Source organism: Diadema setosum, chromosome 19, assembly GCF_964275005.1.
Source record: "Diadema setosum chromosome 19, eeDiaSeto1, whole genome shotgun sequence".
NCBI classification, from domain to species: domain Eukaryota; kingdom Metazoa; phylum Echinodermata; class Echinoidea; order Diadematoida; family Diadematidae; genus Diadema; species Diadema setosum.
The window spans coordinates 34,476,025-34,618,470 of record NC_092703.1 but is presented as its reverse complement, the minus strand read 5'-3'; the positions used below and the strand labels follow the sequence as shown (position 1 = coordinate 34,618,470).

Sequence of the window (142,446 nt, the reverse complement as noted above, 5' to 3'; positions counted from 1 at the left end):
GTACAAGTTTGTTTTGTTTTTTTGTCTTCTTTCGCTGCTTGTAGTCATAATAATTTTGCTCTTGTGGGTTAACATGCTGGGCATCTGTGCATAGGGAGTAGAAATATTGAGGGAATTCTCGGTGAGATATGAACCATGGGCGTATCGGTAGCTGAAGTCCAAGGTAATCCTGAATATCTGTCATCCAGATGTGGCAGATTAGGGTTCGATCGGGACCGGGATTCAAGGGCTATACGCGTATTTGTCCGAGGAGGGACTGCGTACACTGAGACCACAGTCCTGCACATTTCGCAGATTACCCAGAATCCCTTTCCTCATACCACACAGTCCATCTCCTTTAAAGGGGACCTTTACTCTAAGTTCCTGTTTACTAGAACAAAGATGGTTTTATTAAATAAACACAACGAATGAAGTTTCATTCATTCATTCATTCATTCATTCATTCATTCATTCGTTTGTTCATTCATTCATTCATTCGTTCGTTTGTTCATTCAATCATTCATTCATTCATTCATTCATTCATTCATTCATTCATTCATTCATTCATTCATTCTTTATTTCTTTCCTTCTTTCCACTTCCACTAGAAACACAATATCTTGCCAAAATTTAATGCATGAAGTACATCACAATGTATAATAAAAGAAAATATGTAGGCCTATGAGTTTGCAGAATATTGATAGTAAACGGAGATGCTGGAAATGGGGAGGGATACTAAAACGCAATGTTCGTATACCAGGGTGCATCCCCCCCCCCCCATGTAATACAACAAACCATGTTATGATTGATAGACTGTTATACATATTATAAGAAGCGGAATTACGAAACAAACTACGACATGAAAACCTAACTAACCCGAGACAAACACCCTGGACAAATCCCTACATTAAGACATTCAACCCCACACGTAATACAACAAATTATTGATAATGATTGATAAACTTAGGGCTTTCTGTTATACATAAGAAGCGGAATTACGAAACAAAGAACGACATGGAAACCTAACTAACCCGAGACAAACACCTTGGACAAATCCCTACACTAAGTTCATGACCGAGAATAGAAACTTTGTCGAATCTTGAACATGTTTCGGCAAATGAATGGCACTGGTTGTAACCACGTGACTATGGAAGTAAATAAGTTGATGACGTCATAACTTCACAACTCTACCACTCACTGGTTTGCAGACACTACAGTCTGTATCTACATTATGAAACTCTGGCTTTTGGTCAATGATATTACATTCTAAGAAAGGGAACTATACGGGTGAATAATTGTGTGCAGGCCAAGAGGAAACTTATGACGTGAAGTCGTCATCACCTTTAATACCATTGATCAAGCGCATGCGCGAATTTGACCAATAACACTTCTTCTTAAAGCCATGAGAATCTATCAAAAATAAAAGAAAATCTGGGACGTTGTGTTAAGTGCGATTTTATGAGAGTTCATCTAATGCAGCCAATTAAACATGGAGTAGCTTTTCACTTGCATTTCTTGTCAGAACTCCCCCACTAGTTTCTCGCTCTCTTCAGTTTTACCTTCCACTCTTTACCTCACGAAATCATCTTTGTACCGCTATCACTCCGGTTCCATCATAATCCTTAAGGGTTATGAATGGCGTTGCTATGGCTACGGGTGTATCAGCTTTTCTTTAACTACGTTGACTTGAGTTTGAGAGCATAAAGATATAGTTTTGCTCTCTTCTAATTCTGTTCTGTTCGTATCCGTGGAATTTCTTTTCTTTTCGCTTTTCATAACCCCCATGAAAGATGTGCATTTTGTATAATAAGCGCCCGAATTGGTGAAGCAGCGAACTGTCTGAGCAATAAAATCCGAGTCTGTGTAATATAGTATTTGCTGTAATCACGTATCAATGACTTCACAACCAAGCGATGCCTTTTCAACAGGCAGTTTAAATGATTGACAAATTGCCCCACATCGACGTAAATGTCGATGTGGGGCAATTTTTCAATCAGTTGCAATGAAAACATCTCGACGGAAGAATTTCATGAATTTGAATAACATTCAGTTTAAATGATTTGAATAAGAGCAAACGGCAGTCGTTCGATGCGAAGTAATTCCCTCACAATCTGAAGAAGATTTTTGACTTGAGGAAAATCTTGGGTTGGCCTTTCCTGCTTTTTCTCTCATAGGATCTCGGACAGATTTGGCGCCAAGCGTGCGCTCTGTTACGTCCATGGCTCCAGAAAGTATCAGACCATTAGAAGGTCCTCAGAGACACTGAGACGCGTTCCGCATCCTTTACAACCAGAGTCTTATTATTAACCGTCAAAGGGACATAACCTTAAATCGTCACTGACATTCTACGAAAGATCGTTCCCGCTGGGAATGAGAGAGGTAATGTTTTCCGTGGCGTGCTGCACCTGTACGTGGCGCTCTCAAACCGTTCACACCTCTTAATTGCCTTTTGATGGCCCACCGTTTCCCCGATTACCGCCACAATATACGCCTCCTCAACGCGACCAGACAACAGGGCTCATCTTATCTGCGATAACCGACCACCAAAATGATATGTTAACGATTATGTCACAATCAATGGGCGCCGCTCCCTATCGGTGTGTGTATACACAGCTGAGATTACATGGGCCACGGTACCATCAGACTCGAAGTGGAGTCATTTCTTGCTACTTACCATTGATTCCCATTAAAGAATTACTCACTCCAATTTGAGTATCGGATCATAAGAAGTTTGGAGTACAGCCAATCTCACAAACTCATAAGAAATAAAAATGCATTGTACACGTACTCGCTTTAACCGAACGCTTCCAATATGAACGACATAATGATATTGGTATATACATGATGTATCTGTTGTTGCAATGAAACTGATAATTAATGTAATATCATAGAAAAAAGACGTACAAACGGAATAAATACCATATATATATATATATATATATATATATGTATATATATATATATATATATAGGCCTATATATGTATATATATATATATATACATACACATATATACATATATAGACATATATTAAACGCTTTACAGGCTTTCTTCACTGGGTCTTCAAACAAACATTACCAGAGGTTCTGAGCGCTCTCCCACAAAGAACTGATTTTGCATCGTTTTCTTTGTAAGATACAAAATTACAACAGAAACAAAAAATGGCGTCAGCGTTGGCGTTTCGAAGCTATTGACTTAACAAAAAAAAAATGTAATGATGCATTCAATTAACTGTTCTTCCCAAACATACGCCAATGGCACTGGAATGATTAGGCAGTGGACAAAAAAAAAAAAAAAAAAAAAATGAGTGAACTCTATTACGCCCCCGCCCTTTCCCTATGGAGTTGTCGTGATGTTTTTTTTTTCTTTCGCTTAGAAGCGGATTCACGCTCTCATACGATCAAGACATTTCATCTCTAAAGTACGTTTGATGTTTTACAGACTACAACTCGACCTCAGTGTTTACATTTTGTTTTGTTTTGGAGTATATTTAAACGGTTGCGTGTATCCTTAAAATGGATATAACATGGAGTCTTGTGTTTTTCCTTTTTCTTTCTTTTTTTGTCCTGCAGGTTAGGAAGCACAAGACGCTTTCTCACGAGGATAAGGCAACGATATCGTCGTTGTAACCTGCTTCCACGGCCGTGGAGGCGAAGTACAAGGTTTACTCCGAGTCACAGTGTACAACGATGAAGTGGTTAGCTATAATGTATTTTCTTTGCACCAAGCCAGGACAAAAGAGTTTGAGGGGGTGGCGGGGGGAGGAGGCGGGGCGATCAACCCCAAGCTCCCGGAGGACTCCCAAGTACGTGAGCCCCTCGTTCAGTTTCACATATAGACCAACGGGACCAAGCCCCACTGGCGTCACCTGTGCTTGCTTTCCAAAAACAGGTTTTTGGGGAAGGCTCGATCTCCTACGTACACACACACACACACACACCATCACTTACTTACACATACATTTGTACACGTTTATTTATGGTAAGGGTTCCTTGCTAATTTTGCCTCGCCATCCTAATGCAATTTGAGTCACGACAAAAAAAAAAGTCTTGAGAGAGAGGGGGAAAGAGAGGTCAAAAGGAGAAGTCTGAGGGAATAGGATGAACAGAAGGAAAGAGAGAAAGAAAAAAGAGGAGAAAATGGACGTAGAGAAGAGGAGTGAGGGAAAGATACTTTAGAAGAAGATGCGGAAATGAACATGAGAATGCGAAGTCTATTCGAAGCAATGTTGGGCGGGTGGAAGAAAGCGAATTGGGGTAAAATCATTTATTCTTCATCCTTTCTAAACCATCTGTCCGACAGTTGGAGTTAATGTATGCTCCAAAAGACATTGAGACATAAGTTGGTCCGTTCATACCTTAAACTTAGATACCTTAAAATCTCTTCTTTATAATTATGTACACACTTCAAAAAAATGCCAGTGGTATTCTCCGCGCATTTCAAAGACCTTAATTTGTTATTTTGCATCAAACAAAATTAGAGAATTATGAGCCTTGTAGAAATTCGTCATGGATAAACTGTTGTTGGATATCAATCGTGTATATTGATTCTTTCTCGTTAAACATTAAAACCATTATGACATGCTAACACCATGTGCTTCTCATGAGGGGAAAAAAGACGTTTCTTACCTCAATCCTAAAATCTGTTGTCGTTTTGATATCATTTTCACCTCAAATGAAGGCGAAAAAGGTGAAAATATCACCTCCGTGTTTGCCAGCATTTAAGCTTAGATTTTAAGGGGTGCTGTGGAGTTACGTAATAAATATAATTTCACGGATTATGCTGTACATAACTGTCAGCTTCCACCGAATGTTTTTCCCAAGAGGGTCCCTTCTCTATCCTAAAAGTAGCAGCGCCCATGCCGCGATGGAATCGCGTCGCCGATTGGTTCTGCTTTGGAGAAAGGAGTATTTCAGGAACCTCTAATCCGAGACGCCCGCTTGCAGGAATTTGGCGTTAGAGATTCAAGCTGTGAAACAGGGGGATGTTTTATTCTTTGCTTTCTGTGTACTTTTACCGCCCTGACGTACAGCTTTTTTATTCCACTTCACTACGCTGCGACAAAGTTTCATTAGGATAAGTGGAAACATTATATGCGTGGCTCTGTTGAAGTAAACATTCGAGGAAGGAATTATTTTGTTTTAATAGACGACACTCGTAGAGAAGAACAATCATAATGAATAGAACATGAGCTTTCATCACACTCGGAAATTTATGGATGATAACGAGCTCACGTTGCGACCAGTAATGATATCGTGAAAGCGACTGAAAAAAAAAAATCAGTGTCACTAGACGACCCATAACTGAATAATGAAAATAATAATGAAGTTTCTATTGCGCATATAGCAAATCAATATTCCCTATGCGCTTAATAGTGCAATATGACGCGTTAACGTATATACAGAAGGCATTATCTTCAAAATTCTTTCCCATAAAATCAGAGGTGATGGAAAAAATCTACAATAGAATAAAAAAAAAACACAAAGAAAATAAGAATATGTCGAGAAAATAGAGTTAGACACTGGAAAACGTTGTTAAAAAAATGTCAGAATTTCTGGAGCACGTCTGAAATTGTTATCAGAGGTAGATTGCACGAATCAATGCTTTTATAGAGTAACTTCGTTCCAATGCTAGAAGTAACATTTTCACGCCTTACTCACTGCGTATGATGAAGGTGATTCAAATCAGGACAATTCTGGAAGGAAGATTGAAGAAAGCACAGCTATGACAAAAAATTATCCCCAGAACGTAAGATCCATCTAAGGCGGTCAGAGATTGGAGTCGCAGGACCAGAAGGGCGGTGGTAGGACCAGGGCGGTGGTAGGAATGATCCTACGTGAGATGGACCAGCTGAAGCTCTAACAGTCTTCACCTAACTCTGTCTTCCTTAGCTTCTGCTCGACGTGCGATGGAGACGCCAAGTAAAGTGTGCCCGGTGTGGCTCGAGTAGCTCGATGACCATGGAGGGTGCCAATACGACCCAGTCCACATTTGGGGTTTTTTCTTCTCGCTCGCTCCCTTCTCTCTCCGTCTCCTTCGCCTCTCTGTCTCTCTCCCTCTCTCCCTTTCAGCCTCAAACGACACCGCTCTGAACAATTGTTAACATCAAAGAGCCCTGCCGCCAAGCACTTCCAACAATACATGGCATAGAACGCAAATAAAACGCACCGGTTCGTCGAGTAGTGGACAAAACAAGCTGGAAGCAGCCCGAGCAGGGAGCCTTTTTATCTCCAAAGATAGAGAGCTGTGTAGGGACGCGCAATGGCATTGGGGAAGTATACTCTCTACGGAGAAGAATTGCGAAGGACGAATTCTCTTTTAACTCTTTTTTTTTATATCCTCCTGAATCAGCGGTGGAACGCTATCGTTGTCAATGAGGATAATACACCGCCTTTTCTTACAGTTTAACGGTCACTTAAGTTTAACACCATCTTATTCAAAGCCTGAACAAAAGCTATGAATGCGCGTAACTTGACGGTTGACTTTCTCGACAAAAAGGAGCACACTTTGAAAGAAGTGAAGATACAGACTGGAAGAGACAGAGAAAGGCAAAAATAAGGAAAGAAAGAAGGGAAGAGAAAAGAAGAGGAGAGAAAAGAGGAATTGGGAGGGTGAGCGAAGAGGTGGAAGTGATGTATAAAGGAGCGGCCCCGTTTGCCGATTCCATGTAGCATTAGTCAACCCGAAACAGGTCGAGTCCCTTGTGGTTATTCCAAAGAGTCTCTACAAATTCCGGCGGACAGACTTCGCTACTTCCGTCAGATGAATGGCAACGCGAAAAAAAAAAAATGGCGGGAAAAAGTATAGAGACTCTGTACTTGTCGCCTGCTCGAATAATGTCGCTTAACGTTACCTCACACCTAAGATTAAAGAGAACCTTTAATGGACAAGGAAAGGATTTATAAATTCATATGTGATACTGGGAGAAAGAATACAGAAAACACTGGCGCGAGCTTTGCCTTTTTTCTTATCAGGTCCGGGCGGCGAAACATCAAAGGTTTATTTACTCCATACGACCATTTGTGTTACATTTCATATCTCTTCAGATTATGCGAGCCAAGTGAAACCGTTTATTTATCTCTGTTTATTACGAGCCCTTATACGAAGGGGGAAAAAATCATATTTTCAGAAGTCGCAACCAGCTTCTGGAAAAACATCAAGACATCGCCGCAAGGCAGAGGCGGTATATGACAGAGTAATTTTGAAGGCGACCACTGCAACAAGACGACTAGAGTAGATCGGCAGGCTGAAGCTTCACAAATTGCACGTTTTAGAGCGCATAAAATCATTTTGTCAAACGCTGTGGCGGGCTACGGCTATAAAATTAATCCGCCGTCGCTACCGATAAAGTATCCACAAAGCACATAGCTCTATTGCTTTCACCATTTACGGCTATTAACGCAACAGACCATTGATGGTCTATGGCGCACTTATGTTTTATTGAAACAGATAACCAAAGATATTATTTCTATTTCGGCATTCTCTCCGGTTTGCACAATCACAGTAATCGTGCGTAATGCATCACCATAAGTTCGAAACGCTCTGCCGAAGCTTACATCGAGAGGTAATGAAAAATATTAAATGTTTTATTTCCGTCATAAAACGTACGTCTGAAGACTTCCGCCATTTTAGAAATGTACAAGAGATGAAAGACGGAAGAATACAAGTATTCATAAATCTTTTGGTTTCTTTGCACTAGACCGGCGCCAAAGGGATGGTAGAATAAAACATTGAACAATCTCGTTCTCTGCGATGACTGAGAAAATGAGCGAGTACGTAAGGCGAAGAGGGAGAGGAAACTTCACTGTATGAATGAAATGAAAAGCGTAAAGGTCGTCCCAATAAAAGATATAACGAGCAACTCTTAAATCTATGCCTCTAAAGATTTTCGTAGATTTTGTGTTTGTGTTTGCGTGAGTGTTTTTATTATATGTCAAAATACAACAGATTAAGAAACACAAAATAAGGAGAGAAAGAAGGAAAGACAACAATAACGTATATGAATGAAAGATATAAAAACCGACCCAAAAGATATAGCAAGAAATCTTGAAAGCTCTGCGGTATGTATTTCATAAAATTAATATTGCGTTTCTGTGTAGGTGAAATCTTGATGTGTTTTTTATGCTGTTCCTGTATATCTCGATTGCATGAGTTCATAATTGATGTTGTCACTTTCAGTAAAACGTTGTGCATTAAAATGAAACTTCACTCCGATTTTTAAGTAAGTTCTATCAAAAAGAAGAAAAAAAAGGTGAAACAGACTTGACAATAACAGCTTAATTGAAATCAGAAAAGAGCAAGAAAATAATGAAATAGCATTATTCTCACAAAAAGTCATATCGTTTTGAAACTTAGACAAGGAGATGATCCCATAACGTCAACAACAACGTCAAATAAATATTCGATCATATTTTGGTGGTTGACACAATAATGTTACTTGTTGCCAAACAAGGTAAATTTTGAAGGTGTCATGTGTTGAGTCTAAGGAGAAATCGGGAAACTTCAGAACAAATATACAAAGCTTGAAAGGACAAGAAGACTAGTAATAGAACCTGATACACTCAGTTACATTACACCACGCATTTTTTTCTCATACAGTTATCAATCATTAACTATTCATTATAGTTGATAAAGGGAATTATATTTCGAATTAAAAATGTATCCTCAAGTGATTGCTTGATGGAGTTTTGCGTGATTTATGTATTTTCAACTATTTCAGAATGTTGGCAAGTTTGACACTCTGCGGCAAACTATTCTACTAATATATACTAATGACGTCACTTTTTTGTGACTTTTTCAAATAGTAGGCCCACACTATTTGTGAAAAATGATGTCACAAAGGAATTATGACATCATCGCGCGCTGCTTCGTATAGAATCCCTCATAAACATTGCATCACCACATGTTTTCTCGCCTCATTTCCCCGTTCTTTTGTTCAACGTTTAGATCCAAAATATAACATCAACATGGATTCCATTCAGCCCAATTTCTCTCCCCATAATATCAACCAAAAACTCTCAAGGCAAAGCACATTTATGTTATGAAAGAATATTATCACTTCCCATCCAACCATTGAAAAGGTCAAAGGTAATCATCTGTTATTCAAGTTATCAATGCAACCGAAGAAAACGAATACTTTGCTTTTTCCTATATCCTATAACAGAAGATAAATTAATTGCAGAACTTACGGGGAAACTGATAGGCAAAGTTGGGAGGCCTAATCCGTGAATTCTTGACTGTCACCGATACTCTTTTTTTTTTCCGGACTCAAACATGTGGAACTTTAAGATTCCATACCTTCCTTGTTGTTCGTTTCATTAGAATGCAAATTTCACCATTTCGTTTCTTTGATTGTACTATTTCCATGAATGGCTTTGCTTCAATGTCACGACTATGTCAAATCAACGGACGCACATACAACCGCCCAGTTGCACATTTAAATTCTCAACATGTTTCCATAAGTTTATTTTCGCCTCGAATTTGAGGTGATGATGATTCTACTCACGTTCAAGGAGTTTGCATCATTGTACAACAAAATATGATTCTCGTATGAAACGCAATAATTCGTTATTACATAATAAACTACGTAGAAACGGTATAGAAATCTGCTAGGAGTGACTCTTGGTAGTTTATCTGCCTCCCCCTCCTCCCTCCCCCTCCCTTCTCCACCCATCCCTCTCTCTCTCTCTCTCTCTCTCTCTCTCTCTCTCTCTTTCTCTCCATTCCTTTCATCTCGCTGTTAAAGAGGATGCAGTTTTGTTTAAAGGTCCTGTGATTCAAAAAATGTTCAAGATATCACATTTGTTATGCATATAGGTCTGTTGTATCACAAAACATCCTATACCATATAAAATTTTCGCAATAAAGCATGAAATATAAGGAGATGTCAGTATTTTTCTCAATAAACCATAACTGTAGACGGTATATTCTGGAAAAACTTTTACTATGACTATATTGTTCATATTTTGTGTATTCAACAATACTTTACAACAATTATACAGGTTCAAATTTCTATAATGGTTGTTTCTATCCCTAACTCACCCATTTTAGAACTATTTTAAAGTACTAATGCTGGGTTTCCGTTCATCAGCAAATGGTCAATTATGCCTTTATTAGTGAACGCCTAATTGAAACCTTTGGAACTGGTTGTCATGTCTGACAAGTCCCCTGCAAACTTTCTGAGAACAACGTTTAATCTACGCATAAACTTTGAACGCTCTCCCAAGTTACGATGTAAAGTATGGACAAAAAAAAAGTATATTATCAGATTTACTGTTCTTTGTTATCTTTTTTAGATGATATTTAGGTATGTAGACCTATGTTCTAATTGGATGATGGTTTGATAAGAAGGAGTAAATTAAGCACAAATCTCCCAAGAAACACACTGAGGGGGTGATGGGTCGTTCGGATGTTAGAAAGGAAGACCTATGGTGGCGTTAAGGCGTCGCAATGCCAACGGGGCGAGAGCGCGCGACATGCGGTCAGGGGTCCCCTGCTGCTTGCCGCTGTAACCAAACCCTTGGAGTCTGGGTTCACCCGCGCGGAATTCGTGCGACGGCCGTTTAATATCATGTTTACAGAGCCAGGAATAATAGTTTGAAGAATAGCTGTCACTTCGAGTTACCATCGAGGGCTCCATCAACGCTGATATGGGCGGTGATAATGATGGAGAATTTCGGAGCCAGTCAAGTAGTGAAGAGAGCTTTGAAGTAGGCTGCCTTTACCGCCACGCGAATCAAAGTCAAGGCAAAGCAATACTGTGTCAGCGCGTGCCGATTTATGTAGCTGTCAAAACTAGTGAGATTCGATTTCTCATCGGGGAATCTTCCGAACGGGTCATCAAAAGTGATATACTGTTTATCTCCGTTTTGTTCATAAGAGGATGAAGGAAAATGAAACAAGGAATTTTTTGATACTGTTCTGGTATGAATCACGAATTCAAGTCGGAATGGAAGCCATATTATTGTACAGTCACTATACCCTGGATGAAAACTACCGCCTTTAAATCGAAAGTTCGCTGTTCCAACGACGCATTTCTTTCTCTAAATTCGTCATAAGTTTTCGGTATGTCATTATTTTTCCCCCAGAAGGTTGTTTTGATTAAGTGAAATAATTTCTGTGTGGAAAAAACAGAAACCTTCACATGGGATCATGATCAATACGCGACGGAATGACTTCTTTCAACTAAACGAGATCAGACTCAAAGTAGATCTGTGAACTTCGTGTAATTCGAAGAAATACTTTCCTTGCTCGCCCACTGATGTCTCAAATCCATTTTGAAGAAAAAGTGATTTTCATTCTCTGCTTCCCCTCTTGCGTTTCCACCCAAAGTTGTCAAAGTACACACAGCGCAAAATAGGTCATACAATAACGGCGTTTCAATGGAAGCAAACTACTTCAAAGGGTAACCGACGTAAAGTCGATTTAAGTGAACAAAAAGGCGGAGTGATATCCATTACCGGTTGCTGTGTTTTCTCTAGCCCCAATTTTCCTCGAAACAAAGCAGTGCAGCTTCAAAGAGGTGAAGAACCAGCGCATGAAACGGAGCTGGGAGCTATATATTTCTTTTACTCCATTTTTCTTCCGCAAAAAGCAAAACAAAACAAAACAAAAACCGTGAATATTCGCGATGGTGTAATTCCCACCTTAGGGGCTCTCTATAAAGTGAAAGTACTTCGCGCTCAGGTGAGATGGTTGGGGGAATGAGCGGTTAAGGTGCGATCGTTCGGCAATCGATTCATATGCTATGAAGAACAGGTGGACTATGATGATATAATTATTTTCTTTAAAGATATTGCAATTGCCATGGAAATCCCGAAAGTTGTTTTTCTTTCTTTCTTCCTTTCTTTTTGTTCATCAGTGTTTCACTGTCTTGTTCATCGCCATTTTATTTTTTATTTTGGTTCACAACGAGATGAAGCCTTTGAATAAACCCGCTCTCTTGGTTTGGATGTAGAAATGTATGTATTACTGCATGAATAATTATGTTATATCATTTTGTGACACAGTAATTCAAAATACTCACTTTTCGGTCGCTGGAGACGACATGTTTGGTTGAATGTAACTGAAAGATAACTACTAATCATATATATAGTTATAGCAGAGAGGCGCAATAGTTAAAACAGAGCGGAATGTTCCGATGTGTTCTTAAAATATTATGCGGGTTAAACTTTTGAACTGCATTTTGTCTTACTAGGCCGATGTGGAAGCAACAACAGGGAGGAGATCAACAGTTATCACAGGATGACGGTTTTTACGGGATCAATCCACGAGTTCGACACTCACGAGTCATGGGGCCCACGAGCCAGACATTGAAAAAGAAGTCCAGGAGTCATGCACCCACGAGTCAATCAGCCCACGAGTCATACAGCCCGCGAGCTATAGACACCAAGTAAATCAGGCCCTTGAGCCAGACACTATGTCCAGTCCAGTGTAATATGTACATTAATTCACGTGATGTAGCGTCGAGATGGTGGGCTGTTTTTTTGTTTTTGTTTTGTTTTGTTTTTTGCCTAGTGTCGTGCTCGTGAGTCTTGTTTGCCTAGCGGCGAGCTCATGAGCCCCATTTGCCTTGTGTCTATAGCTCGTGTGCCTATAATTTTACGGTATAGCTGACGTCGAACTCGTATGGAATGGGCCTTCTTCACTTTAATAGTGCCTAGCTCTTGGGCTGTATGAGTCGTGAGCTGTATAACTCATTAGGAGTTGGGTCCAACATTACTGAAAACTAGAAGAAAACTAGTGAACTCACAGGCTACCATGTTCATTCACATACCATTACGTATTTTTGATTTAGTTTTCAGGTACGTTTAAAGGTCCTATGCTCCTTCGTAACAATACCTTAGTTCAACTTAGTTCAACTTTATTTTCATTTCCATTAAATAAGGAGAAATTATGTTCAATGCATAAACAAAACAAATTTGTAGTAATTTCGATAAACGTACATCAACAAGATACATGTGATGATGATTAACGACATAATTGCATTTATAAGGTATATACATATGCATATTACACGGATGGGAATGGAAATGGAGGGTCCCACTAAAAAGCCAAGCTTGTACGATATGGGACCCTCAGAAATACATAAAAAGCAATACACATGAACTATTAGTCAGTATTCGCACAAGTGAACCGTCAATGGTAGCTAGTTGTATTGTCTTTATGGCTTTATGGATCACTTCAGTCTATCGTTGGAGAATCTTACTCATCCCATGACAAAGACATCGCCTGTGAAGGCTACTGATGTTCGTTTTTCCGAAGAGTCGTTAAAATGAAATAAGGTTCGTTATTCCGAAACACACAAATTCCCTACACTTATCTGATGTTCGTTAATCCGAACATTTGTGGCGTTATTCAGAAAGTTCGTTATTCCGGAGGTTCGTTTATCCGAAGGTTCGTTCGTCCGAAAAAGAAAAGTCGTTAAAATGAAATAAGGTTCGTTATTCCGAAACACACAAATTCCCTATACTTATCTGATGTTTGTTAATCCGAACATTTGTGGCGGTATTCCGAAAGTTCGTTATTCCGGAGGTTCGTTTATCCGAAGGTTCGTTCATCCGAAAAAGAAAAGGCTCGTCAGTCCGAAAAAGAAGGGGGGAAAAAAGGTGCATACTAACAAACCTTCGGAATTACGAACCTCATTTCATTTTCCAATAAACGAACCCTGTGAATAACTAACCTTGTTTTCATTAACTTTCGGATTACCGAACCTTCGAAACAACGAAACTCATTTCATATTCGGATTAACGAACCGTAGGAATAACTAACCCTAGTTCATTTTCGTAAAAACGAACCTTCGGAATATTGAACCTTCGGAATAACGAACTTTAGGAATAACGAACTAGGACCAAGAAGGCAAGGCACTGTTCGCCTAAGTGCCCTGGCTCAAGAATTATTAAAGGTTGATTTACCATCATTCATTTACGCTTTGATTAACAGTCTTTATTAACTTCTTGCACGATTATGATGACAAAGGAGCGTCCGAGTTATACGACGTACAATGTTGATTATGACAAGAAAAAACTGCAGGGCATGGGTGTGGACAGACGTGTAGTGTATACGTCGAATATTGGGGTGGTGTTCGTTATTCCGAAGGTTCGTTAATCCGAAAATGGAATAAGGTTCGTTATTCCGAAGGTTCGTTAATCCAAAAGGGAAGTTAGGTTCGTCATTTCGAAGGTTCGTTAGGCCGAACATGAAAAGTACGTACGTACTGACGAATCTTCGGCATTACGAACATCATTTTGTTTCCGGATTAACGAACCTTCGGATTAACAAACCTTCGGAACAAGGAACCTTATTTCATTTTCGAATAAACGACCCTTCAGAATAACGAACTGAAACCGAATATTCTCCTTTTGGAGAATAACTGAATTATTCATTAAGAGAATCAATATTTCGAAGAAGTACTGGTCCTACAGATGGAAGAGGTAATTTGTGTATAGCATCCACATTCGATCAGGGATTCGAGTGGGTCAGGAGTTCGTCGAAACAAACGTGATATTAGATAATGACGTCACATTGAATGCATTGGGCATGCGCAATGACTTCTGTTTTTGCCACTTGCACAAATCAAGGGCGCCGAAATCAAACCACATCAAATCACGTGCTCTAATGACAGTCTGGGTTGGGGGGGGGGGGGTGGGGAGACATTCTATTACGTTGGGCAACGCCTTTCAGGTGACGTCATGGCGATGTCATAAACGTCATTACTACAGCGTTTATAATGACAGAATTGAAAATCATGAGTTTCTTTAAACCACTTTTTACAGACTACATTGACTTGGCACTGGTTGACAACGTCCAGAGCTCATCGAAAAATTATTTCTTGATTTCCACATCGTCAAAGCTCCTTTTATGGAGTTAACGTATTCTCTCGAAGTCAAGGTTTGTAGGAAAGTGTGTAGTGAGTTGGCTGTGTAGCATAATGGCAGAGAGGGGAATGACCTATGTGTACTTTGCAAGGTTTCAGCTGCGTTATGAAAAGAGCATCGAAAGACCTCTCTTTCACGCATTTCAATGATCTACGAGAGAAAATGGTTCGTTGTGAGAAAGAAACTCTGAACAGTTGTATGATTATAGCCCTCCGGTGTCTAAATATCAAACCATGTACGGAGGTTCCTTTCATCAAACCCTTGGCATGACCTGAGGCAGCCATTTCCCCTTGTCGCCCGTGACCCTGCACTTCCGGCTCTACGTGGGGGCTTTGAGGGTGCCGTAGTACATCGTACCGGGTGTGGCGCAGAACTTCGGCGGCTCTCTTTATGACGTCATCTGAGCTTACATCGTCTATACCTCAACCTAATATCAGGACACCAACTGTTGATCATAACGCTTTGGTATCACTTCTCATTGTATTCGGTGTTACACACATTTATAGAATGTGCAAAGAGATATGAAGGTAAAATCGAATAGTTTATCGTATGCATGTTTGTATAGGCCTTCTCTGTTTGCAATTTCGCTGTGTATAACAGCTCTAAGATGTTTTCCTCCGTTGCACAATGAAAAACACGGCCTCACTAAAAAAACAGCTGTCCAGCTAAAAGCGGGTTTTTAACCCGTGTATATAACTCAACTCAACAGTTAGGGAGTGTCATGAATTTTTGCGGCGTATACAGAATTCTAAGGCGGCAGACACTTCTACATTATTACACTGCATAAAAGACTTTTGAATTGTCGTCATCTATGATAATTTGATTCACGGACGCAGGACATATTTAACTGCAGTTCAGCATACAGCTTTAACGTTATGGTTACCATTGTAATTGTTATATTATCGCGGGTTCGTGTCACAATTATTACTTTGTCTCCCACCAAGACCGGACAAAATATATGATACTGCGGAAACAAATAAATAGGGCCTGATAGTTTAAAATATCAACAACACAATCATGTGAAGTGTATATCATTGTGGCATTTTCATTTTGTGAACATGATTACGTCTTTTTATTAATGGATTCTGAAGAGAAAAAGTAATTTTGGTAGAGGGATTTTGAGCTCTATGTGCATGGTTGTATATGTGTGTGTGTGTGTGTGTGTGTGTGTGTGTGTGTGTGTGTGTGAAATAGTGCTCGGCGTTAGTTGCAGTACAAAGAATCAGAAACCTTTCACACTGCTGCATGGATTTGGGGAGAGTCGCATACATTAACGGAACTAATTCCTAGAATGTCAGTGGCGGATCCACGGAGGGGGCGCACCGGGCGCACCCCCTCTTTATTTTTTTGTTAAACCAAAGAAAAAACAAAAAGAAAAAATGGAGGGGGAGCGCGTGCGCCCCCCCCCCCCCCTTAGATTTTGTAAAGGCGCGTCCCCTTTACGGAATCCCTGGATCCGCCCCTGAATGTGAATCAATGTTGATATCATTCTTAGTACTGGATGATGTCACTGTTAATCGTATACAATGTAGATACATGAATATCCTGACAATTTATCGGTGATGTTTTTCATCCATCAATTTCCTATTTCTCCATTCATTAAAACCTTGAAGTAATGCAATGATTTTGCAAAAGCTGGTTGAGGACAATACCACTTTGAGAACCAAAGATAACCTGTCTTAAACTCCCATTCAAAAACAATCATAAAAGTTTCTTTCATGTCGTAAAGAATTAACCTTCTTGTAGATTTGCACGGAGCTATTAATAACCATCAATACAGGAAAGGCAACAAAACAAAGCACAACTTTTTTTTTTAATGCAATACTTACATACACTGCGAGATCTCAGCCACTGCTGTTCGTTGCTACAACTTCCGTCTAATGAGTATGATTATGTTAATAATTCTGGGTTATCTCCGGGCCTTTAGACACAACGTTACAATCTCTCCGAGATGGCTCTAACGCCAGTCAACATGGAATTCCTCTTTGGCTCCACTTGTTAAATGCTTCAGAGCATCGCGAAATCAATCTTGATGAATTGTCCAACATCCGGGCACTCTCCGTGTGACGGGTCAAAGCCCGCGGTGCAATTGACTCCGAAATCCTACACTCGTAACTCCTTTCCCGGAACGCCTCACCAACATTACATTTTGTCCAAACTGCTGACTGCTTGACGCTCTTGCATCGACGTACGCTGTTCAATACTTGTCAATACAAAAGAAAGAAAGCAAAGAATACGCTGATAAAATGTGCAGTCAACACAGAATTGGCATATTATTTAACCACAACTCTACTTTTATCCGTTTGATTGCCGAGGATTCGCGAATTCTGCTTTCGTGTAGACATATGATCGTCTTTTAGAGCCATGGGTTACGTGCGCATCCCTTAGGTTTGAGACATAGATTGACTCAAGAAGCTTGACATCAACGACGACAACAGGTTCCCGTCTCTCCCCCGACCCTAGTCATGGATGTGGGTCCCTCGACCGACCGGCTCCCTGACTTTTGACATCACTTTATCTTTGTCCGATGAAGAGGAAGGTGCAGGATGCCTCTCGGAGAAATGTGAAATGTTGGCATTCAATGTTATAGGACTTCAGATCAGATCAGAGGCGTACGTGTGGAGAACAAAACAGTCCCAAGTGTGACGTTGTCATGTGAACCGAAGAATGCTCCTTTACAGACGATGAAGTTCGTCATTTTTACATGAAACACAGCATGCACGGACCCGTATCATCAGCGTGCATTAACTCGCTTAAATCGAATCCAACTCCACCCTCTGTTTACATTGGGTTAGTGAGCCCGACACTCGATATTCCCTCGTACCGTCGTACACAGCTCTGCATCTTTGAACACACGCCTGCCCCGTATACAAAGCATGCCGTCAGTCTTGAACTTGGAGCGGTCAAATACCGCCCCTTAAAAAGTCCTCGTACTCGAGGCCAGATCCCTGTGGCTTTGGTGATTATACTCAGCTCGTTTACCCGGAAGGGAGTCTCTCCGCCACTCTCCGCCGAACTGAGTAAAGAGCTCCCGAACGCTGCGAGACCAATCCCATATCAAACGAAAAGAGCAGGAAAAACCCAAGATGCCGTGAATTCACATATTTGCTGTCCCCGAGTATAAATTACATCTTCTTTCAATTGCCGAGGGCGGCTCGACGACAGAGAGTAGATCCATGCAGGCAAAATATTGCCATGGACAAAAAGCGCGGGAGTTTAATAGGAGGAAGAGAGAAGTGGCGGTATTGATGGAAGGGGGGGGGGTGATAATCTTAGAAACCTGAGGCACACGGGACTGCAGCTGGTTGTCAGATGGTTAAAGACAGTGATACATTTACAATCTAAAGGAATACTGTGGCCATTTTTGTACAGATTTGAACGTCGATGAAACAGCGTTTTGCTATACTTTCTGATCCTGAAGTTGCCAACGATCAGTTTGAATATGCAAATATGCAACAAATATATCGTCAGGTGTCATTAAGACTTTGATGACAAGAAACAAACACAAATTCACCACCTTTTCTTCAAGTGGTTTGATGAATGAATCGGAATTCCAGATGAAGATAACGATTTCATTAACCTTATAATCAAGTTTGATTCGTACAGATATTGAACCCACATTCAGCATCAAGTCAGTTTCAAAACATATGTATTTCCCCCCTCCCCCTTCTGCTTAGGTACATTAGCCTAAGTGGTTGTAATCGGCAGAAACAGATTGTCTGCAAAGTTCCAGATTTGACTAAACTCCGATGTGAGCAATTCTTAATACGAATATACGCAGAAATCCGCCCAACATTATTACTGAGCACAAAGATTATTATAAAAGTGAGTTTTTCTAATTGTCAAAACTTCGTAGTGGATACTATCGTTCGCCACTATATCACTCGAAAATACAACCTTACATATATATACATATATATATATATATATATATATATATATATAACACACACACACACATACACATATACATATATACATACATGGTGATATCTGATTAAACGCATGTCCTTTTACACACTCTAAAATGTTTGCCCCAGTAAGGTTTCTCTATTCGCATACAGATTGTGCCTCCTCCTCCCCCTCTCCCCACGGCCATGTGAATTCGGCGTATGTACATTCTTACTTAAAACCTCTTTAACTTGTTTGATTTGTGCTATCTTATCTGTGTCATTTTAACAAGGCGCAGACCTCCAGCTGGGCCCCGTTGCAAGAAAGTTGCAATCAATTGCAAATAATTGCTAATTTTGAAACAACCATTCTGATTGGCTCAGGGTCTGCCCTATTAAGAAGACATGCATGCAACAATGATTTTGATTGGCCAGTGACAATCAGTTGCAAGTTGCGTTTAAACGCAAAGTTTCTAGCAACGGGGCCCTGGACATCTATAGCGCACATAATTGAACAACGTGTTTGTAAAATTTAATGATGAAGCGCGTACGTGCGAAGCGTGGTGGGAAGCCAGCGATCAACAACGAGCGCGTAAACGCATCTTTTGTCACAGTGGTGCCGATGCAGAACACCCGGATGTTATAAAATGTTCTGATCAGACTAGAAACGTGATGATGGGCTGAAATATTCTCACAAGAAAAGCAACGCTTTCACTGTTCATTGCTTGAACGATGAGTCTGTTGGAGGTAAGTTTATCATCTCACAATCTGCTTTTGTTTTCATTGTCGCATTCGTTTGACCGTAATTATGACAACTGCTTTTACTTTACTTCCCCACCCCACAAACATTCACAATGTCTACATCTTTTAATGTTATATTTCACCGAGACAAGACATGGAAGTGAGGTCCTGGTTAAGTCCACGTAACCCTTAGTGGAGTTTTGAGAATGCAACCTCTATAGGTGACATGCGTACATGGAAACCAAATGGAGCAATAAACTGCAATTTGTTTAGCTGCTCTAGGCCAAGGTTAATTGTGAATAAGGCTGCAGCTATATAGACATAGTAGTTATGTAATCACGTTATACGCATAGGATATGCAGTGAGAAATTATTGATATAGATATAATTAGAAATGTTTTGTACGTAGATATGATTATAGCTCTTATCTTTGAATGTAGACGGAAGAAAATATCAACAGCAACAGAAAGGGTTTGGCAGGGAACGACTACCAATAACGACAGCTTACATTAATCAATCTCCTATTTGAATATCTGATTTTTGTTTGTTTGTTTGTTTGTTTGTTTGTTTGTGGTTTTTGTTTAGGTTGAATGTCAAAGGTCGTTCTCACTGATTGTCTTTACGTTGCCTTGCGCAGATTTAAAAAGAAAACAACAACCCAAACAAACAGCGGGACATTCCTTCGTCACGTCCAGAGCGGTAGCTCTTCGCTCCCTGGGCCGGTGGGTCGGCGCGGGATATTCCAAGCATGCCGCGGGTCAATGAAACTTGTCCGCTGGGAGGATGTGGGGGAGGGGGAAGGGGTAGGGGGTGGAGGGGGAAGGGGTAGGGGGTGGAGGGGGAAGGGGAGGGGACGTATCTGACATGACACCAGTAATCAATAAAGGGAGATTAAACAATTTCTGCAAACGTTTCCATCAATTCTATGAGAATCACTTCTTTCACTTATAACTGACATTATTTTCATTAATGTTCAACTTTGTGTCTCCCTAATTATTCGTCTCTTGAAAGAACTTCAAAGGACAAGTTCACCTTCATAAACATAAGGATTGAGAGAATGCTGCAGTAGTAGAACACATTAGTGAAAGTTTGGGGAAAATTGGACAATCGATGCAAAAGTTATGAATTTTAAAAATTTTTGTCTTGGAACCGCTGGATGAGGAGACTACTAAGGCTCGTGATGTCATATGAGTACAACAGTATAAAGAAAATGTGAAGAAAATTCAACATATTTGTGACCGGCGACAACGGTTTCAGGCAAAAGTCGGGAATTTTGAAAATTCATTTTTTCACTGAATCACATTGCCCATTTCCTAAGCTTTGCATTGATATAAAACACTTGTATTCTTCGGCACTATAAGTGGGCATAAAAAGAGAAATAAAATGCACTTTTTAACTTGTTAGCCTGACAAAATTGCGAGAAAACGGGCTTTGAAGACTCACCTCTTTCTCAAAGACAATGTCCGAGCGGCGATGCGATGGGAGAATCACCCATCCGTACGATGGTGCCAATCGATGTTAAGCTCCGCCTCTAGCAACCACATCGCCTTCTGATTGGCTCACTGAGAGAGTCAAATTTCCCGGGCACCTTCCTCGGAGCTCAGCGTATGGAGCCGAAAAACAATGCGTTTCGCTCGGGTTTGTTTACCAGGACGTCTTTCAAGATGGCGAATACGATAACTGCACATGTACATGTGTATGCTGCACGCATTACGCAATGGCATCCACACGCCATGACCGTGTGCATGTAACAGGAGCGGTGGCGAATCCACACATTTACAAATCGCGTTTTCATTGTGGTTGATTTGTCTTTATCATTGGTGACCCTTTTGAAGGCAGAAAATTGCTTGTGCTGGCAAGGGTCACGCTTCCTGTTTGTTTTGCTTTTACAAGACGTGCATATGTTGCTTTGTTCGGTTAATGTGCTAATTAAATTAACACAAACAAACAAACAAACACGACTCGTTAGTTTGGTTCGATCTTGACGTGTGTAGTATTTGAATATAATTGGTCACATGTGACCGCTCCTCTCCTCTCATCTACCTTCCATTGAGTCAGTCTGCCGTCATAATTTTTACTACATGTACAAGTAGACAAATTTGAGAATATTGTTTTCTTTTCACACGATTATGTCATGCTACATGATTTTTGTTTCACTTCCGTTGTCGAACATTGCGGTAGAATAGTTTGGATAGAAAGCCAAACGAAGAGCACGCACTACAGAGCGAGCGTATAAACCAATGTAGCAAGAACAATGGAGCATGTAATCGTGCACGCGTGGACAAAGCTGAATTATGTAAATGTATGCGACGCACCAGCCAATCGCATGCGAGACCCTGCGCCGTAGCAACACTGGGGATATTGGCGCGGCGTTCGAAAGAAGCTCGAAACTGACGAGTGCGATCCAACATAGGGTGCTTAAAATTCCATTTTCGATAGGAAAAACTTAGTCTTATGCTATGAACTTTAGTGTAGATGTAGAAAACACATCAAAGATTCGATTTCTGCAAAAAACCTAAATCTACAAAAATAATGGTCAAAATCTTTGTACCCCGCCTAGGAGGGAATTTGCTCTTGCGACTTTTGCCTGAAACCGTTGTCACGGGTCACATTTTCACTTTTTTTCGCATAATAAAAGAGCACTTGACTTGCCTCTTTCTAAAGGCAATGGGATTAATATTACTCATAACATATGTCAGTAACGAGTCAAGGGAATGTGTACTTTTTTCAAAAGATGAAATTTTGTGAAATTCTCTTTATATTTTCCTTGTATTGTTGTACGCATGTGACATCATGCACTGCAGTAGTCTTCTTATCCAGCGGTGACTGCACAAAAACTTCAAAAATTCATAACTTTTGAACGGATTGTCCGATTTTCCTCAAACTTTCAATAATGTGTTCTACAAATATTGCTACATTCTCTCAATCCTTATGTTAATGAAGCTGAACTTGTCCTTTAATCCTTTCTATGTCATGGACTTAGGACAGTGTGTTATACAACGCTATGGAGTTTTCTGTGCCAATCAGTATTCAATGTTTACAAAGAGTTAATGTGTTAAAACATTGCTCGGGAGCCACTGTAGCTTCACTTTTTCTCTTTGCTTGAAAAAGGAAGTGCAGCTCATGGTTAACCTTTTCTGTGTCAGGGACCATTGGAAAGTGTAAGTCAACCCTATGAGGTTTTCCACTCGAAGCACACAAAGGATAATGCGCGAGATTCCGCCTTCCAGCAGTGAAAGGGTAGTCACCAGCCAATGATAGATTGAAGGGGGCGCGTCAATTCAGTACAATTTAGTATTTCAGTCATAAAACAATGTAAAAGTACATTACCAAGTAACATATGTCAATTGCTATTATCCATGGTAAAGAAATATACAGTAGATTAAAAGAAAGCGTTGTGGAACATAAGTCCTCGCATATTACAAATCAATGTTACATGGTTGTTACATCTTTCAAACAATAATAAAGACAATCAGTATATTTATATTGACACAAAAAATACAATTCATTCAGCTGCAAATGAGCTGTGTGCATAACTCTTTCCCGGTTTTAACCCCAACGGGTTTTAACCCCCACAGAGGAGACATAGATATCTTTTTGCAGAGCACCACCCAAAATCAAACTGAATGTATTGAAGTCTAGATGATTTTCCGTTATCTTTATCTCAATTCAATAGATGATGTATGACTTTGTTTTGTTTAGTTCTTTTAACCCTTTGGGTAATTTGAGTTCCAAATAGCAAAGAAAAACCAACAGAAAAAACCCTAAACCTAAAACCACAGAAAGGGTTAAATTAAGTGGGCTTGAAGATGTGCCACACAAAATGAATATGATATGTGAGAATTTTGAACTCTCTAATGTAAAGTGCAATTCAGTCATGCAACAAACCATTTACAATTTTAACAACTATACAAAGCAAGAATCAAGACTTGTACGAATAACTCGACTTTGACAATCGTCTTTTAGTGTCTGATAAGAGAAAAATATAGTCCTCCTTGCTCCTTCTAGGAGCTATTTAAGGTTTTCAAGGGGATCACAGATTCATGCGATGAACATCAGAACTCCTAAGGAGAATTTTGGCTTGCTGTATGAACTTCACTACAGTCGCCTCTTTGCTTGCATCTGAAATGGTTCGTGCGCTGACAGTGAGAGACACATTAGGCGCGCTTCTTGACTGTATCGATATCACGTCAATAGCAACACAACGATAGTTAGTTCATTACGATGTCGCCTGCTTGGCGTCGGTCGCGCACAGACGACGGAACTCTCGCTGTCTTTGCTTTGTCTTTACTACGCGCGTAATTATCGCTAGGAATGTTTTCATCTAGCCGCCGTGACCCATCGCAGGGGTGAAGTTAAAGAGAAAATCCGCTTCACTTTCCCAGTGACTTTGTGACTTTGTGACTTTGTGACTTTATGCTAGGGAATATTGATCGAGAAACATCAAAGATACAGATCCATGAAATCTTCAAGAAAAGCAGGCGAAAATAAGAAAGTTGTAGAATGTTACAGTCTTGCTTTTTATTGTATATGAAACAGTAATATCAGTCACATACACAGGAAGTATGATGTAATATTCCTTTCCTAAAAGACAGCTATTCACATGCACGAGTTTCCGAAAATCTTTGTTTCTTTTCAAATGAATTCGCACTAACGAGTTTGTGCAGATCGATCGAATGATATCATAGTTGCTACGTTAATGATTTGCATATTCTTATGCACAACCTAATGAGAGAATTGTAAATCAATGACGTCATCTGATTTGCATGTCACTTTTCAGATAAAGGGCATGAAAAACTTACAAATCTTGTAACTCTTCGTTTCATTTCCTTTTTTTTTTTTGGCGGGGATGTGGGTTCGAATGTAATGGAACGTTTACTGTGATTGCCGATATTTTTTCTTTCTATGTGGAGGGGGTGAATTAACGAAAATATTGAGTAGACTTTCCCTTTAATTTTACTCTCTCCTCCCCTATACTGAAAGCCTCATGGAGGAGAAGAAACGACCATTTATATCTCTGAGTATAATGGCTTTATGACCGGATTCATCTCTGCTTATTGCCGATCGCTCACAGCGTCGGGAGTGAAATGCATGGAATGGGTGTCACAAACATTCTGATGTTAGCAGGGCAATTACAGCTGGCGAACTTCCAGGCTCGATAGAATGAGCGTCTGTCGAATTTCGTAAGCTGTAGTCTTTATAACACGCTCTTTGCAAAAACATTAAAAAAAACCCAGATCGATCCCTCCCCAAACATACACACAAAACAAAAGAACAACTACCAAACAAAACAATGAATTAATACATTGATGAATAAATATTTATATAAACGGATACTAAGTAGATAGACAAAGAAATAAAATGCAACCTATGACACTCCTACTGCATTTGGCAAAACTTTTCAGTATCCGTTCGGATATTGCCAGCGCTTTGATGTTTGACATAGTATTGCAAAGTTTCTCGAATTTTCTTGATTTACTCACATCCGCGACCCTCTCTTTGGATGATGCGGGAGAAAGTGTTCAAAATGTATCTATTGATAATGTCAGTGCATCACTAAAAGAATTACAATAAAGTACAAATAAACTTCAGAGGGTGATTTGGCATTCAGCGAGTCACATCATGAACATCAGGTTCGTCCATTTTTTTGAGAAGATGAAAATGAATGAAGATCACTATTATACGCTGCAATACAGAATTGAGTAACTGGTATCGGTACTTGAAAAACATAGATAACCCGGCGGAAATATGAATGGACAAATGAAAATGGAACATATACAATTTGATAATATACATAAATAGATCGTACATGCCTTGAAGCGAGACTATGATGAAAACGCATAAGCCAACGATAACAACAACAACAGTCAGAATGTCAACGATGTGTCGGCTATCTTCCCGCCACTGGCGAGTGGCTGATATTTGAATACGGCGAGTATTAGGTTGATTCTCGGATCAAGTGCCAGCGTATCAGTTTGGTGCTACACCTCGTTTGAAGATGCCGCCCCCTGTCGGCTGATATGTTTGGTCGCCGAGGCCGCCTTTTTGGCGGGGCGCTGCGGAGGAGAAAGCAAAGGTGTAGTATAGGTGTGGATTGCGTAATCACTTTCCATCGCGATGGAAATCGACACTGAAGTGTTTATGCGATCCATGTCAACATGCATTTACAAACGAGATTTACAAACGAGATTTGTAAACAAGTTAAAGAGATTGAAATACGGAGAACACTATTAGCTCAGCGGTGAAAGATGAAAGGAAACTTGATCAAACGTATATAGTTCCTATGTGAGAAGTGCTATATAGTATGTACATGCGCTAAAATGGCTTTTCTGAGAAATCACGCCCTTGAACCAATATTCAGAGAAAAGATTTTAAGCTCCAAATACTATTCTTACATCAGGATTTATTAAGGTTATGTGGAATACACAAAACATACAACTTCTGCAAAGTTTACTCAAAGTATTCGTTTAATACTGCGTTTAATTCATTGCTCCATTATTGTCATAAAAGACAACTCTCATGCATCATCTTCAGTTAGTCTTTCTCTTTATTACAACAAGAAGGACAGTTAAAACAACATTAAAGAGTTTGATTGCAAAAGGTGTTAACCGCCATTCTTAAAAAATAGAAGTAAGTTAGAAGTAAGTCTATCATCGGATAAAGCAAAACAGGCGAACTTTTCTTCTAAAGTTTATGACACCTGAGCGACTTTAACGTAAAAGAACGGCACTCTTCAATAAAAAGTTGATTAATATCAAGACCCATAGCTACCGACAATGACACAAAGTGTAAAGAACAGTTAGAATATCATACTTGAAGAAAGAAATCACTTTCCTTTACTCCCTCTTCCAAAGAAAGAGAAGTTCTTTTTCGAAATTCTGCCTCAGTCATCTGCCTTGACTCTGAAATCGTTCGAAAGAACACGTTTGATTGCCAAAGCTTTAGTCCCGAACCGAGACTGTTCAAGTTTCTACATGACACGGAGTCGAACTCAGCAGATATTATAATCATTTCCTCTAAGTCTGACGTGCAGAAATTTGGAAGGTTTTCATCAGTGTGCTGTGGCGTTCAAGGTTTTGAAGGCGGTGGTAATCCCAATCTTTCCTTCTAGATTCTGATATCAATATTTGTTTTGTAGACGACAAACCAGATTCTCCAAGGAATGAATTTAACAGTATCTTGGAGTAATCTTAAAGGGATGGTATAGTATTGGTTGAGACGAAGATTGGGCTTTTGCCTTTTTGCAAGATACGAAGAAACATCTTATGAAATAGTCAAGAGCAAACCATTCTAGGAGGAATTCAAAGTTTGTTTGATTAATGATTTGAGTTATGGAGCGGCTGAGACAGTCAAAAACAAAATAAAACAAAGCGATCCTAATAAAAGGTGAGCCTCACCTTTTATTAGGATCGCTCTGTTTTGGATATCTCAGTCATTTCAAAACCAATTTTCATCAAATAAACGTCAAATCTACCTTGGAATTACATGCTCTTTCACATTCATTTCACAAGAGATTTCTAATAATTTCACCAAGAAATGATATAAACCTGAAGTTAGGTCTTAAACAAAACTAGAGAGGCACTCTGAGAGCGCAGACCTCCGCCAAGCATGCAGCTCATTTCCACCACTGATCTTGTTCTTCCATAGAGATATCAGTGATTTCCACCCATACGTACGTTGTACTTATAGCACTGAGTGCTGAAAGTCGCCAGATTTCCCAATATAGAAAGCCTTTGTTACGTAATAAACCCTGTGCTGTACGGCGAGCCTCGCCCTAGCAGAAATTATATTTTGGATCAAAAATTTATCCTCTGCTGATTGGTTGAAAGAGCTTCACGTGATTAAAGGTATTTTCAGCTATTTCCGAAAGTTGACACTCCATAAAGTAAAATTTGCAAAATGACGTCACTTCCGTGACGACATTTTGCAAATAGTATACTATTTGCAAAATGATGTCACAAAGCAATTCTGAAATTGTGCGCAGCTTTGCACCATTAGTCTGTGAAAGGTAACAATTTCTAACAAAACAATTGTGACGCCACAAAGCAATTTTGACATTGCGCACTGCTCGTACCGTCACTCTGAAAATATATCAATTTCTATGCGCACGGCTCTTGTAATACCGTCACTCTGAAAATGTACCAATTCCTAACAAAACGATTGTGACGTCATATATAAAAACAATACTGACATTGCGTAAATTGCTTCACACCGTGCGTCGCGTCGCGCTTGTCAAATGTAACAATTTTTTCGTACGCTGCTAGCTAGCTGCAAGGATCCCTTCACAACATTGCATCCACCATGACTTCTGGCTTTCCATTTCCTTCATTTTCCTTTCTTTTGTTTGTAGTTTTGATCCAGAATATAAAAAAATATATACTTTACCTAATTTCGAGTTTCTTGTTCAAACTATAGGCCTCGGTGACTCCAAAAGAACTATTCACTTCGGGGCTGCGCCCCTCAGTGATTAAAAACTTAAAAACAGGACATTTTTCTCAGCAAGTCACACTCCCCTCGCAAGCAATAGTGGTATCCACACCGTCGCTGGGTTCGTATGGTACTGCGCGCCTACGTGAAAATCCTGTAGATATAATTTGTCGACATCGACGACCAGGGGGAACTATTTGACGTGACCTTGACGTACCCCAGTGTCGCAACCATAGTCGCAACTCTCTCTATCAACCCGCTCTGGGTATACGTATTTGCTGCCCTCTTACGACAATCATCATTACATGTCATGCGCACTCACTCTGTGTGATTTTTATGTGGTTTAATTTTTCGCGTGTCCCGCAGCACTCTCAGACATCGCCGTCATCAAAACTCAAGTGGGAGTTAGATCAACTATCTGGTCCATGTATAACTACAGAATGATTACCTCCGCCAAGGGAGGAGGTTATGTTTTCGTTAACGTTGGTTTGTTTGTTTGTGTGTTCGTTAGTTAGTTAGTTAGTTAGTTGTTTTTTTTTTCAGCGGATCGTTTTTTTTTTTCTTTCTTAAAGGCAGAAATTACTAATCAGTCACAGACTTCTCACATCATTCACTAAGGCTGCAGCCACTTATGGGCTTCCATCACCTTTCAGATATGACTTCGGAGGTGAATGATGATGGGTGATGGAAGTTGTGAGAGAACCTCGGTGGGAAAGTTCCGTAGGGGGTAAAGTACCCAAAATCAGCGGATTGAGAGATCATGGGTATAATAGACATGTGGTGTGGTGCCACAAACCTGTGCTATGGTTTGTTTGTATTTCTGGAAGCAGAAGGATAGTGAAGCTCTTTGGATGTAGATAATGTTGTACAGATTTCGGCACTACATTACAACTTCCTACCTATAGGATCAATGACGACGTAACATTATTCGTGGGTCAGTGGAATAACCACAGTCTGCAGGAGCAGATCACCATTACAATTATCTGTGCAACATGTCTTGACGCTGCAAGGCAGCAAACTTACAGCAATTCAGGATATTATGTTTGCAGAGTCTGCACATCAAGAGCTGCCTCCACCAGAAGGCTTGTATCTTAAAAATCCTGTGGAGGTTCCCCCTGTTGAATGTCCCATTACTGAACACCAACTTAAACAACTGAGGGAGTTGGTAGAACTCCTTGGAAGTTGTACGCCCGGACCTTTGATTTTGTTCGTAACTTGTAGATCATTTACATATGGTTGTTACAACTCACAAATTGATGAGTACATCATGAAGTTAGTAGTCTCTAATAGTCCCTAATATAGTGTCTCATACCGTGTGTACTATAATGGTAAGGCTACCATGGTCTATATGGTGAACGTTGGCATTTTTTTTCATTAAGCATCTGTTTCAAATCATAAAAAAGCACAGATAAAAAAATCAGAACATCAAAACAGTTTGCCACAATACCTTAGAAAATTTACAATTGAATGGATTTATTAATATTGATAATAAATTTGCAGAAAATCACAAACTATGTTAAAAAAAACATAATTGCAAGCAAGACAATTTCTCTTCAACTAATTATGTTTTGAAATAACTGGGAAATTATCTTAAATTTACTCTGTGGTAATTTCCAGCAAGCAGTAAAAAAAAAAACCCACACATTTCGTGTATTTTACAGAGAGAGCAATTACAATATGTACTAGCTTAAGTTCCTTTTTAGACAGTTAAATGATATCGGTCATTGCTTTAGACAGAATTGATAGTGAATGTTGATTGTTTGTGGTATCAAGAAAATTAAGATATACCAACTGAATTGTTCGTGGCATGAACTGTAGTATGTACCTCACAAAGTAATGAAACGGAAGAAAAGCTAAAAATGACCATTTCAAATGTTGCATTGTTGGTCAGTACATTGTACAGAAAGAAATTTGAAGTAAAAAAGTATTATGAGTTACAGTGAAATACATGTGGTATCTATGTTGGCATCGTTTTGTTTTCAGCTAAAATGAAGAGAAAGACTGGTCATGAAGAAAAGGTTATCAAATTTGAGAAAAAGTAAAATTGAGAGGGACAGACAATTTTGGAAATTTCTGTAATCTCAGTTTATTCAAGGCATGTTTTCTTTTCTTAACCATCGTGTGTCAAACGATAAGCTAATGTTGGTTTATCTCTGTCACATTTACAGCGGTAAATGATTTTTTTTTTTTCGTGGTAATCTAGAACAACACTCGGAGATATTAAGTGCATTCACATTGTGTTACATGTTTGAGTAATTTTGAGAGCATGAGCATCTAACTGTATTGGTGTTATTGACCTTTTTCCTGGTTTTTTTTTTTTTTTTTTGTTTATCGGTAATTTTCTAATGTTATAATCTCCCAAGGCAAACCATGTGGAAAACTTCAGTGTTGGCTGATGAGACGTGGTCTTATCATGATTAATGTACCTTTTCCAAAATTTGGATTGTCAGTATTTCAATTTGACATTTTATTATGAAGAATGTCTGTGCATGACTTGCTTGTAACTTTCATGCAGCCTGGTTTTAAGAATATCAGACAATGATGACCATTCTGCTTATAAGTTGCAGTCATCCAGACTTTAATCTTGATGTCACATGCCGTTTCATTCAAACTTGATTGCTATGCAACTGTGCTGTATTCAATCATGCAATCCTCAAGAAGCTACCAGTATTACATGACTTACGAGGACAAGCTGGAAATGGACATTAAAGTTCATACGGAAGAAAAAAGTATACTCCTGGCAATATCAAATCTGTGGATGCTTACATTATTTCTCAAAATTTTATGTTTGGAATGAAGAGATGTGTAGTAAGCGAAAGAGTGTTAAAGAGAGAGAGAGAGAGAGAGAGAGAGAGAGAGAGAGAGGTACAGGTATGAGAAAACGGGTGACAGCAGAAGAGTGTATGACAGTGATGAGGAAATACAAGAAATTTATACTCAATATCTTATCGACATAACGATATGTTTCATACACTTCAAGATTACAACATTAATTTCTGAACATTAACGTGCTTCAGAGGTCAGACAAAATTTACATAATCTCCCATTCCCAATTACCAAGTGACAAAATTGGTTTTCTAAAGTGTCCCACTTTCAAGTAGAACAAGAAAAATGTTCTTTTATAGTACAATGTATGTGAATTAATAAGTCCATACACTATTGTTGCATCACCGCATGCATCATATTTCCCTCAAAATAGAAAAAGGTAATCTAAGGCTGCGTTTATCATCTTTACCCTGTTTAAACGGCTTTCAAAAGCCGTTTTTCCAAAGCCCTTTAGAAACGGCCTTTAAAAGCCGTTTCCAAAGCCCTTTAGAAACGGCTTCCAAAATAGTTGCATTTATCAACTCTTCGCGAACACGATAACTGGCCTGTCACTGCACAGCTGCATTGCGCAATTCGACCCGAGGAGAAGAGGTCATAATTATTATAAGGCGTGCATGGTTCGTAACTGCAGTACAAAGCCGTTTCAAAACAGCTTTGCGTTTATCTTCAAAAGGCTTCTAGAATCAGGTTTCTGAAAACCTGTTTAGGAAACCTATTTCGAAAAGCAAAAATTTGGGGCTTTCTCATAGGCTTTCCGAAAGGGCTTTCAAAACAGCTTTGCGTTTATCAACTCGTAAAAATTCCTTGAAAGCTGTTTGGAAAACCTGTTTCTGCCGAGAAAAAGAGTTGATAAACGCACCCTAATACACAGGCAATTGTCCTTGTGTACAATTTTGAACTCAAGATGGCGCTAAATATAATTATGAAATATTAAATGTATGATAACTCAGAATTGTGCACTTTTTAGACTTGACGAGTTTGTGTGGTTGTTAATAAAATAAAAACCCTATATTTGTGCAAAATCTCATTTAGTTGCCACATGGGGGTCACAATAACCAAAAATTAGTGCACTTTTTTCTTTTTGCATCTCGGTCTATTGTATGGAAAATACTCCACCACAGGCAGTTTTAGACCAGGCTCAAGAGGTGGAAGTGCGAAAAGTGCCACATGCAAAAAGGTGTTTAGCCTTTTTATTTGTGAAATACCTATAGAATATAGGCAACAATATTGTTTTTTAACTTTGTTTGTTATAATTCTATTCAACGGTGTATGCGATCATGCATTCTTATTAAATTTGTATAGAAAACATACAACCTTTCGAATGTTGAGACTTCCCCAGAGGTTCATTGTTTACCTCCAGAAGAGAGGCAAGAACTGATGCAGTCAAAGGACATGGTTAGTCTCCTTGAAATAGAAATCGATGACCCGAGAAGGACCGGACGGGGTGTCAATTGGTGAAGCAGTTTTTTGACACACACCAAACTTGCGCTTTTCACACGGACAAAGACTTTTCTCTTTCTTTTTTCTTTTTTTTTTCAGATAAAGTGGTTTTTATTTCCCACATTGGCGAGAGAATGGAGCAGCCTATGCAGTGTAAACTTCCGTACTGATGACACTATACACTATTAAAGTTGTTTACTGATCGAGAGCCCCTACCAAACTACCGTCTTTGCAATGGACTATGGAATTGATGAATAACCCTTTTCAGTATACCACCCTCAATGTCGTTATGAATGGTGTTCATGTTGAATTTTGCATACTGTTTTTTTAAGATTCCTTATATCAAATGATTTAGCAATTTCTTGAGTCAGGAAACTGTATATCGTATTTCTCTCGTTCCTTGATTTCTAAAATGAATGGAGAAGGTGCAGTGGCAAAGCTAGGTATGTCACTCCCATACTGGGTATGCTGACAGTGACGAAAAATAGCAAGTTTATTACTCTTCATCATAATAACGTGTCTTTTCCTACCTGCGCGGAGAGCTAGCTAAAATTTATTAGACATCAGCTGGAAGCGCGTTGCACTCCACATCCTAAACTGGTCATCGTACGAGCGAGTATCATTTATTATGATAAGAAGAATAGGAGTAAGAATAATAATGATATTTATAACAATGACAATAATAGCAACAACAATAATGATGATCACAATAACGATAATAACAATAATGATAATAGAAACAATGATAACAAGGTATAGTTTACTGATATACCTGATGTCACGTATAATATAGATATGAGATGTTGATGATGCTATAGCAAAGGGCCTGTACAGTGCCGTAGATTATAGATATTAAATGGGAATCTTGAGCATCACTTCTATCACAAATCTGTACTTTGAGAAATATAGACTGGTAAAGCATTCTGCTTGTCAGTCAAATGTTTTTGTCAAAGCATTCAAAGTGGAGACAGGAGCTTCACCAAACACACTGTATCAGAAACACTTCCCTCCTCACCCGACGAAGAAAATAAAAGAGACAGAAAATCGTCTTCATTAAAAAAAAAATATATATATATATGATGATAATAAAGGTAATGGACTGACCTGTGGCTTTTTAGTACGATGTTATGAGTGATGAAATGTTCATTGCAACTCCTTTCACAAAAGATCTCAAGTATAAAATAGATAAAAATGGAGGAAGCGCCCCTGGTCGTACACTTCGTGAACAGTTGCGAAACTGCGATTTGTTTGCTTTTGTTTTGTTTTTGTTTTTTACGTGGGGGTTGGATGGGGGAAAATTTGTGTCTATCGTGATTCCATTTCTGGACCACCTAGAGAATGGTTTAGCCATCTATGTATTTACATGTATTGTTGATCCGCATTAAATTCATCTTTAAGTGTATAGCAATATAAGATTAAGGGGAGGATGGGGGGGGGGGTATGACCCTCTTTGCACCCCAAGCTGATGATAATGATAAGTATATCATGATAATAGCCTAATACTATCGGTACTACGAAAAAAAGGAGGTGAATGAAAATGAAAATAAGAATGATATATATTTGAATAATTGCACTGTAGGTTACAATGAGCTACCACTCAGCCATCCCTAATCCGCACCTCTCAAAAAAGGGGTAATAACATCTCTACTTTTGAAAGATTGAAAGGCTCGCTTTTTGAGATTTAGCACAATATCATGTAAAGCAATGTGATTATAATTTCATAGTGACTTTACGAAAGGTCAGTTTTCGCATCATGTGTTATACATCAGGAGAACGGGACCGCAGACACTCAGTACCTCCTGCCATTCATTACCATAGGGCACACTGCTAATTCGGAATGGAAATAGAAATACCCTTAAAATGTGCATCAGCAAAATGATTATGAATATCTTGTAATCCAAATAATAAAAAAAAAAATGTCCTACATCAGTTACAAATCGGGAGAACAGGACTGCGGACACGCATACCCCCTACCAATTCTCCATGAATTATTATGGGATACATCGCCAATTAGACGTGAAAAGAGAAACATACCCTTAAAATCTGTTTCAATATATCATAAACATTTTATAACTTAAAGAATTAAAAGTAAAGTTGTCCCACACAGATGTTGTCAACATCACAACATGTTGTCTCGGCTACGATAGTGAGTTGTCTATCTCCCCCCGGGGACGAGCTGTCGTGTGGCCGAGATGTCCAGATGGTGTTAGACTGCGCGCCGTGGAGTTTTGAACACTTCTGCAGGATTACGGAGATTTGACTGTAACGGGAATTCCGATTGGACAGTCATGCACGGGCCAACAGAAAACTGCGCATACGTATGCTTAGAGCGTACGTACGGTAGTTTAAGCGTACGTACGGTAGTTTGATCGTACGTACGGGAGATGACGTTAATGGCAGCGATGGCCAACCATAGAGGTGGTATTCTGAACACTGTTTTCTCTCTGTTGTAACTTGTGTTGTAACTTCTGTTGTAAGTCCGTGACTTACAACACCGCTAAACAGCTGTAAATCGGTATTCTGAAAACTGTTTTAGCGGTGCTGTAAGTCTTGAAAGACACGCCCAACCAAATGATCATCCAATAGGAAATATTGTTAGAAGTAGCATCTACGACATTTTGACGGAGAGTTGATGCGGTAGGGGGAATTTTATTCGAAATTTTGTTCAAAAGATAATAAGATATTTGGCGTTCATGGGAGAAATCTAAATTTCATGGTTTATGAGACGCTTCTAGATCAAACTAAGGCCTTGCAATGTCATATATGTTATCATTGTTATCATTATTTCCGTATCTAAACTATGGCATTTTAGTTTGGGGGGAAATGCCTCATCAACATTACTCAAAAGGATTTTATTATTGCAGAAAAAGGTTCTTAGAATAATAAACCATATGTCTATTTACGCACACACTCGTGATTTGTTTATTCAGAATAAAATCCTTAAAATCACTGATGTATATCAGATGCAACTTGGTCAAGTCATGCATGTACAAGCTCCATGACAATCTTCCATCAGTTTTTTTATTCAAAGTTTTTTCTTAATAACTCCGTACATGTTAAGTTTCCTACGAGACAATCTAGCTGTATCCATCTACCTTTAAAACGACCCAAAATGTGGAACCCCCTTCCTACTGAAATGAAACATTCAATCAGCATTGGCAAATTTAAATTCAAATAAAAAAAAAAAAAAAATTAGTCGTTACCGAAACTTGATACTACAGACAACCTTCCTCTAAAATCAGTGATTGTTTCCAATACTCATATGCGGATCTCATTACACAAGCTATAAAATATACTGACATGCTGTATGCTCGCTGGCTTCCTCGTCTCGTGACCCTTTGTTGTTTATTTGTTCGGGTTTGCATATGAAGATGTTCCTGTATTAGCGTGTGTTAATGTGTTTGAATGTGTATGTCTGTGTATCTGTGTGTGTCGTCTGGTCCCATTGCTTTACTTGCACTTCTTCCTCAAATCTCCTCTGAATCGGAATGCCCACTCGATCGTTTATTCGAATCTATACGCATATGTGCATAGACTCCCCCACCCCCCCCCCCCCCTCCTTTTTTTTTTTTTTTTTTTTTTTTTTTTTTTTTTTTTTTTTTGCTCAGGAACTTGCTATTGCACAAGCTTTGCTTCTTATGCAAGTTCCCTCCATATTCGTTACTAAAGCTAGCGCTGTTCCAATGAAGTGATTTTATGAAGATCAAATTATTTGATTAATACGTATAGGTTCATTGTATATATGTTTGTAGTTACAGGTGTGTATGTATCGTACTTTTGTTACACTATTGTTTGTATTTGTTTTGTGACACTCCAACTTTGTACAAATTCTTAATGTCTTATTATACGTAACAATAAATTTGTATTATTTGGATATGGAAATAAATAAATAAATAAATCATCATTATTATTATTGTTATTATTTGTACAGGATTGTCTATTAGAGGGGATGAGGAATTATCACACTTGTTGTGTTTGTTAATATTCATTGTTTGTTAACGGCACTCACGGTATTCAGAAGATTAACTGACTTCCTGATATTTGGAAAAAAAAATTAGTATCCAATGTCTGCGTTTTGAAATTTCTCGTAAAGCAAGCATTTAAGAAATATTTTTGAAACACCCAAAGTTCCTGAAAATGAATTCTTATTGGTGAAGAAAGTGAAATCATGCAGAAAAAAAGGTTTGATATTTTGAAATATGAATAATCGCGGACAGTACAATAAATAGAGTTAAATTACTTTTCTTTTTTATATATATGTATAACAATTAAGTATAATTCAGAATAAACTTTCTTAAAGAAGATCTTTGGCATGGTAGGGGGTACAGGAAATTAAATTTCTGTATTTGAGTTTGTGTTTCACAAACTGCCGGCGGTGCCGGTAACCCTTCTGTTCATGTGTTAGAGTTTTTACCCATGTGCATATTATGCTACGCGTATACTTCCAAGGTTACTGTTAGAATGTTGGTGTATTGTGGAATGAGTTAACCTTTATCTTTTGCCATTCTATACATGTATACATTGTTTTTATATGTGTATTTCTTTGTATTTTGAACTCGCATACCACAACATTTACTTGATAAATTATCTAACAGAAGTTGAAACGAAAGTTACAACAGAATTAAAACACCTACCACCCTGTTTACCTCAGAAGCCTAATTTTGCGCGTGGTATGAGTTACAACAGAAGATAAAACAGTTTTCAGAATACCGTGTAATCTAATGGGTAATGACAGTAGTGACAGTAATGACAGTAATGACAGTAATTTATATTCTCATGTCACCCCATTAGGGTATTGGAGAACCCAATTTCAACATAATTATTAACATGAAACATATTTACACTTTGATGCAGATTTTTTTTAAAACACTTTTGCACTATTACACGTATTTACACTTAATCCAGTTTGAAACTTATTTACACAGTAATATGATGAAACATATTTACACTGAAGTATAAAACATATTTACACATAGAGGACAAATTATGTATATCGGAAATCAATTTGTATAACCTTAGATAACAAATAATGTGAAATTAATTTGCATATTAATACATCTAAAGGTGAACTTTAACAGTAAAACAATGATGCGTAACAGGGCACCAGCAGCAACAGAAAACAAAAAATAACAATAATTGTAAAATTTTGTACATTATATACACGACAAAGTATTACAAAAAACAATTGCTTGATGATTAGTCAAACTATTTTGATTAATTACAAAACTTGACATGAAATATTTCGAGATCACGTATAACTTCAAACCCCCAGATTTCGCTGCCATAGAGAAGAACTGGAATGACAAGTTTCTAACAGTATATCAATAGGTAGATCCAATGATTGTGATTTTAATAACAAACTATACATAGCTCTTTTGGCTTGATTCAACTGTTTCATCTGCGCTTTTTTAAATGTATTATTATAATTGAATGTTGTGCCTAAATATACGTAATCATCTACTACAGATAATTCGCTATTGTTGAAATGAAAGGTAGTTTCCTAACTTTACCTCCAGAGAAGATAACAATGTTTGTCTTGTCTGAATTAACATGTAATAACCAGTAACAATATTCAGATAGTGCATTTAACGCATTCTGCAAGTCACCCGGTGATTTAGCTAGAATCAAGGTGTCGTCTGCATAGAGTAACGTGAAAAGTTTAATTTTGTCTGGCATGTGTGTTGGGCTTTTTTGGCATTAAATCCAAGCCATGACATTTGCATTTTAGAAAGTTACTGAAATCATTGAGAAAGAGGGCATGGGTGAAAGGTTTTCTCCTTGTCTAACCCCGATATTACATTAGTGCATAGGTTTGACCCCAAAGTTACGCGCGTGCGCATACCAAAAGACAATGGTATGCGCAAGCAAAGAGAGCGCAAGATAAAAACACAGTTACAACAGAAGTTGAAATGAAATGAAATGAAATGAAATGAAATTTATTCATATTCATATTCCACATGGTGGACATTATTATGATAAAATATACAGGGTATAACACGTAGTGGACATTGTATCAAAACTATACAGAATATATTACATGTATATACAAAATATAGTGATATTCTGAGATAGAATACACCATATACAAATGTGGAGGGGACTACTTAGAAGCACTGCTTGTTAAATGTAGTCCCCCTACAGATTATAGACAAAATGATATCAAAGATAAGGCTGAATGAAATAACAAAAGCACCATATATACACTATTTACAAGGGCACATGAACCGTACTATGGATATACAAACAAGTCATGTATATGTTACAAAGCACAAGTTTATGTATAAAGTGTTTACAGTGTACATTATACACAGTGTACCATTAGAATAATGAATGAAACAGAAGATAACCTTCCGAGTATACTTAATGAAAGTACTTCTAGAAAACACTGATTTAAATATACATACGTTTTATTACCATAAAACTGTTTATTATCAAGAAACACATTTTTTAGCTTATACTTAAAACTATTCAAGCTCTGAGCTTGTTTTAGTGAACGATCAAAGGAATTCCAAAGCTTAGGACCAGTAAACATGAAATTTCTGTTTGCAAAACTAGTTCTATTTCTAGGAAGATGATAATCATTCGCATACCTTGTTGAGTAATTATGTATAACATTATTTTTTCGAAACATTTCCTTAAATACAACAGGAGTAGCGTTAATTTCTACATTGTACATAAAACAACCCAGCTGAAGACGATATAAATCAGCAATCTTAAGAACAAAACAAAACATCAGTGTGTGATCTATAAGCGGTATTACATATCAAACGCATCGCTCTTTTCTGCAAGAGAAGCACCCTGTCCATTTTAGTTTGTATTGCATTTCCCCATGCCATTACGCCATAATTAAAGTAAGGAAGAATAAGAGTTGAATATAACATAAGAAGCACTGACTTGGGGAGAATCCGTTTAACGTGATTAATGATGCCAATATTTCTTGAAAGTATCTTACAAATATTATCAATATGACAATTCCAAGTTAGCTTATTGTCAATTGTAATACCGAGAAATTTTGTAGTCTTGACTTCTTTAATGACAGAATTATCAAATACCACTTGGTCAGAAAGTTGTTTAACAGAGTTACTGAATAACATGTAATTGGTTTTTTGTTTATTTAAAGATAATTTATTTGCTTTTATCCAATTTGTTACATGTGTAAGTTCTACATTTAAAACTTCTACTAACTTATTAGGATCACTGTGAGTATAGAATACGTTTGAATCATCAGCAAAAAGGATAAAAGAGAGAACACTCGAAGAACATCGAATGTCATTTACATAAATAGAGAATAGCAGTGGACCAAGAAGGCTTCCTTGGGGAACTCCACACGTGATTGGTACCGTAGACGAATTATATCCATCAATGGTAACAAATTGCTTTCTTCCAGAAAGATAACTTTCGAACCATTCCAGAGCCTTACCTCTAATACCATAGTGCGCAAGTTTGTAGAACAGAATGTCGTGATTTATAGTATCGAATGCTTTAGAAAAATCTAAGAACAAACCGATAGTATGACAGGATTTTTCGATTGAAGCTGATATGGCATTTATTAAACTTAGAATGGCATGAGTTGTGTTATGTTTTTCTCTAAAGCCAAATTGGGAGTCAGATATGATGTTGTGAGATTCAAGGAAGGTAGTTGTCCTTGAATGAACAATTTTCTCTAAGATTTTTGATAACGAAGTTAACAAAGATATTGGGCGATAGTTGCTGATACATAATTTGTCTCCTTTCTTGAATACAACAGAAGTTACAACAGAAGTTACAACAGACATAAAACGGTGTTCAGAATACCGATTTGCTAGTACAACAGACTTACAACAGGGATAAAACGGTCTCGGAATACTGTGTGGTCGAATCATGGCGAGTGTTTGAATACACTGGGGCGGTTTAGAATTCTCGGCCTCTTATAAGCTAATTGTCACATTTATTTTCGGGCCTTCCCGAGTTGCTGGTCATTGATTGAGTAGGCCTACTGTGATTATGGAGTGTAGTTCAATCATAAAAACCTACACTACTTCTAATCATTTACAAAAAAACTAATTGGAGGGGGGGGGGGGCTACATTTATTCTTAATATTTACAAGTGAGTTATTTACAAAGGAAGAAGGGGACAGGTTTTCCGAACATAAACCCTCAGAGTCTTGCGAGCATAGACCCTCGACTCTATCAGAACGAATCCACGGCGACCACACCTACGTTCAGACCTCAAACGGCAGACCGTTATGTAGACAAGGCGGTCTTGTCCTTTTCTTTCCTTGTGTGTCCGTCAATCACTAAGTTAGTTGGGAGATGGAAAACACAGCCCAAGCAGCGGGCTAACCGGTATGTGGGTCCTCCTTCTCTTCCTCCTCAGTGGCGGATCCAGCCCGGGGGACCTCTTTTTTTTTTTCTTTTTTTGAAACAAAAGAAATAAAAAAAAAAATAAAGACGCCACTCTTTACGGAATTCCTGGTTCTGCCCCTCCTCTTCCTCCTCCTTCTCCCTCTTCCTGCTCCTCCTCCTCCTCCCTCTTCCTACTCCTCCTCCTCCTCCTCCTCCCTCTTCTTCCTCCTCCTCCCCCTCCTCCTCCTCCCTCTTCCTCCTCTTCCTCCTCCTCCCCCTCCTCCTCCCTCTTCCTCCTCCTCCTCCTCCCCCTCCTCCTCCCTCTTCCTCCTCCTCCTCCTCCTCCTCCCTCTTCTTCTTCCTCCTCCTCCTCCTCCAATCAAAATATGCTGATTATCTCGTGTCCAGTGAATTTGGTGTTGTACTTTGTAGTGAAGTATGAATCTATTCAAAAGATCCGGAAATATACCATGGTTAGGCCTATTTGCATAGATTTGACTTGAACAGAAAATCACGACCCACTTAATCTTTTAATCATATCTTTTTGAAACTTTCATGGTTCCTGCCATTAATGTTTGTTATTTTGTGCCGTAATGTGCCATAATGATAACGATAATGATGATGATGATGATAATGATAATAATAATAATAATAATAGTAATAATAACAATAAAAGTAATAATGATAATAATAATAATAAACATGATAATAATAATGATAATAGTAATTATTATTATTATTATAACATGTCGATTATTACTATCATTCTATATCATCATTGTTTTTGCTCCCATTATCCTTTTTTTAAAGGGGGCAGTTTGTATTTCTGATGTCACGTCCGAGTTTCATCAGCTAACAAGCCATGAAAAAAAAATAATTCCTGCGCTCCCGCTTTTCGGCTGACAAACAGAAACATCTCTCTGGTAGGGCCTACAACTTCAAATCCTAAATACTTCCGGGGTTTACAAAAAGGGGGGCATAGGGATTACACCCTATATGCATTCCTATACATATTGGACACAAAAAGTGGGGCCTGAGCCCCCTTTCCCCTGCCCTTTTTGGTGATACATGTTGCCATATTTAAACATGCCAACCTGCATGGATTTCAACAAGTGTTGAAACCCGGTCCTGTTAAATTGGGTCTGTTTTTAATAGACTAATTACCTTCCTTGTGGGGATCCCCGGGATGACACGAGACTGTGTGTAAACATTTTGCAATCTCAGATTCTTTCAGGCTTACGTTTGGAAGAGGACGGATTACTAGTATTCTTCGGATGAAACTGACTGGTGAGTGATAAATTTACGTTTTTCTGCACGATCATCACTGAAGGAATGATTTAGACGGCGATGTAGACCTCTGTCACGGTGGATGCCTTTAATTTTTGAATGTCCATCAGTTAACAGCTTAGACTTTTGAGGCAAGTTTAGTTCTGATATTTTTGCAGGCAGCCGAGTATCTGTAGGATAGGCGCCCTGCCTGCTTTGCTTTGAATTTGAAGACTGTTCGACATTTTAATATCATAATACTGTACAATGTATCTGCTCATGTTGTATTGCATGTCTTTTAACATTTCTAAAACCTATAAAAATCGCAGTTGATAAACATATACTATAGCCAAAAGGCGTGCTGTTTTTGTCAAAACCATGGGGGTTTAATTCTTGCTCACTTTTGGGGCTCAAATATTTTACTGTGAACACAGAATGCTAACTTTTTGGGAAGGTATGATTGATGATACCGGTATTGCTTTTTTGAGACACAAATACATTGGGTGATTTCAAGTTCAATGGTGTATGTCATGGAGATTGTTAGTCGAGTAGGCTTACCTCTTGGTCCTTATCTATACCAAATATCTAGATATTGTTCTGCTTGCAAGTTTGTAAAACAGTGACTGTTGTTGTTGAGGTCAAGTTTCTAGTTCTTTTTTATAGTGATGTAACCTTCAGTTTATTTCTTTAACTATGTATACGTATAAAGTGATTCTATTTTTTATATATGTGCATTTGAGGAGTTTGGCTCTATTTACTATGCTCCTGTGTTTGCTTGTTTTTGTTTTTGGAACTGCGCGTGTATGCGGGTGCCGTGCTCATGTTTTGCTTTGCCTAGAATGCGTCTTTGGTTTTTGTTTTTTGTTCTTTGTTCTTTTCTTTCTTGGTAATATTTTTTTCTTTTTTCTTTTTTGGTGACAGACATAGTCTACATTTCTATAACTTTGATTATCAATCATTGCATTGTATATGAATTCATTGTACACTTTGTAAGTTGCTCAGTAAGATATTTTTACAAGAGAGATTTGAAACGTGATCAAATAATATTATGTTAATCAAGCTGAGTTCTTTTAATTGCCAGGGAATACAGGATCACGTCAAAAGGAGAAAATTTTTTCATTACATGAGGAATATTAAAAGTCATATTATACTTCTACAAGAAACAAACTCTGACAAAAGAGACGAAATGTCTTGGAAATCCCAATGGGGGGAATCCGCCTGGTTTGCTAGTTTTTCTTTCAATAGTAGAGGAGTGGCCATTCGTATCAGAAACTCAGTCTCAGTACGTGTGATTTAGGTATTTTATGACCCCAGTGGTAGATTTTTGATCTTAAATTAGATGATGTAATCCTGGTGAATATCTATGCCCCCAATAACGATGACCCACATTTTTTTTTTTTTATTGGAAGAATTTGCTGAGGTAGACAAGTTCGACAATCTATTCCTCCTTGATTATCGGTGGAGATTTTAATGTTGTTATTGGCCCCCTAGATTATCAGGGTACTAGACAGAAACATTGTAATAGTAAGGTTAGTGATATGCTTTCAGTTATTATTGATGAATATAATTTAATTGATGTTTGGAGACACTATCATCCAACATTAGGACAATATACAAAACATCAAAAAACACCACGAATATTATCCAGGTTACACTTTTTTCTGGTTTCAAATTGTTTGAGTAACTGTGTAACATCCAAAATTATACCAAATATTCAGTCAGATCATTCAGTTGTTTTTATTCAGTTTAATGATAATCAATTATTGAGAGGCAGAGGATATTGGAAACTAAACTGTTCCTATTTACAACATGATAGTGATTTTATTAATCTGATAAAGGATAAGGTAAAAGAATTTAAAGAATTTCATAAAGATTCAGAATGTAATCCTAATATCTTATGGGATTCTTTAAAATGTACTTTATCTGGAATTTGTATTGAGTATACTACAAGGAAGAAAAAGAGAAAGAAAGAAAAGGATCAATTAAGAGATGATATAGATAAGATAAAATCTTTGCTTATTTCCCCAATTGTTAAAGCTTGAAGAGCTGGAAGATAAATTGAATAAAATTTATGATTTTGAAACTAAAGGTTTGATAATAAGATCAAAAGTAAGATGGTTAGAAGAAGGAGAAAAATGTACTAAATATTTTTTGTAATTTAGAAAATAGATCTTGGCAAAAGAAAACTATTAGTAGAGTTCAGGAGTCACAAGGTAATGTGATAACAGATCGAGATGGAATTTTAAAAGAGATTCATTCTTTTTATTCTAATCTTTATTCCAATTTTGAGAGAGACGTACAAAATGAAGATATTAATGAATCATTATTCGACAAAGTAGTTATCCCTAAACTCTCTGAAGAGGAAAAACAAAAGAGAGAAGTCAAGTGTTCTTTTGTTATGGGAGAAAATTGAAATATGTTGAATTTACTTTATTCCTTCTTTACATCGCTGTACTCATGTGACATCACAAGCTATAGTAGTCTTTTCATCCAGCCGTGACTGAGCAGAAACTTAAAAAATTATAACTTTTTAACGGATTGTCCAATTTTGCTCAAGCTCTCACTGTTGTGTTCTACTAATATTGCTGCTTTCACTCAACCCACATGTCTATGAAGGTGAACTTGTCCTTTAACTTCGGACCTACTTTTATTGACTGGATAAAGACGTTGTATACAACAAGACTGACATACATCACGAATAATGGATTTCTAACCGATCGCATTTCAATGCAACGGGGTATATTTCAAGGATGTCCCATTTCACCGTACTTGTTCTTATTTGTCATTGAGATTTTGGCCTTATATGTTTGTCAGAATGAATAGATTAAAGAGATAAAAGTTAAGGATCATGAAGTGAAAATATTGTTATTTGCCGACGACTCAGTTTGTTTTGTTGATGGGGCAAGAGATTCCTTCAACACTCTTTTTGATATTTTAGAGACATTTGGTAGATATTCTGGATGTAAAATTGATTTAGATGAAACTGAAGCAATTTGGATAGGCTCAAAGAGAGGATGTCAAGAATTTCCCTCACAAAATAAAGGAATTAAATGGATTACTTGTACTTCTACATTCAATTCTTTGGGAGTTAAATTTTCATTAAATCTGGGGTCAATTTTTGATTTAAATTATAAAGAAAAGTTAAAACGAATGGCTCAGACTGTAAACTGTTGGCGAATGAGAAATTTGTCTTTGATTGGTAAAATATGTGTTATCAAATCCCTTGCTTTTCCTCAATTATTGTATCTTTTTTCTGTTCTCAGTATCAAGATACCACATTTTTTTTATGAGTTGAATAGTTTGTTTTTTAATTTATTTGGAGTGGCGGTAAAGACAGGGTCCAAAGGAAATATATGTGTAACGATTATATTAATGGTGGTTTAAGAATGATTGACTCATATGTATTTGCTTTAGCTCAGAAAATGTCATGGGTTAAGCACTTACTTGATGGTGATTTCAAGTCAGCATGGAAATTAATTGAAATATCTGCTTTGGAAAAATTTCACCGAGACCCTTTTATACTATACGGAAATCATATATATATATATGCCTCTGAAACAAATTTACAGTCTCCGGGAAACTCTCAAGTAGCAGATTCTTTACGCACGTGGTATACTTACAGAGAATATGCTACAATAGATTTATTTAATAGTAAATTTTCGGAGATGGGCGCTTGTCAGTCACTCTGGTTTAATTGATTTATCCGATCAAAATCTAAAAAGTATTTTTATTATGATACTTGGTTTGATAAGAATGTTTTGACAATCTCTGATTCATTGAACCCTCCCCTTCCTGGCCATAAATTGTTTGAAGAATTGATTCTGGATTTTAATATCCCTCGATCGGATAGGAAAAAATTCAATTTTTTAATGAAACAAATCCCAGGGGAATGGTTAAATGATACACATTTACATAAAGTGGATGTTCAAGATATTTTAATCACAAAGTTGATTGCTACAAGAAAAGTACCGTCTCACGTTTATAAATTAATGAATGTTTAATATCATCCTGATTGAAGATATGATTATTGGAAAAACAAAATAACAGTCCCTGTGGATAACATATGGGAAGATATACACAAGAATGATTTTATTTGTACAATTGACACTACGCTACGTTCGTTTTATTTTAAAATATTTCATAAATCCATAGCTTTGAATGGATTTTTGCATAAAATCATTCGGAAAGATTCACCAAACTGTGTTTTTTTTTTTTTGTGATAGAGAAGAAGAAATTATGGTCCACCTATTTTGTGAGTGTGACAAGGTCTCTGCCATTTGGAAAGCCTTGTTAGATTTATTATTGCAACGTTATGATGCCAGTTTCATTTTCACAAATTTAAAAAAACTCTTTGGCGTTTCTAAAGACAAATTTCTAACATATCTTATTTTATTGGTGAAATATTTCATATATCCTCGCAAATCTAAAAATGAGTTACCTAATGTGACTGCCTTTAAATCATTTGTTAACAAACAAAAGGAAATAGAATATTATTTGGCTAAGAAGAACAATAAGCTCCCTAAGCATTTTAGAAAATTGAGATTCAGTTTATGATTATGTAGAAGCTAGTTTGTCTTCCTCTCAGTATGTTTTTTTTTTTTGTATTGCCTTAAAAAGTTTAATTGATATATTATGTACAATGCATTGTATGAAATACAGATTATACATGTAAAGTACCATGCCACCGTGATTTTCCAGTGGGAGTAACATTATTGTTTTGGCATTGACAAGGCCTACATTAGATACAAATTCTGGGCCCATAAATTATGTTTTCTTTCCCCCTTGGGTCATCGGGGTCAGGACGCTCTCTACAATTTAATGTTTGTTTCTGTTTAAACAAATGAGTTCAGAGTTCGAGAAATAGGGTTGGTTTTAACGTGTGATATTAGTACATGATGTGTTTAAGCACGTGTAGTGTGTCCTGTTTTCATTGACCCTTGATGGATTGATGTTTTTTTTTTTCCTTCTATTTCTAGATAAGGGCTGCAAGTACAGTGTCAGTTTGAAGAACCCCTTTTTGTGATGACATATTTGTTTAAGTTTATGTATGTAGTCTATTTATTGCGTCGGTGGCTTGGTACACGTGCATTACTTACTCGATCTTTTAGGTTATTTTCAACGTCTTGTCACCTTTATTTCTTTTTTTGTGTGTGTTTTATTCACACTTTTTCTAATCATTTGTAAATGATTTGATTATGTTTGTGTTATGATTTAACAAAACATACAACTAAAAAAAAAGTTCAGTGCTAGTGCTAGTGCTAGCCCCAAGACCTCCAACACCGACGGTCAGATTAACGAGGCGATACCGATAAAAATTATCGATCACCAGCACTACATAATATGTAGGTGTTGGATCACAGCACCGCGAGCTCCGCGGGAATTGCGCGACGAAAAAAGTGGTGGCGCATAGTTAAAGTCTTTTTATGGTGGCGCATAGTTAAAGTCAAATATAAAAAAGATTTAGCCAGAACTGCTTAGTTTTAGACACGTAACGAGGGAGACTGATTAAAATGCCACAAATTTTGTCACTTCTTTAAAACGCAATTATCTTTATTTTGCTCCCAGGCTCAGATTTCTACAGCTATGACTGGTGTGTTCGTGTTCTTTACGTGGGCGACCATTACATTAGCATAGACTTTGCGCGTAAAACGTGCATCTCTTATGGAAGTGAATACGGGTGTCGCACGGCAACGCTAACACCAGCACCGAACTTGAAATGAGGAAAATGATAATCCCTAGGGGCTGGTGTTAGTCAAAAGGGAAAAAGCACGTAAATCGCTATCAAACACAGACGGCGGAGCTCGGTTCAGCAGACGACATTCAATACCTAGCCCAGCACCAGCAACCGGAAATGCGTCATAATATTTGTAGAGCCCACCGGAGGTGACAGGAGACTAATGTAGGGATCGCCTCTGGCGTCCCTCCGTCGTCTGTCCGTAACGCTATAATAACTTGAATAACTCTGTACTCTAGGTTTCAATTTGAATCAACTTGGAGGAAAGAGTGGTCATACAAAGTTTTACCTTTTGCCAAGTATGAAGGTCACCTCAAAGTTAAAGGTCACAGGCAGGGGTCAATGAACCCTTAGGGCCCAATGTAAGTTTTTAGGGCGCGTTTTGATTATGGGCCATGACTTTTGATCCGTGAGTGTATTTGTGACCAAACTTGGATGGTAGATGTACCTTGGGGAGTTGGTGGTCACCACAAGGTTAAAGATCACAGGCAGGGGTCAATGAACTTTTAGGGCCCAATGTTAAGATTTTAGGGCGCGTTTCGATTATGGGTCATAACTTTTGAATAGGTTTGTGACTAAACTTGGGTGGTAGATGGCCCTTGGGGAGTTGATAGTCACCACAAGGTCAAAGGTCACAGGCACGGGTCAATGAACTTTTAGGGCCCAATGTTAAGTTTTTAGGGCGCATTTCGATTATGGACCACAACTTTTGATCCGTAACTCTATTTGTGACCAAACTTGGATGGTAGATGTACCTTTTGGGAGTTTGGTCACCATAAGGTCAAAGGTCACAGACCGGGGTCAATGAACTTTTAGGGTCCAATATTAAAGGACAAGTTCACCTTAATAAACATAAGGTTTGAGAGAAAGAATCAATATTAGTAGAACACATCATTGAAAGTTTGAGGAAAATCAGACAATCCGTTCAAAAGTTATGAATTTTTGAAGTTTTTGTGCAGTAACCGCTGGATGAGAAGACTACTACAGTGTACGATGTCACATGCGTACAAGAATATAAGGAAAATATAAAGAGAATTTCACAAAATTCCATCTTTTGAAAAAAGTACACATTCCCCTGACTCGTTACCGACAAATGTTATGGGTAATATTATTCCCCCTGCCTTTAGAAAGAGACAAGTCAAGTGCTCTTTTATTATGCGAAAAAAGTGAAAATATGTTGAATTTTCTTATACATTTTCTTTATACTGTTGTACGCAAATGACTCACAAGGTGTAGTAGTCTCCTCATCCAGCGGTTCCAACACAAAAATTTTAAAGATTCGTAACTTTTGAATCGATTGTCCAATTTTCCTCAAACTTTCACTGATGTGTTCTACTAATATTGTTGCATTCTCTTAATCCTTATGTTTATGAAGGTGAACTTGTCCTTTAAGTTTTTAGGGCACATTTCGATTATGGGTCATAACTTTTGATCCACAAGTCCGTGTGTGACTAAACTTGGGTGGTAGATGTCCCTCGGGGAGTTGATGGTCACCACAAGGTCAAAGGTCACAGACCGGGGTTAATGATCTTTTAGGGACCAATGTTAAGTTTTTAGGGCGCGTTTTGATTATGGGTCATAACTTTTCATCCATAAGTCAATTTGCGACCAAACTTGGATGGTAGATGTACCTTTTGGGAGTTTGGTCACCATAAGGTCAAAGGTCACAGACCGGGGTCAATGAACTTTTAGGGTCCAATATTAAGTTTTTAGGGCACATTTCGATTATGGGTCATAACTTTTGATCCACAAGTCCGTGTGTGACTAAACTTGGGTGGTAGATGTCCCTCGGGGAGTTGATGGTCACCACAAGGTCAAAGTTCACAGACAGGCGTCAATGAACTTTTAGGGCCCAATGTTAAGTTTTTAGGGGGCGTTTCGATTATGGACCATAACTTTTGATCCGTAAGTCTATTTGTGACCAACCTTGGTTGGTACATGTACCTTTATAGGGAGTTGATGGTCACCACAAGGTCAAAGGTCAGAGACCGGGGTTAATGATCTTTAAGGGACCAATGTTAAGTTTTTAGGGCGCATTTTGATTATGGGTCATAACTTTTCATCCATAAGTCAATTTGCGACCAAACTTGGATGGTAGATGTACCTTTTGGGAGTTTGGTCACCATAAGGTCAAAGGTCACAGACCGGGGTCAATGAACTTTTAGGGTCCAATATTAAGTTTTTAGGGCACATTTCGATTATGGGTCATAACTTTTGATCCACAAGTCCGTGTGTGACTAAACTTGGATGGTAGATGTCCCTCGGGGAGTTGATGGTCACCACAAGGTCAAAGTTCACAGACAGGGGTCAATGAACTTTTAGGGCCCAATGTTAAGTTTTTAGGGCGCGTTTCGATTATGGACCATAACTTTTGATCCGTAAGTCTATTTGTGACCAACCTTGGCCGGTAGATGTACCTTTATAGGGAGTTGATGGTCACCACAAGGTCAAAGGTCACAGACCGGGGTTAATGATCTTTTAGGGACCAATGTTAAGTTTTTAGGGCGCGTTTTGATTATGGGTCATAACTTTTCATCCATAAGTCAATTTGCGACCAAACTTGGATGGTAGATGTACCTTGTGGAGTTGATGGTCACCACAAGGTAAAAGGTCACAGACAGGGGTCAATGAACTTTTAGGGCCCAATGTTAAGTTTTTAGGGCGCGTTTTGATTATGGGTCATAACTTTTCATCCATAAGTATATTTGTGACCAAACTTGGATGGTAGCTGTACCTTGGGGAGTTGATGGTCACCACAAGGTCAAAGATCACTGTGCATTTAATTATGACTCCTAACCTTTGATCCATAGGTCCATTTGTGAACACAAAAAAAAAAAGGTGTACGTTTGTGGGCGGTACACATTACGGCACTTGCCTTGTTGAGGTTAACTCTCAACACCGACGTGATTTCAAGTTCGGTTTTATCGCCGGTGCTAGTGCTGAGTTGAGCACTAGCACCGAACTTGAAATCACCCATTGATACCCTGATTCAAGCTGCTACAAACAACACAATTGTGGTGAATGGCAAAGATATGAAAAGGGATAAAGCTGTGTATGCATGGTGCTGATGAAATGGATGTTTTGATTTAGTTTTTTAAAATAGAAATGAAAAGTGTGTTTAACATATAAAAATATGGTGATGTATTCTGTTACTTGTAATGAAAATGTATGTTGTTCCTTAATTTTGAACTTGTTGTTTAAGGAGATAGCCATTTTAAACTTGTGTAGTAATGGATGAGTTCATTACTTCATGGAATGATTTTATTTTGTTTTTAATACAAAAGAGAAATCACACTTTTTGTTCAAAGGCTGTACAGTAGGCCTACTGGTTGAGGTGGGGATTCATGTTTTTTTACATTCTTAAGTGAGTTAAAATGGTTGTCAATTCTCTTTGGCACCTATTTTTTCCCAACACACATCATAATTCTAAAAGTTTGAATTAACTGTCTGAGGAATATACTTTGTCGTCCTTCATCAGTGGTGGATCCAGAGGGGGGGGGGGGGGCGCAACGGGCGCATGCCTCCTCTTTAAGTTTGGTTAAAACCAAAGAAATAAAAATAAAAAAATGCGTGGGGGAGGGCTGAGTGCACCCCCTTTAATTTTGCAAAGGCGCCTCCCCTTTTACAGAATTTCTGGATCCGCCCCTGTAGGCCTACATGTCACACATAATGGCTCGGAATTTGACATTTTTCCCCATGATATTCAATCTGTGTCACTCTAAAGGGCTTTTTACACTTGTGTTTCTTAACCCCGGACTTTCTCTGACCCAGGACTATCGTTAGTCCCGTACCAATTTTTTCAGCTTTTTACACTCGCCAATTAGTCCCGTACTATCTCTTGTCCGGGCCTAAGGAGAAAACTGACCTTTTTACACTCGTATTTCTTAGCCCCGGACTTTCCAAACCACATGAATATTCATAATTACGCTGTGTACTGTACATGTACACGCACGCACCGGCAGCACTTGATTACCTCGTTTCTGATTGGTCAGTGAGGGTCGGACTTCGTCTCCGTCGCTTAGCCCAGGATTATTTTTTCGTTCTGTTTACACTCACTTGCTTGGCACCGCAATTGCGGTGCTAACCCTGCTATTTTGCAGGGCCAGATAGTACCGAACTATCGGTGGGGCTAGCCCACTTTGGCAAAAACGAGTGTAAACAGAAAGTGGGCTAAGGATAGTCCCGTACCAACGGTGGGGCTAAGTCCCCCCCCCCCCCTTAGCCCCACCGTTGGTACGGGACTAAGCAAACATTTACAAGTGTAAAAAGCCCTTAGGTGATGCATGTTAACAAGTGCCAGTAGTACAGTTTGGTGCATTTTAAATGACACAATCTGTCATAGTTTGGTCCTACATTCAGATACAATAATCCAATAGGAGGGTCCCAATTGAGTCCAGGATTGCATCTCGATCTGACAGTCACGGCAATTATCATGATCAGAATCCCTGAATTGAAACTGTTTGGCACATAAGTTTGGGCTAAATATTTGTACAAAGTGAAAAGGTTATAAAATAAAGATTAGGATTAGCGTTGGGTTTAGGGTCTAGAGTTTGGGTTAGGGTTAGGGTAAGGTTCAAGGGTTAAGGTTAGGGTCAGGGGGAGGGTTGGGGTAATTGCCCATTGGGTAATTGCCCATTGGGTAATTGCCCTAGACCTCCATGAATTTATAAAATGCTCTGTTTGGAAAGGTCCATTTTTTCTGTCACAATTAAAATCAAGAGCAAAAGACAATAAGCATTTATCACTGAGGGTGAGAAACACACACACACACACACACACACACACACACACACACAAAACCTGTAGCCATATGCTCAATTGCACTCATTGGTATCTTTACGTGATTTCCATTACTTTCATCGCTAACTGAAACACCAGAATACCAATTTGTCATTAACTTGGCAATTACAGTGTAGGTCGTATAGTGAGAGCTTAAATGTGTAAGACTTTCCAAATAGAATGTTTGTTGTCGTGGTTCGTGATTATTAAACCTGCTTAATTGAGCTCTCAGAAAAGCAATTCACTAATGAAGTGCTGATTTAAAGCTAATGAGCCGTCTAAATATGCCATTCTTTCCTGCAATCATGTCATTTATCTTTTGGAAATGATGATTAAAAATGTTGAAGACCGCCATCAAGACAGTCGCTTGATTTTGATAATGGCCTTATTAAAACAAAATCTACTCCTGTCTTTGAGTAAATAAGGGTAGATACAGGGGTGGATCCATGAATTCCATAAAAGGGGGGGGGTGCACAAAAATATTTTTGGTGCCACTTCGGGTTTCATCAGTTGACACTTTCTTTTCATCTCTTTTGTTTTACCAAAAAATAAAGGGGGGCACACACCCAGTGCGCCCCCCTCTGGATTCGCCACTGTAAATGTGCTATTAAAAAGATACATATTTAGCATGGATGGTATAATTTTGGTCGAGATGGGTATTCAGATTTTTTTTCAGACTTTTTGTGAGATAATTAGAAACCACTTTTAAACATCATAATATGAAATATTGAGCATACAATTTCATGAGGAATCAAAAGTTTTATTTCATTAAAATCAATTTTGAAATAGCCAAGATATAGACATAAGTAATGTTCAACAAAGTGGTCCTAATAAAAGGTGGGACCCACCTTTTATTACCACCAATTTTTTCTAAATATACTGAAATATTAGGGAAAGAATTATTATTTATGTTATACGATTTTCAATTATATCATACAGTGTGATGTATGTGCGGTATGTAATATCATTGGGGCTGGTGCAGGGTTAACAAAATTATTAAGACAAAGTTTGCACCAACTGCAAAGTTCTTCTATACTTGTATGGTTGATGTAAAGCTGAAATGGTGGTCCGATTACTTGTTTGCATTGCTTAATGACAACAGGCCTCATCCTTCCTGTCGTATGTCATGTTTCAGTTTCCGAAGCTTAAGCACAAGCCTCAGTCACCACCATGGGAGTGGGTGCATCCGAGCCTGGAGTGCTAACGTGGCCCTGGAAGACCGACGCAAAGACGGTCTCTGAGGTGGTCGATGAAGTCTGGCGCGAGATCGACGACCAGTGTCGACTCTTCAAGTTGTCAAAGTCGAAGACCCCGCTGGCCCTGACGGGATGGAAGGTCGTCCGGCTTTTTGTGTCATCGACTTTCAACGACTTCCAGAACGAGAGAGAGATCTTGGTGAAGAAGGTATAACATCATGACTTAACCCTTTGGGTGCTCTGAGTGCAGACTGGTGAAGAATACTGCGTAGATTGTGTACACTGTGGAAAGCCCATAGCACAGAAATGGCTTATGCCGAATTCTCTGTGTTCGATCCGTTAGCTCTCCTTCATACTCAGTGAAGGCAGATTTTTGTAATGTCAACTTTATAGGGCACTTGCGATTTGTTTGTTTGTTTGTTTGTTTGTTTATTTGTGTGATTACTTGTTGACAAGACTGATTGAAATGCCAGTTAAATAGCTTCTCATGAAGACAAAATGAGAATAAGAAGTAGATAGATCAAAATAAATGGGCAAATAAGGCATTGTCAATGTGGAATGTTTTACAGTATACAAGCTTTCCGTCATTTCTCATTGTGTGATACAATTCTGAAAGTAAAATGTGCAAACTTTGTTTACTTTCCAGAGGAAGCTGTGCTATGATGTGATAATTATACTGTATGCTAATTGCCAGCAAAATGAATGATCAATGGAATACAAAACAATGCAAGAACACAATACAATGACTGTTCAATACACTCTTTCCATGAGGCTGAGAGCACTTATAAAATTACAAAAATGGTATAGTATTTATAAGCAGAATTCAGAATGATGAATAAATACCATTCTACCAACCTTCAGTCCACCACTGGATGAGCTACACAACGGGTCCACATCAAGGCAATCAATACAGTGTACATATACAAGGTGTTATCTGATAACTGCTTGGTACATACATGTATTATAATGTGTATACTCATAGTCTGTATCCAGTGGTATGCATGCTTACCATGCTTACCCCACGCGCCATCGTAATGATTTCCATTTGAATAACCCTAAACTCCTATTAGCTCAAAAATCAATTCGGCATAACGGGCCTGATATTTGGAATTCACTCCCTCTCCACATAAAACAGTGCACATCTCTTTATTCCTTTAAGGCAAATACAAAGAAATATTTCTTGGCACAATATCATACGGTACAGTAATCATTAAACATGTACCTCTTATACTCAACAACAAGGCAATATTTGGTCCACCCCCTTTTCCTTTTCTTTTACTTTGCTGCTTGACCCTTCGCCCATATTATAACATATCCAATCATTTTCTTAGAAGTGCTGACCATCAACACTTTCGCGCTTCATCACCTGCACACGCACTCACAGGCACCACTCCTGTTTACCAAGTAATTGTATAAAACTGGATTTACACGCACTTTAACATGGCCCATCTGTATTAGTGTTCAAGTACTACAATAAAAAATGGTAATTTAACTCTGGCTGTCCGTCTGTTCAAGCACGGCTTATAACGGCGGCCCTCTGCATCATATGTATATATTATATATTGTACTGTGAATTAAGTCATTATTGGCCATATAAACATTTTGTATGTTATTTAACGTTTCATTTGTCTTTACATACAAAATATTACTTACTATGTAATATGTCAATAATTTTCAGAATTGTATTTGTGTAATTGAACCTGCCTTTGTTATTTTTGTTATTCTGAAAGAAAATATGAAATGCAGAAAATAAAATCTTTTCAAACAAAAATATGGACTGTATGATATATGTATGCGCGTGTGTAATATACTTCTATAGACAAGCAGCAAAAACATCTCGAGACTGAATCAAAACCACAGACTAGTGGTCAAAAGTCAACTTTTGGATGAACAAAGACATTTCATGTTGACTTCTTGAACAAATACAATTATAATGTACTTTTTGAGGTTTCAAGAAGTTGTGTGCTCTTGAAAGATTTGATACTTGTATGGCCATGCTAATGATGTATGGTTTCTATTCCATTATTTTTGCTCAGTTGCTTGGCCCAGTAAAGTTTCTATTTCTTTTCGGGATGAACAGTTTAGTTTCTGTTCTGCCACATTAACCCATGAAAGACTGCAGTCTCAAGCAGTTGGGTACATTATAGATGTCTATACATGTAGAATACATGTGTTATAGCAAAATCATCTTGTCTTCAAAGGATTCACATCTACCACATGGCACAATGATTCTTTCAAAGCCACTTTTTGTTCAACTAATCATTCTTGTATCATTTTTGGGTCATTTCTTATTGCAACTGATGACAAATTGCTCAAAATCAAGGTAAATGAGCACCGATTATTCAGTATTTGAGTAGCGGCCATAAATTGTTTTTTTTTTCCACCTTTGGTTGTTGGCCTAATTACAAGTATTTGGGTGTTTGCGGGTTTTTATATGTGTGTGTGTGTGTACTTTCACTTCATTCATTTCCTTCCGTTATCCAAGCACAGCTCAAAATTCAGTCACGGGACCGTTCTTTCCCAGGTCCGTGCGGATAAAATACAACAGAAATGTAACAGAAATGGAAAAAAAAAAACAACTCATATATAAAAACAACGCCTTTGGTTGTTTGTGTGTTTATGTGAGTGTGTGTGCACTTTCATTTCACTCATTTCCTTCCATTATCCAAGCACGGCACAAGCTTCAGTCACGGGACCGTTCTTCCCCAGGTCCGTGCGGATGAAATACAACAGAAATGTAGCAGAAATGGAAAAAAAAAAAAAAAACCCAACGAACAGAATTAAAGCAAACAAAGTATCAGTGTGGTATATATGTGAGCGTGTGATTTTGTGTAAATTTTATACAGGTGTCTCTGTGTGCCGATGAGATGATTTGAACTCTGCTCATAAAGTTTTTGTAGTTACATGATGTAGAATGAGAAGCGTTTATGCATACTTTAGTTTATCACTTTTTATCTATTTAACAATATAGGAATGGCACCATTCTAGTCTAAACCTCAGAATTTTTTTTTTTTTGTTTTATCTTTGATCCTAATTTTGCCTTGCTGATCAGTGATCCAGGTGATCTAACTTTGTGCAAACCTTTAGCGAAAGCAGACAGACCTCTCCCTTCCCTTTTCCTTTCTTCTATCCTATCTCCATGCAAGTCATCCCTCCATCCTATTTTTCCCATTTATATTACTTACGAGGGCTGCATGCAAATCACGTTATATAAGCTGTAGCCCTTTTGTATTATCTATTGTATTGCTGACACGTTTTGCTGTACATTGTAAAGGCAATGTAGAAAAATACTTTGCAATCAAATATGCTTTAATATGAATATCTATGTTACTAACAGTGTATGTATACAGTATGTCCAAAAACAAATTATAACGGAACCCTTCGCAATGATATCTTTAAGAATAGTGAATCAATGTAAATACAAATCCAGGGTATGAAACTATAACTCATCGCCCACATCTTACAGAAAACCCCATTCGATTTGCTTCAGTGGTCAAGGAGAAATGAGGAATTTTAGGGGCGTTCTACAAAATAAAGCTAAGATGTTATATTTTAAGACCCTGAAGTAGCACTTAGACAGGTCGATCATATTGGGTGTTATCAATTCGAAAATCTGATTGTGTCTTTTTTTTTTTGGGGGGGGGGGATATACTGCAGTATGTGCCAAAAAATGCAATCAGATTTTTGCATTGATAACACCCAATATGATTACTTTCATTAAATGCTACTTACGGTCTTCAAATATAACATTTTAGCTCTGTTTTGCAGAAATCCCCATTCAATTTGGTTAAGCGGTCACAGAGAAATGTGGATTGTTGTAAAGCATGAAATGAGTCTGATTCTTCCAAGTTAGCACTTCGATGATCTTGCGTGTGAATACAAGAGACAGAACTTGGAGGGAAGAGATTCCCGAAATCCTCTACAAAATTCTGTATTTCTCTTTGACCACTGAAGCAAATCGAATGGGGTTTTCTGTAAGATGTGGTCAATGAGTTATAGTTTAATACCCTGAATTTGTATTTAGATTGATTCAATATTTGTAAAGATATCATCGCGGAGAGTCCCGTTGTAATTTTTTGGGGGACATACGGTACATGTATGTGCATGTACAGTGATATTACAGGAACCAATAAATCAAATCAAATCAAATCAAACTAGGAAAGCACACCTTTGCACGGCACCTTGTCCAAGCAGAGCACATGATTTAGTGAGTGTATTAAACCTCCAGGTTAATTCGTTTACCTTATAATGCCAAAAGATGAAAAATCCTTCAAAAATCCATAAATGTTCCAGGATCACTACCACAATTGAATGAGGTGTTCCTTGTGTCAATATCAGCTTTTTATGCAAGTTTCATTTTTGATAATCTATACTCAACTTTTTGAGTTATTTTGCAAACACCCAAATCAACGCCGATGATCACTTAAACCTCATCCTTCCTTGGTAGAGGTAATTAATTGTTGTTGCTGATGTATCTGACAGGTGTTACCAGAGCTGAAGGAGTGGTGTGAGAAGAGGAGTATCCATCTGATAGAGTGTGATCTCCGCTGGGGCGTGCCTCGGGACTCCACCACCCGAACGGTCCTCTGCACCTGTATGGAGGAGATTGACCGGTGTCATGAAGACACGGAGGGCGAGGCGTTCTTCCTGAACATGCTGGGAGAGAGGTTGGTCGAGAAACAGTCTCTATTTACACCAGTTATAATCATTACATTGTATTTGTAACAATATACCAATATTCAGTTGTGAGTTTCTTCAATTTGTCTTCCTCTACAAATAAGCCAGTTCGGAGATCATGGGTACAAATGACCTTTCATTTTTCTCAGTCGGTTAGACACTTCACTCAATTCAAAGCGACATAATGAAGCACCTTGCCTAACATAGCAATTTATGGAACTCGTATTCTAACAAAGAATGAACCTGTGTAGATGAAGTGACCAGAATAGTTCGTCAATCAACACTTTGGGAAGCATCCATGTCATTGTGCTGTCTTGAATACATTAACAAACTTTTTCTGTCAACATTGCCAAATACCAGGCTTGTTGTCAGGTGGATGTACTGGCAGGCACCATTTATAAGGATATCATGAATAATCTAAAACCCCAGTCACACAGCGCTTTACGGCTTAATCACGGCCAAAACACGTCAAAAGTGGTCTCCCGTGACGCAGACGATGTTGTTCGCGTTGATGTCGAGCTTAAGACGAGCTACGGTCGATTTATAGACGTGGCAGGACGCGGAGAAAATTGGAACGGCGTCGGACGCGGTAAAAAGTTTTGAACTGCTCAAAATTTATTCCGCGGACAACCACGGGCGGCACACGTGGTAAAGACGTGCAACACACGTGAAACACACGTGATAATCCGTGTTCCGGCAGTGATTAATAATAATAATAATAGCTGGTTTTTATATAGCGCATTTCACACACTTCAGGGTTTCAATGCGCTTTACAGACTATTATTACTATGATTATGATTAAAACTGGGGGAGACGCGGTAAGACGCGAAAGTTTAGCCGTCTGTCACGGGCAGAGCACCGTCATCTGACGCGTGTTACGCGTTGATATCACGAAAAATAGCGTGTGTTTAGCGGCTTATCACTGACAAATGGATTTTCCGCGTACACACACGTGGCTGGACGTGGTTAGCCGTGCTTAGGCAGTGCTTAAGCAGTGGAACAGCCGCCAACTGCCATACCCCGTACAAATCACGGCCCAACCAAAATTAACCAAAAAATTGCCACTTACGACCACGTCCACCAGATTTTCATGATTTTTTGTACGTGATTTAGACGTGGAGTGCTTTGTGACCGGGGCTTACGACCCCGTTTGTGCAGGGCTGGGCCGTGGTCGGGCCACGGCCGAGCCATCCTTCATTTCACTGTAAACGCCCAAAAAGCCAAATGCGCGGGGCCAAAATTGGCCGCGCATTTGGCCACGCTCTGGAGGTGCGGCCGAGCCCGGCCTTTTCTCAGTGCAAATGCAAACTGGGCCAAATGCGGGGCCAATTTTAGTCTGGCTTCCAGACCCTCTTCCTGTACTATTTCGCTATTCAGGATATTAACCCCCTCAACGTCGAAAACTATATAGTTTGAGGTGGTTTTGTCCTGCAAAGAATTTTTCCTTCGGCAAAGGCCTTTAGGAATTGCCCGAACGGCGACATCGTCGCCACGGAATCCAGTTGGCAAAGGGTCTGAAAACCAGACTATACCAAATTGCGTTTGTTTACAAGCAGAACGCCACTACGACAAAATATTGAAAGGTTTGACTTAAAAGCCCGGGCGGAGCCCGGCAGTATAAACGTATAAAATTGCGGGGCTCGGCCCCGCAATTGAGGCCGGGCTCGGCCGCGGCTCGGCCCAGCCCCGCACTGTAAACGGGGTCATAGTATTACAGATGCTTATCTCAGTGAATTTAAAAACCAACTTGTCTCTCGGTACAAATGACCTTTTTCTGCACATGCTCAATCTGGAACCCCGAACTGGCTTATTGAATTTGTTAAGATCGCAACTGCTGATCTGTAAATTAACAAACTGAACCTTCACTCCTCTGAATAATATCTTTCTTTCAATATATTGTTGCACAGCTTGAGGTAACCTGCCATGCACATATTTGTACTGGCACTTGCTTTATTTTTCCCCAAACTTCCCTATGATTTTAAAGACAGACAAACTTCCACAGAAAGGTCCTCTTTGTACTCTGGTGATAGGAGAGATTATGTAATCCCAATTCATTTGCAGCTAGTTTCAACACTTTTGGGAGAATTAGCTTATAAAGCATACTACACGAAGTCACAAATAGAATTCATAAATTCCATACAGGGCGTATAAAAAAAAGTTACACTTTTGAAAAAAATTGTCTAAATTACATTTCAAAATATATAGAAGATTTTTTCTAAATATTTATGGATGCCCCATAGTCTCATTTATTAAGTGTAATCAACAAAACAAATTTTTGTTCACGCTTGGCTGAACACTGACGCTCTTTGTCCAGAGTGTGAAAAATGACTTGCGCTAAAATGAAAGAAGATGGAAAATTCAGCCAGCAGTCCAAATAAGTGCTCCCATTCAAACAAATTGTTCTTTTGCTTAAGGCTTTGATTATGTTATGATAGTGTGAGATTTTTTGTCAGCTTTATCGTAGTTTTAATGATTCAATTTCTAAATTAATAGGTGAGAATTAGAGTATGTAATTATTTCAAGCTCTTTAAAGCACAGTTTCAACAAAACACGGACACATCAATACCACATGCCAGTTATTCATTAATATGGTGGTGGTACAAAATTAATCAACATTCAAATAATTCATCCCATTAATCAATCAATTGATCGACCAATTGATCAGTCAATCAGTTAATCAATCAATCCACCCATCAATAAATGAGTAAAGGGGCTGGTGGTGGAAGCAAAAAAGGGAAGAGAGGAGTGGCCATTTTGGATGAACAAAATACCAAAAACCTAAACAAAACAAAAAAAAAAAAAACCCGAGCCTTTAAGCCACGGGGGGGGGGGGGGGGGGGGGAGGTGATATGCCCGATGTAGATCTGCCAATTTAAACATGCATACAATTGCAACTGACTGATTTATTGATAGATTTATTGATCAAATGAATGATTCATTGATTGATTGCTTGCTTGCTTGCTTGGTTGATTGCTTGCTTGCTTTATTGATTGATTGATTGATTGATTGATTGATTGATTAGATTAATTGGATTGATTGATTGATTGATTGATTGACTGACTGATTGATTGTTGATTGATTGATTGATTGATTGACTGAAGGATCTGAGGATGCATTGATTTTGTACTTTTTTTCTTGACTGAGTGACTGGCATGTCGATAGAATGTGGGTGCATAATTTGTGATAACTGTGCTTAAAAGATCTTGATGTTGTTATTCAATCTCCCATAACAGAATGGAATCATTTAAAACGTGACAGAAAATTGCCAGAGAATTCCTAAACTATCATAACATAATCAAAACTGTGAGCAAAAGAGCAATTTGTTTGAATGAGAACACTTATTTGGACTACTGGCTGAATTTTACATCTTCTTTCAATTTGGCACAAGCCATTTTCATACTCTGGACAAAGAGCGTCAGTGTTCAGCCAAGCGTGAACAAAAATGTGTTTTGTTGATTGCACTTGATAGATGAGACTATTGGGTATCCATAAATATGAACAAATCTTCCAAATATTTGTAAATGTAATTTAGACATTTTTTTGATACACCCTGTATAGGGAAGCCAAAGTCACGTCCAATTTTCAAATTTTCATATTCTTCGATAACATAAGGTTTTATTTTAATATCAAACTTGGCAACTATAGCTAGAATAACAGTTTATTTGTATGAATGGGCACCGTTCTGATATTTTTTTTTTGGTATGAATTAATGCATGGTCAAATTTTCTGGTATCACCAACAATGTGATGGTGGATTATACAAAGCCACCAAAGGCCCCCCCCCCCCCCCCCCAAGTTTCTTCTTGGGTATGGTCTGCACGAATATGTAAAAGGTGAACTTGGCTTAGTGCTGGACTCCATGGGTCTCTTGTTATTTTTGAGCTGGTTTCTTTGGAGTGCAATATTCATGAAAATTGTTCTGGAATGTCTGTTGCCAGAAACTTATTGTCAGTGAATACATCACCTTACTCCCTAATCTGTGTGTCACAATGGCCTTTCTGTTGGACTGTGGCACATTGCTATTCCTAAATTGACTAACTAGGCCTTATCTTCAACTAGATCAAGTTGCATGGATTAGTATACTTTTAAGTTAAGAGTCTGGCACATCAAGGATGAATTAATGTGTGCTGTGAGTCGTTATCGTGCTGCACTGTGACATTGAGACCAGCTAGTCTGCATATATCACTCTTGGCAATCTGACCAGGGCTGCACATTAAGCCATTTTCCCTACTGGTCCAACAATTACATTTAGATGTGCTGGTCCTGTGCTTTTATTTCTAACTGGCCAGGAAAATATTATTTTTTGTATTTTACCTGTCATGTCGGTCCAGTATATTCAGCAATTCTTGAAAAGCTGCTGGTCCGACAGTGATCTTTACTGATCTGGGACCATCTGACCAGTGCCAGTGTTCTGCATTGTGATATCTTACCCCACTCAGGTACGGCTGGATTCCTAGTGAGGATGATGTCCCGGAGGACATCGCCAGGAAGTATGACTGGGTGGGGAACTCCTCCATCACCCACATGGAGATTCTCCACGGGGCCTACCGCTTCTGCAACCGCAACGCCGCCTTCTTCCTCAGAAAGGTGAAGGGCATGCCGGAAGATGTCAGGTTAAAGTTTGCTGACCCCACGGAACTTGGCCGAGCCCAGATAAAGGTAAGTTATCAGGTACTACAACTGGATGTGGACCCCCCCCCCCCCCATATCATGTCTATTACACATATCAGTTTGATGCAGGTGCTGTTTATGGTCCATGCCCTTGGAGATAGAACATTGTCTGGCCTGTGTACTGTAAATCAGTTAGGAAAGATTGTAGTGTGTTGTGCAAATTTGATGTAACCAAAGTCAAGATAGTGTTGACTCCATAGCTGTTGTATTCCTTATATTTATATTTGTATTTTTCTCTGCCACTGATATAATTTGGTCTTTTACTTTTCAAGAATCTATTTGTGCTCTCATTTTGCAATTTGCAGTCTTGTGTGTAAGAGACATAGAGTCGTTTCCAACACTTTAACACATGTCAATCCAAGGCTTGCTTCCGTGGAAAGGATGTGCAATTCCTGTTTATTCTTGCTGATATGGGAAATGAAATGAAAAGAAAAAAAAAATCTAATTTTTATTCCTATTTGTAAAAGAAGAACAACATATATGGTTTCCCACGTAGACAACAAATGATTTCTACTCATAATACCTTATGAAGCCATTCCAAACATCTGACAATCACATCGTCTCCAAGTTTTATTTTGATGACTCAAGCTTTGTAAATTGGATATTGAAATCAGTTGTTTTCTCATCATTTTTCTGCAACAGCATGTCTGTTCAAACAACACAGCAAGATTTTGTTTGGAATAGGAGCAACCCAGGAGCACTATATTAAAGTATCAACTAACCCCTTGAGGATGGGCTGATTTTGCTACAACCACATTTCCCATAGACACTTGCCCGAGTATACTCAGGACTCATCCTCAACGGGTTGATAGAAGACTGACATACACTGAACGATTATTGTTTACCTACAGTATACACACAAGCATAGTTACATTGTAGGGATAGATCTGAGATTGATATTAAAGCCATAAGTTACCATTTGCAGATGAAACAAAAACCCAACATTAGTGCTTTAGAATAGTTCCAAAATGTGAGTTTGGAATATAACAACTACAGTAAAAAATTGAATCCATGTAATCAATGTTAAAGGGGATGGCTAGTAACTGATCAGTGGGAATCAGTGGGAATGCTGGGGATGACTGTTCCAATTTTTGTGGGATTCATTTAAGAGTACATTATATATCCAATGTTGTGTGAAAATCATCTTCAGAACGGTCTTATATTCAAGTAATGTGCAGTTTAATGCCCCGTCACTGTACAGGTATGCTAACCTGGAAACATTAACTTAACTGACATTACTTGAATATGAGACCATTCTTAAAGGGTGTGTACAGTTCTGGTCGAGGTGAGGATTTAGCTTTTAACGTTTTGCGAGATATTCAGAAACCACTCTATGAGATGTCAAAGAGCATGCAATTCTAAAGGGTATGAAAAGTTTATTTGATGAAAATCGGTTTTGAAATGGCTGAGATATCCAAACACATGTCAAGGTGAAACAAAGAGATCCTAAGAAAGTTGTGGCCTGTCGCCTTTTATTATTATCACTTTTTTGGATATCTCAGCCATTTCAAAACCAATTTTCATCAAATAAACATTGAATCCTTCTTAAGATTACATGCTCTTTCATATTTCATAAGAGGTTTCTCATTATCTCACTTAGGAATGTTCAAACATGAATCCCCACCTCAACCAGTACTGTACAACCCCTTTAAGCAAACAATTTTCACACAACAATAGATACATGTAGATGTACTCTTAAATGAATCCCACAAGAATTGGAACACTCACCCCCAGCATTCCCACTGATTCCCTCTGATCAGTTACTAGCCATCCCATTTAAGTATTGTTAAATAGACAAAATGTAAACTATAGTTATAATGAAAATGTTGCTATGTTAAACCGTCTACGACTATGGTCTAATGAGAAAAATAGTGATACTTGTATTTCTTTATATTTCAGGCTTTATTGCAAAAGATTTATATGGGAGGATGTTTTTTGATACACCAGACCTACGCATATGCATCAAATGTGATATCTTACGTTTCTTTAAATCACTGCTCCCAAAGGTCAATAGGACCTTCAAATACATTCTCACAAAAGTGATGGAAAATGCCACTTACAGTCGTTGATCTGTATAGATAGAATCCTCAGCACTCTTCTGTCATTCTTTGTCTTTTTTTAGTTCATTCATCAACCAGTATTCTCATCTAATGAGAAGAATTACCCCCTCAGCAATGCACTGTAGCTTGAGCCGATCCTCAAAGTGGTTCTTTATTGGACATCAAGTGTAAGGTTGACCTCTCTTCATTGGTATGATCCTATTTTTGTCGCTTTGTGCAGAAACTGAGGTCTAAGATTCAGAGCCGGTTTCCAGACCAAGCCCACGTCTACTCCTGTCAGTACGACCCTTCAGACACAAGCTCAGTGAGTTTTACCCAGTTTAAATCAAGTAGTCATGGTGATAACAGCATACTTCTGTATATCTCACTTACTTTTAAGGGACAACATTTGAAGAGTTTGTTCGCAAAAACCGATAAGTCCATTTTTGAAGATTTTGAAGTACGGTCTATGTCATAAAGTACAAAATAATACCTTTTGAATGATATATTGGTCACTACATATAAAGGTACATTTTTGAAGTTATGGTCAAAAGAAGCAAAAATTTTCTTATTATTCTCTTTATTTTTCCTGACCTTTAATCTCAAATATCTCCATATGGCAAAGATGGACTTATCGGTTTTTGCGAACAAACTCTTCATTTTTACAGCGTCTGTTTCTGACAGTGGTTAAAAGTTAGGATTTTTAGATGAATGAGAACAAGTGGGACTTGAGTGGGAAAAGGCAGAAAACCACAATTGCTGAGATTCCTTTATTCCTTAGTCAAATTTAGTTCTAGATATTTTAAAAGGAGTTATTTTTTTTTTTTGCATACAGATATTTTTGATAATGAAGATGTCACAGACATTTTTTTGTGAGACGTGGTTTTCATGATTTCATGCCGAGGCTATCATGTGCACACCACTTTACAGTACATGGTAATATTTCTGCGTGTTACTGTAATTAAATTTGGAGCCCTACAGTGCTTCAGGAAATTAAAAAAGAAATAAACCCTCGAAAAATAACAGCTTTTACAGGAAGTGTCAATTTACAACTGCACTTTTCCTGTTTAAATTTTGGAGACCAAGGAAGAAGATTAGATGATTAGATTGAGAAGGAAAGAAGCTGTGCTAAGATGAACCATTTTGAAAATGATGTCGCTGACATTCAACCTTTGTACATGTATCTCTTTTGTAGAAAATGATCTTAAGGATATTTGTGATAAAGTGAATATTTTTGAGAAAGATGAAATATCAGTGTGATTTTATCATGGTATAATAATGGTAATCTCAGCAACCAAGATGAAAGTGTGAGGGGTCAATAGGTCAGAGAGTGATTTTTTTTTTTTCATTTTTCAGGTGAAGTTGATTGGACTGGAGAAATTTGGTCAGGAAGTTCTAGAGTTCTTCAAGTTTGCCATCGACAGAAAGTATCCTACACACACTGCTGAGCTTACTCCAGAAGAGCAAGGTAGATTTTGGGGTAATTTGGGGTAATCAGGTAGGAACGGATACTTTTACTTTAACTGTGTAATTTTCAATGAAATCCCACGTGGCTGCAATATGATGGAAATATCAAAATTAGGTGTAGATGTGAGTTTTTCAGGGACTTTGACAGTGGAAAATAGAAGCAAAGAAGAACAGATCTACCCTGAAAAGACAGGTTTCTTGTGCACAACAATTTATAACCTGAGACAGGTGCTATCACTCACAAACAATTCCCGTAACTAAATAATGACTTGTGGTTCTCAAACATTACCCTATCTTTTTATGGTGTCTCCAACCTCAGGAAATGATAATTGGTTTGTCTGTCTACTGTATCTGTTTAATTTTTATATTCCAGGTCACTTGAAATGAAGTGGACTCTCAGAATTAAAGAAAAAAAAATGATAAAGAACAGAAAATTCCCCGACAATTGACTACACAGAAAGTACCACATGAGTTGATATATTGCAGACAATCATTTCCTTGGAATAGTTTGTCAGAGAATTTAATGTCGGAAATTTTATAATACCCCCGCCACACTTAGTGTGAAGGGGGTATATAGGAATCACCGTGATGTTGGTTGGGCGGGCGGTCGGGCGGGCGGTCGGTCGGTCTGTTGCAAAATCTTGCGTCGTGAACTCCTACAGTTTTGAAGCAATTTAAATGAAACTTACGGTAAATGATGATATTGAGGTATAGATGTGCAAGACATGTTTTTTGTGTTTGTCGGACAATACGTTGCCATGGTAACCACACTTTTACTAAAAACTTGTGGAGGGAACTACTTCCATAGTATTTAAGCAATCAATTTCGAAATTGGTATCTATGATGATCTATAGGTGTAATTATGCAAGACACTCTTTGTGTTTGTACTTGACAAAGCGTTGCCATGGCAACCGCATGTTTTCTTCGAAATCCTGTGGAGTCAACAATTTCCACAGTTTGAAGCAATTGAAATCAAATTTGGTAGGCATTATGGCCTTGAGGCATAGATGTGGAACACATAATTTTTGTGTTTGTCAGACAAAGCGTTGCCATGGTAACCATAAGTTTACCAAAACTTTGTGGATTGAATAACTTCCACATCATTCAAGCAATTAAGGTCAAATTTAGTATTTATGGTGATCGGGAGGTGTAGTCATGCAAGACACCAATGTGTTTATATAAGAAAAATGTGTTGCAATGGTAACCATTCATTTTTGTATAGCATTGAATCATTTAATCTATGAAGGTGAAATTTGGTGTGCATGATGCTCTGTAAGTGTACTTTTGCAAAATGTCCTTTGTATTTGTATCGGACAATGCGTTGCCATGGTAACCGCATATTATTTTTTAAAATCCTGTGGAGTGAACTTCTTCCACAGTTTACAAGCAATTGAAACCAAATTTGGTAGGCATTATGGCCCTGAGGTATAGATGTGGAACACATAATTTTTGTGTTTGTCACACAAACCGTTGCCATGGTAACTACAATTTTACCAAAACCTTGCAGATCGAATAACTTCTCCATCATTCAAGCAATTGAAGTCAAATTTAGTATGTATCATGATCTAGAAGTGTAGTTTTGCAAGACACCAATGTGTTAGTATAAGGAAATGTGTTGCCATGGTAACCACTCATTTTTGTATCAAAATAAACCATTCAAGCTATGAAGGTCAAATATGGTGTGTATGATGGTCTTTAAGTGTAGTTATGCAAAATGTCCCTTGTGTTTGTATCAGACAATGCATTGCCATGGTAACCACACTTTTTACCCAAACTTTTGAGGAACTCAGTGTCAAATCTGTAATTGTACAGTAAATTAAACTAAAAATATTCTGTTATCAATTCGACAAGTGCACAAACTTGATATTAACGTCATTGCCCTCATGACATCACATACTATAAAGCAACACTAGGAGCGGAGGTATTAATCATCTTCGGTGATAATTCTAGTTTTGTTGTGAATTAGTTAACTTTCACATATTGTATGAATTCCTCCTGCCTGAAAATTTGAAAGGCAAGCATACCTTGATAAAGTTTTATAGCATTCATTTCTGGAAATTGCCTTATTTTATTCTAAACCCTTGTTATATTTCAGCAAGAAAATCAGAGAAAGCTGTACTTCATTTTACAATTTTGCACCAAGTTTGCTATACCCTTTTTTATTCTTTTTGTATTTCTATTTTTTTTTCTTCAGAAAATGAGAGACAGCAGCTTTATCTTGGTTACAAGGGTCAGCTTATCTTTGGACGTGAGCGAGAGATCTCTTTCCTAAATAATTTTGTGTCTGGAAAAGGAGACTATCAGAATAAAGTTCTTGGAGATGAATGGAATGCTTCCTGCTATGCACAGAGAGGAATTCTTGAGAAAGACTCAGGTATCTCTCCATTGCCTCCGTCAAAAAGGTTATGTTTTCGTTGATGTTTGTTTATTTGTTTGTTTGTTTGTCTGCGGGCAAAATAACTCTCTGAAAGTTGTGAATGAATTTAGATGAAACTTGCCAAAAAAGTTGATAATGGCACGAGGAACAGATGATCAAATTTTGATAGGGATTCAGGAATTTGTATGAAGTTTTGAATAATTTTTCTTCTTTTGGCAGATAGGGTCAATGAACTTGTCAAACAGTGTGTGCGTGAGGTTTGCATACACGCACCATAGCGCGAGTGTACTGGACCACCCTGTAACTGAAACAGTTGGTCAACAAAGCCAAATATGCGGAATTCAGCCATCATTGGTTTCAGTTTTGGACATTATGTGCTATGAAATTATATAAGATTTCTCATAAAACTCAATTGTGGTGGGTATTGAAAATAAATAAAAAAAGGGGGAAAAAAAGCCCTGCACTTCCCATAGAGATAAAATGTCTTTGTTTTCATCAACACTGCATTTCCTTTGATAAATGCTGAACAGAGACCAAAACATCAAATCAAAGGTATCATGGATCATAGGAATTAACTTGATCATGTTTTTCACAGGTGGGACAGATGTTATTCACTCATTTAGGTAAAACATCAGCTTTGATCATGTTCCTGAGTAAAAGCATGCATTCTGAACACAAAGCAAGGCCAATTTTTCTTTTTAAGTTCATTTCTTTGAACTTGACAGGATATATTGTTTACAACAAACAAATTCAACCTGCTTTGTGATTTCATGTTTTCCTTTCAACTGAATTGAAATTTCATTGATTTTTATCACATATGCATTCATCAGACAAGTGCAAAAAGTTGTTTTTCACAACTATCACTCATTTGTTTGTGGTGTTTTTTATTCTTTCATATTCAGAGGAAGAAAGTGAAAAAGAAACTATTAAGGGTGGATCCGAAGAGAAGAGCTTCCATCCTCCCGTTGCCGTGATAGCCAAGTCTGGTGAGGGTAAATCATCTCTGATGGCGCGGTTCATCATCGAGGCAAAGCAGGTGGGATCGTCTGTCATCTGTCAGTCAGAGAGGCCTGAAAAATATATATGCTGTAACCATGGCAACATGCGTAGCATACCTGCCAAGGTTCCTTGTCAATTAAAAATTCTTCAATTTACTTCTCAGGAGTGGCAACACTGTATGCAATCTTTTATTTTCACATTTTACGACACATGTTTTCATCATTTGGAAGATTGATGAAAATTTATTATTATTGTGGATTCACTTCGATTTGTTCCCATTTTTTAAACCCTATAAAGCCCAAGGGGGGCGCATTGTGCCCCCCCCCCCCATATGTGCCCCCACCATATTTTCGTTTGCCACTCCCACACCCTTTCCTCGATTTCAACAAATTTTGGTGACTTTACCTAGAATCTTATTGCAAACATTTTGATATATAATCTAGCTATGTCCGATATTGCTGGTTGCCATGGCAACCGTAAACTGACAACCATGTTCGTCAGATTTTGCGTGATTTTCTGTTCCAATTTCAGTTAACAGTGTAATAAAGGATGAAATGGGGGTTTTCTTGGCTGTAATTTGCTGAAGGACCAAAATGTGAAGTAATAATGGTTGTGAATTACCCTGAAATGCTCTTCTTATTATCTCCTTTATATTTATACGACATAGGCATCAAACAATAGGTATAATAGAAATAATCAAAAATACAGCATTTTTCAAAGACTACCCTTTTATTTTGGGTTATTTTCACACAACCTGTAATATCATTTGTTTATCATATTATCAATCTGCAAACTCAAAATTTCAATATTTTGGAAATATGAAATGTGATACCAATTTATGTACCCATTCCAAGCAATACATCATAGGTTAAAATATATTTCTTTATATTGTAATGAATAGCGCCCCCACATGTTGACCTTGAGAAATTTCAACGATTACAAAGAGTGAAGGTTGACTTGCTTTTCCTTTATGGTAAATATGAAAATGATTGACATAAAATAGAAACATATATACATGGGATAAAGAAATCGCTTGGGCCTGGAAGGGGTCAAAATAGCTTGGGCTTTATAGGGTTAAGCTTCGAGCTTGGCAAGTAAGTTTGATAGAAATGCTGAAATTAAATTTGCTGTTTAAGACAGTCTCCCGACAATCGCTATTAACTGAACCCATCATCTGCCCGCTATCTGCATTCCAAGCTTCTTGCTTTAAGACTTTTATTTTGTTTTGGGTATTTTTGCTGTTGTTGATACTTTCAATGTGTTTGATAGGTATTCACAGCAGGCTGAAATACCTGTGCTGTTCATTCAGCAAAGTATTAAAGTCCTAGTTTGCTGATCATTAGATGAGAGATCGATATCAGTCGTAATTTGAATTCTCTACTAGATAACATTGGTTGTGGTTTGAGATCTTAGCTAGTAGTCACATTCCTAAGGTGTGTAAATTTGCCTTGGTAGCATGTCAATCCATCCATTTTGTCAATCAGAGTCAATCTCAAAGTTCAAAGGTCAAGTGTGTATTAGTAAACAGTGGCTGCATGTCGTCTCCTCATAGGCTGGTTTGAACGTCTTCTACCACATGATTGGCTGCAGCGGGGACAGTCGTAGCCTATCAAAGCTCCTCGCTAGGATCTGCCAGCACATGGCCCCCGCCGAAGGTGAGCTGTGACATTTGACCCCCTCTTCTCGCCACTGCTCATTTGCTTATTTGGGTAACATCATACTGTAAAACGAGGAATTCTCATGTGCATTTTGATTTCGCAAATTTCGCGAGCGCCAAGATTCGCGAAATCAAAATGCACACGAAAGTTTTTGTCTACAATACAGACATTGAATGCCAGTGGGAGCGCCAAGATTCGCGAAATTAAAATGCACGCGAAAGTTTTTGCCTAAAGTACAGGCATTGAATGCCAGTGGCAATTCGTGAAAATTGTAAACTTCACGTATTTTTCTTTGTTACTACATTGTATTGATGTCGTGTTATTTTGTGTATGAAAATGTTGTTGGAAATTAAATGAAATGGAATGAAATTTCATGCCACGAAAGAAGCTGTCGGCTCCAATTCGTGAAAATTTTAGGCGGCGAATATATCATGTTTTACAGTATTTGATGAAAATATGGGAATTCGGTGTGTGGATATGATAAAACATTTGCCATTCTATCTGTCTGATTTTACTGCATTCAATAAAACCCACCTGTAAATATGGCTGAAATTGCACTTCAAGATATACAGCACTGTAAAACTGAATGAATTCTCGCGAGTAATTTTGAGTGCTCGGACAAGTAAGATGAATTTTGTGTGTTTTTGATTATGTGGAATCAAGACATATATGTTACATAAAACAAGCAAAAATATTCCTGTAATTTTATGTTTGCGCTAGTTTCTCGTTGCACGAAATATGCAAAAATTTCAACAGTTCAAAACTTTCCACTTTTACAGTATATCTTTGTGTGAAAATTCATATTGATATACAGATGTATGTTTGTAAGTTTTCCAACTGTCTGAGGGCGGACGTCCACTTGGGCGCGGACAAGCCTAGGAAGGGTTGCGGAAGCAAATTCTGCCATTTCGGCATCCTGTCCGCGTCAGACGCGGAATAAGTGTGTGAATCGGCTTGTCCTCGGACATTCCTAGGAATGTCCGCGGGCTGACTGCATACATTCCTAGGAATCAATCCGCAAGAGCGCGAAATACCTCGGAATATGCTAATCGTAGCCGAGCAGCGCGGAAACATCTAGGATTACACCAGGAATGAACGCGGACAATCAGGATGCCTTCCGGACAACATAAGTCAGACATGCGGACAAACTGCGGACAATACCAGGAAAATGGAAAGGTATAAATTTTCCTCATTTGACTGCTAGCCGTCATTGATGCTCCTTGTTGTGCTTCCGTAGTAGCTGCTGATATCATATTGATATGATTAGTCAATATTATTTTACAAATATGACCATCAAAAGTCGAAGAATAGTATTGCCTGCATGGCGGCTGACGACTCATTTTTTTTTTTATTTGTCTCATCTGGGAGAACAATCTTTTCTCTACCCACAGTCGCATGGAAACCTAACCGAAACTGAGATATTCGCAGACTTTTTGTACCATATATATATATATATATATATATATGTATATATTCTTTATTCCCTTTTTTTTAGACATTTGCTTTATCCATCGTGAGGTACCTGTTTTGTCTGATACTTCTGCAGAGCATGCCAAAATGATCCTAATCTTTAAATTTGTTTTTCTTTCTCTCACTTTTAATGAGTTCTGCATCTCTACATATCTCTTATTTTGATCACTTTTGAACAGTTTCCAATGATTCAAGTCCGAGAAGTTATTTGTTTCTATGCTGAGAGCTTACTGTTGTCAATGAACTGTAAAAATGGGGTAATATTTTTAACCTACTTTTATTTTTTATTTATTTATTTATTTTTTTTTTTGTGGGGGGGGGGGGTTCAGCTGGGCTGTCAAATTGGACGATCCAGTTTATTTGCAACTAAAACAAAAAGAGAAGATAGAATAGGTAATAACAACTACGAAAATCATTCAGGTTAAAAATATTTTTCATTTCTGAAATGATTTTTGATGCTTAGAGTGTACTTAGATATTTACACTCAGCAAAAAGAAAGAAAGAAAGAAAGAAAGAAATTAAACACTTTTTCGAGTTCATAACTATCATAGAAGATCTTGGTGAAAATCAATGTGATATAAATACAATTTATTAAGGGTAATCTAATTGGTTACTAACCTAGTAGGTCAATATAAAAACAAAACCTTACGCATGGGTAGAAAAATTCGTTTGTGTCCTCCTATTACGCGTATAGGCACAAAAACAAACATTGCAAAAATTGACGTATTGCCTTTCATTTGCAAATGCCCTTTAAGATAACAATGATTACAAAAGACCAGTCTAACACAATGAAAGACATGAATGAAATATCAAAAAGAACATTTCGTTCTCTTTATCTCTTTGTAACCTCAAACAAAATCAAAGTGGGAAGCTAAAGGGGAAATTGATTATTTTCTTTTGACAACTGAAACTTCAAATGGCATAGAGAGCAAGGGCACAAATATGATTAAATGAACACAATACTGTTCTTTCATTCATTCAGTTTAGTTATGTAAGAATAGATGAGACAAATTCAAGAACCAAATATAATTTGAAGTTTTCCTAATTTGAGAAATCAATTCACTGCCCTATCATTTATGTCAATATTGCTTTTTCTCATTTCACTTGAATTTTGATTTGACAGAAAATTCTTCATTTTCCTCCATAATCTTTAGCTTTCATTGTTATTTTGGGCTTCAAAGATATTACATTGTAATGAGACCATAGGTATATTTTTGCAATTGAATTCGTGCTTTTTATTGTGATGAATTTGTCTTCTGTTCTAATATATGATAGAAGAGCAATTACGTATGAATGACAACTTGTTCATGTTTATATAATACACTAACATTTAGCCAAAAATTCTATGAGAAATGTAAACTTGAAAAAGTGCTTACATGCTTTTTTCTGAGTGTATTTTGACTTTTGTGATTTTTTCAGCTGGGCTGTCACATGGGACAACCTATAGTTTGTTTCCGCAAATAGAATATGAAAACAACGTAAAAGAAAATGTACCGTAGTAGGTAATGGCAACCATGAAAGTCACTCAGATGAAAAATAATTTCTGAAACGATCAAATCAACATAAACTTACTAGGAGGTGAGAGGGGCTGATTCCTCCTCTTTCTGGTTGCCATTGGCACAGTCTCTGCTGCCTTCTTCTTTGCCTTCTGGGACCGGGAACTCTTTAGATTTACCTGTTCTTCATCACCAGACGAAATGTGTGGCTGTGACGGGGTATTTGCATCGGGCCTCGCCTCCCTTCTTGCTCTTTTTGCGTTTCATTGGCATTACGCTTGCGGAAAGTATCGACACTTTCGCGTCTGGATCACAAAATGTCCGCATCGGTTCCGGACACTTGCATATATAGATCCGCATCGGCTCCGCGCAGTCCTAAAACATTCCTTCCGCTTTCATTTGGTAAGCTCACACCGCGGGATTCTTTCAGGAGCGTGTGCGGAAGGAGCGGAAGGGTTCGGGACAGGCGGGATGTCCTCAGGACATCGTCAGGACAAGTTGCCGAAGGTGTCAGGAAGTTCATTTCCGCTCCCAAATTTTGGTCTCGATCAAAATTTGGACGCGGAAATGTTTCTCTCTCCCGAAGGTGCCTAAACGCCCGGACATGTTTAGGACAGTGAGCGGACACCTTCAGGAACGTGCGGACAGGTTTGCCGAAGGAGTGCGGAATACCAAATTTGCATTCCGGGTCTTGTCCGCGTCTTGTCCGCGCCCCAGAGGACGCCTGGTCTAAGAATATTCATAGTTTTGCTCAACATTATTAATTGATCAACAGCTGTCACGGAAACTCTCTAGATCTGTAGATGTCCTCAGCCTGGGCTACTTGATATGCATTTTTGGAACTGTGGCAGTGCTAATGAATGTGTGTGTCAAGATATGATTCTTCGTACAGATGTGCACGTATTGGGCTATGCTAGAACGTTATTTACATGCACATACATCACAGCTATCTGTAAATGCCCTAACCGAGTATACACACTGTGCGATTTTCCGTAATGATTATCTTTGCCCATTCAATTCAATTCAATTCAAAGTTTATTTCATTTTTCGACAAAACATATGTTCCACTTCTTTTGATAACAGAGAATAAGGTAAATAGAACATAGTGAAATGAAAAGACTGTACAACAATTGAGAACCTATAGCAATCATACATTGTATATAGTAAAAAAGGAACAGAAGTGATCAAAGTGAAGTACTTGTATACCGTTGCTTAAAGTGCGAAAAACGGAGGGACCCACTAAAAAGACAGAGCTTGTAGTATGTGGGCCCCCGTAGTCTGGAAAAGAACATCGATGGAAAGATAAATTGAATCATCGCAGATACAAAAAATAACAAAGTGGAAGAAGTCTGGAAGCCCACTGAAAATTAGATTACCATATAAATACACTTTCATAGACGCGAACAAACATGAACAGGACTTGACAACAAGACAACTACTGAAGAAAAGGTTTTACAGGACAAAACGGGATGGACAAGACTGACAAACTGAAGACAAAATAGCAGACCAGAATGCACAACAGAAACAGAAACAGAACAACAGAAACAGCGATCTTCGGCAGAAGCATGCCAAGAGAAACAGAAAATAGTTGTGGGGGAAAAGTAATATTTTGACGCCTGAAAATTACAATGAACCAGTCGATGAACTAGCTGCTTTACCATAAAATGACAAAGTGTGCAGATGAAAGTTACATAAAGATCATATATGCATTATGTATCCAGAGCTTATAAGAGTTGCTGTGTTTGTATAATGTCGAGTGAAATCACGCCTAATATGGTCAATAGAAGGGGGAAAAGCAAAAGTTTCAATTTCAATTTCAATTTCAATTTTATTTCCATTTCCATTGAATAAACAGGGAAAATTATATGCAATGCATTTACAGAACATATTTGTAACAATTTCAAAGAAAACGTACAAGTGGTCACGAGTAACAACAGAAATTCCTTTATATATATTTTCCTTTATATTATGTATATATACATATACATAATACAAAGATTAGAATGGAAATGGAGGGTCCCACTAAAAAGCAAAGCTTGTAGGGTATGGGACCCTCGGATAAAATACGTACACAAAATCAAAGAAACCAATGTCAACTGACATGAAATTAACTTAGGAAGAAAAAAGAAAGAAAAAAAAACAGGAAAAAGAAGAAAAAAAAGGGGAAATGAGACTATGGTACAACACACGCCATCGTGGAAACGAGCATACTGTACTTCATGATGCAAATGCAATGATAAAACGATAAAACGCTCCCTGGTTTGATATTGCGATTGATTGGGTGCATATACCGGTATGAATGCATAGGAACGGATATAAAAAAGAGAAAGAGACTCACTGTTGTCTGGTACAATAAAAGAAATATATGAGGAAAACTTATATTAAACAGATTATTTTCTTTAAAAGATGATTTCTGTGTGATATCTTAATACTTGTAAAAAAGATAACTTGATTGAGACAATAAAACTGAACCTAATTTGGTTGTATATCATAAGATTTCAATAGAAAGAATTTTAATTTGTTCTTAAAAGAATTCAAAGTTTGTGCTGTTACTATGTCGTTGGGAAGTGAGTTCCAATACTTTGGCCCCTCGTAGATGAAGGTTTGCTGAGCCAGCAAATTCCTAAAAAATGGCAAATGAAAATCATTAGATTGCCTTGTAGGATAATTATGAACGGATTGATTTTTTTGAAAATATTGATTCAAATATATATGGAAGATTATTTTTATTGTAATTATACATAAATTGTCCTAAATTAAACAAATACAAATCTTTAATTTTTAATATTTTATTTTCAAAAAATAACGGATCAGTATGAGACAAATATGCAGTGTGACATATAATACGCAGTTACTTCTTTTGTAGCAGAAGTAATTTATCCAAAAGAGTTTGATATGTATTTCCCCATACAAGAATACCGTAATTTAAATAAGGCAATATAAGGGATGAATATAATGTAAGCAGGGACGACAAAGGAAGACAAAATTTAATCTTGTCGATTGTACCAGTATTTCGTGAAATAATCTTACATATATTATCAATATGAAATTTCCACATATCAATATATCAACATATCAATTATGGTCATAAATTTCCATGGAAACCACTGTCTTTCATCTAAAAATTGGAAATGGCCACTATGATGTAAAACGTGATGTGGAAATTCTCCCACATTTCATGTGACACAATGTATAGATTGATAATAGAGCATTCAAATTTGTTTGCTTGTTATTTGTAAAGGTATTTCACGTTTTGATACTGCAGAATTAAACACATGAGAAAGTCATCTACCCAGCGAAGCATTGAATAATACTGGCACTTAAAACTTATGTCACCATACAAGGGCATTTTGATATGTGTGTTACAGGTGTCCTTTTATGCTTTGTTGTAGTAAAACTTTTAATGGACACTTCACTATCACTTTGTGTTTAGATGAGAGATTGCCAGGTCTTCATGATAAACCTGCAAAAGAAGTGATCCCGCTATTCAAATCTCTTCTTAACACCATCATGGAAGATGGCAAACAGCTTCTTATTGTCATTGATGACCTAATGCAGGTGAGCAAAAAGAAAATAATTTCTGTGAAATGATACTAGTGAAGGTCAAAGTCAAAAGTTGTTGTACTTTTGAAGAAGTAATTTTTTGTCAGTATACTTCATCTAATGATGTCCATTGTGTAAGTTTGTAGAGAATGTAGAAATAAAGTGACAATCATTTGCATAAACATGGTCAGTGGGATAAGGCCAAAGGTGACTTTACTCAGATTAAAGCTGTTACATTTGAGCCACTATTTCAACTACGAATATCTCTTGGTAACATAAGTTGATAAGAAAAATAGAAAGGAGTAAATGATTAATTGCCTGAAAAGAGAGGGATGAAAGTTTAATTGCCAAGGTGAATAGTCACCACAGTTTGGCTAAAATGTGTTATGCTGGCTATAAGTGTTACTCTGCAGAAGTCAAATGATAGGTGCTACTTGGTGTAATGGACAAAAGTGGATTTGATGATATTTTCGTCAAGCAGAAAGGATTAGAGTTCAATCTTAAGTTAGTGACCAAAATCAGGGAGTTTCATCTAAATGGATATGAAGAATCATGTTGCTTTTGCAAATGTAGTGATTATGTGAGAAGCGAGTCACCCCAGTCGACAGTGCAAATAGTTGAATTTCTCTAGCTTTATCTCTACTGAAAACATAGTCGTAATTATAGACAGTCACATTATTTTACCTTTTGAATGTTGGCACTGCCACTGTGTTGGTCAGAAGTGATTACTCCAAGAAATATAGGGTTTTAGTAAAAATTGCAATGAAACACTGAAAACTGTTTTTCTGTGCTAATAATATTTCTTGATGATATCCTTCTGATGCACAACAGTTAGAGGTTGCAGACACGAAGTGGTCAGACTGGATTCCAGCAGAACTTGAGGGCGCTGTTTACATGGTCTTCACTCTTGTGGAGGGTTCTGACACAATGTCTGACATCAATAAGGCTGTGCCCTCCATGCAGTACCTGACACTAAACCACCTTGACTGTTCCTCACGGGTGGACATCGTTGAGAATTACTTCGCTCAGTACAACAAGGTTAGAAGCAGCTAGAGTTTAGTATGATCAACATGTCTGTATTGAATCTGTATCTAGTCTGTATTCTATCTTTATCTCGTGCATATTCAATCTGTATTGAGTCTGTTATAGATTATTCAGTCTGTATTCACTCTGTGTACTTTTCTCGGTTCAATTCTAGTGGCACAGTTTGATGTGCATGTCTGTATTTTGTGTCTGTATCTAGTCTGTGTTCAATCTGTATTGAGTCTGTGTTCAGTCTGTATTCAATTTGCATTGAATAGACTTGCATTCAGTTTGTATTAAATTTGTATCAAATCTGTTACATTTAGTCTGTATTGAGTCTGTGTTATGTCTGTATTTAGTCTGTATTGAGTCTGTATTCAGTTTGTATTCAGTTTGTATTCAGTCTTTATTGTGTCTGTACTCTGCCAGGTATAAATATCCATTCGATGATGAGGTTGCATGATCATACATATTACAACAGACCTTTTTGCAAATGTCTCCCCACCCCCCCCCCCACATCACAGATTTTCTTTAGTTGTCCTTGCATTCCTCTTCTAGAATGAACATAGGCTTGCCAGGCAAGTTGTTGAAGATATTATCTGGATATCTGATTGTGGGCTAGTAGCTTTTCTATGTTCTGCAGTATGTCTTTGTACGTCGGTCTTGTTCAAATCAATATGACTTTTATAGTGTTAGATATAGGATTTCACGAAAGCAGTCATTCCAATCCAATGAATCCATCACATAGAGGAAGCATTCTTCTATCGCTGCCTTCGGTTTGGAATTCAGTCGTGACACATTTTGTTTTCATTTTTATGATTTTTGCAGAAACTTGACAGTCAGCAGCTAGACCTGTTGACGCGTTCCAACGGAGCGGAGAACGCCCTCTGGCTGGCCCTAGCCTGCGAGGAGCTGCGAATTTTTGGCAAGTTTGAGACCCTGACGGATCGGATTCAGAGTCTGCCGGACACTCTGGAGGGCCTGGTGTGTGACATTCTGGGCCGCCTCACCAAGGAGGATGAAACAGGTCTTGTGGACAAGGTGACCATCATCTTCAAAAGTTGCATTTCTTTGTTTCATTTTCCAGTTGAGAAGATGGCTGGATAGCCCATATTTCAGCTGCAGTAGCTGGTCTTCCATGGGGTCCAGTTGGAATTGACTGTGAGAGCCAGACGCCCGTTCTTCTAGGCAATCTTCCGACAGACTTTTATGCCCTTCCTGCGAGAGTCTTAAAGTTTCAAGCACCAAACTTGATGTTTTTATTACTGCTTGATGATGAAAGATGATGTACTAGGTTCCGTGGAGTCCGTTCGAGACCCACTTTTGAATGTCATACGAAGCTAACACCTTAAAATGAAGAATGAAATTATTCTACAGTCTTGTTAGTTTTTGTTAAAACTAACGATTTTTGCAATGAGTTGTTTTTATTGCAATTGATTAACAAATTGCAATTTATCAATGTAAATTCAAGCTGATTACTCAGTGTTTCAGTAATAACCATGATGGATAAATGATTCATGGACATCCCGCCAGTGGGTACAATGCATATTTACCCTGAGTTTCTTTATCACGATGATTACTCTAACACTGAATAAATATAGTGTTTATTTATGTCAATGAAGATTTTAAAAGTATTTAAAAATCCCATATTCCATCAGGCCCTGTGTCTCTTGGAATGTTCCATTCGTGGACTGACGGAGCAGGAAATGCAGTGTCTTCTGGGAGATTTTGACAGTCAGACACCCATTCCCATGCTGCACTGGGCGATAGTGCGGCGTACACTGAAGCCCTTTCTAAGACGAATCAGTGGAGTGTGTGAGATAGAGTGCTTGACTTTCTTTCATCACGCCATCGGAGAGGTGAGCTCTTAAAGGACAAGTTCACCTTCATAAACATAAGGATTGAGAGAATGCAACAATATTAGTAGAACACATCAGTGAAAGTTTGAGGAAAATTGGACAATCGATGCAAAAGTTATGAATTTTTAAAATTTTTGTGTTGGAACCGCTGGATGAGGAGACTACTACAGCTTGTGAGTCATATGCGTACAACAGTATAAAGAAAATGTAAAAGAAAATTCAACATATTTTCACTTTTTTTCGCATAATAAAAGAGCGCTTGACTTGCCTCTTTCTAAAGGCAGGGGGAATAATATTACCCATAACATTTGTCGGTAACGAGTCAGGGGAATGTGTACTTTTTTCAAAAGATGGCATTTTGTGAAATTCTCTTTATATTTTCCTTATATTGTTGTACGCATGTGACATCTAAGTTATTCTTACACTGCAGTAGTCTTCTCATCCAGCGGTTACTGCACAAAAACTTAAAAAATTCATAACTTTTGAACGGATTGTCTGATTTTCCTCAAACTTTCAATGATGTGTTCTACTAATATTGCTACATTCTCTCAATCCTTATGTTTATGAAGGTGAACTTGTCCTTTAACTTCACTTCCTGTTCTGAGTTAACTTAATGAGAAGAGTGTAATCCATCAAACAGAAGGGTGAAGTTTCATACCGTATGTCCCCCCCGAAAATTACAACGGGACTCTCCTCAATGATAACTCTAAAAAACAGTGAATCAATCCAAATACAATTTCAGGGTATGAAACTATAACTTATTACCCACATCTTACAGAAAACCCCGTCCAATTTGTTTCGATGGTCAAAGAGAAATAAGGAGTTTTGTAGAGTATGTCAGGAATCCCATCCTGTCCATTGTGTTCACACATTCCAAGAGCATCCAATTGCTTAAATTGGAAGAATAAGACCCATGACATGCGTTACAATGATCTACGTATCTCTGTGACCCCTCAACCAAATTGAATAGGGTTTTCTGCATAATATAGCTAAAATGTTATGTTTTAAGACCTTGCCGTAACATTTAGATGGTTAAATCATATTGGAAGTTATCGATGCAAAAATCCGATTGTAATTTTTTTTGACACAAGAGTACTGTAGAGCGTGTTTCTACTGAATGCTGAAAATTCAGGTTGATGCAAGGTGATGCATTGTCAACATTTTTACATTTTTGATTCGGGGTGATGCAAGGGACGATTTTCAGGAGGAACAAAGCAGGTAACAAAATTTGCAGTGTGCAAAGTTGCAAAGTCTTGTATTCTCATTGACAAATTTTGTGCGTTGTTCAAGTGATCATAAGGCAGTATGCATAATACGACTTGGTCTGTGACACTGTATTCTGCGTAACTTTCAGTTCACCGCAATTTGCAAGTTCCCGCAGCGCATATCACCAAATTATTTTATTGCTGACTAGAAACAATCAAGGTAGTAGCAAAATGTGAGGTGGTGCAGATGACAAAACTTTGTAGTGATACAAGGTGATATAACATGACCAGTAAAAGCACACACCTGGATATTAGACAGGAAATGATTATGCTGAAAATATGTCATATTGTCATGAAGCAGTGATATTAGTGAGAGTCAGACATACATACCAAATGATGATGTCATCACCTCACAATTCTGTAATAAATCGTGCTTTCATTTTGGGCTCTGTTCTTTTTAAGTGATTTAGAAACTATAAAAAGCCAACACTCTAGAAGGCTATTATTGCTAGGAAATACTACCCTTAGTTAAATAAGATATCACGGATGTACTGCAAAAGAGGGATATTTTTTCACAAGTTATTATTATTTTTTTTTTTGTACTTGGCCAGATAAGATGAATCTCACATGGTTGATTGGGATTGATGTGTAAACAAATAGGAAACTTGTGGTGCAATAACATTATTACTGCTGTCTAATTGGCATATCTGAATGTGATTCACATCAAACAAAATAAAATACAAAACTCGAATGTGAAAGACACGACAACAACACCAACAAGACATCTAGCTTAAAGGGTGGAACGTCCATAGATTTGCAACGTATTATGAAGATGTATACCCTTAAGCAGTGTGCCCATATGAATCTCTGGAGATAGATATCCCCGGCTTTGAGACGGCAAAACAACATATCTGCATCAAACAATTGCCAGTAAATCGAGTTTGAAGTTTCGCAAAGCTACAGCTTTTTTTCTGTTTTTCTGTTAAACACTTCATATCTTACCCTAGAAGGACCAACAGGGGCAGTAATATAGTGAATGCAAATTGAATCCACTAGACCCTTTATTTTTGGAATAATTTTGCATTTAATCAAAACATACATGTGTTACCAAATGCCGTCTCAACGTCGTAACCATGCTATTGTCATTGCTACAGCAAAACAACGTAAGTCTTGATCACTGGCAAATGTATAATGTCCAACAACGTCAATCTGTGACCAGCAACAGCAAAAGGATCCGAAAGTCGCGGAGGACAATTTTCTTAAAATGACATAATATTATTCCCTTACTCTTCCACTTTTATTGCAAATGTAACATGACTCATGAAAGTAATCCATTGCGGAGATATCGATGATTATATTAGCGCATATCGATTGTTTTATGAAATCAGCGTTTCGAGAAAACCACCTTGAAAGTTTTCCTTCCGATGCTATCATGATCAAGGGGGGCAAGACAGTCCTCACTGCTTGACAACAGAAAGTATGCTCTTAGCAACATCCACGATGTTCATTCAAGCTTAGCGCCATAAACAGAAAACCGATAGTTTTTGACCGATTTTGAAGATCTGACTTTAAACTCGATTTTCTCGGCTCAGCCATCGGCGAGTTTAGGAACCTTTTGTTGTTAGCGGGTCGCTTATGCATGTGCTCCTTCAGCCGTGTGCGGCGCGCAGCCTATTACTGCGTTAACATGTAGATGGCAAAACAATGTATTGCACGTAGATTTGTTGTTTTGCCAATTTAGTCCATGCCCGACGTCAACGTGTTTTGAGCATGAAAAAGCGTAATGCCACTTGTATTGTTTTGCCAACAAATTTGAACAATTCCCACTGGGAGAGGGCGTCATATCTCAGTAACGGAACGGGTTCTGATTTCAAGATTTGTTCTAGAGTTAGATTATACTAAAATAAGCTGAAATATGTAACTAAGTCAATTTTCATGAATTTTCGACATACAGTGTACTACATTGTTTTGCCATCTCACGTTTGTCCCCACATTCTCCTGCCACAAGGTCGTCAGACGGCACTGGTTGTCAGCACCAGGGAGAGCTGAGGAGATCCACCTGTTAATGGCCGACTTCTACCAGCACTGGTCGAATGAGGGTGGGTTGCCTGCTGCCAAGAACACAGCGTATCATCTCACCAAGGCCAAGCAATTTGGCCGTCTTGTCACGTTCATCAGAGATGACCCAGACACCAAGTTTTTTGGTCCTGGCCGGTCATATTACCTTAAGGTAATAGAGTTTGACTGTTTGACATAATCTGATCTCCGTCCTTAAGCTTGTTCCACATCTTACATCAAAAATAAAATAAAAATATAGAAATCAATTTGCATCTAGTTCCAGAAGTTGAAAACCCCCTCTAAAGCATCCCAAAGTCACCTGTTAACCCGTTGAGGACGACTTGATTTTACAACAAAACCCATTTCTCATAGGCACCTCCCCAAGTGCACTCGGGACTCGTCCTCAACAGGTTAAACTCCGCTTGTCTGGGAATATTTGAACAAGCAATAGCATGTATTTATATTTCATTGAGAGACAGAGTTTGGCAGTTGCTTCAACCATTTCTTTCTTTAACCCACGAGTGACTGTATGAGCTGTTTTTTTGTTTTTTTTTTCGTGTACAGATATTTGGGGGGGGGGGGAGATTGCAAGATGCTATCATACATGTATATATAAATAGCACTAATACCTGTCAGTTCGAGATATTTTAGTGCATTATGTAATTCACGGTCCAACTGTGATTCAGCTTATAATAAAGCAATGATAACAGCCTATAGCTTATAATAAAGCAGTGATAACAACTTATACAGTAAATAAAAAACAATATTCACGAGACATGAAAACTCGTCACATTGAGGACGAGTTAGGTGATACGCTTGTGGTCATCAGATGGCGGTCATCTGTGATCGACAAGAAACGAATGTGATATAGGCACCTTGAAGTTATATTGAGCGTGCATGCGAAACTGTTTCTGTAACCACTCGGCCACGGGTCATCCACGGAAATGGTAAGACAAAAAACAACAACAATGTATAGATATAACAGGGGGGAAGTCAATGCCCACTCAACACAAAAAAGAGGGATATGGCGTGTGTGTGTGTGTCTGTGTGTGTGTATAGGTGCGTTTATATACGAACGTGATTTTTACATAGACGAATATGTAATACAAAATTGAAGAAAAAAAAAGAGTAAAATAGCTAAGTATATTGTTTCGTGATCTTGTGAGGTTCGAACCCGCAACCTCACGTCTCTGACACGTCGCCTTTAACCACTCGGCGATACGTCTCGACCAGAAAATATGGGGAACGTTATGGACTTGAAAGACAGTTGTTCAATATATAACACATTCATCGTACGTTGTCAATTTGCTATTGACATGACGATCTATCGCACGAATATGAGGCAGATATTAGTACCTGTGTGAAATTATTATAGGCATGGTTATCAAATTCCCCTAAAATTTCCTTATAATTGCCTTATTTTTACACACAGTTATGCTATCCCTTTAAACTCGTCACAGTTTAATTAGAATCATTAACATCATACATTAGTACCATATTCAGTTCCATAACAGATCACGTTTGCTAATTAATTAAGATTATTTGTCTAGAATGTGTCATATGGCCAACCTGTATACACACGTATATACACACACAATGCTAAATGCATGTATCAAACATCTGTAACACAACTTTGAACTAACTGTAGGAATTATCGCTGCACTTATCATCCATACTTTTTATCACTATCTGAAACTCCACAAAAACCACTAATTGACAAATAATCATCAATACAGAAGACTGACTTAAAGGAACAATGCAAATACCTTTTTTACAATGTATAGCTTGTTACATGTATAAATCAGCACAAAGTAACCACGACTACATTGTGTTACTGAATTGGTATGAACAAATTTCATTTTGGTACAATATACTATATCAGTTTGAAAAGCCCAGCCTGCAAAATTTTGCAGCAGTCGAAGTAATGCAGTCTCCAACGCAAAACAAAGGTATACTGTGTGAGTGTGTGCGTATAGGTGTGTTTACATGCAAATGTGATTTCTACATGGACGAAGGTGTAGTACTCCATTGAAGAAAAAAAAAGTAAAAAAAAAAAAATAATTATTTTCTTTCGTGCTCTTGTGAGGATCGAACCCGTACGTGTGCAACCTCACGTTTCTGAGACGACGCCTCTAACCACTCGGCCATATGTCTCGACGAGAAAATTAGAGGAACGTAAACTTATGTACGTGAAAGACGAATCAGGAATCATTTCGTCCGCATTCCATTCTCATTTTCAGTTTTAAATTGCAAAATTGTCAACCTCATGAGGAGATTTTCAAAGAATAAAATGCATGATTACTGCAGCTTATTGTCACAGCTACAACATACTTAAGTTTCAGAGGAAATGAAGCAAAATCAGCTGAGATAAAGGTGCTTAAACGTTGTCAAGTCAATGCATGGTTTCTAAAAAAATCACCTCCCATAGACATAACACGTAAACTTGTCCGATTTTGCGTCTTTACATTTAAACACAATTTAAAGCATGATGACGTCATCAAGTTTCAAATCTATGACATGGACTTGAAAGGTAAATGTTCAAAGTACAACATATCTGAATTTGGGATAATATTGAGCTTAAACAACAGAGATACGAGCAAATGAATGTCAGAAACAGTACCTTAAAAAAATCAATTCCACTTTTTTGATTTCAGATGATGATATGATGACGTCATAATGTATTCATGGAGATATTGATACTTGAAACGTTATTTCCAATTCATATGTTTTTGTAATATGCAATAAAAACATAGGGTAACCAGACGTTTTAAAGAGCTATGGCGAAATAAACAAAGACATGTTTTTCGCTATATTTGCACATAGACGCGCACACGAAATTTCAACTTTGACGCCAACGCATTCCTTTGTTATAGGTCAAAATTGATCGGAAATCAAAGGATATTATTGCTTAATGTATCAGGAATCCAAATCTGTCAAAAAATGTGCATTTTCATTTTGTCTACGCGCACTACGCGCGAAAATGTGCGGACGGACGCGAACGCGCGAAACGCTTAAAATTGTCTGAAACTTCGAGATTTCCCATTGGTAAGTTGTTTTGAGCCTTTTAAAAGTTTGACGCACGCGTACGCGCCCGTAATAATGTCCTAGGTAATTAGCATTAAAATGTAAGATAGAGCGTGACCTGAACTTAATGTCCACCGAAAATGATACAGAAATGACCTTTAGTTATGAAGTTATGATCGATCATGTAACATGGTCCGAAAATCACAAAATGGCGCCTAGATGACGTCATAGATATGTTACTGTCATGAAAACCTTATTGTGGCTAGATTTTGTCATGAGACATGTTCCCTGAAAATGTCATGTTATTCCGTAATGTCATTCTTGAGATATTGATGACACAAAATTGTCCAGAAAGAAAGAAGAATAACGAGACATGAAAACTCGTCACATTGAGGACGAGTTAGGTGATACGCTTGTGGTCATCAGATGACAGTCATCTGTGATCGACAAAGAAAAGAATGTGATATAGGCACCTTAAAGTTATATTGAGCGTGCTTGCGAAACCGTTTTTGTAACCACTCGGCCACGGGTCATCCACGGAAATGGTAAGACAAAAAAAAAAAACAAAACCAATGTATAGATATAACAGGGGGAAAGTCAATGCCCACTCAACTAACGTGGCCGTGTGAACATCTATTGCATTGCTAGACGGAAAAGCGGCCTTGTAACGACTGAGGTCGCTCTGCCATTTCTGGCAACTTGGAAAAAATACGTCCCGCAGACATAAAACCTATAATCGGCTGGTTTTGATACCTTGCCTTTAATCATAATTTTCAGTGTAATGACGTCATCAAATTAATAAACAATGACATCGTCTTGAAAGACAATTGTTCAAAGTACAACACCTCAGTCGTCGTCATTACATACTATGATCGGTTTGACAAAGTCAACCTGCAAAAGTTTGCTGCAGTCGAAGCAATGTGGTCTCCAACACACAAAGAAGAGGGATATGGCGTGTGTGTGTGTCTGTGTGTGTGTATAGGTGCGTTTATATACGAACGTGATTTCTACATGGACGAATATGTAATACAAAGTTGAGGAAAAAAACAGTAAATAGCTAAGTATTTTGTTTCGTGATCTTGTGAGGTTCGAACCCGCAACCTCACGTCTCTGAGACGTCGCCTTTAACCACTCGGCCATACGTCTCGACAAGAAAATATGGGGAACATTATGGACTTGAAAGACAGTTGTTCAATATATAACACATTCAACGTACGTTGTCAGTTTGCTAATGACATGACGATCTATCACACGAATATGAGGCAGGTATTATAACCTGTATGAAATTATTATAGGCATGGTTATCAAATTCCCCTAAAATTTCCTTATAATTGCCTTATTTTTACACACAGTTATGCTATCCCTTTAAACTCGTCACAGTTTAATTAGAATCATTAACATCATACATTAGTACCATATTCAGTTCCATAGCTGATCACGTTTGCTAATTAATTAGGATTAATTGTCTAGAATGTGTCATATGGCCAACCTGTATACACACGTATACACACACACAATGCTAAATGTATGTATCAAACATCTGTAACACAACTTTGAACTTACTGTAGGAATTATCGCTGCACTTATCATTCATACTTTTTATCACCATCTGAAACTCCACAAAAACCACTAATTGACAAATAATCCTCAATACAGAAGACTGACTTAAAGGAACAATGCAAATACCTTTTTTACAATGTATAGCTTGCTACATGTGTAAATCAGCACAAAGTAACCACGACTACATTGTGTTACTGAATTGATATGAACAAATTTCATTTTGTTACAATATACTATATCAGTTTAGAAAGCCCAGCCTGCAAAATTTTGCAGCAGTCGAAGTAATGCAGTCTCCAACGCAAAACAAAGGTATACTGTGTGAGTGTGTGCGTATAGGTGTGTTTACATGCAAACGTGTTTTCTACATGGACGAAGGTGTAGTACTCCATTGAAGAAAAAAAAAAGTTAAAAAAAATAATTATTTTCTTTCGTGCTCTTGTGAGGATCGAACCCGTACGTGTGCAACCTCATGGTTTCTGAGACGACGCCTCTAACCGCTCGGCCATTCGTCTCGACGAGAAAATTAGAGGAACGTAAACTTATGTACGTGAAAGATGAATCAGGAATCGTTTCGTCCGCATTCCATTCTCATTTTCAGTTTTAAATTGCAAAATTGTCAACCTCATGAGGATATTTCAAAGAATAAAATGCATGATTACTGCAGATTATTGTCACAGCTACAACATACTTAAGTTTCAGAGGAAATGAAGCAAAATCAGCTGAGATAAAGGTGCTTAAACGTTGTCAAGTCAATGCATGGTTTCTAAAAAAATCACCTCCCATAGACATAACACGTAAACTTGTCCGATTTTGCGTCTTTACCTTTAAACACAATTTAAAGCATGATGACGTCATCAAATTTCAAAACTATGACATGGACTTGAAAGGCAAATGTTCAAAGTACAACATATCTGAATTTGGGATAATATTGAGCTTAAACAACAGAGATACGAGCAAATGAATGTCAGAAACAGTACCTTAAAAAATTTAATTCCACTTTTTTTATTTCAGATGATGATATGACGTCATAATGTATTCATGGAGATATTGATGCTTGAAACGTTATTTCCAATTCATATGTTTTTGTAATATGCAATAAAAACATAGGGTAACCAGACGTTTTAAAGAGCTATGGCGAAATAAACAAAGACATGTTTTTCGCTATATTTGCACATAGACGCGCACACGAAATTTCAACTTTGTCGCCAACGCATTCCTTTGTTATAGGTCAAAATTGATCGGAAATCAATGGATATTGTTGCTTAATGTATCAGGAATCCAAATCTGTCAAAAAATGTGCATTTTCATGTTGCTTACGCGCACTACGCGCGAAAATGTGCGGACGGACGCGAACGCGCGAAACGCTTAAAATTGTCTGAAACTTCGAGATTTCCCATTGGTAAGTTGTTTTGAGCCTTTTAAAAGTTTGACGCGCGCGTACGCGCGCGTAATAATGTCCTAGGTAATTAGCATTAAAATGTAAGATAGAGCGTGACCTGATCTTAATGTCCACCGAAAATGATACAGAAATTACCTTTATTTATGTAGTTATGATCGATCATGTAACATGGTCCGAAAATCACAAAATGGCGCCTAGATGACGTCATAGACATGTTACTGTCATGAAAACCTTATTGTGGCTAGATATTGTCATGAGACATGTTCCCTGAAAATGTCATGTCATTCTGTAATGTCACTCTTGAGATATTGATGACACAAAATTGTCCAGAAAGAAAGAAGAACGAGACATGAAAACTCGTCACATTGAGGACGAGTTAGGTGATACGCTTGTGGTCATCAGATGACGGTCATCTGTGATCGACAAAGAAAAGAATGTGATATAGGCACCTTGAACTTATATTGAGCGTGCATGCGAAACCGTTTCTGTAACCACTCGGCCACGGGTCATCCACGGAAATGGTAAGACAAAAAAAAAAAACAATGTATAGATATAACAGGGGGAAAGTCAATGCCCACTCAACTAACGTGGCCTGGTGAACATCTATTGCATTGCTAGACGGAGAAGCGGCCCTGTAACGACTGAGGTCACTATGCCATTTCTGGCAACTTGGGAAAAATACGTCCCGCAGACATAAAAGCTATAATCGGCTGGTTTTGATACCTTGCCTTTAATCACAATTTTCAGTGTAATGACGTCATCAAATTACAAAACAATAACATCGTCTTGAAAGACAATTGTTCAAAGTACAACACCTCAGTCGTCGTCATTACATACTATGATCGGTTTGACAAAGTCAACCTGCAAAATGTTGCTGCAGTCGAAGCAATGTGGTCTCCAACACACAAAAAAGAGGGATATGGCGTGTGTGTGTGTCTGTGTGTGTGTATAGGTGCGTTTATATACGAACGTGATTTCTACATGGACGAATATGAAATACAAAATTGAAGAAAAAAAGTAAAAAAAAAAAAATGTTTCGTGATCTTGTGGGGTTCGAACCCGCAATCTCACGTCTCTGAGACGGCGCCTTTAACCACTCGGCCATACGTCTCGACGAGAAAATATGGGGAACGTAAACTTATGTATGTGAAAGATACATGGGGAATCGTTTTGTCCACATTCCATTTTCATTTTCACTTTTAAACTGCAAAATTGTCAATCTGATGAGGAGATTTCAAAGAATAAAATGCATGATTACTGCAGCTTATTGTCTCAGCTACAACATATTAAAGTTGCAGAGGAAATGAAGCAAAATCAGCTGAGATAAAGGTGCTTAAACGTTGTTAAGTCAATTGATGCTTTTAAAAAAAATCACCTCCCATAGACAATACACGTAAACTTGTCCGATTTTGCGTCTTTACCTTTAATCACAATTTAAGGTATGATGACGTCATCAAATATCAAAAGCATGACATGGACTTAAAAGGCAAATGTTCAAAGTACAACATATCTGAATTTGGGATAATATTGAGCTTAAACAACAGAGATACGAGCAAATGAATGTCAGAAACAGTACCTTAAAAAAATTAATTCCACTTTTTTGATTTCAGATGACGATATGATGACGTCATATTTTAATTATGGAAATAATGATACTTGAAACGTTATTTTCAATTCATATGCTTTTGTAATATGCAATAAAAACATAGGGTCACCTGACGTTTTAAAGAGCTATGGCGAAATAAACAAAGACATGTTTTTTCACTATATTTGCACATAGATGCGCACGCGAAATTTCAACTTTGACGCCAGTGCATTGCTTTGTTATTTGTCAAAATCTATCAGAAATCAATGGATATTGTTACTCAAAGTATCAGGAATCCAGATCAGTCAAAAAATGTGCATTTTCATGTTACTGACGCGCTGTGCGCGCGAAAATGCGCGGACGGACGCGCACGCGCAAAATTGTTTGAAACGCTTAAAATTGTCTGAAACTTCGAGATTTCCCATTGGAAAGTTGTTTTGAGCCTTTTAAATGTTTGACGCGCGCTTACGCGTCCTAGATGACGTCCTAGGTAATTAGCATCTGAGAAAGAAAGATAGAGCGTGACCTGAACTTTATGTCCACAAAAACTGATACAGAAAGGACCTTTAGTTATGAAGTTATGATCGATCATGTAACATGGTCCGAAAATCACAAAATGGCGCCTAGATGACGTCATAGATACGTTACTGTCATGAAAACCTTATTGTGGCTAGATATTGTCATGAGACATGTTGACTGAAAATGTCATGTTACTCCGTAATGTCATTCTTGAGATATTGACGACACAAAATAGGCCAGAAAGAAAGAAGAATAAGAAAAAAGACAGATTTTGACAATCACAATAGGTGATACGCTAAAAGCGTATCACCTAATAAAAAGAAACGAGATATGAAACTCGTCACACTGAAGACGAGTTAGGTGATACGCTGGGGGTCATCAGATGTCGGTCATCCGTGATCGACAAAGAAAAGAATGTAATATAGCACCTTGAAGTTATAATGAGATACTTAGTTGAACTTTTTTGGGCCTACACTATTCAGATCACATTTGCCGCGGCCAAGGCCAACCTCATTTGCGAGGCCGAGCCCCGCAAGTTAGTCCGTTTACACTGCCGGGCTCGGCCGCGCTTTTGATTCAAACCTTTCAATATTTTGTCGTAGTGGCGCTCTACTTGTAAACAAACGCAATTTGGTATTGTCTGGTTTTCAGATCCTTTGCCAACTGAATTCCGTGGCGACAAAGTCGCCGTTCGGGCAAAGGCCTTTGCCGAAGGAGAAAATCCTTTGCAGGACAAAACCACCTTAAACTATACTAGTTTTCGACGTTGAAGTGGTTAATATCCTGAATAGCGAAATAGTACAGGCTAGGGTTTGGAAACCAGACTAAAATTGGCCGCGCATTTAGCCCAGTTTGCGTTTACACTGAGAAAAAGGCCGGGCGCGACCGCGGCTCGGCCGCGGCCGAGACCACCTCCAGAGCGTGGCCTAATGCGAGGCCAATTTTGGCCCCGCATTGGGCCTTTTGCGCGTTTACACCGAAATGAAGGTGGGCTCGGCGCGGCCGAGCCGCGGCCGAGCCTCGCACTGTAAACGGGGTCCAAGTGATCCTCGACACGTACAAATAAAACATGACAATTAAGTGTTTATAACCATCTTGGCTTTAACAGTGGCCTTTTAAAACATGACCTTTGACCATTATTTACATAACCAATATGACTCCCTCTAATCTTGCTATCATAATGATCAGTTCAGAGAGCTCTTACAGCTATATACAAGCCTGTGAGATTTACTAGCAGTAAAACCAATGAAGCCTCCGATACAAAACAAGGGATATCGAGGAAGTGAGTCTGTTTACATGAGAATGTGATTTATCCTGGACGAAAGTGATGCCTCAATTAAAGAGAAAAGGGCAAAAGAAAAACGGGCCAAACGTACGGCTCCAGCGAAAGAGACATCGCCTTTAACCATGTAACTATAGGTCTCCTCTAACTAAGAGTACACTTTGAACGTAAGCTTATACGTGAATGATAATTTATGACGATCTCACGTGATCGACACACATTCAAAGGGGACAGTTAGAAGTGGAAGGAGTGCTTAATCGTGTCATTAATTCCTAATCAATGACACCCCTACTATAGGCATATCATAATTTAATTTCTCATCTAAAATCAATGGCCTATAGGACTCATGCACCATTAGTATCGTGCATAAACTTTGTTTTTTAAGCTTTGAGTGAAACGTGTCATAACATAATTCTGTAATTCCATCAGCAGTGATTGACATGATAAAGAAGAGAGATATATCACCGTATTGAACGCTTAGAACCTAACGGGGGGGGGGGGGGTATTATAGCATGATACTCGGTTCTTTTCTGCCTAGATGCCAACAACACCCATCACCCACGGCCACGCATAGAGAAACAGCCATGGCGAAAATAAAACTTTGCTTTCTCATAGGCAGAATGACACAGAACCCCGTCAAACACACTTCACTTTTATTGGCAGGGATGGACATGAAAAAATTCATTACTAATACTAAACAGCGTATGCATTCCATTCATGTGGCGCGAGATACCTCTATAGCAACATAAAGCCTGTCTTCAACTCCGTTGATCGAACAATGACAACCTGAAATTTCAAAGAGATGAGCGAGACGCTATATACACCTGGCCTAGAGTTAATCTATTCAGTTCTCATTCCTACTTCAAGTTGGGTTATGTTATTGTAATCATTCCCATCTGCAGTATAACAAAACCAAAGTGAGGGAAAAGGGGAGAGAAAAACGAAAGGTGGCGGAAGTAAAACTGCATGCACAACTGCAATCCATATCATTGCGTGTGACAAGTGAAGCAAATGTATTAGTTGTTATAGCAGTGTTTTATGAGCATAAACAGGCAAATAGACAGACAATATCAAATATAAAAACCATCAATTTAATGTCAGAGAAGATGGTAAACAAGATGCATTGAAACTGCAACTAAATCGCTGCTCGGTCACGGAACGTCCAACTTTATATTCAACCAAAAAACATGTTAGGGGAAAGAAACAAATTTAGATATAACATTCTTAAATTTAAAACAAGAAAAAGAAAATGTCCACGTCAGGATTTAAAAAAAAAAAAACGCCGCACGAACATGCATTATATTCTACATGGGAATACGGTCTTGATGCAAAGTCTCAGTACTTTAAAAGCAATCTATGGTTCCCTTACCATCACCAGTACCACATCACAATGACGTCTCTAAAATCAATGGTAGCACATTTATCATTGCATCGTGCATTAACTCCTTTTTCCTAAACTACCAATGGAACGTGTCATATTATATTGTGTATTTCGATCAGTAGTGATTGACTTTAAAGAAGAAAGATAATGCAAAAAAAAATGAACGCTTACCACATTGCTTATAGGGCTATTCCAGTTTGGTACTGATCTGTTCTATTCTCCCAGATGCCAACAACATAATATCACCTATGGCTAAACTAGTGAAACAGCCATGACGAAAATAAACGACAGAGAACCCCGTCATAATCACTACACTTGGAAAGGTGTTGCCCGAAATTCCTCATTATGAAGCAATATCAAGTCACTTCCTTCCCTGCCTGTCTTTAACTCCGTTATTTGGTCAAACAATAACAACCTGGAATTCCAAAGAGATAAGCGAGACGCCATGCACCTGGACTAGAGTTAATTAATTCAGTTCCCATTCCTGTTAGTTATGTAAACGTACACGTTCCTAAATATCCTGCTACAGTATAACAAGAACAAATGAAGAGAAAAAGAAAGAGAAAACGAATGGTGGCAAGCGGGGTACTGTTTCAAGGGGCAATTTACAACATAACGTGTGACAAAATTAAAGAAGCAAACCCAACCTCCAAACTCCAATACAAAACAAGGGAAATAGAGTAGCTGTGTTCATGACATCAGAGTGAAGCTGAACTGCAGAAAAAAAAAAGAAAAAAGAGATAAAAGGAAAAAGTCCTGCGGGACTCGATTAACTTCTCTCCTTCCGGTCGGGCATTATAAACACGCAGCGTGCTAAGCGATTCCGCCTCACGGAAGATCCGAAGATCTTGTGCGAAACTTAAATCTATCTATGTATGCTATACACAACACAAATTTACATCGATATTCAGTTTTTTGGCGATATACGTCAAGTGACTGATAGCGCTATTCAACTTCCCACGAGTGGCCGCGTAGATTCGATCAATATACAGTTGCAAAGATAAATCGGGAATCGTTTCGACCAGATTCCATTCTCATTTTCAGTGATCGACAACGAAAATAATGTTAAGTAGCGACTTGAAGTAATATTGAGAAATATTCGTGAAGTCCAATTCTTTATACAGTCCTACATAATTCAGATGAAATTGTTTCTGTCATGCAACCAATTGAAAATTTCGTGTGGTGTCGGCGTGTCCAAGTAAGTTGATTGGAAAGGATATGTGAATGAGTATTTACCAATAGGTCTTTATATTGTAAAAGAAAATCAAACATGGCCATGCGGTCTTTTAAGAGTCATCTTCACTTTAACATTTGTAATTTCAAGTCCAAGTTGACAGTCAAAGCAATGTGGTCTCCAACACAAAACAAAGGGATATTGTATGTGTGTGTGTGTGTGTGTGTGTACCTGTGTGTGTGTGTACGTTTACATGAAAACGTGATTTCTACATGGACGAAGGTGAATACTCCATAAAAGAAAAAAAGCAAAAGATGTAAGCATTTTGTTTCGTGCTCTTATGGGGTTCGAACCCGTACGTATGCAACCTCACGTCTCTTGTGACGTCGCCTTTATCCTCTCGGCCATGTACGTCTTGACGAGAAAATATGAGGAACGTAAGCTTATATGTGAAGGATGATTCAGGAATCGTTTGGTCCACATTCCATTCTCATTTTCAGTATTTAGCTGCAAAATTATCAACCTGATGAGGAGATTTAAAAGAAAATAAAATGCATGATTACTGCAGCTTATTGTCTGAGCTACCACATACTTAAGTTTCAGAGGAAATGGAGCAAAATCAGCTGAAATAAAGGTGCTTAAACGTTGTCAAGTCAATGCATGGTTTTAAAAAGAATCACCTCCCATAGACATAACACGTCAACTTGTCTGATTTTGAGTCTTTACCTTTAATCATAATTTGAAGTATGATGGTAAGTCTTCTCGAACTAAGAGTGTGGAACGGAAGCTTCTACGTGAAAGATGAATCACGATGATCACCCGTGACCGACACATCTTCAAAGGGATCAGTTATCAGAAGTGGAAGCCCTCGTGCCAAGATATTGTCTCAGCAATTCCAAAGCAATGATACCCTTACATTTAGGTATACCATAATTTCCCTCTGAAATCATTGGTATTATTCATGTACAATTGCTTGCCTTGTCCATAAACTTTGCTTTACAAACTTTCAGTGAAAGGTGTCATAACATAATTCTGTAACTCCATTAGCAGTGATTGACTACATAAATAAAGATATATCAAATTGAACGCTTAGCGCGTATAACTAAGGGGGATTTTAGCCTGATGCTGTGTTATTCACTGCTCAGATACCAACAACACTCATCACCTACGGTTACGTATAGAGAAATAGCCATGACGAAAATAAGGTTTTCCTTTTCTTTGGCAGATAGACACACAACCCCTTTGAACACACTATAATGACATGGAGGGACATGAAAAAGTTCATTACTACTACTAAACAGTGATGCCTTCTACTCATGTGGCACAAGATACCTCTATAGCAACATAAAACCTGTCTACAATTCCGTTATTGGGTCAAACAATAACAACCTGGAATTTCAAAGAGACGAGCGAGACGCCACACACCTGGCCTAGAGTTAATTTTTTCAGTTGCTATTCCTGCTCCAGTTGAGTTATGTAAATTATTTTCCGACCTGTCTTGTGCAGTGTATAACAGGAACAAACGTAGAGAAAAGGAAAGAGAAAACGAAAGGTGGCAAGCGGGGCACTGTATACCAAGGGCAATTTACAACATTACGTATGATAAATGAAGCAAATCCAACCTCCAGCCTCCGACAAAAAAAAAAAGGAACTTGAGTGACTGTGTGTCGTGGGGTAATGACATCGGAATGAAGCTGAACTGCCAAAAGAAAAACAAAGAAAGAGACAGAAAAAAAAAATAGCGTCCTGCGGGTCCCGAACATCTCGTCCTAAGGTAGTGCATAATGACCATGCAGCGCGCTAAGCGACTATAAAGCCACACGGCTGTCCCGAAGATTGGATGTGAAATTCATATCTTTATATCATTTACAACATGAAAAAGTTCATTACTACTACTAAACAGTGATGCCTTCCATTCATGTGGCACAAGATACCTCTATAGCAACATAAAACCTGTATACAACTCCGATATTGGGTCAAACAATAACAACCTGGAATTTCAAAGAGATGAGCGAGACGCCATACACCTGGAATAGAGCTAATCATATCAGCTCCCATTCCTGCCAGTTATCTAAACGTACATGTTCCTACCTATCCTGTTACAATATAACAAGAACCAATGAAGAGAAAAGGAAAGAGCAAACGAAAGGTGGCAAGCGGGACACTGTAACAAGGGGCAATTTACAACATTAAGTGTGACAAAATTAATGAAGCAAACCCAATCTCCAAATCTCCAATACAAAACAAGGGAAATAGAGCAGCCGTGTTCACGGGTTACGTATACTTGATAAAATAATACGATAAATGACATCGGAGTAAAGCTGAACTGCCGAAAAAAAGAAAGAAAAAAAAAGAAAGAGAAAACTCCTGCGGGAGTCGAACCTTCTCGCCGTCCGGGTATGGAGTTATTAACACCCAGCGCGCTAAGCGATTACGCCACACGGCTATCCTGAAGTACTCATGAGAAACTTGAATATATGATAATACTATCGTGACACTGCTGATTGAGATGGCGCTATTCAACTTCCCACAAGTGGCCGCGTGGATTCGACCAATATACAGTTGCAAAGAACAATCGGGAATCGTTCCGTACAGATTGCGTTCTCATTTTCAGTCTTTAACTACAAAATTGTCGACCTGATGAGGAGATTTGAAAATATAAAATGCATGATGACTGCAGCTTATTGTCTCAGCTACAACATACTTAAGTTTCAGAGGAAATGAAGCAAAATCAGCTGAGGTAAAGGTGCTTAAACGTTGTCAAGTGAATGCATGGTTCTAAAAAAAATCACCTCCCATAGACATAACACGTAAACCTGTCCAATTTTTAGTCTTTACCTTTAATCACAATTTCTAGTATGATGACGTCATCATATTTCAAAACCATCACATGGACTTGAGAGGCAAATGTTCAAAGTACAACATATCTGAATTTGGGATAATATTGAGCTTAAACAACAGAGATACGAGCAAATGAATGTCAGAAACAGTACCTCAAAAAAATCAATTCCACTTTTTTTATTTAAAATGACGATATGATGACGTCATCGCGTTTTCCTGGCAATATTGATACTTGGAATGTTATTTACAATTCATATGCTTTTGTGATATGCAATAGAAATATAGGGTCGACGGACGATTTAAAGAGCTATGGCGAAATAAACAAAGACATGTTTTTTCACTATATTTGCAGAAAGACGCGCACGCGGAATTTCAACTTTGACGCCAGTGCATTCCTTTGTTATAGGTCGAAATCGATCGGAAATCAATGGATATTATTACTCAAAGTATCAGGAATCCAAATCAGTCAAAAAAAATGCATTTTCATGTTGCTTACGGGCTCTGCGCGCGAAATTGCGCGGACGGACGCGCACGCGAGAAAATGTTTGAAACGCTTAAAATTGTCTGAAACTTCGAGATTTCCCATTGGGAAGTCGTTTTGAGCCTTTTAAAATTTTGACGCGCGCTTACGCGCGCGTAATGATGACCTGTGTAACTAGCGTTAAAAAGTAAGATAGAGCGTGACCTGAACTTCATGTCCACCGAAAATGATACAGAAATGACATCTAGTTATGAAGTTATGATCGATCAAGTGACAAGGTCCGAAAATCACAAAATGGCGCCTAGATGACGTCATAGATATGTTACTGTCATGAAAACCTTATTGTGGCTAGATTTTGTCATGAGACATGTTGACTGAAAATGTCATGTTATTTCGTAATGTCATTCTTGAGATATTGACGACACAAAATTGTCCAGAAAGAAAGAAGAATAAAAAACGAGACATGAAAACTCGTCACATTGAGGACGAGTTAGGTGATACGCTTGTGGTCATCAGATGGCGGTCATCTGTGATCGACAAGAAACGAATGTGATATAGGCACCTTGAAGTTATATTGAGCGTGCATGCGAAACTGTTTCTGTAACCACTCGGCCACGGGTCATCCACGGAAATGGTAAGACAAAAAACAACAATGTATAGATATAACAGGGGGAAAGTCAATGCCCACTCAACACAAAAAAGAGGGATATGGCGTGTGTGTGTGTGTGTATAGGTGCGTTTATATACGAACGTGATTTTTACATAGACGAATATGTAATACAAAATTGAAGAAAAAAAAACAGTAAAATAGCTAAGTATATTGTTTCGTGATCTTGTGAGGTTCGAACCCGCAACCTCACGTCTCTGAGACGTCGCCTTTAACCACTCGGCCATACGTCTCGACGAGAAAATATGGGGAACGTTATGGACTTGAAAGACAGTTGTTCAATATATAACACATTCATCGTACGTTGTCACTTTGCTATTGACATGACTATCTATCGCACGAATATGAGGCAGATATTAGTACCTGTATGAAATTATTATAGGCATGGTTATCAAATTCCCCTAAAATTTCCTTATAATTGCCTTATTTTTACACACAGTTATGCTATCCCTTTAAACTCGTCACAGTTTAATTAGAATCATTAACATCATACATCAGTACCATATTCAGTTCCATAGCTGATCACGTTTGCTAATTAATTAAGATTATTTGTCTAGAATGTGTCATATGGCCAACCTGTATACACACGTATATACACACACAATGCTAAATGCATGTATCAAACATCTGTAACACAACTTTGAACTAACTGTAGGAATTATCGCTGCACTTATCATCCATACTTTTTATCACTATCTGAAACTCCACAAAAACCACTAATTGACAAATAATCATCAATACAGAAGACTGACTTAAAGGAACAATGCAAATACCTTTTTTACAATGTATAGCTTGTTACATGTATAAATCAGCACAAAGTAACCACGACTACATTGTGTTACTGAATTGGTATGTACAAATTTCATTTTGTTGCAATATACTATATCAGTTTGAAAAGCCCAGCCTCCAAAATTTTGCAGCAGTCGAAATAATGCAGTCTCCAACGTAAAACAAAGGTATACTGTGTGAGTGTGTGCGTATAGGTGTGTTTACATGCAAATGTGATTTCTACATGGACGAAAAGCCCAGCCTGCAAAATTTTGCAGCAGTGGAAGTAATGCAGTCTCCAACGCAAAACAAAGGTATACTGTGTGAGTGTGTGCGTATAGGTGTGTTTACATGCAAATGTGATTTCTACATGGACGAAGGTGTAGTACTCCATTGAAGAAAAAAAAGTAAAAAAAAATAATTATTTTCTTTCGTGCTCTTGTGAGGATCGAACCCGTACGTGTGCAACCTCACGTTTCTGAGACGACGCCTCTAACCACTCGGCCATATGTCTCGACGAGAAAATTAGAGGAACGTAAACTTATGTACGTGAAAGACGAATCAGGAATCATTTCGTCCGCATTCCATTCTCATTTTCAGTTTTAAATTGCAAAATTGTCAACCTCATGAGGAGATTTCAAAGAATAAAATGCATGATTACTGCAGCTTATTGTCACAGCTATAACATACTTAAGTTTCAGAGGAAATGAAGCAAAATCAGCTGAGATAAAGGTGCTTAAACGTTGTCAAGTCAATGCATGGTTTCTAAAAAAATCACCTCCCATAGACATAACACGTAAACTTGTCCGATTTTGCGTCTTTACATTTAAACACAATTTAAAGCATGATGACGTCATCAAGTTTCAAATCTATGACATGGACTTGAAAGGTAAATGTTCAAAGTACAACATATCTGAATTTGGGATAATATTGAGCTTAAACAACAGAGATACGAGCAAATGAATGTCAGAAACAGTACCTTAAAAAAATCAATTCCACTTTTTTGATTTCAGATGATGATATGATGACGTCATAATGTATTCATGGAGATATTGATACTTGAAACGTTATTTCCAATTCATATGTTTTTGTAATATGCAATAAAAACATAGGGTAACCAGACGTTTTAAAGAGCTATGGCGAAATAAACAAAGACATGTTTTTCGCTATATTTGCACATAGACGCGCACACGAAATTTCAACTTTGACGCCAACGCATTCCTTTGTTATAGGTCAAAATTGATCGGAAATCAAAGGATATTATTGCTTAATGTATCAGGAATCCAAATCTGTCAAAAAATGTGCATTTTCATTTTGTCTACGCGCACTACGCGCGAAAATGTGCGGACGGACGCGAACGCGCGAAACGCTTAAAATTGTCTGAAACTTCGAGATTTCCCATTGGTAAGTTGTTTTGAGCCTTTTAAAAGTTTGACGCGCGCGTACGCGCCCGTAATAATGTCCTAGGTAATTAGCATTAAAATGTAAGATAGAGCGTGACCTGAACTTAATGTCCACCGAAAATGATACAGAAATGACCTTTAGTTATGACGTTATGATCGATCATATAACATGGTCCGAAAATCACAAAATGGCGCCTAGATGACGTCATAGATATGTTACTGTCATGAAAACCTTATTGTGGCTAGATTTTGTCATGAGACATGTTCCCTGAAAATGTCATGTTATTCCGTAATGTCATTCTTGAGATATTGATGACACAAAATTGTCCAGAAAGAAAGAAGAATAAAAAGAAACGAGATATGAAACTCGTCAGACTGACGAGTTAGGTGATACGCTTGGGGTCATCAGATGTCGGTCATCTGTGATCGACAAAGAAAAGAATGTGATATAGGCACCTTGAAGTTATAATTGAGTTTGCATGCAAAACCGTTTCCCTAACCTCTCGGCCACGGGACATCCACGGAAATGGTAAGGCAAAAAAGAAATGTATAGATATTACAGGGAGAAAAGTCAATGCCCACTCAACCAACGTGGCCGCGTGAACATGTATTGCATTGCTAGACGGAAATGCGGCCTTGTAACTACTGATGTCGCTATGCCATTTCTGGCAACTTGGGGAAAAATACGTGCCGTAAACATAAAACCTATAATCGGCTGGTTTTGATACCTTGCCTTTAATCACAATTTTCAGTGTGATGACGTCATCAAAGTACAAAACAATGATGTGGTCTTGAAAGACAATTGTTCAAAGTACAACACCTTCGTCGTCGTCATTACATATTATGATCAGTTTGACAAAGTCAGCCTGCAAAATTTTGCAGCAGTCGAAGCAATATGGTCTCCAACACAAAAAAGAGGGATATGGTGTGTGTGTGTGTCTGTGTGTGTGTATAGGTGCGTTTATATACGAATGTGATTTCTACATGGACGAATATGTAATACAAAATTGAAGAAAAAAAAGTAAAATAGCCAAGTATTTTGTTTTCGTGATCTTCTGGGGTTCGAACCCGCACGTGTGCAACCTCACGTCTCTGAGACGTCGCCTTTAACCACTCGGCCATACGTCTCGACGAGAAAAAAAAAGAGGAACGTAAACTTATGTATGTGAAAGATGAATCAGGAATCGTTTTGTCCACATTCCATTCTCATTTTCAGTTTTAAACTGCAAAATTGTCAAACTAATGAGGAGATTTCAAAGAATAACATGCATGATTACTGCAGCTTATTGTCTCAGTTACCACACACTTAAGTTACAGAGGAAATGGAGCAAAATCATCTGAGATAAAGGTGCTTAAACGTTGTCAAGTCAATGCACATTAAAAAAAAAAATCACCTCCCATAGACATAACACGTAAACTTGTGTGATTTTGAGTCTTTACCTTTAATAACAATTTGAAGTATGATGGTAAGTCTTCTCGAAACAAGAGTGTGGAATGTAAGCTTCTACGTGAAAGATGAATCATGACGATCACCCGTGACCGACACATCTTCAAAGGGATCAGTTATTAGAAGTGGAAGCCCTCGTGCCAAGCATATTGTCTCAGCAATTCCAAAGCAATGATACCCTTACATTTATGCATACCATAATTTCCCTCTGAAATCAATGGTAGGTATATTCATGTACAATTGCTTGCCTTGTCCATAAACTTTGCTTTACAAACTTTCAGTGAAACGTGTCATAACATAATTCTGTAACTCCATTAGCAGGGATTGACTTCATAAAGAAAGATATATCAAATTGAACGCTTAGCGCGTATAACTAAGGGGGATTTTAGCCTGATGCTCTGTTCTTCACTGCTCAGATACCAACAACACTCATTACCTACGGCTACGTATAGAGAAACAGCCATGACGAAAATAAGTTATTCCTTTTCTTTGGCAGATAGACACACAACCCCTTTAAACCACACTATAATTGACATGGAGGGACATGAAAAAGTTCATTACTACTACTAAACAGTGATGCCTTCTACTCATGTGGCACAAGATACCTCTATAGCAACATTAAAACCTGTCTACAACTCCGTTATTGCGTCAAACAATAACATCCTGGAATTTCAAAGAGATGAGCGAGACGCCATACACCTGGCCTAGAGTTAATTCATTCAGTTGCCATTCCTACTCCAGTTGAGTTATGCAAATTATTTTCCGACCTGTCTTGTGACAATATAACAGGAACAAACGTAGAGAAAAGGAAAGAGAAAAGGAAAGGTGGCAAGCGGGGCACTGTACCAAGGGCAGTTTAAACAATACGTATGATAAATGAAGCAAATCCAACCTCCAGCCTCCGACAAAAAAAAAAGGAACTTGAGCGACTGTGTGTCGTGGGGTAGTATAATTGATAAGATAATACGATAAATGACATCGATCGGAATAAAGCTGAACTGCCAAAAGAAACACAAAGAAAGAGAGAGAGAGAAAAAAATGATAGCGTCCTGCGGGTCTCGAACATCTCGTCCTAAGGTAGTGCATAATGACCATGCAGCGCGCTAAGTGACAGCCACACGGCTGTACCGAAGATTGGATGTGAAATTTATCTTTATTTTATATGTATATGTATATATATATATATATATATATATATATATATATCTAAAATATTTATACCATATACAACATGAAAAAGTTCATTACTACTACTAAACAGTGATGCTTTCCATTCATGTGGCACAAGATACCTCTATAGCAACATATAACCTGTCTACAACTCCGTTTTTGGGTCAAACAATAACAACCTGGAATTTCAAAGAGATGAGCGAGACGCCATACACCTGGACTAGAGTTAATCAATTCAGCTCCCATTCCTGCAAGTTATTTAAACGTACATGTTCCTACCTATCCTGTTACAGTATAACAATAACCAATGAAGAGAAAAGGAAAGAGCACACGAAAGGTGGCAAGCGGGACACTGTAACAAGGGGCAATTTACAACATTAAGTGTGACAAAATTAATGAAGCAAACCCAATCTCCAAACTCCAATACAAAACAAGGGAAATAGAGCAGCCGTGTTCACGGGTTACGTACACTTGATAAAATAATACGATAAATGTCATCGGAGTAAAGCTGAACTGCCGAAAAAAAAAAGAGAAAAAAAGAAAGAACGGATAAAAGTCCTGCGGGAGTCGAACCTCTCGCCTTCCGGTATGGCATTATGAACAACCAGCGCGCTAACCGATTATGCCACATGGCTGTCCTGAAGATCGAGTGCGAAACTTAAATCTAAATACTATCGTGACAGTGTTGACTTGTGATGGCGCTATTCAACTTCCCACAAGTGGCAGCGTGGATTCGATCAATATACAGTTGCAAAGAAAAATTGGGAATCGTTCCGTACAGATTGCATTCTCATTTTCAGTTTTAAATTGCAAAATTGTCAACCTGATGAAGAGATTTGAAAACATAAAATGCATGATTACTAAAGCTTATTGTCTCAGCTACAACATATTTATGTTTCAGAGGAAATGGAGTAAAATCAGATGAGGCAAAGGTGCTTAAACGTTGTCAAGTCAATGCATGGTTTAAAAAAAAAAATCACCTCCCATTGACATAACACGTAAACTTGTCTGATTTTGAGTCTTTACCTTTAATCACAATTTCTAGTATGATGACGTCATCATATTTCAAAACCATCACATGGACTTGAAAGGTAATTGTTCAAAGTGCAACATATCTGAATTTGGGGTAATATTGAGCTTAAACAACAGAGATACGAGCAAATGAATGTCAGAAACAGTACCTCAAAAAAATCAATTCCACTTTTTTGATTTAAAATGACGATATGATGACGTCATCGCGTTTTCCTGGCAATACTGATACTTGGAATGTTATTTACAATTCATATACTTTTGTAATATGCAATAGAAATATAGGGTCAACGGACGATTTAAAGAGCTATGGCGAAATAAACAAAGACATGTTTTTTCACCATATTTGCAGAAAGACGCGCACGCGGAATTTCAACTTTGACGCCAGTGCATTCCTTTGTTATAGGTCGAAATCGATCGGAAATCAATGGATATTATTACTCAAAGTATCAGGAATCCAAATCAGTCAAAAAAAAATGCATTTTCATGTTGCTTACGGGCTCTGCGCGCGAAATTGCGCGGACGGACGCGCACGCGAGAAAATGTTTGAAACGCTTAAAATTGTCTGAAACTTCGAGATTTCCCATTGGGAAGTCGTTTTGAGCCTTTTAAAATTTTGACGCGCGCTTACGCGCGCCTAATGATGACCTGTGTAACTAGCGTTAAAAAGTAAGATAGAGCGTGACCTGAACTTCATGTCCACCGAAAATGATACAGAAATGACATCTAGTTATGAAGTTATGATCGATCATGTGACAAGGTCCGAAAATCATAAAATGGCGCCTAGATGACGTCATAGATATGTTACTGTCATGAAAACCTTACTGTGGCTAGATTTTGTCATGAGACATGTTTACTGAAAATGTCATGTTATTTCGTAATGTCATTCTTGAGATATTGACGACACAAAATTGTCCAGAAAGAAAGAAGAATAAAAAAAAATAAAGAGAGATTTTGACAATCACAATAGGTGATACGCTGATAGCGTATCACCTAATAAAGAGAGATTTTGACAATCACAATAGGTGATACGCTGATAGCGTATCACCTAAAAATAAAGAGAGATTTTGACAATCACAATAGGTGATACGCTGATAGCGTATCACCTAATAAAGAGAGATTTTGACAATCACAATAGGTGATACGCTGATAGCGTATCACCTAATAAAATGTCATCTTAGCCGAGAGGACAAGGTGTGGGTGCTTGTCATCTCGTGATCTAGCGCCTACATTCTCACCCCACTTGCAATGTCAACTGAAAGAAAATAGATGTAGCAAATCTTTTTAGCTTGGAAGTTTGCCCCCCCCCCCCTCTTCCAGCATACTACGCATCACAAAACCCACAAAATATTGCCAGACATGGATCTTTAGTTGAGGGCAGATTCTGAAAGAGCAGACTCGAAGCTTTAAAATGGTGTATAACTCAATTCAAATGGACTCTCCTAGCCTATCTAGCTTTTGGAAAGAAAGCACACACTCTGGAAAGGTGTTAACTGAAAAAAATGAAAATGAAATTAATGCCAAACCATGGTAGGCGTGTGAAATGGGACAAAAAAAGGATGTAAATCACTGGGGTAAAAACAATGAAGGGATTATTAGATTAAGCTTTATCAACACATTCTGTCCATGATTAATGCCACTTTTAAGTTATGAGAGTTAAAAGTGACGAGTGTGCAAATGATTTCCAAAAAATGAAAGGGGCATCTAAGACATAATGTACCTGATCTCACTAACTTTACAGGAAAAAAAATGTAGTAGAAAAACTGCTGAAAATACACTTTCCCATTCATTCTGTGATCGCAAACTTAGTGGATAGAAGAACAACCGTTTTTAGAAAATAATCATGAAAAATTCAAGATTGACTTGGTTGACCCATTTCACCTATTTTGAGTCCTCACATGAAACCAAGATGTGCGACTTTTTTTTTTTTTTTTTTTGATGCACGGTCACAAATAATACCATCTTTCAGTACCAGGGGATGTTTCATAGAGCTGTTCTTAAAGTTACCAATGACTTAAGACGACTAATGATCAGTTCTGATGTGCTATACTCATCAGAATTTCCATAATTCAGCACAAGAACTGATCGCCAGTTGTTCTTAAGTCGTTCGTAACTTTACAAACGGTCAATTCCATGGAAAGGTTGCATTTTATGAAAATCAAACTATTGAGTACCCGGGTATAGATGATTAATGAAGCTTAATTAGATGATCTGAGTGTGTTTACTCAAAGCAGCCTTTCACAACGGACATTTTGATACCTCATTTGTGAACATCGGTGAACGTGGAGTGGAGTTATGTCCGAAAAACCTTGATTTTTCATGAAAATTGCCAATTTTTGCAGAATTTATGTATCATTTCTGATACACTATTATGACCATAATACAGCTTGTGTAATTCTCAGATGGCTTATTTTCTGAATGTTCTTTGGTCATAGATTGGTTTTATGATGTTCTAGAACTTGTTCCGGCATCAGTAAATATTATTCTCTCAATCTCAAAATGTGGTAGTTGATAGCATCCCATAAGTCACGTTTTTGTGTCCCATCAGTCACACTGGTTTTCCCTATCCTGCTACTGTACCAATGAGTAGATATTCATACCACTTGGCTCATGGTAAGCACCAACCCTTTGCTACATTCAGGAAAGAAAATATCTTTCCAGAGACTCTGTGTCTAAGAATATTTCAGAACTTACTTTCCCATGTGAAAAACGGTGGTCCTCAAATGTCCCATAAGTCACGACAGCAATTTTTCGTTGCTGTACGTAATGCAATGATACTTTTCAAACTAAGTACGGTGTTTTCATAAACTGTGATATGATGGATCTAACCTTGAACTGAGAAAAATGCATTTGATGCAACTATTTTCTCAAAATACTGGTTTGAAATTGCCGAAAATTGTCCCTTTGTCCCATAAGTCACAATGGAATTGACCAAACACATTTATGAAACACCCCCTTAGGTTTTATAATCTACTTCTCATCCACATCCTGTTTGTTTTCTTCTTCCTCTCCCACCCACTCCCAGATGTTGTTTACCACTGCGACGTAGGCGCACGTGGGTATTTGATTGCAAAAACTAATGATGTGCTAACATATGCATCCATTTGTAACTCATGAATGAATTAAGATAATATGCTACCTTGAATTTATAAAATAAAATGTCTGTAATGCCTTTAGAGTTTCATATTTGTGACTGCCCAGCTCAAAATCCAGAAGAAGTGACCCCTAATTCATTTTGACTTTTCTACATAATTTGAAAAAAAAAAATCTCCAAGCTTTAAAATGATATACAACCTGCTAGAGTGAACCATCCTAAATACCTGTTAACTCTTTATGTGCCACGTTCTCATACCCGACTCAGTCAACGCCATGCCAACTTTGCATATTCCGCTCAAACGCACAAATCCGCCCAAACTGATCATAAAATTGCCAAATGCCTCAGTACAATGAAAGCGTTTCTCGCGATTTCCTTCCTCTTGTCTATAGCTTGCATCGTATGTGGTGATTCCCATTTCCATTCCCGTCAAAGTTTTTAAGAAAGTACACTTGTACAGTACCTTTTTTGTTCTCTGAGTCTACACTGGCAATAAATATGTGTCAGTTTATTGTCCCCGCCGAACGAGTTCGAGCAGGGGACTATGAAACGGGCTCCGTACGTGTGTGTGTCCGTGTGTGTGTCCGTGTGTGTGTGTGTGTGTGTCCGTGTGTATGTGTGTGCGTCCGTGTGTGATCAAAATGTTCAATATCCTACTTCTCTGTCATTTATGAGCCAATTTTGATTCTGTTTGCTTTATATGATAGCACTACATGGGAGCTTTGAAATTTTTACACAGAATTTCAGTTGTGACCTTTGACCTTGACCTTTGACCTATATTGTACATTTTGCTACAAAATGCTACTCCTTCGTCATTTCTAACCCGATTTCGATTCCGTTTGCTTTATGTGATGGCACTACGTGTAGATGAGGGCTTCAAAACTTCTACACAGAATTTTGACCTTTGACTTCTTTAACCGTTGACCTTGTTTTTTACCTATTATTGTACATTTTGCTACAAAATGCTACTTCCGGCTGGGACATATATTACGCACCGCGTAATTTCTACTTTTCCTTGTTCTATTTAATATCAAATATGTTTCTCTTCATAAGAGTTATGGTCTATTTTCTTCTTTGCTATGTTTCTTCATCATCATATATTGTGTATTATTTCTCACTGACACATTTTTCTACATCAAAGCCTGCTCGGTGCCGTGCCATGATCCTCACACACGGCCCATTTCACACTCAACTCTTCATCTGCCACGTCTGCTCCATGAATCGCAATGGGTTTAGCGCCAACCAAGCCTGGCCCAACGCAGATTCCTGCCCCATCTGTGGACAATATGTGTCTCCTTTTTTCAGAACAGTGGAAAATCTTGGTAATTGCAAACCTTCTTTCCTGGTTCTTGGCTGAAGAAAATGTCTTTATCAAAATGCTGCAAAATCACAATCTGCAAATTGAAGCCTAAATCCTCATTAACATGAAAAATAGTAGTGCATGTATATTATGTAAAACAGTTTCATGCATATGAAGTTTCAGTCGTATTGGCATGCATCCTTTGTCAGGTAACAGTAACAGATGGAAATAGCAAATGTGAATAAAATGATATTCTCCTTTTTATGTGAGTAGAATTAGAGAATTCTGTCACAGTAGCAGATGAAGTAGAAGTTGGAGAAAAATATACATGTATTTCATCTTTATTCAAGCACATGATTCTCAAGTGACTACTGCTTATTTGTCAACTCTACCGTAGGTGCGTTCAAGCGCTCTCCTATAAACGCGAACTGTACCGCACTGTACTTGGGTCAGAGGAGCGCTTGAACGCTCCTAAAGTGTACCGCACCGTACTGTACCATGCCAAAAGTGGACCACTTCCCCATGTGCTCCAAAAGAGTACCGAAAGTATACCAAAAGTTCGCATCTGAGAATGCGCGTATCACGTGCGTACGTCATAATGCAAAGATATCATTCTCTTTGTTCGTAACATCTGAAAGTAGTTCAATTCTCGCTATCGCCAATGACGTAAATATAACCCGGATGTTGATTTAAGCGTCATTTACGGTGCATTATGGGATAGTCCGGTAGCAAAGTCACTTCCGTTCGTACGCGCGTGATAAGTGACTAATGCTATTTACACACACAACCGACCGTATTCTACGTGTACTTCCTGTTTTCTCGACTTGAATTACAGCTTTAATATGATTTGAAATTTCTCCATTCTTAAGAAATTGCTGTTAATACGACTATTGGTTGTTGCTGCGAAGCTGCCATGTGTTGTTCGCACGACAATAAATGAAAAAAAAAAAATCTGTAGAAATAGGACCCTTACTGGCATGCGAGACGTGACGTGGCCGCGTGGGTGAAGTTTGCGGGTGACTCCACAGCGCAGTACGTGCACGCGCGACTTACTAGTAGTGGTAGTATATATATAGGCTTAGGCCTAGTGCCTACGTACATTGTACGTACAGTGTACTTACTTGGAAGAAGTTGCTTCGGAGACAGGATAAGTTCGAGATCACTGTTCGTTCCCGATTGTTTTCGCGACATTTCGACAGAGAACAAATAAAAACTAGAGATTGTAATTTGTCATTACTGACAAATTAAGGTGATCCGATTTTTTTTTTAATCAATGATTCGAGGTCTGATCGCAATAGGTATGACCATACAGGTTTCATCTGTGTTTAGAGACATTGGCCGTGTGATGTTTGGATTCTCATTTAGAAAAGGGAGTCATATCTGTCATCTTTGGTACCAAATTCTGTATACACTAGATAACGAAGATACAGCAACAAATACATAATTTAGGCATGACCATACAGGTTTCATCTGTGTTTAGGGACATTAGCCGTGTGATGTTTGGAATCTCATTTAAAAAAGCGATTCAGACCTGCCATCTTTGGTACCAAATTCCGTATACACTGTAACGAAAATACAGAATGAAGTATATTTGACCATTGACCCCACTTGCACAGCCAGGATGGCATCTAAGCAAAAAGTGGTTATTTCGTAAAATGATTCTTGTAACATGGTCTTTGCGTGTGCAAAATATGGAAGAGATAGGACATGTATTCACTAAGATACAGGATGAAACATTTGTGACCTTTGACCCTAATTTACATACCCAAGATGGTGTCTGATCAAGAAGTTGTTATTTTATGAAATAATGTACGTGACATGAACTAAACATGTGCAAACTTTGAGGGTGATAGACGCTGTTTTTCTTGAGTTATTGCAAAGAAAGTTGCAGAAAGAAAAGAAACACCTCAATACATTGAAGATAAGCTTTAAATTCAACCACGTTTTTAACGTGATCCCGACATCGTATGAAAAAACGAAGGGTAAAATACGATAGCCCAAAGTCTCAGCTACAACATATTAAGATCTGGGAGAAATTCACCGAAGCATAAGTGAGCTATTATATGCTCGAAAAAGATAGTCATGTCAAATTTCATTTGCAGAAAAACTGCACTCCCATAGAGATTAGACGTCATAATGAAGATACAGAAAGAAGAACATATGACCTTTGACCCCACTTTGCACAGACATTATGGCATCTGAGCAAAAAGTGGTTATTTTGTGAAATGATTCTTGTAACATGGTCTTTGACATGAACAAAACATGTGCAAAATATGGGATTAATAGCCATTGTTGTTGTTCATCTATTGCACAGAAAGTAGTAGAAAGAAAGAAAAATAAAGAAAAAATTGTTATTTTTATAGAAATTTGAAGGAGAAGCATGAAAAAATCAGAAAAAGATAAAGTTAGGAAAGGCGATTAAGACTAACTAAAGAAAAAAAAGAAAAAAAAAGTGTTTTAAAAAATTTAAAAAAATATTGGCAGGGGTGAGCCTCGAACCAGGGACCTTAGGATTACGAGTCGGATGCGCTATGCAATAACCTATTTCATGCTCCATAGGCCCTGTGTATTAACCCGTTGAGGACGGCTTGATTTTGCTACAACACGCATTTCCCATAGACCCTTGCCCGAGTATACTCGGGACTCGTCCTCAACGGGTTAAGCAAAATGTCGCTGCATCGAAGCCACGTGCAATTTTTAAACCAAGTTTTTCGACGTGATGCCGACGTCGTATGAAAAAATGGAGGGCACACTTACGATAGCCCAAAGTCTCAGCTACAACATAGTAAAATCTGGGAGAAATTCACCGAAGCATAAGTGAGCTAGTGCTCGAAAAAGATAGTCATGTCAATTTTCACTGCCAGAAAAACTGCACTCCCATAGAGATAACATGTAAACTGGTCAAATTTTACAAGGATACTTTCAAGCCATTTATACGAGGTGATGACGTTATCCAATCAAAATATTGTTTTACATTAATGAAAGAACATTTTATAAGCTACAACATACTGAAATCTGGGTGAAAATTGGCGAAATTTAAGTGAGATACGCTCGAGTGAACTTGAAATTTGATGACGTCATTTTGAAAATTTACTTGTTTGCTTTATTAAGAAATTTGATATCTTTTAATCATTTTTTCAATATCGCCAACCCATGAAATGACATGTACAACTCATCAGTTTTCAGAATATGTCAAGAAAATGGGGGGTCACCGTCCATCCTGACGAGTAAAATCCGATTTAAAATTGGCGGTTTTTTGGCATAGTTGCACTGTGTATCCCCATTGACGCACGCGCGGAATTTTGAATTTGACGGGCCCGTATGACGTCATATTGAGTCGGATCGACTTGAAACTTGGTAGAAATATTCCTTGACATTTTGGACATCCGATTCGTGTGAAAAAACTGAAAATTTCTATTGCATATGAGCTGTGCGTGCGTATATGTGCGCGCGCGTACGCGTCCGTCCGATTTTTTCAATTTTTCAAAAAATGCTCCAAATGGTCTGAAACGTGTGCAAAAAAAATTGAGCTCGATTGGAGCATACAAATATTTCAACGCGCGCGTACGCGCACGTATCAAGAGAAAATGTAAATTTTGAGAATATGAGTAGAATGCGCATAACTTGAAGTATATGTGACGTAAATTTCATTGAAAAACTCTATTCCATTAATGAGATATGATTGAGAATGTGTTTTCATATAATGACGTCATAGTGACGTCACGGTCGACTGATCACTTTGATTTTAGTTTGATTGCCGTCTTTGGGACACGATACATACATGGTATAAGTTTGAACTTGATAGGCATAGCACTTTCTGAGCTAACCTCTGCACAACTTTTAGGGAGAAATAAAGAAAGAAGAAGAAGAAGAAGAAGAAGAAGAAGAAAGAATCCGTACAGATACAGAAGGTGATCCGAGAGGATACTCGGATCACCTAAAAAAATGGGCATTCAATGACGATATCCAGGTGGGTGAATATTTTCCAGCATATTTTCAGAGTATGCAGAGATGACTGATCCGTGATGTGCACATCGATCGCATGATCAAGCAGTACGCTGTACCGGTATGTGTTAGCTTATGCGCTGCGTGCAGTGGGTTGGTATACAAATGATGCACAGGATAGAGTGCGTTAGTGTAGGCGTACAGTGCACTCGAGGGTATTTACAATTGTGAAACATGCACTCGGCTTCGCCTCGTGCATGTTTCACTACATTGTAAATACCCGAGAGTGAGCTATGCCTCCACTAACGCCACGAAATAATCCTGTGCATCATTTGTTTTTCGCCTCGTGCATGTTTCACTACATTGTAAATACCCGAGAGTGAGCTATGCCTCCACTAACGCCACGAAATAATCCTGTGCATCATTTGTTTTATAAAATGGGTCAAAAATTCGAAAACTAACAGCATTTGTCAGCGTTTTTCACGTACCTTTGTGGGTCAAGACGTCCGAGGATGTTCGTCCCAAACATTTACGCACGTCGCACTCGGAAATCCCGCACATGTAAGTACTGTACGTATAAGCGTATACGTACGCCACATGATTGTTGTGCACAAGAAAGGCCGGCTGGCAGCCCGAACGAGAAGTTGTTTACAGGTTTGACAGCGCGTATGGTAGCGCGCGACGCACTTGTAACAACTGATTAAGTGCGCACTGCTAGTGTAAACATTGTGACGTCAGTGACTTTACGCTTTTTTTGCAAGGCCGTGCATGATAGTAAAAATTAATGCACGCACACGTGACTCATTTCAGCGCTTCCAATTGGCTACATTCTTGAACCCATTTTATAATGCATGCTAATGCAAGGCCGGCCGCCGGCGGGGACTACAGTGTACGAGTATAACAGGCCTGGCCACGCGCTGGTTCAGGCGGTACAGCCGCCTACTGTATTAGTATCCGTGGTCGGCGCGGCGCTATAGGTAAGGTACACGTACGCGCACGCTAGCGTTGTGCAAATTATGCCCCGCGCCGGAAGTGCCCTTGCTACCAAGTGCACTAAATCTTGACGAAAAAGCCACATCCGGGTACTTTTTACGTCATTGGCGATAGCGAGAATTGCTCCAGGTGAATGACCCTTTTGCTGCAAAATGCTTGACCTCTTCTAAAAATAACTCGTAAGGTACGCTTTCTTATCAGAGTGCTCGAACGCTCCAAAGCTAGCACAGTACGGTGTTTTATAATACGTTTTAGTTCAGTTTGCGTTGGTTCACTTAGGAGGGCTCGAACGCACCCTTTATTCGCAGTCAGACTTGCAAAAGATCGAGAAGATTAAGTTCGCCATCTTTAAGATCTCAAAGTTTAGCCAGTGTGACCGCAAACTTCCTGCAAAACTACTCGCAAAACTTCTCGCGAAGCTTCCCACTCCAACTAGGGGTATCTATCACCCCCGCCAAACTTCTTGATTTGTTTCGGGCGATGTCTCCCAAGTGGAAGGCCATTGTCGTGTACACATGTGCATTGTTACGTCACTATCACTAGCCATGGGACGGCACATTCTTTCTTCTTTCTTGTGCGCGTGTACCAATAACCCAAACTTCTTGATCCAAGTTTGACTGCCAGTATGACCGCACGACAAAAGATCTCGAAGACTTCATGATCTTAAACTTCTCGATCTTTTGCCAGTCTGACCGCGCCTTTTGAGAAGGGTAATCATTTTAGACAACCTTCATGGAAGACCCAGTGGCATTAGGATACCACAGGGCAGAAAGGCTACCCAGACTTGGGTATCGTCAGCTGAGAAACAGAGGGTGCTAGGTAATATCGCATTCTGAGATTTGAGTGTAGATAAAAACAAAACAATCAATATTCGTGAATTAAAGGGCTACTCAATCAAAAGTTGGAAGATTTATCAGTATTGTTCCAAATATCAGGTAAAATAGTGCCCATGTGGTTCTGATTTTGTACATTTTACTGAATATGAAATTAATTGTGTCCCCCGAACAGAGTTCGGAGGATACTATAGATTTGGCCTCGTTGCGCTGCGTCCGCCGCAGAGATTTTCTTGTGAGCGCTCTACTGGCTGCAGTTCTTCTTCGGTCATCTTCAAATTTGGCATGAATAGTCCAGCGGATATAGATAAAATCATGCACTTAATGGTAAAAGCACCATACTTGGTACACATGTACATGATGCCAATACAAGTCATTTCTGATATGGAAGCCACTCTGATTCTCCCTTTGGCGGCCGTGGCGGCCATTTTTCGAAATGGCCGCCATGTGATATAGCAATGCTGTGTATTTTGGAAACTATAAGTCAGATTGTCATGATTCTTGTACCAAAGTATAGGTTTTGAGGGTCAAGGATTCCAATAAAATAATTTTTGAGAGGATAAAACCATGGCAACCTACTTATTGGCGGCCATTTTGAAAAAAAAAATTATGGCCACAATGCTAGATATAACATATCCTTAAAACTTATGGACAAAGGGTCATGACTCTGGTACCAACTTATATGTTTTGGGGGTCAAGGATTCTGATAAATTCAACTGTTAGTGAATATGAATCGTGTCATCCTACGTTTTGGCGGCCATTTTGATAAATATGGCTGCCATACAACAGATAATGAATATTGTATATTTTCAAACTCAAAAGATATATAATCACGATTCAAGTGTAAAAGTATAGTTTTTGGGTGACGGTTTTCAATATAATGATGTTTTAGCAAAGTGAATGGGTTCATCACATCCTTTGTTTTGGCGGCCATTTAATAAATAGCGTATACGAGTCTTATGAAAGCGGGATGCCCACTGTGGATTGATTCTGGTGTAAACGTCTGTTTTAGGGGTCAACAGTTACTTGTTCACTCATTTTTAGTATTCTAATGTGGAACATCTGGGCATAGTTAACTTTGTAAGCATTTTGGAAAATATGCTCAACTTCCTTTATAGGATTTTTGTGTGTACAGTGTATGTCAAAAACATGATCTTCACAATTTCATGTCTGAATTACATATCAATGAAGATTATACATTTTCTAGAAATATAGACTCTCGCTTTCTCTGGTCCCTGGACTATGGAATGAAAATCATAGTTTCCAACCAATATAGTACATCTTTTTTCTTTTGAAACATGACACTAAGTGTGAGAAAACTTCTAAAACTTCTTGGGTCACTACATCAAATGTAAACACACTATATGTATGTCTATAAAATCCATGATTGACAAGGCTGTTCTGATACTTATAACTACACTGAATCTTATACATCAAACGATAAAGTAAATAGTGGCAGTGGGCAGGTCCTTCTGGTCCTGTACGGGTAGAGAGACGTCCCCGCCCTCCACGAGTCTCCCGCTGCCTTGCGGGTAGTTCTTTGGTTAATCAAAGGCTAGGGAGTAAACCTTATCTAAATCCGGAGCGGAACCTCTAAGGCGGGTAGGTGTTGTAGTTCATCTTCTGTCCGGCAAATATAATAGGTATTATACAATACATCTTTGTAGGTTTACATCTAATTGTCATTTGCAGCTCCACATGAGTCTACTAGCAAAATATAAACTACAAGAAAAATTATGCTAATTTATGAATTTAAGGAAAACCTTAAAGAAATACAAATTTTTAGGTTCATAATTATTGGACGATAAAACTGCAGAATAAAATATTCAGTAAATCAATCTTGCTTACCGGCACCAGTAGAAATACTGAAGACGTTCTCTAAAAGCGCACCTGCATCTATATATGCATTCACGTTCATCACCGCTCATCCATGGATGATCAGGAACAATAATTGTTTTGGATTGTCAGAGCTTATTCGATTCCTTCATATGATTCCTTATAATTTTGTGTAACAGTTTTGACAAGGTCATACTGTGAAATAATGGGCAAGAACTGAAAACAAACTTTAGAAATCAGTAGGTCTTATAAGACTGCAATAATCATGTCTTTGTGGCTGGAAACTAGGACAGTACACTAATTGTACTCTCCTGTCTATGCATCCAAAATTGGGGGGAAAGTCTTCTATTCCATTCTCACCATTTTATTCTACCTTTGATATTCAACATAATTATCTTTAGTATTCCAGGTATGCAACAATTGTACTTATGTGATGTTCAATATCTACTTGAATAGTGAATGTGATAGAGGTATGGTCAATCAACAACAATCAATGAACAATAAAGAACTAAACGCCGCAACAACACAGGAGGTTCATTTACCAATAATAGGTGAACGATTCTTGTCAATGGGACAATGCGTATGGCAAGTGAGGGTTTATATATAATATATACAGGGTGGCCCCTCAGAAAATGGAAACGAATATTTTTCCAAAACCAAAACGAAATTGTCCAATTTGGTTGAGTACTTTTCTTTCTAGACATGTTTTTGTTAATCATTAATTTCTTACTTTATTTTATCAAAGCTCAGCAACGGAGACTACCCAACTATTGAAGGTCAATTTTCGACAATAAGTCTATTCAAGCATTCCACATTGTGATGTGCGGTCTCAATTCTTTGTAAGTCTCCCAAGGCAGTGGCTTTTGTTCGACGCTGAAATTTGTTGAATTGAGCTAAGAAATTTATGCTCGACCCGTCTTTACAAAAACATCTGTAGAATGAAAACTATTCAACCAAATCGGATGATTTTGGTGTCATTCTTCTTCTAGGTAAATTCTCTACAACTCTATGTCATTCATTGTGGCATAAAAGTCATGCAAATGTGCAGATATTTGCGAAAACTCGCGTTTCCGTTCCCGAGTCTAGACCACACTGTATATAATGTGTGTGTGTGTGTGTGTGTGTGTGCATACTCTATGTAGTGCGGCAGTCATATTTATCAAAATGGACATGAAAACGAAATGTGTTAGTTTTATTCATCAACAAATGCTTGTTTAAAATCATTGACCCCAATTAGTTTCAAAGACGTACAGTATAGTATATATTGCGGTGGCCATGTTTTAAAATGGCAGCCAAAACATAGGATGTGATGGTTGTATACACGAAAAGATGTATCCATTTCAATAATTGAACCTCAAAAACATATTTTTGTACCAGAATCATATGCATCCATTGGTTTTAAAGATGTATGAATAGAATGTAGAGCAGCAGCCATGTTTAACTGGAGGGAGGCCATATTTATTAAATGGCCGCCAAAACAAAGGATGTGATGAACCTATTCACTTTGCTAAAACATCATTATATTGAAAACCTTTACCCAAAAACTATACTTTTACACTTGAATCGTGATTATATATCTTTCGAGTTCGAAGATATTCAATATTCATTATCTGTTGTATGGCAGCCATATTTATTAAAATGGCCGCCAAAACGTAGGATGAAACGATTCATATTCACTTACAGATGAATTTATCGGAATCCTTGACCCCAAAAACATATAAGTTGGTACCAGAGTCATGTCCCTTTGTCCATACGTTTTAAGGATATGTTATATCTAGCATGGTGGCCATATTTTTTTCAAAATGGCTGCCAATAAGTAGGTTGCCATGGTTTTATCCTCTCAAAAATTATTTTATTGGAATCCTTGACCCTCAAACCCTATACTGTGGTACAAGAATCACGACAATCGGACTTATAGTTTCCAAAATACACAGCATTGCTATATCACATGGCGGCCATTTTGAAAAAAATGGCCGCCACGGCCGCCACAGGCAGAATCAGAGTGGCTTCCATATCAGAAATGACTTGTATTGCCACCATGTACATGTGAACCAAATATGGTGCTTTTACCATAATGTGCATGATTCACCCTATATGTGCTCTATATCCGCTAGACTAGAAGGTGTATTATGGGAATTAGACGAAGACGTCTATTGTTTTTGGTGATGGCATCCTCACTTGTTCCTTCTTTATACATGAAAAGGTATATTTAACAGGGTCTGCTTGTGTGCGCGAAGCTGGCCTTGTTTCTCGACCAATTTTTTTTTTTTTCAAATTTGGTATGTAAATATATCATAGTAAAATCTATACACCTATCATATTGATAATTCCGCCCTCACTGTTCCACCTTTTACAGGGTCAAAGGTCACCCTGATCATGTCAAAATATGCAGAAGTTCTTATTTAGGCAATAACTTGATTGTTACTCAATGGATTTTATTCAGACTTGCTAAGGAGATGTATGGGTGGTCATTCTACATGAAGGACACAACAGTTTGTGGTGACGGCGCCCTCAGTGTTCCGACTTGGATGCCAATGGACATTTCTTTTGTGTGCTCTATCAGCCACATTTCTTATCAGATTTTCTTCAAATTTGGCAAAAAGGTGCATTATAATGAAATGAAGATGCCTATATTGTATTTGGTGGTGGCGCCCTCGCTTGTTCCGTCTTTATACATGAAAAGGTAAATTTAAAAGGGTCTGCTTGTGTGTGCGACGCTGGCCTTGTGTCTCGAACCATTTTTTTTTTTCAAATTTGGTATGTAAATGCATCATAGTCAAATCTATACACCCACACTATTGATTATGCTGCCCTCACTGTTCCACCTTTTACAGGGTCAAAGGTCACCCTGATTATGTCAAAATTTGCAAAAATGCATGCTTATTTAGGCAATAACTTGATTGTTACTGGATTTTACTCAGACTTGCTAAAGAGGTGAATGGGTGGTCATTCCTACATGAAGGATACAACAGTTTGTGGTGACGGCGGCGCCCTCAGTGTTCCGACTTGGAGGCCATGCCACATTTCTTGTATATGCTCTGTAAGCGACATTTTATTCAAACTTGCTATGGAGGTTTATGAGGAGTTATTCTAGGTAACAAAGGTTTTCATTGCCAGTGCTCACATTGTTCAAACTTTTATAGGATGATGTCATATTCCTTTTATGTGCTATATATATATTAGCCTCATTTATCATCGGATTTTATTTCATCCTGCGACAGTTGCCATATTATACAACATTCTGGCCTAAAAAGTATATTCAGATAGGGTATGGGAGACGGGTTCGTGGGATACATGTGCTCGATTGCGAGTGCTCTAGTTAAAGGCACATGGACCTGGTGGTTTAGTCGAATGCGTATGCGGGCGCAACTTTCCTACAGAGACCTATGCTATCGACTCCTCTTTAGCTCTTATGCTTTCACCCATTTCCATGAGTCTGAAGAAGTCCAATCCACTGTAGCCAGTGGTCCAATCACAGTTCAGCTCATGATTTGACTGGAGGGCATGACAGCTTTAGCAAACTTCTTTTGTAACGTCATACTAAGAAGGACCTAAAGCACGCACCCTGGCATTACAACTAGCCTGTGTGATGCGCAGAGAAGACAACGAAGGCAATGTTATCTAGCTACACTTACGCGCTTTACCCTTGATGACAGCTCAACTTCGGCAAACTTTGTAGCAATGCTGACGGTGATCGGCAGTATCGTCCAACAGCGCCCCCGCACCCACCAGGTCTGTGCGCCTTTAAGATTGACACCATGATGTGCAGGAGATCAAGGTCTACAACACACACACACACACACACACACACACACACACACACACACACACACACACACACATACAAACTGCAATACAGCCCTCCTGGTTCTGGCAGCCAACAATACATTCGAGACTGCATAATATACCCCACAAATCGTACACAGCTTTACCACTGATCTCCCGGTAAAGTTTACACTCAGCTGCAGAGTCTTGACTGGAGTCAACCGTTACCATTGAGCATATGCTTCAGTATGTATTCGCTAACAGGTGCTTTTTGTGGTTTTAGAATGTGCCCCAGTTAGCAATGAATTAAAGGGACTGTACAGTACTGGTTGAGGTGGGGAATCATGTTTTAAACATTCCTAAGTGAGATAATGAGAACCCTTTTTATGAAATATGAAAAAGCATGTAATATTTTAAGAAGGATTCAACGTTTATTTGATGAAAATTGGTTTTCAAATGGCTGAGGTATCCATAAAAAAATAACAAAAGGCGACAGCTAGGCCACGCCTTTTATTAGGATCTCTTTGTTTCACCTTGTTTTGGGATATCTCGGCCATTTCAAAAACCGATTTTCATCATATAAACTCTTAACACCCCTTAGAATTGCATGCTCTTGCCATCTCATCTCGCAAAACGTTAAAAGCTGAATCCTCACCTCAACCAGAACGGTACACACCCTTTAATCCAGCCACCCATGAATTCACACGCCGCCGGGTCTTAAATGTTATAGTGAATGTCAAAGACAATAATATTCATAATTCAAGGCATTATGGTTTCTGTAAATCACTTCATTACCAATCTCACCCCCCTTTTTTTCCCTTTTGCAGCATATCGATGCCAGCAACATCCGTTGAAAGGACCTCGGATGCCTCACGTGAAAACATGTATGCTGTGTAATACTATGATCATGATGACCTGGCAAGAGCATCCAGTGTACTTGTGTGGATTTTGCCACACTGGAGGTGTTCCTTTCTGCTGCTACCTCAACACAGACTCTTAAACTCTTTCTGTGCCAGGGACTTTGAACAGTGTGTACACTGTCATGGGGGGGGGGGGGGGTCTCAGCGCACACCTACAAGTAGCTTTAACCCTTCAACACCCAGCGATTTCTTCCGGTAGCAACATCAGCTCAGTGAAGGATGAAGTAACCGGTAATAGCATACTCAGGGTGGAATCATAGAGCAAATTGCACAGGTTGATATGGGGCTGATGTTAGCATGACAAAGTAGCCCGTACAATGTATATATTTTCACACATGTTCAACCTACACTCATGCATCCTTTTTTTCACTGGTAGTTATTCATTTCCATTCAAATCCTATAAGGACAGCAATCTAAACTGTTTTAGATTTCTGTGGATAATAACAAATTATTTGCATAACTTGGACACAACAAAAATAGAAAAGAAAACAGACATACACACATAAACTCAAACAAACACACACACACACACTCACACATTGTACATAAACACAAGAACACCTGTTGATGGTTTAGTGACTTTTCTTCAGAGGTGAAGGTATCGAGTGTTTAGGTTCTGAAGGCTTAACCCTATTTTGACTGGGCTATTTGAGAATAAGTTTTTACTGGGGGTCAATTTGACCCCCTCCTTAAGATCTCGGCCGCCGATCGCGCGATCGCCGCAAAATTTTGCCTGCCAATAGAGCCGGATGTGAACTACAAGATTATATGGTCATACAATAGAAAATTTTGATTTCATATTTTTTTTATAAATTGATTATTCAAATTTACGCATGAAATCATATTTTCACCTATAACTCCATCAAAAAGATGAAAGGATAGCTAAATTTTTGTGTCAGAGTTCCTCAAGACACATCAAACAATTTTCTTGTAAAAAACAGCACAATCAAAATCAGTTTTTTTTTGTTTTTTAGTGTTTTGTTTATATCTTATGTATTTCATTGTTTTTTTACCTTTTGTTTTCTATTGTTTTCTTGCCAAAATTTGTTGCAGTCACTCTTTTAAGCTTATCTACATTAAAATTGATTAATATCAATTGTTAAAAGTTGAAATAATCTAATAATCAATTAAAAAGAAACAACAACAACACACAATTTACATTGGATTTGCACAGGAAGTCGTGAATTTGAGTTGTTTTCGGGTTGACATGCATATGCAAAACATTGCGTAACTTCAGAACGGTGTACCCAGAAAATTTGGTCTCAAAATATGCGGGAGACTTCAATGAAAAAAGTCAAGAAACGACGTGGCAAAATCTTTGCGCAATCGGAATCGTGGCGCCCCCCCCCCCCCCCCCCCCCCAGTTAAGATAGGGTTAAACCTGTTTATGAGTGCACAGGATGTGGCACGTTCTGAACCCTCTGACTCTTGGCAGTGTAGAGGTGTGACAAGACATAGCCAAGTTCCTTACCAACACTCACATATATATACTTTTTTCCAATTTGTAGAATCAACTCGTGTCAGTCTCAGATATAAATTATGAAATATTAATTTTGAGATACTCTTTTGTCAGTAGTAATGTGATTGTCAGTATCACAGAGAGGTAGAGAATTTATTTTTTTATAATTATGTAAATTTTTTTTAATTCATATTTTGGGCATGCAGAAAAAATGTCTGGAGAAGAATATACGAATATCATGACAATTAAATCAGAGCAGCAGAGCATCACAAGTGTCAGAGAGATGTGTAGAATTTGGATTTAATTATCATCATCTAGATTTTACTTTATGTTTTAGTATGCAAAACTGCTATCTGAAGAATGGTAGAAAGAAGAGAGAAATGTAGGAATGAACAGTAATACCCATATCTCACTAGAAGACACATCAAAGCAGCCCCTATCGCCTATGCAAATTACCACTTTTACAGCATTACGTAACAGGAACCAACCATCAACAAAAGAAAGTGATGCACCAGACCAGGGAGGTTTGTAGGGAGAAAAGCGTATAAAATTCCTTTTTTTTCCACTTTCACTCAGTATGAATCTACGCTGTTTATTAAATTTGATTGTTTGTTATATATGCTGTGCCATTGCAAGTCAATGCAAGTAGATTAATTTGCAATCTTTTCAAATACATCTTCGTAGAATTGGCTCATTGTAGGATAGGATTTGTAGTTTGCTTGTAAGCGGGTCTTTTATGTTATATACACATTTTACCCTTTTAATTGAATGGTTAACTACAGTGCAATTTCATATCAGGTTCTAACTGGTGTGTTCTAGAATGATAAGATGTAAGGGTGAAACCATATTCTGCATATCCATGTCGGTTTGACACTGACATCTGCCTGAAGAAATTCAATCCTGAAACCCATTTTACACCCTGATCGCTTGAGATCGTATCATGAGCCCGGTGTTAATGTATCACTGTTGCTCCGATGGTATCACTAATGTAGCGAGGTCTTGATAAGCGGACAAATATTGCAATACAATCGGTTCAATCGCAGAAGCAGCGCATCTCGTCGGCCTTGAAATGTGGCCATCATGTGGCTATCGCCTACAGCGCAGGTTGAGCGTATAGAGGAACTGAAGTGTATTCGCCTCGGAGGCCAAAAATGGAGACGGTTGGCGATGGCGCCACGCTTCTGTTAAATCGTCACGGATCGCCATGGTTGCCTTCCTAGTGAGATGGGGGCCTGAGACAGGATTCACGGTTCAATTTCCATGCCATCCAACATTGTCTGTATATCTCACCTACATGTACAATGTACCATCTTCTGTTGGTGTGCCATGTTGGACATCGCAATGTTGATCTCTGTCAGCCTCTAAATGTTCTTTGTGTAGAATGTGTTGATCTTTGATGTTATATGCAAGTGAGTAAGTGAGAAGTATAAAAGTAAAAAATGGTATCGTTGTTTAGTTACAAACTGAAATATGTCAAAGTTAGATATTAAACTATGCATATACTATGCAAGATTACAGCTGTAATTCTTGCTATTAATAAATGCTGTCACATTCTAATTTTGACCAAGTGACTTAAAAAAGTTGATGATAAGATATTTGACATCACAGACTTGAAACAGACTTGAAACTACCATTATAGGCCTATATTTCTTTATATGCATTGCATACGTGATGTAATGTTTTCACAATTATGACTGATAACTTGTTAACAGATTTATCATTTTTATACCCCCGCCAAACGAAGTTTGAAGGGGGTATATAGGAATCAGCGGACGGTCGGTCGGGCGGTCGGTCGGGCGGTCGGGCGGTCGGTCCGTTGCAAATCTTGCGTCGCAAACTACTTCCTCAGTTTTCAACCGATTCCCATAAAACTTGGCACAGATGTGTGCCTTGGGTTGTAGATGTGCAAGACGTATTTTTTGACAGTACCCAAAAGTACGTTGCCATGGTAACGGCATATTATGGGCAAAAATGGGTACAAATCTTGCGTCGCGAACTCCTCCCACAGTTTTTGATCAATTTTTATGAAATTAGGTACAGATGTTCATCTGAATATGTTAATGTGCAAGACACATATTTCCGCAGTGGCAAAAAGTGCGTTGCCATGGTAACGGCATGTTATTGGTAAAATATAGGGCAAAATGCTTCATGGCAAAACTGCTTCATCAGTGTTCTTCCAATTCTCATGGAATTCATATTGAATGTTTGTCTTAGGATATAGGTCAGCATGACACATTTCTTGACAGTGACAAAAAGTATGTTGCCATGGTAACAGCTCACATATTATGAGCCAAAATGATGGAAAATTTTGTGTTGCAAACTACTTCCTCAGTTTTTGCCCAATTTCCATGAAACTTGATACAGATGTGTGCCTTTGGTTGTAGATGTGCAAGACGCATTTTTCGACAGTACCCGAAAGTACGTTGCCATGGTAACGGCATATTAATGGCAGAAGATCAAGGAAAGATCTTGCGGATTTAACTACTCCCTCAGTTTTTTGACCAAAGCTTATGAAATGTGGCACACACCTTGATCTTGGTGGGAAGATGTGGAAGACATATTTTTCCGACGTGTCGGAAGCTGCGTTGCCATGGTAACGGCATATAAATGGCAGAAGATCAAGGAAAGATCTTGCGGATTGAACTACTTCCTCTGTATTCGACTGAAGCTCATGAAATGTGGCACACACATTGGTCTTGGTGGGAAGATGTGCAAGACATATTTTTTGGACGTGTCGGAAGCTGCGTTGCCATGGTAACGGCATATTAATGGCGGAAGATCAAGGAAAGATCTTGTGGATTGAACTACTTCCTCAGTTTTTGACAAAAGCTTATGAAATGTGGCACACACAATAGTCTTGGTGGGAAGATGTGCAAGACATATTTTTCGGACATGTCGGAAGCTGCGTTGCCATGGTAACAGCATTTAAATGGCAGAAGATCAAGGAAAGATCATTCCTTGGGTAAGACTGTCGTCACGGGGCGGGGGTATTAATCACCATAAGTGATATTTCTAGTTATGATTTGTTATTGCTGATTGCTATCATTATTATAGTCAGTTGGAGTAACAATAGCAGCAGCATAATTTCACGAGGAAGTTTCATATGTATGATTTATGATTGTATAATGTCATAGTATAGTGAGAAGATGTTCAAAATTTTGCCAATTCTGTAAGAATTTAGCTAAGCTCACAGACTTTTGTCACAGTATGCATCAAGCAATGCAAAGAAGTAGAGCATGTTATTACTTAAAAGTATATCTAATCATTTCATGAGTCAAAGAAAACTTCCACTTTCCAACTGTCTAAATAGAAGATGTTGTAATGGTAGCAAAATCTTAATTTGAATGAAGCAAAAAACAAAAACAAAAACAAAAAACAAACAAAACGTGGTTTTAGTCTCTTGCCAGCATAGACTAGGTCTAGCAGTTAGAACTGGAAAAACAACAACAACCTTGTATATGTAATATGTTATTTGTGTAATCACCATGTATTGCTGTATAAGTCACAGAACTTGAGGCTATCATATTTTCATCATAGAGTATAGAGTGTATTTTTATGAGGAGACCAGTGGCCTTACATTACCTCATTCTGAATTTGAGAAACAGACTTTTTTTTTAAAATTTGACCAAAAATTTGACTGACATTTTTTAATAGTTTTTTTTTTCATTTTAAATGCAGTTAAGTCACTTTTCAAATGTCTTTCATTTAAAGCTGTATACATTGTACCTGCAACAGCTTCAGGAGTGTTGGTATCACATCTCAGCGAATTTGTGCCAATGAATATTTTTAGATATACATATAGAATAAAGAATTCATTGGAACTGATGTGACCTGTACAATTGTATTGTTTGTCAGATCACAGTTTGTAATGCCATGTATTGGAGTATACTTGTGTTGGTTATGCCTATCTGATGCATGTGTGTTTATGTGTGTGTGTGTGTGTGTGTGTGTGTGTGTGTGTGTGTGTGTACACATGACGTGTGTATGGACAGTGTATCCCACAATTGAAGGAGAATGAACATTAATTTATATTGTGGATTGAGTGAGTGCAGAAATCTTAATCGGTAGAACACATCACTGAAGTTTGAGGAAAATCAAACTATTTGTATAGTTGTATCCCAGTTGCTGGATAAGAAGACTATGCACAATAGTTGCACACAAACGACACAGATGACGACAGAACTGTATAAAGAAACTGAATGATTTTTTTTCTATTTCATAAAAAGTATTGATTCGTTTGACTTTTACTGACATATGCTGAGGGCAATGTAACTATTCCCCTGCCTTCTGAAAGAGTATATTATAGGCCAAGTGCTTTTTCATCATGGTAGAAAAAATAATAGATATGTTGAATTCTCTTCATATTTCCTTATATATATTTTTTTTTCCATGTGTGACATCACAAATCGAAGTTAAAGAATGGGTCAAATTGAAGACTTCTTATCCAGTGATAGCTGTACCAAAAGTTAAAGAATTAGTCAATTTTGAATGGGTCAGATTTTCCTCAGTGTATGAGTAAATCTGTATGTGTGTGTGATGTTCATGTGTTTGTGTGTCTACACGTGTGTATGCATTGATAACTATGACTATCATTTTGAAGTAATGTATTTTGAACAACAGCCCTTCCATTTGCGTTTCGATGAGAAGCTTATGTATTTGTTATGTTTATATTATTGTAATTTGTTAATGTGGAAACTTTGCATATACATTCAGCAAAATACAATGGGACTGTTTCAAGTCGGTATATAAAACAAGCAAAAACATGCATCAAATCTCACCATTTACAACTTCGAAAAGCAATTTCAATTCTTACCGTGAAAGGGGGGACGACCCCCTCCCCCCTCGCTAGCTCCGCTTCCTCGGACTCGGTCACGTTTATGACATCAGTTTAAGAATCGATACAAAAAGTTTATTTAAATGATATAATTATTTATAGGTACATTGTTCAATAACAATTTACACCAAAATGCAATGGTACCTGAAACAAGTGGGACTGTTTCAAGTCGATAAAACACTCAAAAACCTGCATCCTATTGCACCATTTACAACATCAAAATGCAAAAAGTTCCACCGTGGAAGGGGGACACCTCGTCCCACACCCTCCCCCTCGCTCACTCCGCTCGCTCTTGTTTCGTCGCGTTCATGATATTCAATGTAACTATCATAACAGGAAGTTTATTTTGATGATAGTATTTTATAGCCAAATTTATCAATACTAATTGACATCAACGTATAATGCTCCTTAAACAAGTTGACTAGCTGTTTCAAGTCGATAAAGCAAGCAAAAACATGCATCAAATTGCACCATTTACAACATCAAAATGCAAAAAGTTCTCACCGTGGCGACCCTTCCCCCCCCCACCCCCCCCCCCCCCCCCGCGGCTCGCTCTGTTCGCTCGGGTTCGGTCGCTTCGCTCCCTCCCATACTAATAGCCTCCCCCCCCCCCCAAAAAAAAAAAAAAAAAATAGGAATAATAAAAGTAATAAAATCCTAGCGACGCCGGTGCCCTTTCCCTGCTTGGTTCCCTAAAAAAAACCTTAAAGTCTGGGGATTGACAGCTTCCTGAATTCAAAATGTCTGTCCAAAAAATATCGTTACATTTAGTGTCAAAACGCACACCCTTGAAGAAAAAAAAAGCTGGTGCCTCCCCTGGACAGTGATGTCCCAGTATACCCCAGCACCCCCAAAAGTTTGAAATGGCGCTAACATCAAAGGTGTGCACATTTTTGGGAAATATCTTAATGCAAATTATTGAAACTCATAAGGCCTAAATAATCTAATAGTAATTAAAGTGCCTGTTGAAGCAACACAATTAATTCAGAAAGCACTTCACACTGAATGAAAAAAAAAAAACTAGAAAAATAGTGTCCGAAAACAATAGTTCAAAATTAAACTTTCCGGAAGAGTTGTTGCAGAGCTGTTACCATGTGCTTGTTCTCTGATGTCAAATACCTAATAGGGAATATTACTTGAAAGCTGATGAGTTAAATACTTTTTGAAATATTACTGTATGGGACGTGTGCCACTTCTACCGCGCCCGAGGTCACCCCACTCTCCCCTATAGACAGAGATTATATATGAACGAAATGTGTCAGATATGACTTGAACAGGCTCAAATCAGTGTGTAGCAAGTTCAGTAGCCACCATGTCGATAAAATTTTGTGAAAAAAAGTTTGTGACGTTGTTAAATAACACAGATACAATCGTGATGTGAAGATAATGGTGCATGCACTTGAAAGCTCGCTGGCCTGACGAGTAGGGCGAGATGGGATATGGTGACCTCACTGTGAAAGCAACTACCTTGGTTAATGATATTCAGCACATGCTCAATAATGTTGTTTCCATTGTGTTTTATTATACTATATAGCCGCGCAGACTCACTTTATACTGATGTGATCAGTATATACATGTAAGTGGACCACTTTCTGAATCTATCAATCTGTGCCTGCGTCACTGTGAGTGTGATGAATGAAGTGTAAGTAATCTGCATGTACCAGGGGCCATAATGATACTTACCATCAACATGGTCAAGCACAACGGAAAAAATCTTTTAATATTGTGTATTAAAAACTTCCAATGCACGTTGTTGGCACAAAATATCTCATCCTTGTTCTGGGTATATCTCTGTTTGTTTGTTTTTTTGTTTGTCTGTTTGTTTGTTTATATCATGTGTTGCCCCCCCCCCCCCCCCCCGAGATCCCGATCAATGTTGTAATGAATGTACTCACCCCCCCCCCCCCCCCAAAAAAAAAGGCCTCATGTGAATAAATGATAGGTAGGAGTCAGTTAAGGATATTATTGGTCTGAAGACTGGTTCTGTAGTTCATGTTGGGCTAGTGTTTACTTGAAGTTGACTGATTGTGTTGTAACAATGAGCACCCCCTCCCCCCATTTTTGTTTTTCTCTTTTGGGCAATTCCATAAATTCGGACGTACATTTTGGACACATTATTAAGCTGCATAGGCAAAAAGATTGAGAATTAGAAACTTTTCTCTGGCGATGATATGACAAGTGTTACGTAGAAAACAAGTAGCTATGAAAGAATTATGTCAACACCTTAATGACCTTAAATTATTGATTTAAAAATAGCATAATATGTTCGGACGTGCACAGAAAAAGCAAATTTTCTGACTTCATAAGTTCAGTCACAAAGTTCTGTGAAGTAAGCAATATTTTTCCAAAAAATTAACATTACATCAGGTAAAGGACATAATTATTATGAAATGATGTAGAAATGTAAAAAAGAATCAGCAATTTAAATCTACTACCTTGGAAATTATTATGGTTTTTTTTTTTTTGTTTCGGACGTATACTGTACGCAACCGGCGTTTCTGACGTCCACTATGTGCGCCCTTTACATATATAACAAATGCAAAAAGAAATTTGTTGCATAACTATCATTCATCCTAGGCCCTTTTCAGATGATAGCACTTCTCTATCATGTCAGCATGTATCAGTGTAAATGGATAAAACAGCTTCAGAACATGACATTAGGGTCTGTGCTTAAACAGCTGCCTTAAAACATATTCAGGCATGAAGTACGTACTTGTAAATTACAGAACCAGAATTCTAATATCAGACTTTGTGATTATAACATAGATTACAGCCTACTAAACTAAATCGCCAGAACGGGAAAAACACATTTGTGTGTTGTAAACAGTAGGCAACCAATTACTATATTGATAAGGTTGTAAGGTTGTATATAATACATATATAACTATATATGTATATATATATATATTTTTTTTTTTTTTTTCACAGAAGGATAAATCAAAGCACAAAATGATACAGTCAACGAAGTCCTGTACCGGATATGTGTGTTTATTCACAAACAGAAAGAAAAATATATAGAATTTGTGGGAAGTGCAGTAGCCAATTACTGTTTGTGACATACTGAGATTTGTTTTTACATGTATACCGTATCATTTACGTTGACTCCTTCCCCCCCCCCCCCCAAAAAAAAAAAAAAAAAAAAAACTTTCATTACATTTTGGAGGTACCTGGCAATGGGAGTATGTGACACGATAATTATGTAGCTGTGCTGCTTAGATTTTGGGAAAAATCTGCAAAGGGCAGAGGTTTTTTATCGTAAACCTTTCTTTGCCATGGACTTTGAAGAGCGTCTATAATATTTCCTGTGGCAATCAACACTCAAGGCGCACAAAGGTTTTATTTTGAAAGGTGCGTTCTTGTGTTGTTTGTGTAGCGAAAGCGAGACACAGGTATCGGCAGGTACTATTCCACAATTTTCACCGTTGTCAGTGGGGCAGTGGTTGCGCCGGCGTCAACAATTTGGTGTACTCTCAATAACTTGCCACGTCTTTCAGCTGTGACCACCAAACTCACACCAAAGGCACATAGCCTAAAAATGCAGGTCAAGTACGAATATGAGTGTGACAAGATGAAAAGTCAAGAAGTTAAAGGAAACCAAAACCAAAAGACATGGGTCTAGGGCAATTACCCCCTGGGCAATACCCCGGACCCTTTCCCTGGCCCAAATTTTAATCCCGATCCTGGATCTAATCCTAACCCTAACCCGATGTCCTAAACCTAAACCTAAACCTAACCCTGATCTTTACTCTAACCTTACCATTAACTAGTATTTAGCCGGGGAATAATTATGGATGGATATCGGATAATCGATGCGAAAGTTATGAATTTGTATAGTTTTATTATTGGAACCGCTGGATAGGGAGACTACTAGGGGTTATGGCGTCATGTGTGGACAAGAATATAAGGAAAATATAAAGGAATTTCCACAAAAATTCATGTTTTTATTAACATTACACATTCTATCAACTTGATACTGACGGGTACTGACATATTATGGGATTATTCTAACTTTTTTTTTAAGGTAAATAGTCAAACAAATGCTCTTTCATGATGCTAGAAAAGTGAACTTTTTGTAGAATTCCCTTTATACAGTGCATTTTCTTTATATTGTTGTCCACACATGACATCATAATCTCTGATAGTCTCCTCATCCAGCGGTTCCAACACCAAAACTTTAAAATGAATTCATAACTTTTGATCGATTGTCCAATTTTTCTCAAACTTTCACTGATGTTCTACTTATGTTGCTGCTTTCACCCAATCCACATTTCTTTTTTGGTTGTGGTTTTCAGCATTGTGTTTTACTCTCAATAACTTTCCGCAGATGGTAAAGGTAGGACCACCAAACTCACACCACAGGTACATCGCCTGAGAAATGTCATGCTGTAATATTATTTCTGTTACAGGGATGGAATTTGCCTGAAGTGACCTGTCACAGGTCAAGCCCATGTGCATAACCGAAACTTAGGCCTACATATAGAATGCCATTTTTGGCCACAATTTTGACCAGAAACTTTTATATCAATATGATGCCATGCAATGGATAAAAACATGTTGAAAAATATGTTTATTCCTCCCCAATGGATATTTTTTTCACATGAAATAAAAAAAATCCTTGGAAATGAGAACCCTAAATAATTGTGTCGTCATGTAAGATTTTGTCATGCTATGTTTTGGAGCATACTTGTGTTGGTATGCATATGTATATGTGCATGCATGTGTGTGTGTGTGTGTGTGTGTGTGTGTGTGTTTGTGTGTGTGTGCAGGGCTGCCAACTCTCACTCATTGAGAGCGAGACTCACTCATTTTGGTCCTTTCTCACTCTAAAACTTTATTTCATTTGCATGCATTTCTATTGATCTCACTCATTTTGACTCCTAAATTACAGCATTGGCCTATGGGAGTCTCACTCTCAACTAAGTTTCCAATGTTGGCAGCCCTGGTGTGTGTGTGTGTGTGTGTGTGTGTGTGTGTGTGTGTGTGTGTGTGTGTGTGTGTGTGGGTGTGTGTGTGGTAGCGAGAGGGGATTATGTGTTATGTGATTAGTACCGGATCATCTACCGTAGATGTAAAGGTATAGCACTTAATTATCATGATTAGTTTGTTCATTTTCCATCTGAGAAGATGGCTGGATATCCCATATTCAGCTACGTTAAGCTGGTCTTCCATGGGGTCCAGTTGGATGTGAGGTGGGACTACTTCACCGGGTTAAACCCCCTGCTCTTTGCGATGAATGAATGAAGCGTGATCTTTTACGTGCGTGAGTTGTTACTCTCTCATACACGGGACCTCCATTTTAGGTCCTATCCGAGGGACAGAGTGTTTTGCCTCTTGCTAGAGGGGACGGTATGCTTGTATACATACACACAACATTGCTCAGTCCAGACTCGGGTTCGAACCCCGGCCGCGTGATCGTGAGGCAGACGCGCTACCGACTGAGCCAACTCACCGCCCCTTATTAACTGACAGACTTTGGATCCCAAATAACTCACAATAGCCTCAGAATACACACGCTTGTTTATTTCATATTCAAAGTCAGTAAGTCGATAGTCGTGAGTCGTATTTTAGTGTGCGGCGGGCTTAGTGCGACCAATCTTATTCTCTCTCTGACGGTACAGATTGTATGAACTTACACTTAAATTATTGAAGAGTTTGACTGATGATGCCTTGTTATTTATACACCCAGCAAAAAAAAAAGAAAAAGAAAAAGAAAAAGAAAGTAAATACTTTTTCGAGGTCATATTTTTCATAGAAGATTTTTATGAAAATCAACGTATTATATACCATATAAAAGGTAATTTAATTGGCTATCAAGCTCATAGGTTGATTAAAAAGAAAACTTTACGCATGGTAGAGCACATTCGTTTTTATCCTCAAAGGCACAAAATTAAAAATGGCAAAAATTGACATATGAATTATTCTCTTTCATTTGCAAATGCCCTTCACGATGAAATCGACAACAAAAACCAGTTTAACACAATAAGAGACATGAATGATATAGGAAAAATAAGTTTTTGTTCTCTTTATCTCTTCATAACCTCTAAGAAAAACAAAGTGGGAAACTAAAGGGGAAAAATAAGAATTTTCTATAAGTCAAAATAGTATCAGTCAAAATTCAAATATCATAGAGAATAATAAGCATAAAGATGATTAAATGAACAGAATTTCTTTACTTATTTCTTTTAATCTAGTGATTTAAAATCCATGTGACAATTTCAAGAACCAAACATTATTTACAATTTCCTAATTTTGAAAAAAACCCTCAATTTTCTATCATTTTTGTTAATTATTACTTCTTCTCTTATTTCATTTGAATTTAGATTTGACATAAGATGCTTTATTTTCCTCCATTATTTTTAACCTTCATTGATCTTTTGGGCTTGAAAGATATCATAGAGATCAAAGGTTTATTTTTGCAACTTAATTCATGTTTCTTTTTGTGTCAAATTTGTTGTTTGTTCTTATTGTTCTACGGAAGAGCACATAAGCATGAATGACAACCTGTTCAGTTTTGCAATTTTTACTTTTGTGCCCTGGAAGAGAAAAACAATGGTGTTCACTCATTCGTAAAGTTTCCCTTTTTGTTGACCTACCAGGTTGATAACCAATTAAATTACCTTCAATATGGTATATAATACATTAGCTTTCAGCCAAATATTCTGTGAGAAATCTAAACTTGAAAAAAGCGTTTACTTTCTTTTTTTGCTGAGTGTAAATTCAACTGCAAAGAATGATACATGGTATAGAGATAAAACAGTGTTATCATTAGTTGAAAAATATCAAAATGATTTGAAAATTGTGCGGGTTTTAGCTACGGCATTTCAGGACCAAACCAAGAACCTTTATTAAAACCTATGAAGAATGAAGATTTAACAAACCACAACAACGTCCCGTTACCGAAACGATTGTTTACTTCTTGTAAATTTGCTTTTAGTACTTTAGATTATTGCTCTGGAATTGGTTTAGAAGTTTTGTCTTAAGCGATTGCATAAAGGTCCTTACTTTGATTGATTCAGTACGGTGTTGACAAATAGCAATCATGTGATTCTGTCATAAGTTTGATATCCATCGTACAGTCGCGTAGAGTCAAGATCTACACAGAATACAAAACTATTTTAAGGAGAGCAATGTATACAGTGTCGCCTACCTAAACTCGTTTCCCCATACAGTTCTCTCCCTCCTCTCCCCCTTATTTCATCGCATCTTCCTTTCCTTTCCGTAATCCTCTCTGTATATTATCCGCCCTTCTATCTTTTCCCTCGAACCTTCCCTTTCTCTATCTCGATCTTTCTTGGCCATTTTTCCCCCTCCCCCTCTCTCGCTCCCCATATCACTGTGTTAGCATCAACGTTTGGTTCTAGCTCTTTTCTTCACCCCCCCCCCCAAGTTGGTAACCTTATCATGCAGATAGATAAAAACATGCTGAAAGAACTCGACGAGAATATATACGCTGATATTCAAAGACAGGGGCTCACATCGGAGCGAGGACTTCAAATAGCAACGGCGCGCCGGGGCCCTGTTTTATGAAGACTTGAATTTGATTATAAGGTTGATTTCAGTCTTCTGTGGGAGACTGTGTAGTAAGGAAATTCAAAGTCGATTTTATCTATTGATAAAACTGGGCCTGAGAAACTTACCCTCCCTGACCGGTCTCAAAAAAAAAAAAAAACAAAAAAAAAAACAACAACAACAAACAAACAAAAAACCACAAAACAAAACAAAACAAAACAAAACAAAACAACGAAAACAAAACAAACAAAACAGGGCAGTATCAATGGCGCCCTCTTGGTATTGTGTTATGTAAGGTTGCCTACTGTCTAGAATCCCCTACTGATTTAGACCCAGAAATGAAATTTGAGGAATGAATAAAAGCATATACACGGTAATAGCATGTAAGTAGAGTAATCATTGAAACAAGTTAGCAGCTTCTTTCTTTTTTTTTTACACCAACACTTGAACAATATAAAAACGTCATATATCCCATGTATCACACATCTCATCAAAATATCACACGTCCCATTGATACCATGTACTTAATTTCATTCATATCTCATGAACAACCGTTGCACAGATAAAACCTTGGCAAAGGACACAGCCTGAAATATACCAGAATAATGTAAATTCTGTAATATATAAATTTGATTTTATTCCATGACAAAGAAACAATGCTCTCTCATGCTGAGGAAATAAGTTTATAGTATAATATATACAATCATCTACAATACAAAATTAACAATGTGAAATTCATCGAGGACATTACAAACAAAAAGACGACCAACGTAGAAGTGAAAGAACTAAGCCAGAGAGACGTAAGACAAGTCAATCTCAAGTGAAAGCCTGGTGAACATGATGCACATTGTGAAATTCACTGAGAAAAGGTTTTTGGTGAGATCCAATAAACCCTTCATACACAAAATATCACACAGAAACGATAAAAATAACATACACTTTAAGAGAAACGGTTACCCCTCTACCTGGGAACAAATATCACATGGTATGAGTAGGTAATAACAGAAATCATAACAAAACAAAACCACCAAAAACTAATAATAATGTCTTTAAAAAGTACATCATCCTGTGAGACTTCAGTCAGAATTCACAATGGTATTCTAAAATCATGTTCAATGGTTTCAATTCATTCAATGGACTAAACCGAGCACAAAATAGTTCTTGTACACAACAGGCGTGTGTCAGTGTGCAGTCAGCATAGGCTGTCTGTCAGCTAATCTATATAATGTGCCATGAGCATTTACGCAGTCAAGATTGTATAATCCATGGAATGAATCTAAAACTGCCTTTGAAAATTCTTGCTAATGTTGGGTTTGCTTGCTACCGTTCAAATGATGTACCGACCTGTGGTCAAAAGAAGACCAAAAAATAAAAAAGTAGGCAATCGTGTCCTTCGTTTACAATCTGTATTATGATGGCTCACCATATTTTCATCATCTTTTAATCTTCATATCTACCAGGTATCTTAACATGGTTGTACGCTTGTGGCTTTTGCAAGATATGGATTTGAAAATATTCTTTTGTGTGCTTACTTGCATCAGTCATGATTAATGAGCTTTAAAAATCTCATCATGCAGAATGCATGATTGTAAAAACCTTAAGCACAATATTACTAAATATTTCCTAAGAGCTGACTTTCATTAGATTTCAAGACACATTTACCATAATTGTAAACTATTTCCATCTTCAAGAGTAGTTGTCAGGTGTTACAAGTCCTTTGTAAACTTTTGCAGTGTTATCTACACATGATGATACACAGATATGATCTACCAAACTAAAATGGAAGCTGACTTTTTGATTTGTGGTGGGAAAAAAAGTCCTTATACTCTCCCTTCAATGACTGTGATTCAAGTACTCATGACAGGAATTGCTTAACTTTGCCAACAAGTGATATAAAGTGCTATAAAAATCACATGAAAATACAATGCTACAATGACATCAGTGTGCATTTCTTAATCCAAGCATACATTGTAATGTAATTCAGTGGTTTGCCTTTACAATGTTATCGTGGTGCTCTGCTCAAGAAAGAAAATATATAACACACATTTCTTGTTCTCACTGGAGTGGGAATCATGGAGCAGCATTGGAAAGTTTTGGTCTGGAAGCAACGAACACTTTTGACAGCCAGTATGACATTATTCTGCCAAATTGTTCAGTCAAGACGGGTGACTGCTACATTAGGAAGTCAACTCAAGTATATAAAGATATTTTTGAATTCAAATGGAAGACAAGAACATGTTTAGTAATACCCTGCGTGAATAAAAGTTTGGCTTTTATTTTTCCCTCCTTTGAAGATCTATCTGAAGGTCTGCAATAGACCACCACCGACTGGATTGACCAAGCTTGAAAAATCACCACTACCGGTCAACTACAGTTGGAAGCAAGATTTGATTCCTGTGGGGCTAAGAGCTATGTGGAAAAGTTTTCACAGTGAATATGACTACAATAAATTCTACATCCAACTATCACTCATTCCAAAATGGAAGCAGCTTTCCATGTAATCAGAACAAGAACACCTCCAAACCAAATCAAATGTATCAAAAAAAGAAGATTTTTTTTTTTTTTTCAAAAAGAACACTAATCACTACATTTGGATTTAGTGAGTGTGTGCACTTGCGTGAAATATCTGGGGAGAATTGGTAATGGGATATATTCAGCTGGTGTTTCACATCGTAGATACTACTTTCAGCCTCTAAATGTCAAACAGAGAACTAACTTCGGACAAAGACAACAAACATACAATTGGCTTCACCACAAATTCTTCCACATACTTTTTCAACTACTGACATAAAATTTGAAATACTATGATTCTCCTTTCTCTTTTTTCTTTCATATCATAACATGATCAATTCTTTGGCAAGACTATGTGTGCAATCATCAAATGACAAAAGAGCTACATAAAGCAACTTTTTTTTTCCTGCTATTCATCAATATGTACCTGAAATTCTTGTTATAAATTCAAGAGGAAATGAAACTGTTGTGGTACAGTGCAGAGACAACTGTTTCAAAACTGGTGTGAAAAGACATCTGAGTTTGAGTTTAAAAATCTCTATGCAAGAAAGTGTTCCTATATCTATAATTACAAGAATGCATGAGTTATTCCATATTTTTTTTTTTTTTTTTTTAAACATGTATCACGGTCTAGAGCACAGTCATCACAAATTTCATACTTTGCTTTTGCACTCTAGATTTTGCAATCAGACAACTTATTTCTTGTGATTTAAATTTTTTTTTTTTAGTTGTTCTTTTGCTCCTCAATTGGAAGATTTCACTTGGCATTCCTCTTGCTCCAAATCAATAAAACAAATCCAATCCTGTGTATGATTTGTCCAAGATTTGCAAAATTAAGTGCACAAAGAGAAAAGAGAATTTGGATCAAATGACATAGTCTCCTCACTGAACTCACCAAGATACAGCTACATCAAGAAGCTACTATGTGGTGGTAGAACGGGGTGTTTAGAACACTAGCCATCGTCTTCTCAACAAAAGCGCACCGACGCACTATTGGGAAGGTGTACGCCTCCTAGAATATCACAGACAGTATTCTTGGTATTACATATGTACACCGCAAACCAACCATGCCAGCCATTGGTCGAAATTATCACAATGCATACCATAATTCTCATTTTACACCATTCACATATACATGTACATTCTGTGACAATGACATTTTCTTAACTCTGACCCAAGCTACTTGTATTCACATTGTGCCCACATGAAGTGCAAATCTAAATATTTGGTATTTGTTTTGGTATTAAAGAGATGCTCAATGATCCCAATTTCATCGAAGAAGAATGGTATCATAATTCATATCAAGGCAACTTTTTCTGTGCTCATCATTAGTTCACTACTGTTTCTTGATTTGTCATCAATATATCACTTCGTAATTCATTTTAACACTGAAAATTTCCTTGCACTTCAAAACATTCTTGTATGAAGTACTGTACTGTACAAATATATTGCTTGCAATTGACTTGGTTATTATCAGATGATCATTTACATGCTTCATCAGCACATACCTTCATTTTTTTTTTCTTTGAATAACGGTCATCAAGTAGTGATGGACAAAAATAATTGTGTGCTTTTATTTTCACATTAGCTTCTGGTTGCACTGCAAAATCCACTAAAATTTCCACAGAGGGAAAATTTCCATGTTAACAGTAGTGGAAGATACCTGATATAACGAGGACATATCAGTGGTCATAGACAGCTTGTTATAATGAGGTTTCCCTGTATGACACCATCCCATGATGGTAACCATGGAGACACTTCAAAATGTATTACAATCTTGTGACATCATTGTCATGACTTTTGCCATAAACAACTATGTTGTGGGCTCACACGGACCAACTTTCTGGGACCATTCATTACAAAAACAAAAAACAAAAACATCCAAAACTGCCATTACACAAAACATTGTGCATATTGGAGCCTTGAAGTTCATAGTGCATGCACATATTCCCCGCACATTTCAGCTTGACTGCATGATATCTTTCAGCTGGGTTCAAAACAACTGTTCAAACATTTGGAATTGAATGTGCCATTTCAGTCTAAACTTTCTAAACACTAAACATATCCATGTCATCTGATCTCATTCTGCTTCCAGCTACAGCAAAGCTGTCGACAAACTACCATAGAAAGGCATATCAAACGAGATACAATCAATATTTCCTAATTTGCATTATTCAGTACCTTTACTTACATATCACTTTTTTCTTTAATTTAAGACATGATGTCTCTACCAAAAATTTTTATCTGAAAAAAAAAAAAAGAGTTTCACAGATAATGAAAGAACAATTTATTCTACACTTTTCAAGACCTCAAGAGAGTATAATTGTATCTTTATGCATACAAATGTTTGACTGAAAAATCAATGTCACAAAATCTTTGAGGCTGGAAACGGTGCAAGATTTATGAAAAAAAAAAGAACAAAAATGAGTCACATATTCTGCAGCCACATTAACATATTGCACTTCTGTTTATCTATAACAAATTATCACAATTGATATAAAAATCATTATTCTAGAAATAAGAATAATACAGGAAATACTGAGCTATTTCCTTTCATGTGATTTCCAACCTGGAGGAAAACTGTACTGGCAATCACACATATCCTCCTTTCTGAATCATATCAAACTATTTGTGACAAGTGTGCCTGACATGGAACTTACAGATAAGTGCAAACGTATAATTTTGACACAGTTAATGATACATTAACAGAAAGTGAAAGAAAGAAGTGAATCAAAGTCATTTGTTGTTTTCAAGGAAGTGGAGGAATCTTGTAATAATTCTACAAGGGACCTCAGCTTTGTAAAAAAAAGTGCAAGTATCAGATGGAATAATGGGAACCTGAGTAAGTATTCTTTAAACATTTTGTTTTTTAATTCTACACAAATACTTGTACATCTCATGGCCACGAATGTACATGGGAAATAGTTCATATTAAAATAAATCCACCAAAATGAAACACACTAGCCATCATCTTGAGCCATTCAAGTTTGCACCAAAATATTCAATTCACATTTCATTCACTTTTAATCTCCTCAAAACTCAGACTGCAGAGATCAGTGTGTTCCCCACTGGTATCAAATTAGGCAAGATTTCCTTACTGTCTACGTAAAGTTTGTGACGCACACACCACTTCAAGATCTTTACATACCGTCTAATACTGTCTGGAACAAAGCGTAAATGTTTAACATCAAATTCACAGCTAATTCAAAAGTGTAACTTCAATATTAAAATCTGTTAATGTATGTTTCACTCAGGACCATATATCATATCAAATAAGTGTGTATAAAATATATTGGCACTGTTTTCTCTCCAGGCATCTCCGCATGAAAACATAATCAACCTTGAGTGTTATGAGAAGATCAATATCCCTTCACAATCAAGTGGCTTTCAAAAGGAAGTATCAGGTTGCTCTACTAACAAAAGACAGCAAAATTTTATTCTTTTTGCTCAGATGCTCCTTGCAAATAGTTGTCATTCCATTGCCATTCAGCACAGCAAAAAAATTATCACTAAATATCACCATGGTAACATCTGTCCTGGAAGCACTTTTTTGGAAATACTGATCTATTTTCAAACAATAATCTTTATAAGTATGATCCATGTGTACATTATGATTGCTTATAGAACTGAAATATCATTGTGCCAACTTTACTGTTTCATTTGATTAGCATCTTTTTTCTTTAATCACCCTTCATTCTTT

At 38.0% G+C, this 142,446-nt stretch overlaps 1 protein-coding gene across 1 annotated transcript; it reads left to right on the top strand.

Moving 5' to 3' along the window:
• The first annotated feature begins 53,450 nt into the window (after positions 1-53,450).
• LOC140242466 (telomerase protein component 1-like) lies at positions 53,451-122,513 on the top strand. The gene is made up of 15 exons (XM_072322198.1): positions 53,451-53,684; positions 57,959-58,143; positions 62,592-62,811; positions 65,104-65,187; positions 66,219-66,330; positions 68,524-68,703; positions 69,609-69,742; positions 71,258-71,360; positions 77,763-77,887; positions 78,704-78,910; positions 79,724-79,936; positions 80,554-80,754; positions 83,968-84,189; positions 109,983-110,163; positions 122,341-122,513. Exons 1-15 carry the CDS (start codon positions 53,451-53,453, stop codon positions 122,511-122,513), a joined length of 2,574 nt encoding a protein of 857 aa, XP_072178299.1.
• Positions 122,514-142,446: the final 19,933 nt, after the last annotated feature.

Excerpts from the sequence above, each read along its gene's own strand:
- LOC140242466 (XM_072322198.1), top strand. The coding sequence starts at position 53,451 with ATGGGAGTGGGTGCATCCGAGCCTGGAGTGCTAACGTGGCCCTGGAAG. Across the intron at positions 58,144-62,591 it reads CTGAACATGCTGGGAGAGAG|GTACGGCTGGATTCCTAGTG; the intron begins GTTGGTCGAGAA and ends TACCCCACTCAG. Across the intron at positions 62,812-65,103 it reads TTGGCCGAGCCCAGATAAAG|AAACTGAGGTCTAAGATTCA; the intron begins GTAAGTTATCAG and ends CGCTTTGTGCAG.